Raw genomic sequence first — 144,179 nt, forward strand, 5'->3', positions numbered from 1 at the left:
ATTTTCTAAATGGGTACGGTTTCAGAAATCAGAAACACAAATGGTCTTAGGAGTCCTAGATTCTCTTAAGGTTAATGTGCAGATTTAGTTGGCAGTGTTGACATCCATGTCAAGCAGGCTAGAATACAAGGACTAGTACTGTTGAGGCTGTAGAAGGCTCTGATCAGACCCCATTTGGAATATTGTGAGCAGTTTTGCGCCCTGTATCTAAGGAAGGAAATGCTGGCCTTAGAGAAGATCCAGAGGTCATAAGACTGATCCCTGGAATAAAGGACATATCTTTTGAGGAGCAGTTGAGGACTCTGGGTCTGTACTCGATGAAGTTTAGAAGGATGAGGAAAGATCTTATTGAAACTTACAGGATACTGAGAGGCCTAGATAGAGTGAACTTGGAGAGGTTATTTCCACTAGTAGGAGAAACTAGAACCAGAGTGCAATGCCTCAGACTGAAGGAACGATCCTTTAAAACAGAGATGAGGAGGAATTTCTTCAGCCAGAGAGTGATGAATCTGTGGAACTCAATTACCGCAGAAGGCTGTGGAGGCCAAGTCACTGAGTGTCTTTAAGACAGAGATAGATAGCTTCTTGATTAATAAGGGGATTAGGGGTTATGAGGAGATGGCAGGAGAATGAGGATGAGAAGGGGGAAATCAGCCATGATTGAATGGTGGAGCAGGTTCGATGGGATGAATGACCCAATTCTGCTCCTATGTCTTACGGAAGCACTGGAGGAGGCAGAGGAAGGCCATCAGGCTGTGGCGAGGGCTGGAAGGGGGTGAAGAGCTCAGGACGTTCTGATGGTCATAATGACCAAGATGAGGTTGATCATTAGAGCCCCATCATGGGTATGGCCCTTGCTGACTGTTTGTCTGGCTTCGCTCACTCAAACCAGATATGGCCCATGTCGCGAGAGATGAGCGGTTGCCCCTCATCACAACAATGCAAGAGGGTGATGGTGACTTGCAGTGAGGACAGAGCATTCCTCCTGAAAGTTCTACTGTGAATGTTTGACTCCTGTTTGGCTGAAGGCAGCTCCCTGAACTCCCAAGGACCAGGGTGATTTCAGGGCGATGTTGTGCATACAGATTCATTTCTCCTGATACTGGCTCCTCCATAGTTAGGGGTGTCCCTGAGGATCAGTGTCACCGCTGCCAGAGGCACAGTTTGACTAGGGTCCAGGCACTGGGATCAATGTGATGAGATCAAAGTTTCCCAATGACTGGGTTGATTGATGGGCTTGACAATTGTGGCGGGGGGGGGGCTCTGCACTATTTGGAGGACACTGCAAATGCTTATGTGCTGGGTCAGTGTGAGGGAATGTCAACCAATGAGCTGTCTGCATTGCAGAAAGGTGATGGAGGAGGCTCTGTGTGAGTACCAATGTTAAATGGACGCAATTGTCTCAGCAGTGCTTTATGGAAAGATCTAACGAGAGCAGGGAGGCACAAATAGAGTGCAAAAGGTGAGGTTCAATACATTAAACAAATGTGGTTTAATTCTCACATAAGTGCTTGTCATTTACAATTGCCTAACAACACCCATGCTCACTCTGTGCAACTATACTTTCTTCATCTTTCTAAACCTACTGCTATGTATTGGCATCTGCCCAGAATCCACAGCGGAGGTGTAGGCAACCTGCTATGTACTGTTGTCTGTGCTAAACTTGGCGAGCGTCCTCTGGAGGGCCGGGACCTGGGGGGCCCTGGCAATCTTACAGGGTGTTGTAGTCTGGTAATGCCAGCCTGCTTGGTGTGGAGGGCTGGAGCTGGAATGGTCACAGAAAGAGGGAAGTCAGTGACTGGGCACTGCCAGAGTCTCCTGGGTAGAAAACCCCAAGGAATGAACCAGCTTCCCTTCCTCCCTATGGGTGCCTGAGGGCCCCTGACTTCCTCTATGGGTCAAAGGGATAGCTGGAGTGATGTCCAGGAACCCCTGTCCTCTGCAGGGCAGAGGTCCTGCACGAAGGCCGATGGACGCCACCCTCACAGGGTTGACCTGGCCGTCTCGGAGTGTCAGCATGACCTCCTCAGACAGAAGGTATTGGGACTTTCCCCAGCCTGCCTTGCAATCTGAGTAGTGATATGGACACCCCTCCCTGATGTCCCCTACCCTGCCTTTGGAGTTCCAGCAACTGCTAGGTGGCCCAGTCCAGAGGCACATCATCAACTGGAGGTCAACAGTTTGCTGGCCTCCAGCAGTTCTCTGAGTGCCGGATCCCTGGGACATCCTTACCTCTGCCTGCAGTGGATCACAAAGAGTGAGGTGCTCCCAGCTTGTGACCCCGAAGCCTCTCTACTACTAAGTCCCATTCAGGCGTGTGACTGCACTGATGGACGGTGCGGGTGAAAGCTGTGATATCTCTTCCATGTGCACAGCCGAGAAGTCCTCAGAGCTGCTCTCTTTAGCCTTACTTCAGAGAGCTCTGACTGCTCCTCTGCTGTGTCTGCAAGAGGAGGAGATGACATTAGTGTATGGAAGGGGCATAAGGATGCAAGAAATAGAATTCGGGTTAATTTGGCAAATGGGTGACGGCGTTGTTGGTCCTTGCTGGATTTTTCTTTGCACCCACTTTGCCCTTGGTGCAGGAGTGGGTCCTCTTCCTTCCTGGCCAGTAGGAGAGCTTTCTCCTCGAACTGAGAGACGATTTTAAACTCGGCACTATTCCACCCCTCAGTGCTCTCTCTCTCTCTCCCCGGGCTATCGTGAGCCAACCTGTCCTGCAGGAGATCAGAGGTGGATACTGTAACCAGGCCGTGAGCTAGTTCAGATGGTAAGGATGCATGGCCGGTGTGGCTGGTGGGTGGGAGCAGTGATGTGATGAGGAGAGGAGTTGCATGGGAGATGAGGAAGTGAGTGGTGTTGGCCCTTGAGGTGGCAGAGCTCCCAGTGGACGGGAGATGGGTGTGTGTGTGTGAGTGGGCGAGCAGAGAATGCTGAGAAGAATGGCTTATCCTGGCTGAGTGGAGAAGGTAATTTAATTTCTTGCTGCAGTGAGCTGCCGCTTACCAGCGCTGCTACCGCCTCCCGTGTAGGGTTGGAGGGTGTACCCCCCCACCTGAGAGTGAAAGATGTGAAGCCTCTCCTCCACTGTGTACAGGATTCTGGTCAGGGCTTCCTCTGTAAATCTTGATATGGCCATTCTAGCAGCCATCTTCCACTTTGGACTTGGAATCAGTACTGCAGAGTACTGGGGAGGAGTTTGATTGTCGCTCCCTGGTAACTGAAGCATTCGGCTACCATCAATGTAGGAAGATCCCATTCTGTCCACCATGGAGGCGGTTGAAACATGAGGAAATTTATTTTCTCTGTGGCTATAAATATGCTGGGATAATTCTCCAAAACCATCGGCAGACAACTCTCCAGTTTTCCCGCCCGAGCGGATGTTTTACCAAAAAAATTAGAAAATTCCACCCAGTGTTTCCAAGGCGCTTCTCAGAAAGCTATGGATGCAAGGCAAGATACGCCCAGAGGAACTGCATTCCATCCTCCTATCCCACTGCCCCCAAGCCCTTATCATGCTCAACTTAAATCTTTTAAACTGTCGTGACCGGCACTTTGTGTGTAACTAACACAGATCATGTTAATGTACAGAGGAGCTAGTTGCAATGCTACATATTCCATTGTAGGAATTCTCTCATCCCACTTGGAGAGATCCAGGGCGGGATTCTTCAATAATGGGGCTATTTCCCAACACCAGTGTGAAAACTGGTGCCAACCACTGCGGCGTCAATGGCCCCCAAAAGTGAGAAATTCGCACCTTTCTAGAGGGCGAGGTTGATGCCGGAGTGCTTGGTGCCGGTTTTACCGGCGCCGAAGGGCCAGCTCGAGTTCTCGCACGCGCGGAAAGGCCGGCGTATTTCCGCGCATGAGCAGAGCGGCCGGCGTATTTTCGCTCATGCGCGGGGGTTCCCTTCTTCGCACCGGCCCCTGGGCAATATGGCAGAGCCCTACAGGGGGCCGGCGTGCAGAAAAGGAGTCCCCCACGGAACCAGCCCACCCGCCGATCGGTAGGTCCCGATCACGGGCCAAGCCACCGTGGCCCCCCCCCCTTGCCGGGGTTGGATCCCCCCCTCCCCCAGGACGGCCCCCGCACACTTCCCTGCTAGGTCCCGCCGTGGGTGAGGTGAGTAATTCACACCCACAGGACTGGGCAAAATTTGTCGGCCACTCGGCCCATCAGGGCCCGGCGTGGGATCGGAGAAACCCGGCCCCAAAGTTCGACTGGCAATGGAGTGCAAGGTCAGGAAGTGGGGTGGGGTGATGGCCTGACAAAGACAAGGGGGGGCGGGTGGGGCAGTGTGAAAGGAGGGCTATTCAAGCAGGGGTCAGGGGTGAGGGCAAGGTCTCACAATAGCAGATAGAGGGGCAAGGAGGTGGGTGAAGAAGACGGACAATGGAAGTCAGAGAGAAGACTGAGGGGAGGGAAGCTAGACACCAACGTGGCTGCAGAAAACTCTCTCAAACAAGGGCATCAAAGGGATACCACATTGTTTACTGGAAGGGGATATACAAAGACTCCAAATATTGTAGGTGGAGGTCCAAATGGGACACAGAGGTGCCTTGCAGGTAATGGGTTCGGAGCGCATGTTTGAATCAAGGAATGGACTTCTTCTTGAGGCTGCTAGCCTTTGTCCTCTGGATTTCTGACATCCTGCGTGGTCTGGTGAAGACGTGCTGGAGAGAGTGGATGTGTGTGCTGGACTGGGGTTTATTTAGGTGGCAGGACCTTCAAGCCCGTCAACTGAATTAGCTGCTGGCCTGCCAGGAGATTCTGAGTGGTACTTGCTTGTGCATAATTAATGAGGTTCCAAGCGCAGAATCTGGCGGGGATTCCACCTTTCTGCTCAGCGGGAAATCTTCCGGTGCGAATCTGATTGCGATCGTCCCGTATTTTGTCATTTCTGGACGGCAGGGAGTGTGGTGATGTGCATCAATGTAAATGCATGTAGGCTAGATAGACACTAGAGGGAGCACCAAAGACATCACACACACACATTCAACCAATAGATCAGTTAGATAGGACATGTCCAATGGACATTCACGATACACACAGAGGTGACACCACCACAGGGGGGCATTACACCAACCCATATATAAAGGACACCACACACATGATCTGCCTCTTTCCAGTGGAGACAGTCAGTGAGTAGAGACACAGGGTTGATTCAATATTACACCCACCACGTGGATTGCAGCAACTGGTTAGTCAGTCTGGGTAGCTATAATAGGATTAGCAGTAGTGTCGAACCCGAGTAATAGAAGTGTAAATAGTTTAATAAATGTGTTGAAGTTATCTCCATGTCTGAACCTTCCTTTGTCAAGTGCACCACAAGGAAGCCGCTTATGTTACACCTACATTCAACCAATAGATCAGTTAGATAGGACATGTCCAATGGACATTCACGATACACACAGAGGTGACACCACCACAGGGGGGCATTACACCAACCCATATCTAAAGGACACCACACACATGATCTGCCTCTTTCCAGTGGAGACAGTCAGTGAGTACAGACACAGGGTTGATTCAATATTACACCCACCACGTGGATTGCAGCAACTGGTTAGTCAGTCTGGGTAGCTATAATAGGATTGGGCAGCACGGTAGCATAGTGGGCAGCACGGTAGCATAGCGGTTAGCGCAATTGCTTCACAGCTCCAGGGTCCCAGGTTCGATTCCCGGCTGGGTCACTGTCTGTGCGGAGTCTGCACGTTCTCCCCGTGTGTGCGTGGGTTTCCTCCGGGTGCTCCGGTTTCCTCCCACAGTCCAAAGATGTGCAGGTTAGGTGGATTGGCCATGTTAAATTGCCCTTAGTGTCCAAAATTGCCCTTAGTGTTGGTTGAGTGGGGTTACTGGTTTACTGGGTTATGGGGATAGGGTGGTGTGGGCTTGGGTAGGGTGCTCTTTCCAAGAGCCGGTGCAGACTCGATGGGCCGAATGGCCTCCTTCTGCACTGTAAATTCTATGAATTACAACATAACAAATCAGGGACGGGGCATGTTTTGCACTGGAATTGAGAGGGGCTGAGCATAACTACGACGGTAGGTTAAGGGCACCCCGATCTCAAAGCTAAGTGACAAGTTCTGCCCCCTCCAGGACATCGTGACCTTCCATAAACAGGGAATACTTAATGTTGGCACTAACCAACACAACCGTCAAGCTAGTTTGTTACTATCTTCAGAATAATGTACACTTCATTTAGAAGGAAAGTAACTTTTCATAAGCATCAGATGTATTTAACATAACATCACCCACTGAGCCAACGGGACACAGAATCAAAGATGCAGACACCGGTGAATGGGTGTCTCTCACACAGGTTAACAAAATGGCACATTTAGTTCTCTGTGGAGCCTGAAAGGAGAAGATTTGGGAAATTTCAGCCGAGAAACTCTGGAAAATACAGAAGTACCACAGACCTCTGGCTGTGCTTGCCCCTTTTTGCAAAAAAGCCTGTCGAGATGTGCATGTACTTAGTCTTTAGACATTTAGAATCGACTGACACTCAGAAGGCAGATTCAGGATGTAAATAATGCATAGGTGGAACCTGGGAGACACCACAAAGAAAGTCGCTTTCACAACAAGAGGACAAAAGTGGTCAGCTTGAAATTTAAAACCATTTGGTACACTTAAGCTCAGCTGGATCTCTTCCCAGACAATGTTATCACCGACATTTGTTGGACTGGTTCATTGGGATCTCTTTCGTAGTTTAGGACCATCTCTATGTGTGCAATTTTCAGCAGTCCAGAATGGTTAAGTTATTATTGTTTCTTCTGTCATATCTGCTGATTCATCAATGGCAGCTATCATTCTGTCCACTCAGAACTAAATAAGGTTAATGCCAGTTGCACATTATCATCAAAAGATAATAATGCTTGAAAATGGAAGATTACTCTTCGTCAAGTAGGATGAAGATCCATTTTGAGATGGGAAATTGAATAATGTTATATTTGTAACATTTATTAAATAGAATTGAATATAGATGACAATCTTAGTAAGAGTTAGAATTAATTCTAAACCGAAGAGATAAAAAGTAAATATTATTGCTGTTTCTGCAGGTATTCACTGACATTTAACATAAGATAGGGCAATCAGATTAAATAAGGTAGACAGGGTTTAGAGAGAGTCTTTATGCTTAAGACATGCTTTAGGACTAAATGGGCACAAGATTATGGGACTGTATTTAGAGTTTAGGTAAAGAGAATTTAGCAATGGCAATAACTAGAGCATTGTAGTCTATGCCTTTGCACTAGGATGATACTAAGACTCACCTATTCTTGGATTTTCTTTATTGATTGAGAATATAAATGAAAGAAGTTATAAATCAAATAATCAATTGTACAAGTGAAATGAAAGTGGAAGCTTTGAAGTCAGTGTTAGGACAAAATGAAAGGTAAACAGAAAAATCATGATGGGATTAGATTCCAGAGTGAGAGGAAATTAGAATACAGTTGAATATTAAGGCTGAGTTATCATATTGGTCTGATGTATCTCGTTCAGTCTAGGTTCGATCAAATATAAATTGAAAAAACGAGGTCAGTTTTACGATTGCCATTCTTATATTAAATCAGCAATGTGTAAATTTCATTCGTGAAACCTCAGTACCCAATTGTTCATCTTCTCAAAGACAGAAATTGGCATTCAGAATATATATATATACTTAAATGTCATCAGGGTATGATAACATTGATATTTCATTATGGAAGAGTAGATAACACATTGAGAGGAATTTAATGTTGGCAATGGGGGTCCCGTTCAACAGCTGAAGAGCCAGTGAGAGTCTTACATTGCCTCACTTTTGGAGGATTCGCCTCATTTTTTCTTTTTCTTTTATAAATTTAGAGTACCCAATTTATCTTTTCCAATTCAGGGGCAATTTAGTGTGGCCAATCTACCTAGCCTGCACATCTTTGAGTTGCGGGGGCGAAACCCACGCAAACAGGGGGAGAATGTGCAAACTCCACACGGACAGTGACCCAGAGCCGGGATCGAACCTGGGACCTCGGCACCGTGAGGCAGCACGGCTAACCCACTGTGCCACTGTGCTGCCTGGATTCGCCTCATTATGTTCCACTTGACTGGGCAGCAGCAGTTCTTCCCCAGGATTAAGGACCCCAGAGTGGAAGTCCTGCCCACCAAGAGCTGCTACCCAATCAGAAGCTGGAAGCTCATTCTTGCTTGATGGCACCAATGAGGACGTGGTAGTTGCTATGGACAATGCCCCCACCCAATTTCCAGAATCGCTAAACGACCCAAGCCACAGATGAGCCATGGCGGGGGTGGAATAGCAGGGTGTGAACACAAAAGAGGGTGATGAGCAACAAGGGCAGGTGGGTAACACTCAGTGTGCACCACCGCCCCACTCTCATTGTCAACTCCCCTTTTAGGCACTAAGTGCCTTTGAACAATTGATTCGCCGGAAGCCTGCAAGCAAGCCCAACAGAAAGTATGGGCTAAATGTGTTGCACACAAATATGGGAGATGACCGAGGTGATCTCCTCTCGTCTGGGAAACATATCCATACACATGTTTCAAAGACCTTTGTCCTAGTGCTCTGTGAAAATTGAAGTTAATTCTGGATACATTTTTAAAATTACCAGAAAGCACAAGGAACATTTTTCTCATCGGGTTTAAGACTCCATTACATTCTACACAATGGTAAAAGAATTTCAATTATTATTAGGTAAATGGTTTGACCTAGGTGCTGGCTTGAAAAAAAGTTAATTGAACACTAAGTAGCACTGATTAGGTAATCTGCCTTGGAGGAATCATAAAGAGTCATGTTCAAGGCATTGCGGGACATTAACATCAAATCAAACTCATGATCTACCTGACAGGAAGGTGAAAACTGGAAAATAAACCATTTTGAGTGATGATTTACGGTCAACACGATGAGCACCAAATAAAATAAAGTACCAATTAATATATGATACGCTCCTACATCACCTACTTCTCTAACTCTCCGCCTATTTCTCTTGTAATAAATTAACAGCACTTAAATTAAAATAGTGAATTGAAATAGTTCTTTTTGATGGCACAATAAAATACAAATTTTCATATTCAGAACCCAAATCACTCCTTGTTTCTTTATATTAGATCAGTAAGGATCGCCAAGTCATTAAGGGGTGACACAATTTAATGACATCTCACATCTTTCACTAACCAGACAGTGAATCACTTTACTTCCTCATCATTTAAAATTTAACTGATTACTATAAAAGAAAACAAATGATTTTTCCATTTTCCATTCTGTAACTTAATGAATTATACTAATATCCTTTACATAATTTGTAATTAAATGCAGCTGGAAGTGTATTACAGTGCATTCGACCATCTATCTTTTGAATTGCAGTTGATTAATCACAAGCTTACATCCTTAAAGGTTGAGGACAGGCGGCCAGCCTGCCAGCCATCAAAATATACTTGCCAAGTATTTGTTGAAATAAATGCGCTAAAGACTAATTTACACGCAACTTTGGAGTTGAAAAGTTGTTTTATGGTAGGGTTTATTTTAACTGGGTTCTCTCATTGAAAACTGTGTTGCAGCGACCTTAAAAGAAGATTGCTGTACTTATCACTCCGAGATGTCAGATGCGGAGATGTGGAAGGGTGGAAGTTGGGGAGATGACAACAGGCATGACCAAAGAGCCATATATGAGGAATATTTTGAAGGTGGAAGTGAGGCAGCAAGGCAAAAGCATTTTAAGAAATGAGTCCCAGAATGAAGACCATACACCACAATCTTGGAATAGAGAAAGTGTAAAGCAGGCCGGCAGGAGGAGATTAGGAGAATGGGCACTCAAATTGGGCTGGAGGACAGTGGCAGCATAGTGGGGCACAATAATAAAGAATTTGCACACAAGAACAGAAGCTTTTGAACTCAATGCACTGGACAATAGGGAAACATTGAAGGTTAGAAAGGACAGAGGTTAGGGGAGGGAATCTGAGGGGAGTATTAGTTGTAGGCATTTTATAGTTAAGGAATCACCTCCTGATTTCCTAAAGCCTGTCCACCTCTATAAGGTATGTCAGGAGTGTGATCTTTACTGGTCTGAATGTGTACAATTCCAAAAACACTCAACAGCATCCAAGGCAGAGCAATCCATTTGATGAGCCCACCTCATCCACTACTTTAAATATTCACCCCCTCCATCTCTTGCTACTTATTCTGTAAATTGCACAATCTTTATTTACATAAGATAAAGAGGTATCAAGTTTATAAGTTTCTGCTGTTGAAACTTTACAGGTCTGGATGATTGACACTTTTATAAGGCTATAGTAAAATAAGTTTATTTTTAGAACGTAGAAAGCTATGAATGAATGACTGTTTTTTAAAGCTTCTGCACAACTGCTATTGTAACAAAAGGGTTCATTTGTTCTGAACAGAGTGTACGTTGGATCAATGGGTAGAGATGTAGGGTATGTGGTGGGTGAAGTGACACAGGTTGGTAAGGGGGCATGGGCAGAACCTTTTGAATTTATCTTCCAAAATATTTCCTCATCCATATTATGGTTCCTGAGAACTCGGAGGGCTAGTGAACTACGACTCCATGAAAAGCTTGACCAACTCTTCAAAATGTGGGGGACTAGGAGATGCACATCCCCGCAATGGAGCCGGTAAGGTCAGGAATGCCCGGTGCAGACTTGCAGCACCCCTGGAAAAATATCTTTAATATTGTTATTATCAGGTGCACTGAAGATGAAATGTGAAAAAAAATGAAAATATGGAATTCTTAATGGTGGTTTACTTCAGTGGAAGCCAAATTATATTAAATCAATATTCTAAGAGACTTTCAATGAAACCGTATACTAACCTTTGCCGTCAGTCATATAGTTTGCGGCAATTAACTCATTGTACCAGCATTATTGATCAGATTATGATTAAAACAATAAAGGAGACTTGGAAAAATTAATATTGCAAGCAGTCCCACACAGTAATTAAGGATTTAAAAAAATCAATAGGTGGCATAAAAATGCAATTCATTCAGTATGATTGATAACAATAATGTCAGAAGTGCAAACTATGACCTAACGGTTTTATTAAACTTTGATCAGCAGTAGGGCTAATGAAGCTCGAGCAATCAACTGCAGATGCTGTTTCAGACAAAGAGAGAAAACCAAGGATATTGACAGGAATTCAGAATTCGTGTTTAAGGATTAACTGATTTACCACTTGTGACAGGTGCATTGTGAAAAAAAATCTATGCTATAGGGGTAATTTTGCAAAGCTTTATTCCTGGCATACAATTTTGCTAAATAGACACATGTGTTGGAAATAGTGCTGTAACACTGGCGGCTCAGCACTGACAGTATAGGGCACCACAAATGTATCTCTAATATCTCCCTTTCAATGCGTTTTAATTACACTAATACACTGAGCTTTTTTTTAATAAAATGGAGCCATGCTTACTATTACAAAAGCAAAACGTTTGAAAACTTAAATCAAATCACCCCTTAACTTTTTTTTAATTTCAAGGAATACAACCCCAGTTTGTATATTCTCTCCTCATAATTTTACCCTTGGAGTTCAGATACCCTTCTGGTAAATCTATACTGCACCCCCTCCAGGGCCAATGTGACACATTGGTACTGCTGCCTCACAGCGCCAGGGATCGGGTTCAATTCCAGCATTGGGTGACTGTATGGAGTTTGTACGTTCTCCCTGTGTCTGCATGAGTTTCCTCTCGGTGTTTCGGTTTTCTCCCACAGTCCAAAGATTAGGTGGATTAACTATGATAAATTGCCCCTTAGTGTCCAAAGCTGGGCAGGTTAGCTGGGGTTATGGTGTTAGGGGCCTAGGCAGGGTACTCATTCAGAGGGCCTCCTTCTGCACTGTCGAGATTCTATGGATCCTTCCTAAGGTGTGGTGCCCAGAACCTCTCACAGCACTTTGTGTTTTCTGGCCAGAGATTGGTATAGCTGAAGTATGACTTCTATTTCCATCCTCTAGACAGAAAAGTCAGCATTAATTTTGCTTTTTTGATTGCTTTCACAACCTATTCATGACATTTTAATTATCTACCCCAAATCTCTTTGAATCTACAGCATTTCTAGCCTTTCACGATTTAGAAAGAACGCTGAGCGGAATTCTCCGTCAAACAACGGCGGAATTTGAAAAAGCGAGTGGGCAGAGAATTGCACCTGAGTCCGGCTCCAGGTGCCCGATGGAATGCCATGTTCCTGTGCCTCGACAGCAGCGTCAATGCATTCTACTCCACACCTACGATAAACACCCTTGGCATATCATTAACGAGCATGACTTGGTATCCTCTTTAGGTCCCTCCACCCCCAGTCCCCCCCTTCAGGACCCTGCCTTCGCTGTCAGTGATTGCTCTCTCTTTGGGAAACACTACAGATTCCGGGGCTTTTCCTCAAAGGGGGTGAAGAATCAGATCTCTGGTAGTCTACCCCCCCCCCCCCTGTCTTGGCCCTCCACACAGTCCCGTTCTCCCTCTCCACCTGCCTGTTTCCCCGGGGGTTATAGCTGGTCGTCCTGCTGGAGGCGATACCCCTGCTGAGCAGGAACTGACACAGCTCATCGCTCATGAATGAGGATCCCCTGTCACTGTGGATATAGGCGGGGAAGCCGAACAGAGCGAAGATAGTGTTTAGGGCTTTGATGACGGTGGCAGACGTCATATCAGGGCATGGGATGGTGAAAGAGAATCTAGAGTACTCATCGACCACACTGAGAAAATACATGTTTTGGTCGGTGGAGGGGAGGAGCCCTTTGAAATTCACGCTGAGGCGTTCAAAGGGGCAGGAGGCCTTCACCAGGCGCGCACGGTCCGGCCGGTAGAAGTGCGGCTTGCACTCCGCACAGACCTGGCAGTCCCTGGTGATTGTCCGTACTTCCTAGACGGAGTAGGGCAGATTGCGAGCCTTGACAAAATGGTACAACCATGTGACTCCCGGGTGACAAAGGCTGTCGTACAGGGCTCGGAGTCGGTCTACTTATGCGCTGGCACATGTACCTCGGGATAGGGCGCCTGGGGGCTTGTTGAGTTTGCCGGGGCGATACAAAATCTTGTAATTATAGGTGGAGAGCTCGATCCTCCACCTCAAGATTTTATCGTTTTTGATCTTGCTCCACTGTGTGTTATTGAACATGAAGGCTACCGACCGTTGGTCAGTGAGGAGGGTGAATCTCCTGCCGGCCAGGTAATGCCTCCAATGCCGCACAGCCTCAACAATAGCTTGCGCCTGTTTTGCGACGGATGAGTGCCGAATTTCTGAGGCATGAAGTGTGCGGGAGGAGAATGCCACGGGTCTGCCTGCCTGATTGAGGGTGGCTGCTCGGGCGACGTTCGATGCGTTGCACTCTACTTGAAAGGGCAGTGTCTTGTCTACTGCGTGCATCCCAGCCTTGGCGATAACGGCTCTGATACGGGCGAAGGCCTGTTGTGCCTCGGCCGCCAGGGAAAAGTGTGTGGACTGTATGAGTGGGCGGGCCTTGTCCGCATAGTTTGGGACCCACTGGGCGTAGTATGAGAAGAACCCCTGGCAGAGTTTGAGGGCCTTGGGGCAGTGGGGAAGGGGGAGCTCCATGAGGGGGTGCATGCGGTCGGGATCAGGCCCCAGAACTCCGTTCTGGACCACATAGCCAAGTATGGCTAAGCGGGTTGTGCTAAACACACACTTCTCCTTGTTGTAGGTGAGGTTGAGGAGAGTGGCGGTGTGGAGAAATTTGGTAAGGTTGGCATCGTGGTCCTGCTGGCCATGGCCGCAGATGTTGACGTTGTCTAGGCACAGGAAGGTGGCCTGCAAACCGTACCGGTCGACCATTCGGTCCATCTCCCTTTGGAAGACGGAGACGGTTAGTGACGCCAAAGGGAACCCTGAGGAAGTGATAGAGATGACCGTCCGCCTCGAAAGCAGTGTATAGACGGTCCGATTTACGAATGGGGAGCTGGTGGTAGGCAGATTTGAGGTCTACCGTTGAGAAGACCTGGTACTGTGCAATCTGATTGACCATATCAGATATATGTGGGAGGGGGTACGCGTCGAACTGCGTGGTCTGGCTGTAGTCCACGACCATTCTGTGTTTCTCCCCAGTTTTAATGACTACCACTTGGGCTCTCCAGGGGCTGTTGCTGGCCTCGATGATACCTTCCCGAAGCAGCCGCTGGTCCTCGGATCTGATGAAGGTCCTGTCCTGGGTGCTGTACTGTCTGCTCCTGGTGGTGACGGGTTTGCAATCCGGGGTTAGATTTGCGAAGAGAGAAGGTGGATCGACCTTTAGGGCCGCGAGGCCGCACACAGTGAGGGGTGGTAGGGGCCCGCCAAATTTGAGGGTTAGGCTCTGGAGATTGCACTGGAAATCCAGGCCTAGTAGTGGAGCAGCGCAGAGGTTAGGGAGGACATAGAGGCGGAAGTCGCTGAATTCTATGCCCTGGACTGTGAGTGTGAGCGTACAGTACCCCCGGATTGCGACGGAATGGGATCCGGAGGCCAGGCAGATTCTTTGCTTGGCGGGGTGTACCGCGAGGGAGCAGCACCTTATCGTATCCGGGTATATGAAGCTTTCGGTGCTCCCGGAGTCCAGCAGGCAAGAGGTCACGTGGCCGTTGATTTTCACACTGGTCGATGCGGTGGCCAGGTTGTGCGGATGAGACTGGTCGATCGTCACTGAGGCGAGCCGTGGTCGGGCGTCGCTGGCGTCGGATGATAAGGAGCCTGGGGGGCCCAGGCCCTGGAATGCTGTCGGTGTCCATGCCCCGTAGGGGAGACAAGATGGCGGCGCCTGAAGATCCTGCCGGGGACAAAATGGCGGCGCCCATGGGCTGCACGTTGCGGGAATTGAACAAGATGGCCTCGCATGTGGACTGAAGGGGGAAGATGGCGGCGCCCACTGGCCGCGCGTAGCCCCGGGAGGTGAAGATGGCGGCGCCCACTGGCCGCGCGTGTGTGGTCCGGTGAGGTGGAGATAGCGGCGCCCACTGGCCGCGCGTGGTCTGGGGAGGTGGAGATGGCAGCGCCCATTGTGTGTAGACTAGGGGGGGTGGGGGCGATAGTGGCGACTGCGGGGGCCTGGCACACCGCGGCGATGTGCCCCTTTTTGCTGCAAGCCTTGCAAAGGGCCGCACGGGCCGGGCAGCGTTGGTGAGGGTGTTTCTGCTGGCCGCAGACGTAACATCGGGGACCCCCGGGGTGCGTGGGCTGGCGCGTGGCCAGACGTACTGGCTGGGTAAGGCTCCCGCTGGGGCGGCCGTCTGTGGGGTCCACGATGCGTAGGAGGGGTGGGCCGCGCGGCTGCGGTGGGGTAGTCCTGAATGTTGCGCGACGCGACCGTCATAGAGAGCGCTAGCTTCTTTGTCTCAGCTAGATCGAGCGTGGCCCCTTCTAACAGTCTTTGGCGTATGAGGTCCAACCCAATCCCTGTAACGAACACGTCCCGCGTAAGGAGGTTCAAAAGTTCAGTGGCCGTAACGACCTGACAGTCACAGTCCCGGACGAGTGGGATTAGGGCCCGCCAGAAGTCTTCTATGGACTCACCAGAGAGTTTAGAGAGAGTGGCGAGTACATGCCTGGCGAAGAGCGTGTTCGTCTTCTTTGCGTAGTTTTCTTTGAGAAGCGCCATGGCGTCGGCGTAGTTCAGGGCGTCCTGGATCAGCGGAAACATGTTGGAGCTCAACCTTGATTACAGGATCTGTATCTTCTGAGCCTCCGGGACAGGGGTGGTCGCTGAGTTGATGTACACCTCGAAGCAAGCTAGCCAGTGATTAAAGTCCTTTTTGGCGTCGCTTGATTGCGGATCCAGCTGCAGGCAATCTGGCTTGATACGGAGATCCATCGTTTAGAAAATCTTAGAGCAATAAATTGATGCATAAAGTAGATACAACTGAGGCTTTATTGCTCTAAGATGTGTGGCCTCCCACAGCAGCTGGCGAAATGGCTGCTGAATGGAGGACACGCATATTTCTACTCCGCCTATTGGGCGGAGCCAGCAAGCAGGGACTACCGGCGAACCTGTAGTACAGGTCCGACCTTACATCACCTAATACAGGTGCAACAGTGGTTTACCACAATGTAGAAAACTGAACTTCAGCTATCAGAACATTTTAGCCATCATCATGAATTCTCTGGCAAGATAACAAAGAAACTCATCCTTGGAAAACAGAACAGCATTTGAGAGATAATCCTTCAGAAAATCAATGATGTGCCTGCATAAGAAATATAGAATCATAATGAAGAGATGATGCGATGTATGCAGTTATACCAAAACCAAGGTGTTCTGCATACTGATGGAGCATTGACAGGCTGCAGTGGAACTTATCACCTAGGAAGAATTGAGTCAACGATTGGAGCTGTTTGCAGACCTTTTAGCAGACAGCGATATCAGGGGATATCCAGTTTATCAGCACAATAAGCCTTCCACTGGAATACTTCCATCTCTCAAATAACAAACCACAGGATGTAATTCAATGACCATGATTCAGCCATGTAAATCAGGAGCTGCAGAATATATTGAATATAAAGAAGCATTGTTGTTGGTTCTCTTCCTGCACTGAGTGGTGCACAAGGCAAACTTTCATCTGTTCCCATAGCTAGTTTTTAACTAGAGCAAGTTGCCAGACTGTCACCAGAGACTTAAAGTCTGAGGGTCACCACTCCACATGAAGCATGGCTGACCAGGGGCATCTCCCATTCTTACAACCTGCCATGTTGGAAGGATTTTGACGTTAGGTCCTCAACCTGTTTGGCCACATTAAGAACACACCTTCCTTGGTCACCAAGTCCTAGATTGGAACTCAAACTCAGAAACTTCTGGCACAGAGGCAGGGGCACTACCCACTGCACCACAAGACCTCCTCTCGACAAGAGTTAGTACAACTATATTTACCAAGGCAAACAGGGCAAGGTTGGGGTAGCTCCAGGGCGAGGAAACAACACTTCAATGCCACACTCCATGTGGTGATATCATGGTTATGTTGTAATTCACCGACTGACCACTAGGAGTCTCATAAGTTTCTTAGTGAAAGTTAAGTCAGATGACCTCAGACTGACTAGGGAGCTGGGAGAGAGAGTGTGGTTTGTGCATGTTCGTATTGTTATTCATTTGTTGTTTTGTATATATTTGACCCACAGTTAATATTAATAAATCATTTATAACTTTAGCTACGAGTGTTCTTGTAATATAAATCAGGCCATCCGGCAAGAACATTACACTCCACTATCAATGTACAATTAAGTATTAAACAGTCATGTTTGAAGTAGAAGGCGATTACAATTCCAAAATACCCATCAAGCCATTAAAAAAAATCTGGCACAATATTTGTCCAAACGGGGAGCTTGTTTCTCAACATATCATTAAATATAAGTGGAATGTCTTTAAAAGATTAATGCTAAACATGAATAATAAGAATTCTGGCTTCTTAATAATTCCTCATTTTAATTGCTCCACCATTGACAGTGTGCCAGGACCTGAAGCTCCCTCTCCAAATCTCTCCACCTCCCTCTCCTTATTGAATATATTCTTTAAAACCGTTTTTTTGGCCGAGTTTTTGGCATCGAGCTAATGTCTCCATTGGTGCCAAATCTAGTTTTATAATGTTCCCATGAAACACCTCAGGATGTTTTACTCTCTGAAAGGTGCCATATAAATTCAAGTTGTGTTGCTGTTGTTGTGAAGTCAACAAGCTCCGCTCGAATAAATATGGATTAATCCTAAATGGATTAACACATATATTAGGAGTGAAATAAAGAGAACATGGTTGATCCTTACTCTTGAGAAAGGGGGAGGATCATTGTGATGACTGCAAAAAAATGCAGAAACACAAACTAAAACTTGGAAAACAGTACAGTCACTGAGGCTATCAGCAAAACATCATGTACAACAAAGGGATACTCAGGGAACAGGCAAAACTAAAGATACAAATAGGGGAAAAAGTGAGGATTCTCAAAAAGAGCACAAACTCAAAATTATTACTTCTTCCCTGAATTCACAAGAGAAGACATGAGCAACTTGCATTTATAATAATACAATTAATGTCATAAAATGTCTCAAGGCACTTCACAGGAGCATTTTCAGACAACATTTGACACAAATGATGCAAGGAAATATTAGGACAGGTGAACAAATAGTTGGTCAAAGAGCTAGGGTCTCAGGACTAAAAAATTTAAAACCTGCCTTAAAAGAGAGAGGGAGGAAGAGAGGCAAAGAGATTTAGGAAGGAAATTTCAGACAAAGATGTCCCAGTAAAATCAATGACTTTACTATAAATCAGGTGAAAGTCTGAGACAGCTCAAATAAACTCAAAACAATAAACTCCCTCCTCGGGTTAATTGTGCTTATTCCCGAATATTACAAGAGTCAAGGAAAGAAACTTGTGGGGTATCGACATACATTATAAGGGAGGGACAGACAATGAAGTGAAAGCAGTAGATTACAACTTGGATAATGTAATGCCCTGTGGTAAACCACTGTATTGTATTGTATTGTTACATGCCTGGGCTTGTCCCTGCTGGCTCCGCCTGTGGCTCCTCCCCTCGGGCTCATGTATATAGGTGGCTGGTCTCCGCTCTGATCCAGTTCGGGATCAGAGGCCAGGAGGCTTTCTGTTTAGTGTATTAAAGCCGCAGTTACGTTCACCACTCGTCGTGTGTTCATTGATGGCATATCATGCCCCTAACAAAGTGTGACAAATCAGAGCCAGGCAGCTAGGCACCCAAGATTTTTAGTTTGGATAAGGGCGCAAGTCATTTTTTCTGCCGCAGGAATTCTTGAAAGGGGCAAACTTATGGCAGAGAAGTCATCCAGTATAATTTCCAATCAGTTTCACAGAACACTGAGAAGGCCACATGCAAATGACGGATGATGTAGCCATCCTAAGGAGTAGGACACATCTTAGGACACCATCAATGAAGGGGGCAGTACTTGGGTAGAGGAACATTGATCACAAAGGTAGATTGTCGAGGTTTTTGGCCATGTCTTAGGACAGATTACAAAAAGTGTTTTCACTCATGAGACCTCCCCTACATTCCGCATTATCCTCGGAACACATTCCATTTAATTAAAAAAAATACTGAGCCATGACCTGGGGGCTGCACAATGGGCTTCCTGATGAGAATTTCGCTTTACCTGATTAATCTGTTGGAGGAATAAAAAAGGAACTGAATAAAAAAGAAGCTGCAAGGAGTGCCAGATTAATGAGACAGTAGCAGCGTCGGCCCAGATCCATCAAGTCAGAAGTATAGAGTCAGGAACACTCTCCAAAATATGTCTCAGGAATGGTGTCTGATGATGCTGCACTTCAGACATAAAGCTTTGGAGAAGCTCTTTTCACTAGCCAGACCTATAATCAAAGTCTACAGCATGTACAACCCGTACTGTGGTACAGTTAATGACTGCAGCTCTCAAATTCTATGCCATTCCACAGGGAACATTTCACATGATCAACCAATTTAGTGTGCTCATCTGTGCAAGTCCTAAATGTTGTCTTTCCCAGGGCAGCTCATACAGAATTTAATGGCGTTTCTGCAAAAAGGAGTGAGGGGGCCAACCTTTGTTTTTAACCGAATTGTCGGCCCCAGGTTGTTGGGCAATGATTGCACCTATGTAGTATTATTTGCCTCAAATGCAACCCCTATATTATATGAACCATAAACGCTTCCAATTCCTAAATATACAGTTCATCTGCAGTAAAAATGATAACTTATTGATTGAATGTAAGTTGAATAAAAACATGCCGAGAATAATCATGATTTATTTTATACTCAAACAAAGGCAATTGTTCATTTTGAAACAAAGGCAGTCTCAACATAACACATTGTTCATGACACCTCATTGTAAGACCACCAGTGGTACAGACGAATGCCAGATTTAAGGAAAAGTGAAACAACTGGCATTTATGTAGCACCTGTCATAACCCTAGGAAGTCCTAAAGCCCTTTATAACCAATGAAGTGCACATGAAGCCCAGAATAAAACCTAAGTGAATCACTGAACCATTCAAAGGAAGACCTACGTAGTGCCTTACAAGGTGTGCCCTGCATTTATTATGAATTATGGTGCTTTGTTATGTGCTTCACAACTTTGCTTTGAGAATAGGACTGGTGATAGCTGCTCTAGAGTTTACCACTCCTGATGTGGATCTCGCTCATGGTGAACAGGAAGAGTGAGCTGTGAAACATGTAAGTGCAGGCTGAATTATCCTGCAGCCATGGGACCCCTGACATTGGGACCATATGTCGGTCCTGAGCCCTCACATGGCCTTAGGATTTCTACTGGAGCAACCTTACATGAAACGAGCTCCTGGCTCCTAATTATCCGGCTCCATATTTGCTGTCCACTTAAAGACATGGACAGACCAGGAGAGTAGGAGGTCCAATAGGAAATCCTGTAGCAATGCTGCTAGAGAAGAGGGAGACTGGGGCACCTCTGACCTCGCAAATAAAGATTTTTCAGCCACTCCTATATCTGTGCTGAGCAATGTGGCCACCTGATGTTGCTAATTAAATCAGCTACCCGACCCGCCATTGTGAGGCACAGTGTTGACAGGATGCCAGTTTCCGACAAAGCGGGAGGGTCATGCAATGCTAGAAAGGTGCAACACGAGGGAAAAATGCCCTTTCAGAGGGCTGTTAATTGGTATCATGGCCTGCCTATGTTGGTGAGGTGAGCTGCCAAATCCTATGGCAGCGAAGCCCTGGGAAAATAGCTAAAAGGTCAGTGTCGCAGAGCAATCCTAGTTGGGTTTCCCATTACTCTCCCACCCGCTACCTCTAAATCTATTTCTGTGAGACTGAGAAAATTCATGTCCTTGGAAATATTAAAATCCAATGCAAGCTTTATTCATGTCTGGCTTGAAAATAACAAAGCAGCAATGTTACATAGCGGTAAGCAAATTGTCTTGCCCCTTTCATTATGAAGCAACCTTATCCAGAACAGGTTACAGCAATGCCAATCTATTGTGGCATGTGCTGTGCTGGTAGAGTCCTTCCCAAGGAGATCTCCTTCTCGGTGGAAAGTTACTTCTTTTATATCTTTTCTTATTTATCTTTCCTTATTTCTATTCGAATGGGCGTGACAGTTGCATTTCTCACCATTCTATCCCATACACTTCCAACACTCTTTGATTCAGAACAACTGGCAAATTAGATGTTTCTTATCCTGCAAATTATCTTTCGACCGTTCTTCTTTTCTGAACACTGCACATGTTTTCTTATGAGGTTGGTCAGCTGTCCATCACTATAAATTTGGCAGTTCTGAAGCCTCTTCTGGAACATTGCACCTCTTTTGACATCAGTATCTCTACTCCTAGATCATTTGCAAATTTATGTTCTTACAATTAGTGTCCCGTATGTACCAAGACAATAACCAGGCTTCCTTGACTTCTGCTTTTCTCTTGGGTGAAAAAGCTACTTGGCCCAAATGTTTATCTTTTACACAAAATCTTAATAGCTGCTCTTATTCCAGTGAGCTTACATACAGAAGTTACACTACTATGTTAACAAATAAAACTTGGGAATTAGCATTGCTCTAGTCTCACATATAAGGTAGATTCTTGTGCCAATGTCAGGTATCTCGGCTCAACAACTAGTAAGATCCCTGCTTTTTATTTTAACGGGAAGGCCCACTGGTAGTATGTGCCAATCAGGCAGTTGACAAGTGTCACAATGATGGATCAAAACCACAAATTACATATGGACACATTGAACTTTTAAATAAACATGGTATTAAAATTGGACATTACAAGCTAAGTATGGCTGACATTGTACATTAAGTGACTGTCTGAATTTCTCCCATGTGAATTAGAGTAAGACCTGAGGGGAAATGGAATGTCAACCCTTTTTTAGACAGGAAAATATCAAAGAAAGAAGCAACTGAGTGGAACCTCATGTGGAGATAATAGAAGTTGATCATCGTTATCGCAGGAGTCGCTTCCTGCAAGGTATATCTCAGAGCTGTTGTGGGAACCCCCCCATTCCAGAAATACGCAGGAGACTGGGATAAAAATCCAGCTGAAAATCACAGAAAGAAGAAAAGGCAGCAGAGTCTCTCCTACTTTGGCAGGTAAAATAAAAGTCTCTCTCTTTCAGATTGAATCCAATTTTAGGAAACATCAAAAAAGACTTTCCTGAGTCTGTATTGCTGAAGTACAGTAAATGTCCACTTTTGATGCCAATGCTTTGCTAGGAGAATTGGAAGAGATTACTTTTGGGGATTTAAAGGTTTGTCCCTCGAAGAGTTAAAAGATGTATCTTGGCAATTGGATGTAGAGATCCCGTTGAATGAGATGAAATGTATAATGTTACACCGTGTGGCCCAAAATTACTTCATGAACACAAGGCAACTAAAAGAAACAGAATTGCCAAGAACACAGTTACAACTCTAAGAATTGGAAAGGGAAGACGTTGAGAAAGAGAGACATGAGGAAAGGGAAAGAGGGGAAGATTATCATAGGAAAGAAAAGGAAGCTTTCCAAAGAGAACAGAAAGAGAGACAAGAAAGAGTTCAGGAATGGGAAGAAACTTCCAAAGAAAAGGCGTGAACTGGGAAGGGAGATTAAAGCACCCAAGGCATCCCATAAAACAATACTCGCAAGCAGTCCGGAAAAAAGCTCAAATCAGAAAATGCTGAAAGAGCTGGAGAAAGCCAGCAGATATTTGTAGAAATGCAGGGAACCTGGGAACGGTTCAGATGTCTTGAAGGGGGCAGCAGAGCCTGTAAAGGTTGGAGTAGCGAGTGGGCTACTTTCAAAGAGGGAGACACACACAAAGTCTGCAGTAAGGCAGAAAGCTGGAGAGTGTTCAAGGGCTCCAGAGAAGGCAATAGAACCAGTGAGGGTTGGTGCAAAGAATATAAAAAGGTGAAGTTACTGAGGGTCCAGTCAAGGCTAATATAATTCTGAAACAAGCGGACACTGCGAGAATTGCCACACTCAGCTGCAGAGTTATTAAAAACTAAATGTGCCAAAGACGAGCCAGCAGTAAGAGAAGAGGTCCACGAGGGGCTTGTAAACAGGAGGGTAGGCTAATAATCTGTTTGGTAGACAATTTAATGCAAAATTTAAATGGGGGAAAGGCTAGTCAGTAAGCCAAGAAGCAGATCATGAATGAGATGCTTTGCTAAGTTGAAGAGCCACAAGGGACTACAGCAGGAACCGAGCGGCCACTTGGAAGTGGCAATGTTCTAGGAGATTTGGAACAGGTTAAGGAAATGCAAATACCCAGGACATCAGAGAGCGCTAGTGTGCTGGTGTTCTGCTTGATCAATGGCTTCATGATAAGTGTGGAACAGAAAAATTCCGAAATAGGCCAGGGAAGAGTGAACGTGATGCCCCACTTAACTAAAGGGCCACAGGGCACAGCACCCAAAGTTATCCCAGCCTCTCTAAGTGAAGGTATCCCCAAAGATATTAGACAGAACAGGATCACAGGAAGGGGACACACATTAGGCAGAACACTGTAAAATGGAGCCTGCACCCCTGTTGGATGAGCAGGAGGTCTGACTGTCGCAAACCTTCCTTTGACCTTTAGAGGAGGGATGCCATGAAAGTCACTGAACAGATACGCCATCGGGGAAGAAACTACCTTGCCCTGATTTGAATCAAAAGGAGCTTACACCTCCGTTGGGTGAGCAGGAGGCCTGACTACGCAAACAACCGTTTGGAATTTGAAGGCAGACACCAAGAGATTCCAAACTGCCCCCTGAGCCACTGAGAAAAATGCTGCACCTCCACTAGAGGGCAGTGGTCTTCCAGGCGGCATGGAACATGTTAGGAGTGCACGCCCACTCACGGCCAGGAAGCTGATGATGAATTTCACTGACCACTGTGGAGCAGAAAAGTTCCCAGATTGGCCCTAAAAGTGTGAGGGTGATCCCTCATCCAGTTGATCAGCCTCCTGGAGGTAAAGCAAAGGCTGAACTTCCACATGAGGGCAGGAGTGTCGCTGAGCGTATGAGACCGGATGGTTCGAGGAAGGCCTCCCACTTTCAAAAAAAAACAAGGAGCAAGAGAGGAGCATCAATCTGAAAGTAGGCACCGTATGTAGAAATCACGGGGACAATAGCAGGGCACCCCATGCAGTGGTAAGTCCTGGTAACCAAACAAGCTTTAGACCTTTAACAGAACCTTGCTGATGAAAAACTCACTGAAAACACTGTCCTGGAACCGGAATCCCTACAGAAGGAGGTTAGAACAGAAGCCACAACAGTCCCAGCAACTAGACCTGTAGAAATGCCTGGGTTTGAACCAGCACTTCATGGCTTATAGAGGTAGGCAGAGTCCGGCCTGACCAGAACGTCTCAGCCCAGCAGCTAAACAAATGTGCATAGCATCAACCTTTCTGAAAGACAGCAGAAGGTTAAAGTCAGGGAGAAACAGACTGCTCCAGAGCAGCTTCGCCATTGTTAGCAACCTGGAGACTATCAGCCAGGCAAAACACTCAAACCCCTTTGATCATTCTTAGTGCAGTGACACAGCAAGGGACTCAAGGATACCGACCGGAAATTATGATAAGACAAAGAAACTTGAGGCCTGGACATAAAGCTGATCTGTAAATCTGTAAGAAACACGCTTGAAAAGAAAACAATGCAAGCAAGATACCCCAGGGCCCGAAATTAGTCTCGGGTCATCTGGGTATTGAATGGAATGGAGAATGGAGGAGGATGTGTGTTTATTGTTCTATTTTTATCCCTTTTGTAAAGAAATGAGAGTGAATCTCATTTAATTCCTGAGAAGATGGGAAGTGTCAAATGCCATCCGCAGGTCTTGCCCTGCAACCAAGACCTTGTGGTCAGAAGTCCCTCTGTTGCAGAGCTGCCAGTGCCAATTGGAGACTGGCAGCACCACTGGAGAAGCAGCGACTGCTATAGGAATGACAAATACCCAAGGCTCAGAACTCAGGCCACGGGTCACTGATGATGCCAAGAGGGGTGTCACGCAGTGGGGATCACGGGGAAGGGATCCGGCAGCAAGTGTCTGGGCTGGTTCTCAGTGGGCTCCCCCTTCCTCATGCCAGGCCCCTCTATCAGGCACTGTGTATATTTGAAAGATGGACCCCTCTGGGAGCTGACAAGCAAACACACCAGGGTTTTCTTATTGTGAACGCCGCACAGTGAGCTCCCCACTTGCCAGCCATTCGCTTAATATCAGCAGGGACGGGTTGAGATCCTGAAAATGGCCCTCACCCAACCACTACCAAACTGCTATGGGGGAGGGCACAGGATCATACCTATAATTTCTAATGAACCTGCATTAATTTAGCGACAGGATCCCTGCTGATTCTGCTGTTACCCTAGAGAATCAGACATGTTGAGTTCTCTTCATTTTATCTAACTTTATTTCCCAACAGAACAGTGACAACAGCTGTGAAACAAATTCATTTGGGAAACACTCACAGATGAATCTAGCAACATTATTCACAAGATTCAGCCCAAAGATCCATCTACTCTCATCAACCTCTTTATGATCTGTGGAAAATCCTCTCTCTTCATAGGCAACTGTGTTATCCTAATCTTGAGGCTCTCATCAGCATGCTAACTGTTCCCATCTTCATGAAAAGCCACCAAACAGTCCTTACATTGAATATTCCACAGATTTATCACAACTAAAACATGTCATTATAAAACCATGCTTTATGGTGGAAATGATTTTATATGCTGAGTGGAGGGCTGTAACCACTAGATTAATTGAAAGAAAAACTGAACAACAGCATTTTGATTAATTCAAACAGCAGCTCCTAAGATGGTCAAGCATTTATATTGTTATCTGCCACAAATTATAAAGACATCAGGAAGGAGCTGGGCTGTCTGTTAGAAACCTATGAGAGACAGTCAACTTCGATGAGTGTAAATGCCTCATCTCCTGAACAAGTCACCAAACATCCAGACATAATGGGCGCGATCTAACAAAAAGAAAAGAGTCCCTTTCGGTGCGGGACACCGCTATCGAAAGGCACTCATTTCTTCGAGCCTCAACAGGGAACTCCCTGTCAACATCACAATCACATTTCCTGCATTCAGGAGCATTCAGGATCCACCACTTTTAATTGGCGTCCGATCCCCAGACCACCCCCTTCATTGCCGCAACTCACTTTTTGGAGGGTCCTCGAGCGCCCACCCCCACCTCATAAGGACAGGGCACCCCTGGGCCCGATCTCTGGCTTGATCAATATGTCACCTTGGCACTGTTGGCCTGGCACCCTGGCCCTGACACTGACAGCCTGGCAGTGCCATCTGGGCACCCTTGCAGTGCTAGACTGGCACTGCCAGCGTGCCCAGGTTGCACTGCCAGAGCACCAGGATGGCATGAGCTGTGCCAGAGTATCACCCTGTCCAGAGGCCAACCATCTGGGGGCCTCCGATCACTTGGGAGACCCCCCTCCACCCAGAGGCTATTCTGCCTCATCCTCGTTTGTGGGGACCAGTGCTAAATGGTGCCCAACTGTGGTCTCCTCAGTGAGGTCGGTAGATCCAGCATAGATATAGTTAAGTGCGCTGTCATTGTGGGCTGGATCCAGATTGTGACATCTTGCGAGGTCTTCTTAGACCTCATGGGACATAACGAATATCGGTAATCCCGGAAGAGACTTCTCACAGGACTGGGACAGGACGTGTCCGGTAAATCACTCCCATTCTGTCTATTCAGCTGGCTGTGGACAAAGTTATTTGATTCAATCACTTTGGTCAATGAACCTTGGCCGAGAAGCGAACTCCACTGGATATAATCTCATCATTTGCAAACAATGAACTTGGTATCAGCTTGCTGTGACCATGTCTGGGTAACCGACCAGTTTTGGGAAAGGAGGACATGTGATTAGTAAGCTGACCCTTTTTGTACTTTGAGAAACTGTTTCCAGGGACAGCTAGAGAGAGACCAGAAAGATCACAAGTTGTCTTGATCTCTCTCATTCTCTCTCTCGTTCTCTCCATCTGCAGGCTTGGTTTTTGACCAGCTGCAGGTAATGTCTTAAATGTCAACCGGGCAGCTGCTGACCTCAGAAGAAAAGACAGAAATTGTACATCGCCATCTTTAAATCATCTCAACGCAGTATCCAAAAGACCATCAAGCCCAATCTGAAACCATTCAAGTTATCAATCTACAGGATTCATATACAATTGACTTTTTGGACGCAACTATTAATTTACCCCCCCAATTTGTAACTTACTTTTGTGTGTGTGTGTGAAAGAGAGTTGGCGCATTTTTATTTTATTTAGATTGGATGTTCAGTATAATAAATGCTATTTTCTTACCTTTAAAACTTACAAGAAAACCTGTCTGTGTGCCTTTTACAGTCACAGTGCTCACACAGTTAAACACCCACTGAATTGGCAAGCAAATTGTTTAAAAACGATACGGAGAGGTGAAGGAGAAGGGAGACAGATTTATCTTCTCTGACTCTAACATCATGGTTCTGTCACCATGCACACCACTTGCAAGATTTTCCCTGGGCGTGATTCTCCAACCTCGTTACGCTCTCGCTCAAACAAAAGGAGGCTGTAGGAGGCCACACACTCAGTGCAATAGAGCCTCGATTACATCCTACTCTTGTCTTTGTGTTATTGATCGTGCATCACCTCGCACAGACAGCCGGAGCCGGATCCCCTGGTGACGTTGCGAGTGGGTGTCCGGGGTACAGGCCCGTTTCCCCTGGGGTTGTAGCTGATCATCCTGCTCAAGGCAATGCCCCTGTTGAGCAGGTACTGGCACAGCTCATCGCTCATGAATGATGATCCCCGGTCACTGTGGACGTAGGCGGGGAAGCCGAACAGAGCGAAGGTGGTGTTGAGGGCTTTGGTGACGGTGGCAGACATCATGCTGGGCATGGAATGGCAAAGGGGAATCGGGAATATTCATCGACCACACTGAGAAAGTACGTGTTGCGGTCGTTGGAAGGGAGGGGCCCTTTGAAGTCCACGCTGAGGCGTTCAGAGGGGCTGGAGGCCTTCACCAGGTGCACACGGTCTGGCCGGTAGAAGTGCGGTTTACACTCTGCGCAGACCTGGCAGTCTCTGGTGATCGCCCTGACTTCCTCGATGGAGTAGGGCAGGTTGCGGGCCTTGATGAAATGGTAAAAACATGTGACCCCTGGGTGACAGAGGTTGTCGTGCAGGGTCCAGAGTTGGTCCACTTGTGTGCTGGCACATGTACCTCGGGATAGGGCATCGGGGGGCTCGTTGATCTTACCGGGGCGATACAAAATCTCGTAATTGTAGGAGGAGAGCTCGTCCTCCACCTCAAGATTTTATCGTTTTTGATCTTGCCCCGCTGTGTGTTGTTAAACATGAAGGCAACCGACCGTTGGTCAGTGAGGAGAGTGAATCTCCTTCCGGCCAGGTAATGCCTCCAATGCCGCACAGCTTCAACGATGGCTTGGGCCTCTTTTTCGACGGAGGAGTGCCGAATTTCAGGGGCATGGAGGGTGCGGGAAAAGAATGCCAATGGCCTGCCTGCCTGGTTGAGGCTGGCGGCCAGAGCGACGTCTGATGCATCGCTCTCGACTTGGAAGGGGAGCGTCTCGTCGACCGCGTGCATCGCGGCATTGGCGATGTCGGCCTTGATACAGTTAAAGGCCTGGTGAGCCTCTGCCGTCAGAGAAAAAACAGTGGATTGAATGAATGGGCGGGCCTTGTCCGCATAGTTTGGGACCCACTGGGCGTAATACGAAAAGAACCCTAGGCAACGTTTGAGGGCCTTGGGGCAGTGGGGGAGGGGGAGTTCCATGAGGAGGCGCATGCGATCGGGGTCGGGCCCCAGAACTCCGTTCCGGACCACATAGCCGAGGATGGCTAAGCGGTTCGTGCTGAACACGCACTTCTCCTTGTTATACGTGAGATTGAGGAGAGTGGCGGTGTGGAGAAATTTGGCAAGGTTGGCGTCATGGTCCTGCTGGTCGTGACCGCAGATGGTGACGTTATCCAGGTATGGGAAAGTGGCCCGCAGCCCGTACCGGTCAACTATTCGGTCCATCTCCCATTGGAAGACCGAGACCCCGTTGGTGACGCCGAAGGGAACCCTAAGGAAGTGGTAAAGGCGGCCGTCTGCCTCGAACGCAGTGTATGGGCGGTCCAACTTGCGGATGGGGAGCTGATGGTCGGCAGATTTCAGGTCTACTGTCGAGAAGACCCGGTACTGTGCAATCTGATTGACCATATCAGATATGTGTGGGAGGGGGTACGCGTCGAGCTGCGTGTACCTATTGATGGTCTGGCTGTAGTCAACGACCATCCTGTTTTTCACCCCGGTTTTGACCACTACCACTTGGACTTTCCAGGGGCTGTTGCTGGCCTTGATGATCCCTTCCCGAAGCAGCCGCTGGACTTCGGACCTGATGAAGGTCCTGTCCTGGGCGCTGTACCGTCTGCTCCTGGTGGCGACAGGTTTGCAATCCGGGGTTAGGTTTGCAAAAAGGGAAGGTGGGCCGCACACTGTAAGGGGTGGTAGGGGCCCGCTGAATTTCAGGGTTAGGCTCTGGAGGTTGCACTGGAAGTCCAGGCTGCGTAGCAGGGCAGCGCAGAGGTTGGGGAGGACGTAGAGGCAGAAGCCGCTGAACTTCACGCCCTGGACAGTGAGAGTGGCGATTCAGTACCCACGGATCGCCACGGAGTGGGACCCGGAGGCCAGGGAGATTCTCTGGTTAGCGGGGTGTACCACAAGGGAGCAGCACCTTACCGTATCAGGCTGAATGAAGCTCTCAGTGCTCCCGGAGTCCAGCAGGCAGGAGATCTCGTGCCCGTTGACCTTCACTTTGGTTGAAGCAGTTGCGAGGTTGTGTGGTCGAGTCTGGTCAATCGTGACCGAGGCAAGATGCGGCTGGTTGGCGTTTGCAGGCAATGAGCAGCCAGATGAGGTGCCTGATGGGCATGGGTCCTGAGTCGGGTAAGGTGACGGCGCCCACGGGCCGCACGTGTTGTGGGGGGAGCAAGATGGCGGCGCCCGTTGGTCCTGGGAGGAACAAGATGGCGGCGTCCACGGGCCGCACATGTTGCGAGTCGGGCAAGGTGACGACGTCCACTGGCCGCACGTGGTCCTAGGATGGGAAGATGGCGGCTCCCACTGGCTGCACGTGGGGGGTGCCGGGACAATAGCGGCGATTGAGCGGGCCTGGCACACTGCAGAGAAATGTCCCTTCGTGCCACAGGTCTCGCAGAGGGCTCTCCGCGCCGGGCAGCGCTGTCGGGGGTGTTTTGACTACCCACAGAAGTAGCATTTGGGTCCCCCGGGGTATGTTGGCTGCCGCGCGGCACAGGCGTGGGATTGGCTGAGGGTGGTCGCTGATGGGGTCCACAATGGACGGCCGTCTGCGGAGTCCATGATGCACAGGGGGCGTGGGCCACACGGTCGGGTGCATAGGCCTGGATGTTACGTGATGCGGCCGTAAGTGACAGCGCTAGTTTTTTGGTCGCCGCGAGGTCAAGCGTGGCCCCCTCTAAGAGCTGGCGGATGTAGTCAGACCCTATGCCCGTAACAAATGCGTCTCTTATGAGCAAATTCGAGTGTTCCGTGGCTGAAACGGTCTGACAGTCACAGTCTCTAACTAGGGGGAGCAGGGAGCGCCAGAAATCTTCCACCGACTCACCGGGAAGTTGACACCGCGTAGAGAGGAGGTAGAGTGTGTTAGTCCGCTGAGCGTATTTTTCCTTCAGTAGCGCCATGGCCTCTGTGTAGGTCGGCACGTCCTGGACAAGTGGAAAGACGTTGGAGCTCAGCCGTGTGTAAAGGATCTGGAGCTTCTGTGCTTCTGGAATTTCGTCTGGCGCAGACCCGATGTACGCTTCAAAACAGGCTAGCCAATGTTCAAAGTCCTTTTTGGCGTTGTCTGCTTGCGGATGCAGCTGCAGAGATCCGGCTTGATGCGGAGATCCAGCTTCTGAAAACCTCAGTGTAATAAATTGATGCATGATCAATTACACAAAGATCAGAGTAGGATGTAATCGAGGCTTTATTGCACTGAGATGTGTGGCCTCCTACAGCAGCTGACAAAATGGCTGCTGTACTGGGAGCAGGCATATTTATACTCCGCCTACTGGGTGGAACCAGCAGGCAGGGATCTACCCCCGTACCTGTAGTTACCTGTAGCTTACCGTAAAGCACCTATATCAACATCCTATATATACAGTATATACATCAGTGGTGACTACCACACGTGGGCAGGGCATTCTCGGTTGAGGGGGGAACTCATTGGGGGATTGGAGGGTCCCGGGGTTGGATCCAACGATGTTTGTCAGTCTAACACTCTCTCCCAATGCCTTACAGATACCGAACGCTACGGCAGGGACTTTGGACTCAGAAGTTTCACGAGTGGTGCTGCTGATAGCCCGGGCGGCCAGGTGGTGGAGGCGGCTGTAGTGTTCTGTGGTTCCCCTGTTCATGAAGACATGCACATAACATGTATGTGGCTTCCACAACCTCATACAACAGCTTGACGATGAGCTGGAGGTTGGTGATGGGCAACATGTGGCCACCGAGGAGAAGGAGGACAGGGATGATGAGATGGTGCTGGACCATCAGGGACTTGAGGACGAGGCCAGGGCGGAACTAACAGGTGGCAGCGGCACTCACGCAGGGTCCGGGAAGCCTGGAGGACCAGGGATGCCCTCATGCTCGCCCGATTCACTTAGGACGTGGCCTGATCCGTCACCCCCCCCACTCCCATTTCCCACCCTCCCACGGTATCTGTCACATCACTCCAGGGTGCTAGGACTCTGCCAGCGCAGTCAGTGGGTCACTGTCAAGGGCAGGGAGGTGATGATAGCCGGTAGAGAGCTGAGGGCCAGTGCTCCTCAATCTATGACATAGTCTGACTTCTGCCTGTCTGCTGAGTGCCCGTTCACAATCATCACCTGCACGCTGTGTGTCCGGGGACAGGGAGAGGTGCCTGGAGAGATAGGCCAAGGGTTCGGAGGTTGGCCTGCATTGCGGAAGGAAGTGACAGGGGGGCCATACTGGTTGTGTTCAATGGTTGTTATTGTGTTTCACAATTCCCCACTCTCCCGATAGTGCCGACCCTCCCCCACATTCTCATCCTCCCTACCCCACCTCCTGCCAATCCCCCACCCCGTTCCCCCTCCCCCGGTGCCCTCAGTGACTCTCAACATGCTTTGCCTTCCTAGCTCTACCGCGACCGTCACCACTTCATGGGACGGGTCCGGTGCCCTCTCCTCCTCCTCAGTGTCCATATGGCCTTTGGGTTCACTTTGGGGTGGAATGGCACTTTGTTTGAGTCCCGGCTGACCCTGTATCATCGAGCTCTACCAGCTTTGGCGGTCCCCCATGGTCCGCCCTATCGTGTCGATGCCGTTGGTCATGCTCCTCAGTGACTGAGACAGGCTCCGCAGCACCTCAGCCATTCCCGTCTGAGAGCAGGACATGTCCCGCAAAACCTCATCAAGGTCAGCCTAGTAATGGGTGACATCCCCCAGTGAATTTGACATTCTGTTGAGACCCTCAGACATGGCCTTCACCGACAGCCCAACGTCTTGGACACCTCCACCACTGGTGCGGGCGTTGTGCACCAGGCTCTCCACTGCGGTCGCCACCCTAGCAGTCTTGGTCTCAGTGCCACACATTGCCGGCAACATTTCCTGCGCCCGTAGCCTCTGGGATTCCTCCAAATGGCTATGGACCTGCTGGAGTGTCACTAACACCTCCCTCTGAATGTCATGGCCGCACCCTACATCTTCATTAGCTCTGGGATGACCTCTTCCACAGGCTGAGCATCAGGCTGAGGCCCAGCTGGGTACTGGGATCCAACAGACCTCTGATGCTGTCTCACCTGGGGATTCTTACCTCCACCTAATGTCATCATCACCAGTGTGGTGCTCACCAGATTGTGCCCCAGAAGCTTGGCCACTAACATTTCCCACCGAGGTGTGTGTATCTGGGCTGGTGGAGGGTGGGGATGACAGTTGTGACGCGACTATTATATGTCTTCCTCAGAGCTCTCCTCTGCGGTGTTCTCATTTGATTGATTGATATTTATTGTCACATGTACCGAAGTGCAGTGAAAAGTATTTTCCTGCAGCCAAGGGAACGCACACAGTACGTACATAGTAGACAAAAGAATAATCGACAGAGTACATTGACAAATGGTACATCAACAAATAGTGATTGGTTACAGTGCGGAACAAGGGCTAAAAAAGAGCAGCATAGGACGTCGTGAATAGTGTTCTGACAGGGAACAGATCAGTCCGAGGGGGAGTCGTTGAGGAGTCTAGTAGCTGTGGGGAAGAAGCTGTTCCTATGTCTGGATGTGTGGGTCTTCAGACTTCTGTACCTTCTGCCTGATGGAAGACACCAGATAGAAGAAGGCAATGCCTGGGTGTGAGGGGTCTCTGACAAGGCTGTCTGCCTTCCTGAGGCAGCGGGAGATGTATACAGAATCAATGGGAGGATGGCAAGCTTGTGTGATGCGTTGGGCTGAGTTCATTATACTCTGTAGTTTCTTGTGATCTTGGGCCGAGCAGTTGCCATACCAAGCTGTGATGCAGCCGGATAGGATGCTCTCTATCGCACATCTGTAGAAGTTTGTGAGAGTCGATGCAGACATGCCAAATTTCTTTAGCTTCCGTAGGAAGTAGAGACTTGCTGGGTTTTCTTGACTGTTGCATCAATGTGAGTGGACCAGGACAGTCTGTTAGTGATGGTGACCCCCATCGACCATCTCCACTTCGGAGCCATTGGTGTAGAGGGGGGGTTGGGGGAGGGGGGTGGGGGGAGGTTGAGGGGGGGGGGCGTCATGCTACGCTTCCTGAAGTCAAGGATCAGTTCCTTGGTCTTTCCAACATTTAGAGAGAGGTTGTTTTCGGTACACCATGCAAACTAGTGATTTATCTCCCTCCTGTAGTCTGATTCATCGTTGTTTGAGATACGACCCACCACAGTCGTATCATCTGCAAACTTATAGATTGAGTTGGAGTTGAATCTTGCCCCACAGTCATGTGTGTATAGCGAGTACAGTAGAGGACTGAGCACACATCCTTGCGTGGCCCTGGTGTTGAGGGCTATTGTGGAGGAGGTGCTGTTCCCTATCCTGACAGATTGCGGTCTGTTGGTGAGGAAATCAAGGATCCAGCCGCACAGGGTGGGGTCAACTCCAAGGTTGCAAAGTTTGGGAATTAACCTTCTCGGGATATTAGTGTTGAAGGCGGAGCTCTAGTCTATGAACAGCTGTCTGATGTAGGTGTCCTTGTTTTCGAGGATGTTCAAGTGTTGCTTGTCGGGCCAGAGAGATAGCATCCGCTGTGAATGGGAGGCTAGAGACTGGTCCACTCGGGATGGGCCGGCTCCATCTGCTGGAGGACGTGTGGAATAATGGACATGTGGTCAGTGGGAGGGATGGGTCAGTCAGTAAGGCTATAACAACTCACGTTTGACAGGTCCTTTGGCCTGGGTCCAGTGGTTCCTCACCTCTTCGGCGTCCACCAGCCTCCGCATTGGTGACCATTCTGGCCGTGGCAACTCCAGTCACCTCCAGGTCACGCTCCTTGAAGTTGGTGAGGATTCTTATGTCAGCACTCCACCGCCAGTCTGGGCGCTCTCCTGGCGATTGTGGGAGTGCTTTTACTGAGGAGACACAGAGGTGGTATCGTTAGCCATACGCGTGGTTCACAGTGGTGGTAGTTGTGGTGGGAGGGAGATGGTAGTGACGGAAGGGTTGGGAGTTGCACGGAGAATTGGAGGGTGGATGCTTGCGTGGGAGCGGAATGGTCTTGGGTCAGCGGGGTGCGTGGGTGTTGGTATCTACTCACTCGTGCTGCCTGTTTTCCTGCACTGGAGGACAGTCCTCCTGGCCACACTCCCGGCGCTCACAGATGCCACCACCTCGTCCCAGGCAGCACTCGCTGCCCTATGGCTGACTCTCTGGGACCCTCGGGGGAAAAGGACATCCCTCCTGGCCTACACTGCGTCAAGGAGCCTACCCAGATCTACATCCACGAATCTTGGGGTCGGCCTCCTGGGCGCCATTGTTGCGAGCTGGCTGGGGTTGGCAGAGCAAGCGCTGCTTAAGTGCTGCTCGACCTTGTTAGTGGGGGGCTGGTGAGCGCGATACTGGCGAATCTGCTGGCGTGCCTTAATTTGAGGCGAGAAGTTCGAGGGGCCTCATTAAGTGGACCAATTAACATTGAATAGCGTTGCCGACCTCACTGGGCCAAACGCCGGGAACTCGCAGCAGTTCCCACACGCTACCACACGTAGAAATCTTTCTGGAAAATCGTGCCCCCTTTCTTTTTGCAACATTCTCTTAAGTAAATACATTTAAAGGGAAGCTAGATAATTATGTAAGAGAGAAAGGAATAAAGGATCTGCTGACAGGGTAGGGTGAGACGGAAGTTGGGTGCTCACATGGAGCATAAACTCTAGTATAGATCTGTTGGGTTGAATGACCTGTTTCACTCCTGTATATGCGACGTAATGCTATGTGAATATGAGGAAAGGGATAGGCAGCGAATAGACTGCGAAATATGTTACGTGTTCTCACAAATCAGTCAAGGTATACAGATTTGCGCAGCTCCCTTACCAAATGCCTGGCCACAGCAGAAGGCAATTATTGTCACTTCTTTCTGTTCGTGTGGAGCTAAATGCTGGATGCTGGCACATCCTCCTGCAGAGTGCTTGGCATTCCCTGTCATCGTGTTGTTTTCTCCTGCAGGAGGTGTGCATGAAGTCAATTGGGTGCTGCAGTCTCCAGATCCTGCATAATCAGTCAGGATTTGTGGAATCGATGGCAATAATGATGAGTGTCAGAGAGCAAGCAGCTAGCTTATGAGACGAGTATGCTAGCATGCATTTCCAGATACATTTCATATGAGTACCTCCAATTGACTTTGCTTCTGGGAAAAGGACCATGTGATACCCTTCATGTGGAGTTAAGTACTCGATATTGGCAAATCTTCCTCCAGCATATTTGGCATTAAAAAAATGACTTTGATTTACTGAAGAATTCCAAGTCATGGCAGCTCAAAACATTTTCTTCCCTGAGGGCTTGTTTTAAGATTGAATGCGAAACACGCAGCAAAGATGATTTTACATCAACTTTAAATAGGTTTTGTATCGCTATGATTATAGAAAAACCTGAACGGAGAATACTTAGCTATAGACGGAGCAATGCTGAAGATTCTTTACAATGGCCAGTACCTTTTCAGGTCAGCTTTGGGAGCTGGTGGATGGTGGGGGTGGGGAGGTAATTTTGTAATTTGCATGTCGGTTTGGCTCTCCGACGCATTCACCCCCACCCCCCCCTGCAATTCTGCTGGGAACCAGTAACCCTCGTCACGGGAAGGGAGCAGCCAATTAGGTTAACCAAGGCATCACAGAGGGGACATTTCATGGGCATGTTCCTGACATAGATACCACCAAGGAATCAGCCCAGCAGCTGACAGGAGGCAGCCTCATCAGTACGGGGCAGCCATCAATGCCTCCTCTCAATCCCCTATTATGAGACTGCTGACATGAAAACCTATAGCCATAAACGCAAATAATCCTGCGGAATGGGTACCCCCCCCCCCACTTGAAACCGCTGACCCTGACAAGCTGTTGTTATTTTTGATTTTGAAATTTTTAGCAACCTTCAGACCCCAACCACTATTTTGAAGTGCCTTGTGATACCTACCTACCTCAGCGACATTCACTCCCTCCCCCTGGACAGCTGTCCAGTGCTGTGGGTCATCTAATTGGATCTTAATGCATGGGAATCCTCAGGGAATTTTGATTGATGGCGAACACAGAGGCAGCCTTTTAATTAGCAAGCTCTGAGTCTTACGGACACCTGGTCATATCCCAACAGTGACTAAGATACTGGACCAGAACCCTCAACTTCTTTTTTATTTTTAAGACTGCGAAAAGATCAATTCACCCAGGAGTTGATTGCATGAGAAAGAGTGCTTGGTTATTTTTACGAACAAAACTTTATGAAAACAAAGGAAAAACAATATTTAGACTTTTAACTTTGAACCTAACAGGACCAGTTTACATGTATCCTTTAACTCTAACAGATGATTTCCCATTAAACAGCTCATAAAATGAACATACAGCACTCCACTCCACTTTTGCAGGCAGGCAAAAATTATACTTGCATTTACAGAACGTATTCCTGTAGTTAGTGGAGCTCCTTCAGACCCCTTCCGAAAGCCTATCTCGGTGGCAGCTTTTCATGACCTGTCCCGGTGGCTTTCCAAATCCTTCTGCACAACCCCCCCCCCCACACCTGTTTGAATAAGTTTCTTTTTCTCTGAGCTCCACCCAGCCGCTCAAACAGTGGTTATGTCCTGGAGTGTCCAGATTTGAACTCATCATTAATGTCTGGGCTTTTTATTGTCCACTCCCGTTTACTCAGAAGAACAGGGCTGTGCTAAGAATTGCAATTAACCTCCAAAAGAGGCCATCAGTCTCTGTATGGGCTAATGGCTGGACAGGTTAGAGTGTCCCAGAGGACAATGGATTTGGAGCGAATCATCTCGGCTGAACAGGGGTATCCTGTTTATTCCCATTTAACTCTGAATGGGACAACATAACTCAGGCCAGGTGTGGGCATAAAGCTCTGACTCAGTGCTAGCAGTTTTGCCCTCAGTTTGTTAACCCTTTAATTGCCGACTATATCTTCGATCTAATTCCCTAACATATCTCTAGCATAACACCGAGAAGCTATCACTCAATGGTGCGCCTTGGACCTGTGTGGCCAGTACCTGGAATTTGTCGCAACGCTTGAAATGTTTGAAAGGCCATAAGATTCTGCCTGACGTGTTGTCGTTGCCCTATTCTTCAGTTGAAAATGTTCTTTGTTGAGATCACTAAACTTCTTCTGACACTGCAAGGGGTTTCTGGAGGGGTAATGAAGGTCTCATCCGCAGATTCAGCCACTTCATGACCATCTGATGGCTTTATGCCTAATATTCCAACAATGGTTTTAATTTGGAACATAAGAACTAGGAGCAGGAGTCGGCCATCTGGCCCCTCGAGCCTGCTCCACCATTCAATGAGATCATGGCTGATCTTTTGTGGACTCAGCGCCACTTTCCGGCCCGAACACCATAACCCTGAATACCTTTATTCTTCAAAAAACTATCTATCTTTATCTTAAAAACATTTAATGAAGGAAAAAACATTTAATGAAGGAAAAACAGCAGCACATTTTACATCAGTCTCCCAAAGGTTAGAAGCTAACTTTATTTTTCGGTCCTTTAACCCCGACAATTTGTCCTACTTCCACTGAGCCCTTTAAATCAGGAAGCTGCGTCCTTGCTTCATGATGAATTCCATGGTTCCCTGCAGCATATCTGCCCTCTACTGACACTTGTTCCCGGCTTTTGTGTTGCAGTATTATTTAAAATGAGCTAACCCAGGAAGCGTGAGCTTTCCTCTGATTACAGTGAACAGGTCTCCTGCTCCACAGCACTTACTGGATTAATGGGCCCCGGAGCAATTTTCAGGCCATTCTTATTAGCCAATGTAAATTTTTGATATTCTTTCCTGATGTCATTTTCTATTTTAAGTATCAAGACCAAGCATTTTAAAAACAGTAAACAAATAGAAGCAAATTCCTGCAGGACAATATTTCTGATTTATTGATCCTCTCTCCCCCAAAAGGGATAGTTTCCATTTTCACAAAGCTGGTACAGTCTCATTGTGAAACACATTTCACAAAATTTGGCACCATGTTCTGCTTGATTTTCCAACCTTTTAATTTCAATGGGCAAAAAATAATGTGCAGTCCATGCCTAATGTTCTGCCATGCATTGCTGAAAAGCAACATCCTTTGCCAGCAGCGTGAATTCAGAAAATTATCTCTTCATTTTCACCCTTTTTCATCCAGGGAAACTTAAAAGCAAGGAGATAAAACAAAAAAAAGACAGATCTCAAAACATGCTCAGTAAAGGGAACAGAAGGATGTGAATAAGCAATGGATTATTTTTTCATTTATTCTTTCAAGATAAGTGGGCATCACTGACCCAGCCAACATTTATTGCCCTTCCTGATCTCGCATTTTGAGAATGGAATCCTTCGAGACCCTGAAAACATACGTTAGATTTATTTTTGAACATTTTATTAGCTGGCAATCAGTGGTGGATTATAGAATCGTAGAATTTACAGTGCAGAAGGAGGCCATTCGGCCCATTGGGTCGGCACCGGCCCTTGGAAAGAGCACCCTACTCAAGACCATGCCTCCACCCTATGCCCATAACCCAAGAACCCCACCTAATCTTTTGGACACTGAGGGCAATTTAGCATTGCCAATCCTCCTACCCTGCACACCTTTGGACTGTGGGAAGAAACCGGAGCACCCGGAGGAATCCCATGCAGACACAGTGAGAAAGTGCAAACTCCACACAGTCACCCGAGGCAGGAATTGAACCCAGGTCACTGGAGTGCTAACCACTGTGCCACCACGCCGCCCGCATAGCCCGCACAGTGACTTACTTGCGCTTGAATTCCAAAGAGCCTGTCTTGCCCGATTTTCCTGACTCAACCGGGTGAGGCTGAAGAAGTAAAGCAGCTTCAGCAGCAAAGTGCAAAAGGAACGGAGCGAAGGAGGGCACACCACCTTTTTACAGCATTAGCTGCCATAAAGCAATTAGGTTCAAGGTCCCATTGCAAGGGAGAAGGTAACTTTTTAAGATAAGTGAATGGGATGTGGGGTAGGGCATGGACATCGGCAAGGGGATCAAGTCATGTGAGTTTGGGTCAGAACATGAGGGTAATGGTGTGAAGAGTCGGGTCGGGCGTTTCAAGACATAATAATAATAAAATAATAATAATCTTTATTAGTGTCAAAAGTAGGCTTACATTAACATTGTAATGAAGTTACTGTGAAAATCCCCTACATTACAGCGCCTGTTCGGGTACACAGAGGGAGAATTCAGAATGTCCAATTCACCTAACAAGTACGTCTTTCGGAACTTGTGGGAAGAAACCGGAGCACCTGGAGGAAACCCACGGAGACACGGGGAGAACGTGCAGACTCCGCACAGACAGTGACCCAAGCCGGGAATCGAATCCAGGTCCCTGGCGCTGTGAAGCAACAGTGCTAACTACTGTGCAATTGTGCCATCCATTGGGGCGAGGGGGGGTCGCTCAAGACCTGGAGGTGTTGGGTCGGACATGGGCGGGTCAGGTCGTATGTCACGGTGTGGGGTTGGTGGGAGGTCAGGACATGGTGGGGTTGGACATTGAAGGGGGTCGGGTGTGGGGGTTGGGACATGGGGGGCCCGGTTTGGACATTGCAGGTGTTAGGACCAGACTTTAAGGGTGTGGGGGGGGTGAGTTGTGTCAGTCATGGGGGAACTGAGCGGGGGGTTTGGGGGTTTAGGTCAGACACGGGGGGAGTCAGGCGGACATTGTATGGGGTTGAGTAGAAAGGCTGGCCTTCGGGTCAGGGAGGGTGTGTTCTGGGGTGTTCTGTTCGGGGGTTGGCGGGGGTGGTAGTAGTTAGGGTCGAGGGTGTGAGTGGTGAATCCAGTATTTGTGGTGGGGTGGGAAATACTGTGTGGGGTGGGGTGCTTCGTTGGGGAGGTGTGGGGGGTTCCCTCGAGGGTCGGGATGTGTGGGTGTGTCCAGTGCAGGGCTCCACCTGGGTGTTTAAAACCGTTACTCTGAAGTTAAAGTGCTTTCCTTCCTTCTAACTCTTTCCGAATAACCGTGAGGGTAAAACTGGAAAAATCATCCAAAATTAGTGATTTAAATTGTTTTGTCGGATGGTTGCCTGCTCAGCACAATTGTCCACGGAGGTTAGCCCTTGTGGACAATTGCCAGGTAAACCCTTACATGGGAACTTCTAAGGAGTGATTCTCCAGTGCACCATTGGGTTCTCCCCATATACGACACTGGGGAGCCAGAAAAATATGGCCTGTTGCCTTTGATGTTTCTATTACTTTTAAAAATTTGAATTCTCTTGACTCCCTAACGTAGTTCCATAATCTACAAAGCAGAAGTCAGGAATGTGATAGAATACTTTCCACTTGCCTGGATGTGTGCAACTCCCAATGCCATTCAAGGAGCTCAATACCATCCAGGACAAGGCAGCCTGCTTGATTGGCACCCCGTCCACACCTTAAACATTTATTTATTCCACTCCACCACCAGTAGCAGCAGTGTGTACTATCGACACGATGGACTGCAGCAACTCATCCATCAATAGCACTTTGCAATCTCACGATCTCTACTTCTTGTAAGGACAAAGGCAGCAGATGCATGGGAATGCCACCCTCTCTTTCAAGTTGCACACCACCCTGATTTGGAAGTATAACGCTGTTGCTTCACTGTCGCTAGATCAAAATCCTGGAACTCCCACTGTAATAGCACAGTGGATGTGCCTACACCTCGTGACTGCAGTGATTCAAGACTGCAGTGACTGCAGCCCACCACCACCTTATCAAGGGCAATTACTGTAACTGGAAGGTAAAAGTAGAAATGGATGAAAATTGTCAAAGATAACAAGAAGAGTTAATCCCTCCATTGAGCTCCTAGGATCACTAAACAAACAGTTTTGATGTGTTTTCATCTCATTTGTACGGATATTTTTGTTTAAGCAACAAACACTGATGGCATCATTCTCTATAATGTCTTGCGAGGATGATTAAGTTTAACTTTGTGAGGAAGTTGAATTAACTCACAGCTGATGCTTAAATACCTGAGGTTAATGATTAAGGTTGATCTAGCCCCCAATTGTGACATTAGTGTTAAATATTTAAATAACATTGATAAACATGATTTTTTTTGTTCCTGTGTAGGTTTTAAAATGGGTTTTGGTCAGAGGAGTCATTGTTTAAAGATTAATTAAAAAGTTAATTAAAAGGATTAAAAGTCACAGGATGTAAGCGGAACAACATCATTGCAAATTGGAAGGAAGTTAATAAAGGGTGTAGAAGTAAAATGGGAAGAAATTGCAGGTATTACAAATGTAACATATTTAAAGATACGTTTCCTACATTTAAAACTTCAATTAATTTTAACAATGAATCATATATCATTCCGAGAATGGAATATGCTATAAAGATAAAATTGAATTAATTAGATGTAGGTAATGGGTTGTTTAAGCTTTTTTCACTTTATAAATATTATCAATTCATGTTTATTGACAATAAAAGATGAACTTACTTTGATATAACGCGAATGGAAGAGATGCATAAACAAAATACCTCAGATGCTGGAAATCTGAAATAAAAATTCTAGCAACTCTAAAGCAGGTCAGAAGTCATCAGGTCACATCTGGTGAAAGTCATTGGACGGAATTTCCCATTCTGGAGACTGAGTACAGTGGATAGCGGAAAGGTCAGCATGATTTCCACTGGGAAGCAGGTCAGATTAAACCATGCGATTTTCTGTTTTGCATTATGCATCATTGAATCTCGCAGTGGAGCTGGCAGGGAATTGTCCATTCTGCTGTTACCTCATGTGATCGAAGGTCCAGGCGTCATATTCAAACGGCACCAGTACGGACATCCACTCACTGCAGTCCAAGTGTGTTTTTTTGTTCTACTTCTACAGGGTGCCCTGTAATAATTCCAAGTGAACTCAGGCGAGAAGGAAGAAGGTTTATTCCACATCAAAAATGTTGTGATATTCAGATATCAATGTACATGATCAATGTATGTAAGTATAGCACAGTCATTTCAACACTAGATGGCTCACAGTCAGGTACTATAAGAACTGGATTCCTGCCTTTTCTAAGTCAGAAGATGATGATGGTGCAGATGATTCAGAACAGTGAACAAGCAAGACATAGAATAGCTAGAGTGAAAGAAGTTAGAACTAGTTTGTTATAATAGTGTATAGTTATATAGTTATCTGTATTCTACTTTATTTCTTTATTGTTAGTTTAGTATTGAGTAAAAGGACTCACAGTTTATTAATTTATTACTCATTAAATAGTTAATCTTTCATCAAGAAGACTATTGGTCATTTTATCATCCTGGTAGATTCAAGAGTAATATATATATATTAGATAAGCCGCAGCCACGGTGTACAGAGCAAGCATTTCAGCTCGGGTCTATCAGGAACTGGTTCAGCTAGCTAGTTCCCATTGGGTGAGCCACTGCCCGCTCAATGCAGGAACTGGTACTCCATGAAGCCCAAAGGGAGATCAATCCGTGATCTCTCGTGGTCTTTGTGAGGGCTATAACATGCCCAAAAGAATCAAATCCTCAGCTCAGTGGTTCAACAAAGCCTCCCTGGGGATTGTCCCCTCGATTGTCCAAGAAAGATGGGAGATCCTCTTCCCTTCAGATGGGAACAGGGCTTCCTACCACCTGACCACGCCAGCCTGGGAGCAGGTTGACAGGGAGGCCAGTGACCATGGCCAACAATAAATGAATTTTAGGCAGTGCAGGAAAGAAATGAATGATCTGATGCATTGTGCCAGGGGAAGTGAAACTTCTTCTCAATCAAATCTCACTCTCTCAGAAGGGCGCCAGGCACTCTAAGGGTTAGAGTCCACAGTGATGTTGCACGCTACCAGCAGATGGGTCATCAGGACTGAATGCCTGCCAGTCACACAGGTTTTCGCACAAACGGCATCCTTATCCCTCTGACAACAGAAGGGAGAGAACTAAGACCAGAGGGGGGTCCCCAGAGTTGAGGACACTTTCCTCAACAAAGAGAAGACAGAAGATCTCACTGGAGGTGGTGCAGATCATTCCTGCACTGAAAGTGAGATGGGACCTCCCCAACTAACCATTGCCGGTCCATCCAGTATATATTGCCATGTTTGGAGAATGACTGCGAGTGACCTAGAGTGCAGGAACCTGCCTATTCATCTCTAATTATCTCTTCTCCATATTCCAGCCACAGGCAAGAAAAGACAGAAGAAGAGCTCCAGCAAGCACCTCTGCCCCAGCCCCCAGACCACCTTAGATAAGAATGCCAAAGAAACATTAGATGAAGACCCATCAGTGTGTTCACTTGCAACCTCCACCAGCACAAGTAGACACAACTTCTTGAGCTAAAGTTCTAGAGTAGTCTCGTGTTCACAATCTGCTGATCACCACAGAGACGCAGGTCCACAGCTGGCAGAGGCAGTGACTCTTGGAGAAAAGCTGGAGACCAGCCTCTTGCTGATTCCAAGTCTGATGATGAGCCTTTGAAATCGACCCTGAGAGAAATGTTGGAGACGCAGGGATAGAGAAGGGATCATGAGGCAAAATGTTCCAGGCCATCACCAGATTGAAACGGAGGATTCCATTCCCATTCTGTCTGTTATCGTGGCTCCGGCATGTGAGTGCATTGAAGTCTCCATTGGGAGGGTGGTGGCTGCCTTGGAGACGTAGCTCTAGCAGCTTCTGCTGGATTTGCATTCAGATCTGTGTACCATCACTCTCGCCATGGATGTCTTCCAGCTGTGGCTAATCCAGAGGCGGATAAGGCACCTCTACCATCCTCCAGTACACCATCTTCTTGAGGAGCCAGGGAGGGGCTGTCCAGAGAGGAAGAGCGCCAGCCAGATGCCCAGTGGCACCCACACAGGACTCCCCAAAGGTGTACTGCCACTCCAAATCCCCATTGCCTGTGACTCCATCAACTCTAGCAGGTCAGCCGAGGGAGGTGCACTTATCCTAGAGCAGGAGGCTTTTAGCAACCCAGAGCAATCAAGCCTTGGGCCACCAGAGGATGTCCACCAAAGTCATCTCAGCAACAGAACCAAGCAATCATCTGGCTGGCTTCACCTCTTCTGCACCTTGACATGGCGGTAGGCTCAGAAAATGTAAGAATGGTGTATGGTTATTCATTGACTATCTATAATCTGCACTATTGTAAATCTAGTTCACATTTATCCCTCTTCAAGACTCAGGTATTGAATGGCCAATGTCTCGCATCCATTCATTGGTCCAAAATGTACCATCAATCTTTCCAATTATTTCCCATCTAGATCCTCAGTTCCATTGACCTTCGCTCAGCCTGATCACAGTGAACCACCTTTATTTTCACATCTGTGACTTTGACAAAGGTGCTGGGCGCGATTCAACCACTGTGTTGCATCTGGCGTGGAACCGGGCCAATTGTGAGTCACCCAACGCACTCCACCCGGCGCGATCTTGGTCATGCTGTTCCTGGGCATGATCCAGATCTGCATATTTAAATGAGCCATTCGTCTAATTTAAACACCCGGATGCCGCTTTCACCCGGCACCCGGGAGTCAATGGCCACGCCTGCGAGACCTGGGCAGGGCGCTGTTTAACACTGGTTTCTACAAACGTACATTAGGTGTGATGGCACCTCAGGCTGTCTTTCAGGCCAATTGGGGACCCCTAGTGATTCAGGGACAGGGCAGGGTAGTACCATGGCACTCCCCCTAGAACATGGGCACCTTGACATTGCCAACTTGGAACCCTGGAGGCGACAGCAGGGCCCGAGCAGTGCTTTATGGAAGCCTCCTGTAAATCTTCTATGCAAATTGATATGGAAGTTATTGTTGAGCTTCATGTGTGTTGTTGGAGCTGCATTCATCCAGGCATGTGGAGATTATTCCATTACACTCCTTACCTGTGCCTTGTAGATGGTGGACAAGCTTTAGGGGGTCAGGAGGTGAGTTACATGCCGTAGGATTCCTCGCCTTTGACCTACTTGGGTAGCCACAGTATTAATATGGCTAGTCCAGGTCAATTTCCAATCAATGGTAACCCACAGGATGTTGATTGTGGGGGATTCAGTGATGGTAATGCCATTGAATGTCAAGGGGCGATGGTCAGGTTGTCTCTTGTAGGAGATGGTCAATGCCTGGCATTTATGTGGTGCGAATGTAACTTGCCACTTGTAAGCCCAAGCTTGGATATTGTCAGGTCTTGTTGCATTTGGACATGGACTGCTTCATTATCTGAGGAGTGGCAAATGGTGCTGAACTTAGTGCAGTTATCCGCAAACATCGCCACTTCTGACCTTATGATGGAAGTGAGTTCAGTGATGAAGCTGAAGATGGTTGGGCCTAGGACACTCCCCTGAGGAACTCCGGGTGGAATTCTCTCCCCCCACCCACGCCGGGTGGGAGAATCGCCCGGGCGCCGTGCGAGTCCCCCCGTGCCGCCCTGATGTGATTCTCCCACCCCCCCTAAAACCGGCGCGGCGCGAATCATGGCTGGCCGCTGTGAGAATCGCCGCTTGCCGTTGGTAATCGGCGAGCGGCAATTATCCAGCCAGGATGGGCTGAGCGGCCTGCCCAACACGACAGGTTCCCGCCCGCGCCATCCACACCTGGTCGCTGCCGGCGGGAATAGCGCGGGAACGCTGGGAGGGCAGCCTCTGGGGGGCGAGGGGGGTTCCTGCACCGGGGGGGGGGGGCTCAAAAGCGGTCTGGCCTGCGATCGGTGCCCACCGATCGGCGGACCGGCCTCTTTGAAGGAGGACCTCCTTTCCTCCGCTGCCCCGCAAGATCCATCCGATATCTTCTTGTGGGGCGGCCGCGGGGAGGACGGCAACCGCGCATGTGCGGGTGACGTCATTTACGCGGCGCCGGTCGCGTCATTTACACGGTGCCGTTTTTACGCGGCGCCAAGGCCCGGCGCGCGTAAATGACGCGGCGCCGCTCCTAGCCCCCCGGGGGCGGGAGAATAGGGTGCTGGGAACGGTCTCCGACGCCATAGTGAAACACTCCGGTTTATACTCCGGCGTCGGCACTTAGTCTCCCGATGGGAGAATTGAGCCCTCCAGATATGGGGCGGGATTCTCCGACCCCCCGCCGGGTCGGAGAATCGCCGGGGGCTGGCGTGAATCCCGCCCCTGCCGGTTGGCGAATTCTCCGGCACCGGATATTCAGCGGGGGTGGGAATCGCGCCGCGCCGGTTGGCGGGCCCCCCCGGCGATTCTCCGGCCCGTGATGGGCCGAAGTCCCGCTGCTGGAATGCCTGTCCCGCCGGCGAGAATCAAACCACCTCTCTTCCCGGCGGGACAAGGCGGCGCAGGCGGGCTCCGGGGTCCTGGGGGGGGGCCCGAGGTGATCTGGCCCCGGGGGGTGCCCCCAGGGTGGCCTGGCCCGCGATCGGGGCCCACCGATCCGCGGGCAGGCCTGTGCCGTGGGAGAACTCTTTTCCTTCCGCCTTCACCATGGTCTCCACTATGGCGGAGGCAGAAGAGACCCCCTCCACTGCGCATGCGTGGGGATGCCGTGAGCGGCCACTGGCGCTCTCGCGCATGCGCCGCACGGCAAAGTCATTTCCGCGCCAGCTGGCGGGGCACCAAAGGCCTTTCCCGCCAGCTGGCGGGGCGGAAATCTGTCCGGCGCGGGCCTAGCCCCTCAAGGTGAGGGCTCGGCCCCTCAAGATGCGGAGAATTCCGCACCTTTGGGGCAGCGCGATGCCGGACTGATTCGCGCCATTTCTGGCGCCGGTCAGCGGACATCGTGCCGATTACAGAGAATTTCGCCCCTGATGTCCAAAGGTATATTGGGTCTCAGGAGCACGTTAAGGCCTCTGCATTATTCAACCATGAGAGCTGGTGATTGGAGAGATGGTGCTGTTTGGATGTTGCTCCCTCTTGAGGTGATCAAGTGTTTGCCCCACATTGCTAAGCAGCTGGCATACTGGGATGAGCGCATGCATGTGTACAATGACACTTCAGCCATTTCAAAGTTGCCATGTCCTCTTGTAGGTTGAAAGGATTGCACCGTGTATGTTGCTTGAGGAGGTGCACTAATGGAGGGATAATCACATTCCGCAGCAGCCATGTGATCCCTAGGTCACTGAATTTCCAAGGATGACCCCATCTTTAGAGGTGAAGGTGACTCATGCTGCTTCTGTGATCATTGTGAGATTGGTGACCTTTTGTGACATGTTGATGTTGACAATGGAGGTTTTCTTGTGACCCCTATGTCAATGCCTGGTGAGAATCATGAACACTTGTCCTCTCCTTATTCAACTGAAAACTAGTGGCAATGAGGTTGTCACAGGCATGCCTGCTGTGTGCTGTGTCATGCCCGTGCAATGACAACCTCACGTCTGAATCCTCAGCCTCTTCAGATTCATCCCCTTCCAAGTCCTCCCCACCCAGAATATGTCAAACTCCTCCAAATCGCCCTCTGGCAGCATTAGGTTGTGCACGGTTCAGAAAAAACAATGATGCCAGACGATTTTTAGGGTGAGCATTGTAGAGCCCCACCTGATTGGTCAAAACAGCAGAAACGCATCTTGAAGAGGGCAATAGTTTTCTCTATTGCCATGAGGCTCTGATTCTTTAATTTTTAAAATATGACCTTTCAACTTTCAAATGACTGGAAATTTTGCAATTTGAAACAAGACAGGATTAACTATTTAACGATGCAAGCCCGACTTCCAAGATGAAGGTTGATAAAGCAAACAAGACACCCTCGGGGAGTGTGAAGAGATTAATATTTCCTATAATTAGGAGACCTGTCAGAACTTGCCACTGTCTAAGGAAGGGACATTAAAATGCAAAGTGCTGGATATTGAAATAATGGCTCCCATAGACACACCCTCCCAATTGTCCTTGGAAATAGACAATGGGTGAAATATAACAGGCCAGGCAGCAGCCATGACAGAGAATGCAGAAATTCTTCATTAGAAGAGACAGGCCCATCTGTACATCAACTTTGACTAAGACCAGGTGAGCCAGGACCTTTGCAAATAGCACCTTCATCACCTCCCTTGTGCATTTATGTGCGGCTGACTGGGAGATACCGCACAGGCCACCCTCAAATGAGCCACTAGCGCCAGGTCCATGGGCTTTGCCCACATAGCTGGCCTTACCTAGGTGAAGGATATCATTGACTGTACCCACGTGGCTCTGCATTCCCATGACGGTATGTGGTGCTGTTTATGCGCCACAAGGGATTCTATTGCTCAATGTTCAGATCGCTTGTGACCATGCCATACGGAATATGCAGGTGTGTTCCCATTTCCCATGGAGCATTCATAACAGCTACATCCTGGGATGCTCACAGATCCCAGCTGTATTCAAGTGAGAGCAAGCAGCTGGAGAGGTGGTTCCTCGGGGACAAAGGGTACCTACTCAGGAGGTGGCTGATGATGCCAGTGCAAAGGCCCTAAGCTCCCGCTAAGATTTAAAGAGATTTAAAAGTGTACCATAATTGTGATAAGCATTTAGTATACCAGAGGGGAGCCTGTCAGCATCACTGTGAAAAAGATTGAGAATAGTTTTGGTGCAATGATACACCCTGATTGACAATTGTTTTTGACGTGGATCTGTGGTGGAGCCATTATACAGTACTGTTATTTGTACACTGTCATGTAGGAGATAGATAATGTTTATCCATACCACTGTAACACCTTCCACATTTTAACCACTCTCTCAGTAAAGATTCTCCTGAATTCTGAGTGTGTGTGCTGATCGAGCAGGCAATAGGCCAGCTCAAGATTCTACTCTGATGCCTAGAGTGGTCGGGGGAATACTTCAGTACAACCCCCAGAGGTGGACAGACTGTCACATGTTTTCAGCCACTGGCATCCTCATGACGAGAGAATGCTGGCAGACATGAGGGGCGGGATTGTCCGACCCCCCGCCGGGTCGGAGAATCGCCGGGGGACGGCGTGAATCCCGCCCCTGCCGGCTGCCGAATTCTCCGGCGACGGGAATTTGGTGGGGGCGGGAATCGCGCCACGCCAGTCGGCGGCCGCTAGCAGCGGCCCCCCCGGCGATTCTCCGGCCCGCGATGGGCCGAGTGGCCGCCCGTATTTTGCCGGTCCCGCCAGCGTCAATTAGAGTAGGTCCTTACCGGCGGGACATGGCGGCGGGGGCAGCTTCCGGGTCCTCGGGGGGCGCAGGGGGATCTGACCCCAGGGGGTGCCCCCACGGTGGCCTGGCCCGGGATCAGGGCCCACCGACCGGCGGGCGGGCTTGTGCCGTGGGGGCACTCTATTGTTCCGCGTCGGCCGCTGTGGTCCTCTGTGATGGCCGACGCGGAGATGAACCCCCCCTGCGCATATGCTGGGATGACGCCAGCACATACTGGCACTCCCGCGCATGCGCCAACTGGCGCCGGCCGGCGGAGGGCCTTTGGCGCCATTTGGCGATGCGCCAAGCCCCTTCGCCGCCGGCCGGCGCGGCGCAAACCACTCCGGGGCCGGCCTAACCCCTGAAGGTGCGGAGGATTCCGCATCTTTGGGGTAGCCTGACGCCGGAGTGGTTCACGCCACTCCTCGGCACCGGGACCCCCTGCCCCGCCGGGTAGGGGACAATCCCGCCCGAGAGGTCTGAGCATGGGAGGCCTGGGATTGTGGCATTACTGCATCATCAGTGTGGGAGGTGGGGGAGACATAGCGCTGTCATTCTCTCATTGCACAGGGAGGGGACTCTGTGTAGGGGTTTGTGGAGCATAACGACATGACATGAGGTAATGGAGGCATTTTATGGGTGAACAAACTGAATTTTAATACAAGCTAGCTTTTACAATGGTGACTTTTTCTACTAGTGCCTAGATTCACACATGCCCACCACGTGCCTTTTTTTTCTAGTCATTCTCACCATCCTGCTACATCTATGTGTATCCCCAGGATCCACAGCTGAGTTTGAATTCCATGCCCTGTTGCCTGAAATGTTTTTGACAGGCATCTCCAGGTGGGCCGTGATCTTGAGGGTAAAAGCCTGCTTTTAATTGTTGCAGTGCTGCCCTCCTCAGTGTACGGGGCTGGAGCTATGTCCCTCACAGGGAGGGAGTTGTCATTCTGACCCTGGCACTTGTGAATTCCCATTATTGCCTGCACCATGGATTTGAAGCCTTGCACCATGGAGCTCATGCCCTTAGCCATGTAGGCCATGACCTGAACCATGGAGCGGATATCACCCACCAAGGTCTCCATTGTGGACACCACCCTCACTGTGTTGGCTTTGTTGTGTTAGAGTGATGGCACAATCTCCTCAGCCAGAAGGCGATGGGACTTCTCCAATCAACCTTGCATTCAACAAGGAATGCTGTAATTCCTTCCTGATGCTTGTGACTCTATCTTTGTAGCCCCAGCAGCGCTGGGATGACCATAGCCAGGGGCACATCATCGACCGGGACTCAACAGAGTCCTGGGCTCTGACATTCCTTTGAGTGGCAGATTCCTGGGATGTTCCTGCCTCTTCCAGTTGTGGATCTTCAGCTATGAGGTACTCACCAATGAGTGACCCAGAAGCCTGCCTCCTACTTATTCCTACTGCTGGTGGAGGGTGTGGATGATAGCTGCAACACCTCTTCAATTCTGATCTCTGAGATGCTTCCCTTGGAGCTGCTTGGGTCTATGATGTCCAGGGTTCAGGAGAATAGTCCAGGTTGGTCTGCTGATTGACCTGCAATGGAAGGGAGGTGGCATTATTGCAGGACTGGGAACAACGATAGAATTCCTTTTCACATCAGGCTGCACTATGGCTGGATGTGTTGAGGATTCTCACTTGTGTTTTTCGCTCCCATCTTGCCCTTTGCGCAGCTGCGGTCCTGCTCCTTGTTGGCCAGGCTCTAGGGCTCATTTCTCGAATTTGGGTGAGGGTCTTGAGCTCTGGCTTCACCCCGGCTGTCTGTGTCACGTCAATTGGGCTTGAATATGTTCTGTAATGAGACAGACAGGAGAGTGTGGGCGGGGGCCATGTCAAGTCAGACGGTAATGTAGTCTAGCATGCTTTGGGTGTGAGTGACAGCTAGGATGTGAGGAGCAGAGGAGCTGCGGGAGGTATAATGGGGCAGGAGAGGCATCAGTATGACAAGCTGGATGAGAGTAAGGTCACCATGGATGTGTGAATGATGTGTTAGGGGGTGCTATGGAACAAATGAGAAGGCAGACATACCCTGGCTGCATGAGAAGGTCATTCATCTTCTTACGAGACGATAGCCCTGTCCTCTTGTGCAGTGAGATGGCGCTCACAATCGGGGCCGCAGCCTCCTAGGCGGGAATGGTGACTTTGCTGGCAGAGCGTCTGCCCGATCAAGGGTAGAGGGTCTCACGCCTCTGTTGAACCCCATTCAGCTGCTTGCTGAGAGCGCCCTCTGTGAAGCATGTTGCAGTCTTCCTAGCAGTCATCGCCCCGATTGGACTTGGAACAAGAGCTAAGGAGGTGTTTAAATAGGGCGCCTCATTGATTGCTGAGATTAAGTTGTAGCGGAGTGGCCAAATCAGAGGCAGACCACTGCAGGCGCAGTGTGAAACTCCTGGAAAAAAATGAGGCTGAATAAACAGCGGCTTTTCCTGACGATGGTGTGGGTGGGATTCTCTCCGGTTTTCTCACTAAGACTGACACTGAAAAAATATGAGAAAATTCCACCCAATGTCTGCTGACCTCCAAGTCCTGGATAAGCATTGCCACGTGCCCGCTACTTATGTAAAACCGTGAAAGTGAATATTCCAGTTAGCCACTGGCAGGGCTCTTAATTTGCAGGGGCAACTGAATTCGAGCGAGTTGGTCTTTTGATGAAAATTCATGAGATGCCGATGAATTCCAATGTGGTTCCTGAAACTTGAGCGGGAAATTCAACTTACATTTAACCCCATCCCTCATCAAAGTCGGGAGAAAAAAATTCCAAACTAATTTCCCGCTGGTGGGAAACTGACTTTTTCCTTCACGCTTAATTTAGTGCCTCCGGTAGCTATGATTACCACTCCTGACAGGAGCAGAAAATTCGACCCATTGATGTGATACTTGAATTTAATTCCTTTTACTATAGAGGCTGCCTGATTAACCTGCGTATTTGCCAGCGTTTTCCATTTTCATTTTGTAAAATAAATGCAAATTTTTAATGCAGAAATTATGAATTATTTGAAAGATCAGTTCATGTCAAATTGGTATGTAGCAATTTAAAATTGAATATTTATTGATTTTATGACAGTAAAATGAACTGTAAGCATCACAAAATTAAAAGTCATAGTAATGAATTATAATATAAGAGTACAAATAAGAAATTGCACCAAATTAACTAAATGGCAAATTAGCTTTGGAAAATTAATAAGAAACAATCTTAAATAAGTTAAATGGTTTCACCTAATATGTGTGTTGGATGAATAGCAATTGGATACTCACTATTCAATACAGCAAGTTGCAAACTTAATTAATTTGTGTGATATATTATAATTATTTTCAGAAGTGGAGTGTTAATGATCATATTCCACAGGGAATAGATTTTTAATTTATGTAATAAGACTGATATATTGCTATTGCATAATAATGAATATCTTTAAGTGATCAGTTATAATGTTAATGAACTAATATATTTGTTATTAATTAGTGACAAAGAATTCTGATAACTATCATCAAAATTAATAATAACAAACACAGAATAATTGATAGTTAACTGTGAACCAGATACACCTATATGAGACAATTTTTGGAAAGTTGGCATCGTTTAACAAACACAAGAGTTAAATAGCTCGAATAAATGAAAGGAAGTTAACCAGAAATTCTTAAGTTTTACTCCAGAAAGAAGCTCATTGAATTGGGCAGGTTGAAGGGGAAGAAAATGGTTAAACGTCCTGACAAGTCTGGTGTACCAGACCTGCTGAAGACAGGCAACTGAACTTTTGTAGGGTCACTGAGTGCGATTAATGCCTTCACAATTGATACACTCCTGGGAGTTGCCTTTTACAATCTAAATGTCCATCTTCCTGCCATAACAACAATGCTGCAGTCCTTTGAATTCAGCATAGGTACAGCAGTTGTGATGGGCAATGTGAAAATATGACTGCACGCTGTGTTGGACCAGTATTTATTTGTTTTTCTACATTTGTTAAATCTCTCCTACTCAAGTCATCAATTTGTATTTAAACAAATTATGTATTAATGAGGAAGTCAGCGATTCTATGATGCAGTTGTGCTTTACATATTTACAAAACGTATGTGTTGCCATTGAACTTCAGGACCACAGTTTTTTCCAGAAATTGCACTATGTGGAGAAAGCACTGAATTTTGCAATTTATGTATTCAGGTTACATGTCCAAGTAAATAAGTTGGGGCACTGGAGAAGAACTCGAAAAATATTTCGCTCTCTAGGGTAGACACCGCAGTTTCACTTTAAACACTTAAAATTATTTATATGGTCAGAAATTAGAAGTTGTATTTTGGAACAGGGATGCATCGGTAATAATAAAAGAGTGTCTTTTTTAAAGGAATTCAAGTTACGGACCTGCATAATGCAGTTATTTCTCAAATTGCTCGGATATTTGGTGACGTCAATCCTGCTGTGTCTAATTTAGTGCGTGTAATTCCACGCCTGTGCAGTACTGGCGTAAATGCAAAAATTTCACATGCGCTGATCTTTATGGGTGTGTCGAGTCTGCCCCCTTACTCACTTCCTATGCTTTATTTCCTCTGTTAACCCTGTCCATTTTGATTTAGCTGAAGATGATGAGAGTTCTTGTTATCTGTACTTAACAAAGCCAATTAAGATTGATCTGGATCGCTACTTGAATTTACAAATGCTAGTAATGATTAAAAAAGGGATGACGATAATTAAATGTTGTGCCACTTTAAATCTATGCTTGTTACTATCTTATGTCTGAATCAGTGCCAGTCAGTTTTTTCATTATTCTGTCCACTGGTACATTTAATTTAATTACCCTAAACAATACTCCATCTCCTTCTCTGCAGGAAAATACTTCTATGACTCCAGAAATACCTCTGCAGGTAAGGGTAATTCTGGACTCCTTTTCATCTTCAGCCTAACTCTTTCACCCACCCCAATTGACCTGTAATAATGAGCAAGTTGAATTTATCGATTTCTTTTTTCTTCAAAATTGAGTCTGCCTGCCTGGCTGCCTTAGATTCCAAAAGAAACGTTACAGAATTCCTACCTCAGCCTTGACCCCAATCGTACAATATTGTGTGACTTGTGTACCATCTCTCCTTCCTTCCTCATGAAATTCATCTCCATGGAATCTACCACCTGCTCCTCAACCTGCTCTTGACTCAATTCTTGACCCCTACAATCCATCCATTGATCATTCCTATCACTAAACACACCATTTCCAAAGGCATTGGTCTCCCATCAAATTGGTTGCTCTCCGTTTTAAACAGGGGGGGTCAATAGTTAAAATGGAGCAGGTGGCCAACCCACACCTTTCCTGCTCTTACCTGACCATTTTCAATTTGATAAAAATGACATTGAGCGAAAGAAGGAAATGTAAAAATAGTTGGCCAGGAGCTTACTCCAAGATGTGTGTTGAAAGGTGGTTCTTAAAGAGCAGAGGGAGATAGAGGGAGAGAAAAAAGTTTAGGAGAAGAATCCCGCAGCATGGGTCCGAGGCAGTTGCAGGCACAACCACCACTGTGGAGCAAAGAGATTGTCGAGCTGACGGAAGCTATTGAGACAGGGGAACCTGTGATCATGAAGGGTTTTAAATACAAGGCGAGAATTTTAAATTGAAGCTATTTCAGCACCTGGACGCAATGTAGATCATGGTAGATCAATGCAAACATGGGAGATGGGCGTGGGGGAGGACATGGACAACAATGTGGATGAGCTGATAGGATTCGGAGGAAAGGATTCTAGTGAAATGAAGGATGAGAGATTGGACATGAACTTGGACAGAAATCGAAAACTGTGTATTCTTGAATGGTATAATGAAAGGAACGTTTGGAGCTGATTTTAATTTTTGGCAATGGCGATTTTGAATCAGCCACCTAACATTAACCATTTCACACTATCCACAAAAGTTAAAATCTCTCCCATCGAGTTTTCACTGACGTTAATGTTTGCAGTCCTGCAGCATGGTAGCACAGTGGTTAGCACTGTGACTTCACAGCTCCAGGGTCCCAGGTTCGATTCCAGGCTGCATTGTCTGTGCGGAGTCTGCACGTTCTCCCCGTGACTGCGTGGGTTTCCTCTGCTTTCCTCCCACAAGTCCCAAAAGACGTGCTGTTAGGAAATTTGAACATTTTGAATTCTCCCTCCGTGCACCCAAACATGGGGTGGGATGTGGTGACGAGGGGCTTTTCACAGTAACTTCATTGCAATGTAAGCCTACTTGTAACAATAAAATATTATTGTTATATTATATTTGCACAAATAACCTGAGCACAAACAAGCAATTGTAAGAGTCATTAATAAAATCAATACAAAATTGAGGAGAAACCTCTCCATCCAAAAAGAGTGGTCAGAAAGTGAAATTTGCTATCACAAGTTGAGGAAAATTAATTGATGCTTTTAAAGGAAAGTTCAATAAGTGCATGAGGGTGAAAGGATTAGAAGTGCAGGTTAATAGATTAGATGAAGAGGGTTAGAGGGGGGCTCATATGGAGCATAAACACTGTCAAATCCAGTTGGGCTGATTGGCCTGTTTCTGGCTTGATGTAATCCAATGTAAGTTCTGGAAACACTCAAGGATTCAGTCAGTATTTGCTTCAGGACCATCTCTCAAAACATTAAGCGTAGCCTTAATATTAACCTGACTGTTCTCTCAGCAAATGCCACTTTAGTTTAATACCTCATCTGAAGATGGCAGCATCAATAATTCAACACTTCGTCAACACTTCACCACTAGATTTGTACTCCAGTCTTGGGAGTGTATTTGAACCATGACCTTCTGACTCTGAAGCAAGAGTGTACCAATTCAGCTGAACTACAACCCACGTTTTAACCAATAGAGCTCCTGTCCCATGCTGAAGATCAATTTTTAAAATAGCTATCATAAACAAAGGCAAATATAAGTCTAGGTTATGATCAATGTCTGAAGAAATGTTTCATTCTGACTTGGCTTGTAATATGGAAAAAGCATTGGTGCAAATGTTGCTGGACCAGAACCTCTGGCAACATGTGCCATGTATGTACTTTATTCCATCACCTTCCAGCTCTAATTATTATGGGTCACAAATTTCTGGAAGTGCGAAAGGATGCACTGGGACACCTGAAACTTTGATATGTTGATGTACCGTCAATTACCACGAGACGGGAACGGTGAAACAATCGAGGCTTTATTGCACAAGATGTTGTGCCTCCTGCAGCTGGAACCAGAATGGAAGCAGCGCAGGAGAGCAGAAACTTTAATACGCCGCCTGCTGGGAGAGCCAACAGCCAACAGGTAGGGATTTACCGTAGTACTTGAAGTACATGGGCAATGCCGTAATACATGTAATATAGCACTAGTGGTGTTTACCACATTCACCCCCTATTTAAAAAGAGTCCGGCGGGGGTGACGAAAACATTACAGATGAAGTCTGTTGGGGGCTTTTACCCTCCGCTTCGATCGCCTCAGTCCTGGTGGTGATGTGGGCGCCGATATGGTCACCTGCGACTCTGGGAGCGTGTTGTCCTCGTCTTCGTCACCCCTGAACCAGTGGGAGGACGGATCCTGCTGGGGTGGGGGCTGCGGTGAGGTTCGCTGGAGGGAGGGTGGGTGGCGCAGGGGTGAATGAGGCAACGGGGAGGGGGGGGGGGGAGCGGTGTCAGGCCGGGTGTCGTGGATGGGGACCCAGCGGGTGCCAGGTCCCTGAGGGAGATTGTTATGTTATTCTCTAATTCTGAATAAGAACTGTAGACTTACAGTTAACATAAACACCTTATTCAAAGGGTTTGTTCTGCTTCCAGAGCTCAACTAGATGTAAAACAGTCAAGAGGTATCACCAGTGAAACTAAGGTAAACTGCCTATGCTGAGCTATCCCTGTGTGCTGCTGCTCACTAGCTTTGTGCTTCTAAAAGAGGCGGATCCTGCCTTGGGCTCGACCCTTTATACCCGTCTCTGATGCTCCCTCTACTGATGCTGTGGCTGTCACATCTGTGCTGCAGTCCCTGGTGTATGTGTAGATGTATGTACAGATGTACAGATCACTACATCCCCCCCCTTTTGACTTGATATGTTTTCTAGACTGGCCTCAAGAAAACTGTACAGAACAAGTGGTGAGAATAAGCAAAGCTGCACACTGCGAAAATGATAAAGTAATACAGAAACAATTAACAGTGTTATGAGTGCATCGTGAGAAATGTTCATATTTGTCTTGTGCGTGTGTTGAAGTGTTGTTACAAATCTAGCCGGTCGGGTACCTTACGGCTTCTGCTGGAGCGTCTTAACGGTGGTGGTGGGGATGACGGTTTGATGTCCTCAAGAGTACTGTCTGGCGTTAAGTGGCGAGGAACAACCTGTGGACCAATGGACTTGGTCAAATCCAGTGTCGGAAACACCGGCTTTGTAGGCCAAAGCATTAACAGATCCCGACGGTTGCGGCGAAAGAGCACTCCTACCGACGACTTGACAATGTAGGACCGCGGTGCCTCCTGCCTGATCACCGTGGCTGGCTCAGACCATCCGCATTCTGGGTCCCAGATCCTGACGATGTCGCCCATGTTCAGTGGCTTGAGTGGGATCACATGTCGATCGTCGTATTGTTTTTGTTTGGACCATAGTACCCGCATTTTGTCGAGTACCAGAGCGTTATCGGGGTCTCGGAATTGAATCGCCGGGAGGGTTGTCCGGATGTCCCTGCCGAAAAGCATCTGCGCTGGCGACAGTCCTGAGCTCAGTGGGGTTGCTCGGTAGGACAACAGCGCAAGGTTGATGTCCGAGCGTGAATCTGTTGCCTTGCTAATAAGTTGTTGAACAATGTGGACACCCTTTTCCACTTTCTCATTTGACTGTGGGTAGCACAGACTGGATGTTACATGCCGAAAGCTGTAGCGGTCTGAGAACTCTTTCCATTCCCAGCTCGCGAAGCAGGGACCATTATCTGACATCACCACACGCAGGATTCCATGTCGCGCCAATATCTCCTGGCACGCCTTGATGACAGATGAAGACTGATGTGTTGGGTACTCTGGATCTGTGGAGACTGCGTTTACCTTAGCAGTAACAGAGACAGGCTACCAACAATTGTAATAGTACAACTCTATTTTATTTAACTAAGAGCTGTTAAACATACTTGCACTGTGGGTCGCGCTATGTTAGATTGACTGAAGACCTATGCCTAACCTGACCAGCCTATACTGCTAGCACATGGTGGATGTTTGTGCTACTGACTGCGGGCTCAGTCTGTCTCAGAGGCTGCATCCCAAATGAGCGGGAAAACTAGTGCCCTCTGTCTTTATAGTGACTGTGCCCTAACTGGTGATTGGCTGCTGTGTTGTGTGTGTTGATTGGTCTTGCAGTGTGTCAGTCAGTGTGTGTCTCTGCACCATCATATACTGATGTGTATATTATGACATCCCCCCTTTTCTAAAGAAAATATGTGTTTGTGGCAATAAATAATGTAGTATGTGAATGTTCCTAACTATGTGTGGCACATGCGAGCATATTTACAGCACTATGTACAGAAACTCTAAGATATTTACATTGGAAGGTGTCTAGTGCATATGGACAGTATGTAACACAAAATATAACTGGAACAACAGTATGTACAAACCAGTGAGTTAATCAAACAGGGTAACAAAACAATCAGTTCATGAGTTCAAAGAGTCCATGAATTCAGGCTGTTCATAAATTCAGTCTCTGAGGTGGGTGACAAATTCTGGTTGACCGCCTCAAGGGTGGGTCAGGGGCCGCCTGTTCTGGAATGGGCGGGACTGTGTCAGACGCAGAGGATGGCAGAGCGAAAGGGAGATCTGCAAAGTCCGTGACGGGTTCGTTGTGACGGCAAGGCAGGACATGATGATCTGGTGGCGAGCGAGGAAGGAGTCGTAGTGCCCGCCTACTTCGGCGAAGAAGAGAGCCGGCTTGTAGATGAACCAAAAATGACCTGGGGGCCACTTGTCGGAGCACCACAGCGGTAGCGGACCAACCACCATTGGGAAAGTTGGACACAGACCTCGTCATCAGGAGCCAGAGCGGGGAGATCCGTGGCGCGGGCGTCGTACGCCGATTTGTGTTGGACCCGAGACAACTGCATTCGACGAAGGACCGGAAGGTTGTCCAAGTTCGGGACATGAATGGCCGACACCGTCGTCTGCAGCGTGCGATTCATCAACAATTGAGCCGGCGACAGGCCGGTGGACAATGGAACTGATCTGTAAGCAAGCATGGTGAGGTAAAAATCGGATCCTGCATCGGCTGCCTTGCACAGGAGTCGTTTGACAATGTGCACCCCCTTTTCAGCTTTGCCATTGGATTGGGGGTAATGGGGACTGGACGTGACATGTGTGAAGTTGTATCATTTGGCAAAATTGGACCACTCCTGACTGGCAAAACATGTGCCATTGTCGGACATGACCATGAGCGGGATGCCATGGCGAGCGAAGGTTTCCTTGCATGCATGGATGACCGCAGTTGAGATGAGGTCGTGTAGCCTAACTACCTCCAGGTAGTTTGAGAAATAGTCCACTATGAGGACGTAGTCCCGGCCAAGTGCATGGAACAGGTCAATGCCCACTTTGGTCCAGGGGGACGTGACCAACTCATAGGGTTGCAAGGTCTCCCTTGGCTGAGCAGGCTGGAAACGCTGGCATGTTGGGCGGTTAAGAACAGCGTTGGCAATGGCCTTATTGATTCCAGGACAGTACACTGCCTCACGGGCCCGTCGGCGGCATTTCTCCACTCCCAGGTGGCCCTCATCGAGCTGCTCAAGGACGAGGTTCCGCATGCTGTGCGGAATGACGATCCTGTCCAGCTTTAGTCGAATTCCATCTACCACCGTCAGGTCATCTTTAATGTTATAGTATTGAGGACATTGGCCCTTGAGCCACCCATCTGTCAGATGGCGCATGACACGTTGGAGCAGGGGATCGTTGGCCGTCTCACGACGAATCTGGATGAGTCGTTCATCCGTGACGGGCAGATTGGATGTGGCGAATGCCACCTGAGCATCAATTTGGCACATGAAGCCCGCTGGGTCGCAGGGTGTGGTGACTGATCGGGAGAGTGCATCGGCGACGATGAGCTCCTTACCCGGGGTGTAGACAAGCTCGAAGTCGTACCGCTTGAGTTTAAGGAGAATGCGCTGCAGGCGTGGCGTCATGTCGTTAAGGTCTTTTTGAATGATATTGACCAGTGGCCTGTGGTCTGTCTCGACTGTGAACTTTGGGAGTCCATAGACATAGTCATGGAATTTGACGACTCTGGTAAGAAGGCCCAGGCACTCTTTTTCAATTTGCGCAGAGCACTGTTGGTGGGCGTCATTGCACGCGATGTGTATGCGACAGGAGCCCATGAGGAGGCGTCATCACGTTGAAGGAGCACTGCGCCAGTGCCGGACTGACTGGTATCCGTGGAGATCTTTGTTTCTTTGGCCGGATCGAAAAATTTGCCGCGAGCCATCTCACAGGTGAGTTCTTCGCGCTTTAGAATGGGATAGTGTTCTCTCATAATATTGCGGTTGATGTCCTTGGGATCAATACATATGCGTAATTCGCTGGATGTTTTTTTTCATGCACACCATAGAACTGACCCAGTCAGTCGGTTCTGTAACTTTCGAAATTACGCCCTGGTCCTGGAGGTCCTGCAGCTGCTGCTTGAGGCGGTCCTTGAGGGGTGCTGGTACCCTGCGAGGTGCGTGCACCACAGGCGTGGCATTTGGTTTTAACAAGATTTTATAAGTATATGCGAGTGTGCCCATGCCGTCGAATACACCGTGGTATCGGGTGATGATGGCATTCAGCTGTGCCCGAAGGTCAGCGTCCTGAGATGCGGAAGCGTCAGCGGGTGACAGGGAGTGAACCCTTTGGACAAGGTTTAGAAGTTTGCACGCCTGAGCACCAAGCAGGGAGGCTTTAGTGGATCCCACTATTTTGAATGGCAGGTTAGCCTTTAATGACCGGTGCAACACTTCAAGCTGGCAAGAGCCACTGACAGCAATGGCATTACCATTATAGTCCAGAAGCTGGCAGGCGGATGGCAGGATGGTAGGCTTGACATGGAGGCTTTCGAGGTCAGACCGCGCAATGAGGTTGGCTGAAGCGCCGGTGTGAAGGCGGAATCGGATGCGGGATCGGTTGACTCTGAGGGTGGCACACCACTCGTCGTCCGGATCAATGCTGAATATTGGGAGAGACTTGTCTTTTGTCTTCTGGAGCATCTTGTGTTTGGTGATGATGCCCACCCAAAATGGTGCTTTAGGGTCCTCGGTATCAAGGTCCAGAATCAAGTCGGAGTCGAAATTGGTGACCGGTGGCTGGATAGTTCGGACATCCCTGTGTGGCTGGTTGGAGCGACGAGAGGTAGTCGGTTCAGCAGACCTGCATAGGGCTGCGTAGTGGCCAAGCTTGCCACATTGGAATCAGCGTCGGGATTTTGCAGGACATTGCCGCTTTAAGTGGGCGGAGCCACAGTTGCCGCACATCGTGACGTCAGAACGTTCGGTACGCCACCGCGCATGTGCGGTGCAGTCGTACATAGTGCGCGCCTGCGCAGTGCGGTCTTTGGCCTTGCCGTCCCCTCGGTCAGTGCGAACATGCGCGGGAGCCTGCGAAAAGCACGCGAATTGGCCGCCCTCATCCAGGCTTAGGCCCTGGAGTTATTTAATGGCTTGCACCCACTCTGCCTTGTGGGGACCTTGCCGTGCCATTTCAGCCGCTTGAATGTGCGAGTATCGGTTAGTGGCGTGTTCATGCAGAACGCAGGTCTCGATGGCTATCGCAAGGGTGAGCTGTTTAACCTTGAGGAGCTGCTGGCGTAGGGGGTCCGATTGCACACTGAAAACAATCTGGTCACGGATCATCGAGTCGGAGATGGAGCCGTAATTGCAGGAATGCATGAGGATGCAAAGGTGGGTGAGGAAAGATTGAAAAGGTTCATCCTTACCCTGCAGACGCTGTTGAAAGACATAGAGCTCAAAACTTTCATTTACCTCGATGTCACAGTGACTGTCGAATTTGAGCAGGACTGTCTTCACCTTCAGCGAAAGTGAGAGAGTTGAAGATATGGATGGCATGGTCCCTGGCCGTGGAATGGAAGAGAGCAATCTTCCTGGCACCTGAAGCAGCTTCCAGGTCTGTAGCTTCGAGGTATAGCTGGAATCGTTGTTTAAAGATTTCCCAGTTCGCACCGAGGTTGTCGGTGATGCGGAGCGGCGGGGGAGGGCGGACGCTGTCCATACTACCAGATGGCTGATTGCTGGTCGAAGGCAGGTCACTTGAAGGCAGGTCTATTAAACTCTAACATCACATACTGGTACCATGATGTGTTGGGTACTCTGGATCTGTGGAGACTGTGTTTACCTTAGCAGTAACATAGACAGGCTACCAACACTTGTAATAGTACACCTCTATTTTATTTAACTAAGAGCTGTTAAACATACTTACACTGTGGGTCGACACTATGTTAGATTGACTGAAGACCTATGCCTAACCTGACCAGCCTATACTGCTAGCACATGGTGGATGTTTGTGCTACTGACTGCAGGCTCTGTCTGTCTCAGAAGCTGCATCCCGAATGAGCGGGAATACTAGTGCTCTCTGTCTTTATAGTGACCGTGCCCTAACTGGTGATTGGCTGCTGTATTGTGTGTGTTGATTGGTCTTGCAGTGTGTCATCAGTGTGTGTCTCTGCACCATCATATACTGATGTGTATATTATGACAAAGACGTGAGATCATGGAGTTTCAGTACCTCCGGATAGTTTGAGTAATAGTCCATGATCAAGATGTAATCACGCCCTGTGGCATGAAATAGGTCAATGCCCACTTTTGTCCACGGTGCCATTGTGAGTTTGTGTTGCTGCAGTGGTTTTTTACACTGTGCGGGTTGATGTCTTTGACAGGTGTCACATGTCATGACCATGTCCGTTATGTCTTGATTCATGCCGGGCCAGTACACAGCCTGTCGTGCTTACCTTTTGAATTTCTCAATTCCTAGGTGGCCTTCATGAATCTTACGTAGCATCTCGGCGCGGAGTGTGGCCGGAATCACAATCTGGGCATTGCGTAGCAGCAGGCCGTCAACTTCAATCAGTTCTGACTTGACATTCTGAAATTGTGGACATTGTCCCCTCGTCCAACCGTGCTGGAGTAGGTGCTGCACCCTCCGTAAGGTTGCTCCTTTCTGCGTCTCCTGTCGGATTAGGCAAAGCTTCTCATCCGAAGCAGGCAAATTCTCCATGAATAACTGTGTTTGGGCCTCGATTTCTCTGATAGGGGCTGATGGTGCGTTGTCAGTGCCAATTGATCGGGACAATGCATCGGCAATGGCAAGGTCTCTTCCCGGAGTGTACACTTGGGTGAAATCAAACCTTCGCAGCTTCATCATGATGCGCAGCAGACGAGGTGTCATGTCATTTAGGTATCATGTATATGATATGGACCAACGGTCTGTGGTCGGTTTCCACTATGAACGTGGGCAGGCCGTACACATAGTCCTGGAACTTCAGAATCCCAGTGAGGAGTCCGAGACATTCTTTTTCGATTTGTGCATATCTGCACTCAGTTGCGGTCATGGCCCTGGACGCGTATGTCACCGGGACCCAGTCAGACTGGTCAGTCTGTTGGAGGAGAACGGCACCAATCCCGTCCTGGCTGGCGTCAGTGGAGATCTTGGTGGGTCTGGTTGCGTCAAAGAAAGAAAGCTTTGACGAGGTGCCCTCATCAGTTGCTGTTTGAGATCCACCCATTCATTTTGGTGACGTTGTGCCCACTAAAACGCAGTGGGTCTTTCGTAGGAGATTGCGTAAAGCTGCCGTCCGTGCGGACAGGTCTGGGATGAACCAGCCGAGGAAGTTGACGAAGCCCAGAAATCGTAGCACTGCCTTCTTGTCGTGTGGCGTCTTCATGGTCCCGATTGCAGTGATTTTCGCCTCATCAGGGCTGACACCCTGAAATTGTATGGTGTCACCCAAAAAGGTTACAGACTCCTTCACAAATGTGCATTTTGCCTGGTTCAGTTTCAAACCGTATTTATGAATCCTCTGAAACACCTTCTTCAGACGACAGAGGTGTTCTTCTTCAGTGGTGGACCACACGATGATGTCATCCACATCGACTCCGACACCCTCGATGCCCTCGATCATTTGCTCCATTATCCTGTGGAAGATCTCTGACGCAGAGATAATGCCAAAGGGCATGCGATCGAAGCAGAAATGTCCAAATGGCGTGTTGAACGTACACAGTAATCTGCTCGAGTCATCGAGCTGTATCTGCCAAAACCCCTGTGAGGCGCGGGTTTGGTGAAGATACGAGCATTCGCCATCTCAGATGTGATCTCTTCACGCTTGGGGATGGGGTACTGTTCCCGGCAAATGTTCTGAGGTCCTGCGGGTCTATGCATACGCGAAGATCTCCAGGAGGTTTCTTAACACAGACATTGGAGCTAACCCAGTCAGTCGGCTGTGTGACTCATGATATTATGCCTTGTGACTGCAGTCTGTTGAGTTCCGCTTTCAACTTCTCCCGCAGTGGAGTTGGAACCCTCCTGGGCGGCTGAATGACAGGTTTGGCATCTGTCTTTAGCATGATTTTGTACTGGCAGGGGAGGGTGCCCAGGCCTTTAAATACATCGAGGTATTCTTGTAGCGTGCTGTGGATTTTAGCTTCCAGGCTAGATGGACCCTGGGTGTGCATGTAAATGCGTTGCACCAGCCGCAGGTCTTTGCAGGCCTGAGCGCCTAACAGTGATTATTGATTGTTGTCTACAATCTCGAATCGAAGCTGCTTGCGTATTGTCTTGTTGTCCACCCGGAGATGGCACGATCCCTTTGAGGCGATCTGATTGCCGTTGTAGTCCTTCAGCCGACATGCAGCGGGTATTATTTCATGGTCTCCTGGAATCGAATGGAGATCCTTGCTAGTGAGGAGATTAGCTGAGGCCCTAGTGTCAAGCTTGAAGACTAATGCAAAGTCATTGACTTGCACAGTCGCAGTCCACTCACTGCTGGAATCAATGCTGTTGACCGGGTGAGGCGTGGCGATTGTTGCGTCATGTTCCTCAATTGTCTCGATCGTGTCCACGACAAACGGGTTGTCGCAAACGAGGTTGTCCTCATCCGAGGAATACTCATCATTGGTTTTTTTGTGCTCCGTTGAGTCTATGCTTTTTACGTTGAAGTTCATGTGTTTCTGTCTTGTTGTCTTCATTTGCAGGGCAGCTCTGCACTGTGAGGCAAAGTGGTTGTATTTGCCACACTTTAAACATTGTTTTCCAGAAGCTGGACATTGCCCTTTTAAGTGGGCGTGTCCGCAGCGGGGACACGTCATGACGCTGTCCCTCCACGTTCGTGCATGCGCAGTAGGCCTTTCTTCCGTGTCAAATCTTCGGGAGAACTGCGCATGCGTGTGGCCTGCATCTAGGTTCGCGCGCGCGGGATTGCCGCTAGAGGAGTGCCTTCTGGACGCCTGGGCCACCATTTTAACAGGTTCGACCTCGTGGTGAAGGCCTTGGTCCCGGTGAGTAAACTCCTCATATTCTTCTTTACTTTTTTCATAAGTAGAGCATCTTTGCATGGCTGTTTCTAGGGTTAGGTCTTTTCGTTTTAATAAGGATTTTCTAAGTCCCTCATCAGATATACCATTGACTATCTGGTCTCTGATGAGGGAGTCACGGAAGGTTTTCAAAGTTGCAGGATTGAGCTAGTAATTTTAAATCAGTTACAAACCTGCTGAAAGATTCTCCCGGTTTTTGTAAATGGCTGGTGAACTTGAATCTTTCAAATATCTCATTGACTTCAGTCTTCAGACTTCCGAATGGTGCGAGTACTTCCTTGGTCGAATGTCTGGTTTAAGTTCTCTTCTCTTGCTGGTGTCTAGCTGGCTTGCTGAAACCACTCCTGGTACTATATGTTATTCTCTAATTCAGAATAACGACTGTTCCAGAGCTCAACTAGATGTAAAACAGTCAAGAGGAATTACCAGTGAAACTAAGGTAAACTGCCTATGCTAAGCTATCCCTGTGTGCTGCTGCTCACTAGCTCTGTGCTTCTAAAAGAGACGGATCCTGCCTTGGGCATGAACCTTTATCCCCGTCTCTGATGCTCCCTTTAGTGATGCTGTGGCTGTCACATCTGTGCTGCAGTCCCTGGTGTATGTGCAGATGTATGTACAGATGTACAGATCACTACAACTGTGTCCTGGTGCCCGTTGGGGCATGCCACGTAGGCGTACTGTGGGTTTGCATGGAGGAGGTGGACTTTCTCGACCAAGGGATCCGATTTATGGCTCCTCACATGCTTCCGGAGGAGGATGGGTCCGGGAGCTGTCAGCCATGTTGGGAGCGAGACCCCGGAGGTGGACTTCATGGGGAAGGCAAACACACGTTCGTGAGGGGTTTCATTAGTGGCGGTGCAGAGGAGCGACCGGATGGAGTGGAGCGTGTCGGGGAGGACCTCCTGCCAGCGGGAGACCGGGAGATTTCTCGACCGAAGGGCCGGCAGGACGGCCTTCCAGACCATCCCGTTCTCCCTCTCGTTTCCCCGGGGTTTGTAGCTGGTCGTCCTGCTCAATGCGATGCCCTTGCTGAGCAGGAACTGAAGCAGCTCATCACTCATGAAGGAGGATCCTCGATCACTGTGGATGTAGGTGGGGAAACCGAACAGAGTGAAGATGCTGTGCAGGGCTTTAATGACCGTGGCAGTAGTCATGTCGGGGCATGGGATGGCGTAGGGGAACTGGGAGTACTCGTCAATTATGTTGAGGAAGTACACGTTGCGGTCGGTGGAGGGGAGGGGCTTTTGAAGTCCATGCTGAGGCGCTCAAAGGGGCGGGAGGCCTTCACCAGGTGCGCTCCATCTGGCCGGCAGAAGTGCGGCTTGCACTCTGCGCAGACTTGGCAGTCCCTGGTCACGGTCCTGAACTCCTCAATGGAGTAGGGCAGGTTGCGGGCCTTGACAAAATGGAAGAACCGGGTGACCCCCGGGTGGCAGAGGTCATAGTGGAGAGCCCGGAGTCGGTCCAGTTGTGCGTTGGCACATGTATTGCGAGATAGGGCATCAGGGGGCTCATTGAGCTTCCCCGGGCGATACAAGATCTTAGAGTTATAGGTGGAGAGCTCGTTCCTCCACCTCAAGATCTTGTCATTTTTGATCTTGCCTCGCTGCGTATTGTTAAACATGAAGGCAACCGACTGTTGGTCAGTGAGGAGAGTGAATCTCCAGCCGGCCAGGTAATGCCTCCAGTGTCGCACAGCTTCCACAATGGCTTGGGCCTCCTTTTCGACAGAGGAGTGCCGAATTTCAGAGGTATGGAGGGTGCGGGAAAAGAAAGCCACGGGTCTGCCCGCCTGGTTGAGGGTGGCGGCCAGAGCTACGTCTGATGCATCACTGTCCACCTGAAAGGTGAGGGACTCGTCGACCGCGTGCATCGTGGCCTTGGTGATGTCCGCCTTGATGTGGTTGAAGGCCTGGCGGGCCTCAGCCATCGGGGAAAAACTGTGGACTTGATGAGTGGGCGGGTCTTGTCTGCATAATTAGGGACCCACTGGGCGTAATATGAGAAAAACCCCAGGCATCGTTTCAGGGCCTGGAGGCAGTGGGGGAGAGGGAGTTCCAGGAGGGGGCGCATGCGGTCAGGGTCGGGCCCTAGGACTCCATTTTCAACTACGTAGCCAAGGATGGTGAAGCGGTTTGTGCGGAGCACGCACTTCTCCTTATTGTAGGTGAGGTTAAGGAGTTTGGCGGTATGGAGGAATCTTTGCAGGTTTGCGTCGTGGTCCTGCTGATCGTGGCCGCAGATGGTGACATTATCTAGGTACGGGAAGGTGGCCCGCAGACCGTACTGGTCAACCATTCGGTCCATCTCTCACTGGTAGACCGAGACCCCATTGGTGATGCCGAAGGGAACTCTGAGGAAATGATAGAGGCGGCCATCTGCTTCGAACGCAGTGTATTGGCGGTCCTCCAGGCGGATTGGGAGCTGGTGGTAGGCGGACTTCAAGTCTACTGTGGAGAAGATACTGCGCAATCTGATTGACCATGTCAGATATGCGTGGGAGGGGGTAGGCCTCAAGCGGTTGATGGTCTGACTGTAATCAATGACCATCCTGTGCTTCTCCCCAGTCTTCACTACCACCACGTGAGCTCTCCAGGGGCTGTTGTTGGCCTCAATGATCCCCTCCCGCAGAAGCTGTTGGACCTCCGACTTGATAAAGGTCCTGTCCTGCGCACTGTACCATCTGCTCCTAGTGGCGACAGGCTTGTAGTCTGGGGTGAGGTTTGCAAACAGTGCAGGTAGATCGACCTTAAGGGTCGTGAGGCCGCAGAGGGTGAGGGGGGCAGGGGACTTCCAAATTTCAAAGTAAGGCTTTGGAGATGGCATTGGAAGTCAAGGCCTAGTAACAGGGCAGCGCAGAGGTGCGGGAGGATGTAGAGCCTGAAGTTGCTGAACTCTACGCCCTGAACGATGAGGGTCGCGACACAGTACCCCTCGGATTTCAACGGGATGGCATCCGGAGGCCAGGGAGATTTTCTGGCTGATGGGGAGTACCGGGAGGGAGCAGCACCTTACCGTAGCAGGGTGGATGAAACTCTCTGTGCCCCCGGAGTCAAAGAGGCAGGCCGTCTCGTGCCCATTGATCTTCACCGCTGTCGTAGCAGTTGCGAGGTTGCGGGGCTGAGACTGATCCAGGGTGATGAAGGCAAGCTGCGGAAGATGGTGGGAGGTCCCGGGCATCAGTAGGAAGCGAACGGCCAGAAGAGCAGGGGCCCTGAGTCGCGGTCCAAAATGATGCCCACGGGGCGCACATGGTGGTTGGAATCAAAGATGGCGGCGCCCACGGGCCGCACGTGGCTTGCGGTGGAGAAGATGGCGGCGCCCCTGGATCCAACATGGGGGGTGTAGAAATGCCAGGCCTGGAAACAGAAGCAAAGTGTTCCTTCTTCCCACACCCGTTGCAGGTCGCGCTCCACGCCGGGCAGCGCTGCCTGGGGTGTTTGCTCTGTCCACAAAAATAACACTTGGGCCCCCCGGAGTTGGCTGGCTGCCGCGCGGCGCAGGCTTGCGGTGAGCTGGAGTCGGCAGCTGGTGGGGCCCACGATGCCCACGGGGTGCCGCGCGGTTGGGGGTGTAGGCCTCCAGATTATGGGAGGCCACTTCTAGTGAATTAGCAAACTGCCTAGTCTCCGCAAGATCGAGCGTACCCCCTCCAATAGTCACTGGCGGACGTATGTAGACTTCATGCCTGTGACATAAGTGTCTCTGATTAACAGTTCGGTGTGTTGGACTGCCGAAACTGCCTGGCAGTCACAGTTCCTACCGAGAATCTGTAGAGCCTGCAAGAAATCGTCCAGAGTCTCCTCCGGGAGTTGCCGTCTCGTGGCCAGGAGGTGCCTGGCGTACACTTGATTCACCGGTTTAACGTAATGTCCCTTTAGGAGCGTCATCACTTCTGAGTAGGTGGGCGCATCCCGGATGAGGGGAAAATTTTCAGGGCTCACCCATGAGTCGAGGACTTGGAGCTTCTGTGAGTCCGGGAGTTCTTCAGTGGCTGCTCTGAGGTAACCTTTGAAGCAGGCTAGCGAGCGGTTGGCTGCGTGAGGGCTCAGCTGCAGGCGACCAGGTTTGATTAGGAAGTCCATCTTTAAAATCTTGTGCAATAAATTGATGTACCATCAATTACCATGAGACGAGAATGGTGAAACAATCGAGGCTTTATTGCACAAGATGTTGTGCCTCTTGCAGCTGGAACCAGAATGGAAGCAGTGCAGGAGAGCACACACTTTTATATGCTGCCTGCTGGGAGGAGCAAGCAGGCAGGGATTTACCGTAGTACTTGTAATACACGGGCAGTGCCGTGATACATGTAATATATCACTAGTGGTGTTTACCACATATGTTCGTTGAAAAGAAATAAAGAAAGGGAAAGAAAGATTGGATTAAGAGTGTGATGTAGGATGGAATCTTCCCTTCCCGCCAGCAATGCGAATTCTGGTGGTTAGGGCACATAATTTGGTGTGCAGGAAAAGTCTGGCCGAGCCAATGAAGCCAAAATCGCTTGAACAAAATTTTAAAATTATCTATATCTGATGCTTGCTCATCAAAAGGTCAACTCGCTGGAATTATGTTGTCCCTCCAAATTACATATATCTCAGTAGATAATTGGAGCAGTCTGTTTTGCATCTGTAAAAACGTAGCCTGCCCCTGGTGAGCTTCACTTCCTCCTCGACTCGGATGTCAGTAATGCTGTTCTTACCTTCCTCTCACACCGTTACTGAGTTATATCAGGGGCTGGATTCTTCGATTTTGCGGCTATGTCTGGAAAAGCGTCTGGTCTTACGACCAAAATGTTGTGCAGCCCTGCACCAATGCTCCGTCCGGTGGGGGGGCTAGCAGCTTCACCACGTAAAGCCCCCGGCGTTGCAACAGAAAGGCCAGGTCCGTGGCCGCGCTTGCACACAACGGCGGCCTATGACGGCCAGCCGCGGCGGACCCGGCCTGCCAGATAGTGCCCCCCTATAAACCCCGTCACCGTCCCCGGACAAGCCCCCACCAGTCCCCCCAGCCCTAGCCCAAGCGCCCCCTGCCAGCAGAGCGGCTCCCCCCCTCGACTGTGGCGGCGCTGGACACAGTCCGCAGCCACCACGCCAGGTTCCCGAAAGTTGAGAGAACACGTGTCCCACACCGTCGGGGAGTCGGCCTATTGGGGCGGAGCATCGGAGGAGGGCCTCAGGTGGCGTCCTGAGGCCGTTCCAACAGCGTGCGGCGTACTCCTCAGGTATACTGTTTTTGAGGGGGCGGAGCATCTGAAAAACAGCACCGCCCCCGATTTCAGCGTAAAAACGGATTCTCCAGCCGATCGCGATTTTACCTTCGGCAATCGGAGAATTCAGTCCCAGATGTCTGTGTCACAAGCTCAGCCAAGGCTGGGATCGGGAGGCATTGGTCCAAATTGTCCTGGACCAGACGGGTAATGGGTGCCATGAATTTGATTCATTGCACCACACAGCTGGAGGGAGCAGGAGATTCCACCCTTTATCTCTCTTTTAATCGAATATTTCTTTCACTTTTTTATTTCTTGCTCTGTATTTAATTTCAATCTATTTCCCTGTTTCCACCTCTATTGTTCACTCTGTTTCTTTCTCTATTTTAAAATTTCATTTGTTCCAAAGGTTGGCTGTTGGTTTCCTCATTTATCAAAGGTGCAGATGTCCAATTGCCCCCTTTATGACTTGGTACTTCCAGCAATTGGTGATACACAATAATTGGGAGGTTTGAGCACGGTCCTGAGGCTGAGAGCACACAGTCGGGAGCATATTTAAGAGGTTGCACTGGGGCTGTCTGGGTCATATTAGAGGACTCAGCATTGCACACATGTCTTAGTCCCAATACTGGGTGGTGAAAGTCCTCTCGAGACAATGATGGTCGTGCACAGATGGTGTGTAGGGCATGGTCAATCAATGAAGGCATTTGGTCCCGAGGATTACAGTTATCATTTTGGGAAACAGATGGAACAGGAACATGTCGTGGAGGCATCTGAGTTCCGTAGGTAGGCAGCTGAAAATTCATGATAGGCTATTTGATGGTCTCAAGGGAGTAGTCTCCAAAGGTAGGGGTGCATGTGGCCTCGAGAAGGGGAGAGGACAGATGGATAAGGGGCATAGGGAAGTCAACATTCAAGAGGTCAGCAGGAACACCCAAATGGGCAACGATGGGGCTAAGGGTAACAGGGAGAAGGATGGTGAGTTACAAGAGGGATGGCAATTGTGAGGTGGTGACTATGGAGGAGGATGGGAGGAAAATGGAGGGTGATAGGGGATGGTTGGAAGCTGGTCTCACCCACAAATCTAATGAACCCCATGTTTGCCTTCGGTGATCAATGATGCGGTTAGAATAACAAGCTTGAGGGCTGCACGGCGGTGCAGTGGTTAGCCAAGGTCCCAGGTTTGATCCTGGCTCTGGGTCACTGTCCGTGTGGAGTTTGCACATTCTCCCCGTGTTTGCGTGGGTTTAGCCCACACAACACAAAGATGTGCAGGGTAGATGGATTGAACACGTTAAATTGCCCCTTAATTGGAAAAAATGAATTGGGTACTCTAAATTTAAAAAAATAGAATAACAAGCTTGAAAAAAATGATATAGGTGGGGTGTCAAGGTATGTGGGAGAGATTCAGCATAACTATTTTGAGCCAATTGAAGGGTCACCTTATTAATTTCCTGTTCAAGCTGTGGAAAATAGGGCTCAACTGAGTGCTGGATTCTAGGGTCTAATGGACAATTAATGAGTTTTGCTCCTTTACTAATGGTGGGCATTCAGATGAGAACCCTTTAAGTTTAGGTGCTGCAGTGAAGTTCGTCTTATTGACTATCTAATTCCCTCAGAGGCATGTGAAAGTGAAGGAGGATCAAACAATCAAGGTCCCCGGCTGACGGACAGAAGCTAAATTGTCACTACAAACCTCAATATTCCCATTTTACTGGACATGCCTGACAAGGTACCATGCTTACAGTCATGACTTAAGTACAAGGCTTGGGGGCAGCACAGTGGCACAGTTGTTAGCACTGCTGCCTCACGGCACTGATGTCCCAGGTTCGATCCAGTCTCTGGGTCGCTGTCCGTGTGGAGTTTGCACATTCTCCCCGTGTTTGCATGGGTTTCGCCCCCACAACCCAAAAATGTGCAGGGTAGGTGGTTTGGCCACGCTAAATTGCCCCTTAATTGGAAAAAATGAATTGGGTACTCAAAATTTTTTTTTTTTAAAGTACAAGGCTTGGGTATCGATAATTAATGCCGAGGTTACTGGAAGCAAACTGCCAAAATCCTGAATGAGGATTATAGTGCATGAGGATTATATAACCCTCACCAAGATTCTTGTTCTGAGGAGGGCATGTCTAGCCCAAGGGTAGACCAAGGTCTTGAGACTGAATTCCTGGCTTGGAAACGGAGGGAGATGATTCAAGGGGAATTAGCAATCATGTCCCAATTCTATTCATTCGCAGATACAAGGAGGAGTGGAGAATGCAAACTTGCACGTGGTGCTTCCTCGTTGAGTGCTGTGATTAGAATCAGGAGAAGAAGGGCCCACTGCCAATTGACACAGCTCTGGGAAGACTGAGGAACAAGAGGCAGCAGGGCGCCAGGAAGCTCTGGATGCTCCAGAGGAAGGGCAGAATCCCCATAGATATGTGGCGCAACCAAGAGTTTATAGAAGACGTAGCTGATACATGAAGATATACGAAAAACAGTGCTGTAGGCACCTTTGTTTGTCTAGCGATGTGACAGCACACATATCCCACTCTCTCCATGAGGGACCCATGCCACAAGGACTTGGAGGTCATCCCATGCCAATTGCCAAGAAGGTGACCACCACACGGAACTCTTTTGCCAACTGATCTTTCCAGGGCTTCACTAGGGACCTTTGAGGAATCTTACAATCTGTGACATACAAATGCGTCAGGGAGGTGACTGGTGCCCCTTTCAATAAAGCTCACCATTAAGTCCAGTTCTGCATGAAGTAAGTCAGACTGCCAGAGCTATTGGGTTTGCTGCAGATTGCAGGTTTGCTGTGAGTCTAGGGTGCCATTGACTGCACATGTGCAGCCTTCAGTACTCCCTGGCAGCAGCCTGTGAGATTTATACACAGGAAAGGTTTTCACTCTCTGAACCTAGCTCATTTGTGATCACAGAAAGCGGGTAATGCATGTGTGCACAAGGTACCCAGGAGGCTCTCACAATCTTGACTTATTTGCAGATGCCAGAGATCTTTGAAGGGACTCAGCATAGAGCATGCGCTCCTCAGGAACAAAGCATAACGCAGAAGAACTAGCTAATGATGCCTGTTCATCATCCGCATGGTTCAGCTGAGGAGAGATGCAATTCAACACATTCAAAGATCAGAAAAAGAGCAAACGATGTCCTGCACACCATGGCTCTGGTCATAGGTGCATTCCAGCAGCGGTTACGTGAGAAGGGGACAGGGTGCCTCGACTTCCCTCCAGGTGCCACTCTCAATGGGTCAGGGTGGGATCATCAGGAACCAAAATGGAGGGGGATTACCAGCTTGGCATCCTGGGGCTCCATTCAGGACACGCCAAGCATTCCCTGACACTCTAACTTCCCTCTGCCTGCGACCCCAGCAATTCAAACAGGTCAGACTTTTCCCCAGAGAAGGGTACCCTTAACAGGTCAAGGCCTTGTGCCATCAGAGGATGCCTGCCAAAGACATCTGAGAAAACAGGCCATAGCGGCACGATGGCACAGTGGTTATCACTGCTGCCTCACAGCTCCAAGGTCCCGGGTTCAATTCCAGCCTCGGGTGATTGTCTGTGTGGAGTTTGCACTTTCTCGCCATGTCTGCATGGGTTTTCTCCGGGTGCTCCGGCTTCCTCCCACAGTCCAAAGATGTGCGGGTTAGGTGGATTAGCCGTGCTATATTGTCCCTTAGTGTCAACAATGTTAGGTGGGGTTACTGGGTTACGGGGATATGGTGAGGTGTGGATTTAAGTAGGGTGCTCTTTCCAAGTGCCGGTGCAGACTCAATGGGTCAAATGACCTCCTTCTGCACTGTAGAAATGCTATGATTTGGACTGGGCAGCTGGGATTCCACAGACGGTGTCATCATTATTGTTTGTTGTACCCTGCACCACCTTGCGCTGCAAAGGGGAGATGTGTTGACTGAGGTGTGGTGTTCTGTGTGGCTTATTTAGGATGGTTGGTGTAGTGTTTCACAAAGACCACAGTATAGCTTTTACTTAAACAAAGCTATGATTTTATTTACACTACTAAACTGGGTTTCGACACTTAGTCCTTTAGAATACAGAATTGATCAACAACATCTAACTACACTCATCTACTGCTAATCTCACTACTGGTATAAACTATAATCCAACCTTCTCACACTAACTGCTCTTATGACCTTCACTACTATCTCCTGCATACACTCCTCCCCTAAGGTCTAGTGGCACAACATCGTGGGCCAAAGGGCCTGTATTGTGCTGTTCTGTTCTATGTTCTATGTTCTATCACTGCCTGATATAGTTGTATCTGCAGCTCCCTGTAGTGGCTACTCATGACACTACATTAACCCTTGTAATGCTGATAGTTATGATAATACCACATGAGGAAGACTTTGAGTAGTCATTGACAACATATTCCCATTATAACCCTGCTGAGGACTCAGCGGATTTGCAAATGGATCACTTTGAGAGCATGACTGTCCTTCTTGTGGTCTGGGTCACAAAGGTCCTTCTATATACCCAAAGTCAATTAGTGCACTGTCATGCAATGATTTCCAGATCAAGTTGTGTGTGGCGTCTTTACACATGGAGCACAGAAAGCACAACTAAGCAGCTGTCGGGGTCCAATGTAATATTGTAATATTGATGTAGGTAATTAGATGGCTTCATCAAGATGAACACATCCTTCCGACATCACACACTCGGACCCGTCTTACAGACACTTTTGAATTTCCTGATTTTTCCTTGCTTCACTTGTTTAGTGCCATGCATGGAGAGATTGAGAACTTAGCATGGAATGAAATGCAGCCTTAAGCATGGAGATGGCATGGAAGCCATGAACTCACTCTCATAAAGTAAATGCCATTGCAAATTACACACTAGACAAATGAATACAATGTTAGTCGTAACTACTATTTGTGCCTTGCACAAATAACAGACATCAGCAGCAGGATGATCACTAACCATGAACACTTTCCCAGAGCCTGAAGCAGGCCCTTCTGAGATTTATGGTTGGCGGTGTAGTGGTCAGCCATCAGTGACTTAGAGGAAGCGCATTTCCTGACATGTGGAAGAAAGGCTACTCATCTGGTGAGATTGTGTGAGAATTTATGCATCTGAAGATCCAAATGGAAATTCATTGGGGGAGGGGGGGCTCCATTTTGGACCCTCAAATGACCACACAACAATGAATCAAACTAAATGTAAATGACACATGACACATGGAGAAGCATTAATGTAACATATATTTACAGAAGTGCAAAGTCAAAACAATTAGTGAACATCCCTGCCACCAAAATGCATTCAAAATGTCTTAATTTTTCTCACCTTACTGCTAGGTCTAGGTGTAGCCCTAACAGCGCAAGGTGAAGGCAGACTGTTGCCTGCTATGGCCTGTTTTCTCAGATGTCTTTGGCAAGTCTCCTCTGGTGGCACGTGTCCTTGACCTGTTAAGGTATCCTTCTCTGGGCGAGGTGCGCCCCCTTCAGCCTGAACCCTTGGTGGATGCCCCACCAGGTGCCAAGCTGGTGCTCCTTCTCCATTTTGGTTCCTGATGACCCCTCCCTGACCCGTTGTGACCCTGGAGGGTGTTTGAGGCACCCTGTCCCCTTCTCACGTAGCCACTGCTGGAATCCACCTATGGCTAGAGCCATGGTGTGCAGGTCCAAGCGCAAAACAGGCAAAAATCAATGGACCTGATCTCAAAGGTTTTCACCACCCTTCCAGAAGAACCTTAAATGCACTTGCATGCCAGAGCCATGACTTCAGAGAGAATATGAATGGACTCCTCCATCTTGTGGTCCAGTCTGGTGATGGCCTTTGCCAATTCTGTCTGCTGTACCCCTGCCTGTCTCTGCATCTCCAACATGTCTCCTCTGGCCAATTTCAGACCATTTGCTTCACTTAGGTGCCATCATTTTCCTCGTCACCTGGCCTGGAGTAAGTGAATGTCTGTTGGGTGCCAGGACTTTTGAACCCATGAGGTAATGATGAGCCAGGCGACTTCCTTCCCACTCTTCCACGATATTCACCAAGTTCCTTACTGATGCATAACTAATGAGATGAAAAGTGGAAGATTGTGCATTTCCAGCTCTCCCGTCACCCAGCAGTAATCATATCAGCGAATAACTTCCTCTGCACCCAGTGACTTAAGTCGCTGGTGCGCCACACGTGACAACCCAAAAGTGCAGCCGTACAGGCATGCATACAGGAAGCACGTGGTGTTTAAACTCCCGGACGTTTTTATTTTGACACTTGAAGTCCTGAACTGCGCTGGAGCAGCTGAATGAAAAATCCAGCCACAGCGCGAATGTGGGCCACTTACCCCTATTTTCGAAGAGTTTTTACACCCTTTTATTTACACTGAAAGCTTTCGGTTGAGCTTAGGCAGGAGACATCAAGAGACATTTTTTTGTTCGGTTGATGTTTTACATTATTCATTGCATTTATAAATATGTTTAAAATGCAAATAAAATGAAAGGGACAAAATTTAAACTTTAGTTTGTCATAAGGCTGAAAATTCAATTAATAGGGTACCTTACTGTATAAAGTGAGTTTGAAGTCACAGAAGGTGAAAGAATGATTTTTTTTGTCGCAAGGACGTTGATTCCATTAAAGGAACTCGAATGCGGCGATCACTTGCTAACAGATATGATTCCCCACCTAAGATACTCCGTATTACTGGTCACTGGTTCTGTGGGTCCTTGCGTGGTTGATGAGCCCAATCCTAGAGCCACACCTTCAATCACTCACGTGGCAGGAGTTTCCAAAAGGTGGGATCGGTCCTTGAATGCTAAGTCACGAGTATTCCTTTCTCAGGCTCCTTCTCCATGTCTCCTCTTGCCGTGGGTGTTCTTCAAGAATTGTGACCCTCCAATCAAGAGGTTTCTCCAAGTTGATCTCTTCTGAGCAAAGGTCTCCTTGGCATTGATGTATATGTTCCATTTATTGAGCTCTTTGAAGAGCTTCTTTTGTGATCCTCGGGATCCTTCCTTGAGGTGGGTGAAGAAGATTTGACTCTGACATCCTCAGCATATGGGCGGCCCAGCGGTGTTGGCTTCAGATGATCATGGTCTCGATACTGGTGCTATTGACTCCTTCAAGGACACTAATGTCAGCATGCCTCCCAGCTGATTCAGAGCTAAAGTACATTTGGATTTTGCAATGTATTTTAAGCTGAGTCGTTTATTTGTCTCCTTGATGTAATTTTCATCGTTAGAAGCCTCAGTGATTACTTCAAATGCTTTAACTAAGTTTAATGCCTCAATTGATTTACATAAGCTAATGTGAATATCTGTCTGTCAGGTATTGCAGCAAATCAATCACCCACCCCAAAGAGTGTACTGCTAAAGGACATCCCAAAATTATATCAGAGGAGATTGTGCCAATACACTGCACTTCAGCAGTTGCTGCTTTCAGACATTGAGCTTGTCAATGAACACTTGAATTGTCAAAACTCTTCCCTTCCTCCCTCTTCCTTTCCTTTCAACTTCCCCCCTCCTTCCCCTCTTCCTTCTGTCCACTACCCCCTCTTTCCCCACTCCCCTTCCCCTCTTTTCACTCCCTCCCCTTCCCCCTCTTCCCTCCCTCCCCTTTACAAATAGATGGAACTGTTGTTTAAGTGAGAAAATATATTTTATTGCAAGAAATTTGTAAAAATTGAGGTTGTTTTATGTCATTGCTCAACTGATAAAGTTAAATGTTAAGTTAAATGTTAACTGGTTTCAAAGCTTTGTATTTATAAAATTACTTTTGTTAATAAATGTTTTAAACTTTACAATCTTCTACAAATGTCTCACTGAAACATCAGAACATAACATTTAATTATGAGATGACTATAAATGAACAAGATAATTGAAGTAAACAAGGCAGAAGAAACATATTTAACACGGTGGCACACTGGTTAGCACTGTTGCCTTACAACACCAGGGACCAGTGTTCAATTCGGATCTTGGGTGACTGTGAGTGGTGTCTGTACATTCTCCCTGTGTAGGCATGGGTTTCTTAGAACCATGGAATAGAACCATAGAATTCCTACCGTGCAGAAGGAGGACAACCGGCCATCATGTCTGCACCAACCCTCTGAAAGAGTATATTACCACGGTCTACTCCCCCGCCCTGTCACCGGATCCTAACCTGTACATCCCTGGCACAAAGCCAATCCACCTATCCTGCACATCTTTGGACGGTGGGAGTAAACCAAAGGCTGGTTTAGCAAACTGGGCTAAATCGCTGGCTTTTAAAGCAGACCAAGGCAGGCCAGCAGCACGGTTCGATTCCCATACCAGCCTCCCGAACAGGTGCCGGAATGTGGCGACTAGGGGCTTTTCACAGTAACTTCATTGAAGCCTACTCGTGACAATAAGCGATTTTCATTTCACCCGGAGGAATCCTACGCAGACACGGGGAGAATGTATAAACTCCCCACAGACAGTCACCCAAAGCCTGAATTGAACCCGGTTGCATCATAAAGGGGTGGGGCTGCACTCCTCCTGTGCTGCGCTGGAGCCTGCTCAGGCTGTCGCGCTGAAGGCCCGAGGTTTCATTTAGACGAGGAAGATCTGTCGCAATATTGGAGCACAGGTAATTGCATATTTTTCGCTTTTAAAATCGTCAGCCTCTGGCTTCCTGCCACCTGCCGGAGGGAACGGGCCATCAACATTTACGCTGCCACCAGGCTTAATCCCCAGAATGGGAAATACTGCTCAAAGAGACAGACATGGAAAAGAAGAAATATCTGAAAAACGGCTGAAAATAATTGACTATCTGCAAGAATGAGATTATAGTTTCAACTGTTTTCTTTCTAGGTGTCCAGGTTGAGTAGCACGTCAAGAGCATGAATTACACCGTTAATCGTTCCCCATGCATGAAACAGTAGCCCTAATGTTATATGGTAAACTTAATTTATACTTGTGGCACAAATGTAGCAATTTCTTGAAAAGGGGATGTTGTCGGTGAGATCTCACTTTGCAAGTCTAACGAGAGAGCAGTCAGCAATTGGTGATAATTTGCAACTCAGTACATTCCGGTGTCTCTCGTGCAACATAAATTTCTATTTTTATGCACCAAAAATGATTTTTCCGTGCACATGCTGTAATTTTCCCAGCAAGATCTGGCCCAGACTTTATTCTTTCTGGCTCAATTTGTATTTCATAACAATGAAGCTTATCTTCTTCTTCAGGCCTCTGCCCGAAGGCAAGTCTGACTCACAGCGGCACAATCTCCATCTTGGCTAGAGGGAAAAGAGACAGACCCTGGATGCACCCCAGCCACATCAAGGATCGAATCCCAGGCTGTTGGCACCAATCTGATCCACGGCGGCCATCCAACCACCTCCTCTTGTACTCCACGTTTCTGAATGCTGCTTATACATTGGGTTATTAACGTTTTAATTACAAAACATTACAGCGATCACTCAAAAAAATAAACACATTTCAACAAAATTTTATCTTTCACAAACAACAAAAGCTGCAACGTTTTGATGGAGTTTTTGTCCCTGTAGGCACTGTGCTTCTTTGTGGAATGCATATATTTAATAGCCTTCATCTGACCATAACACATTTTTTTAAATTAAAAAAGAACTAAATATTAAACTACCCTGAGATCCAGCATCCAGATTATGCCAAAGGTACACTGGTGTTATTGGCATTATACTCATACATATCAGAGTAAAATATAATTGCCTTTGTCAATATTCAAGACTGACTACCCATATTTCTAATGGTAGACATAACCTTTTCTTTCTTAATTTCACACTGACACAAGCTAAATTTATTACAATTGTCAGTATGGAATATGTGTGTGCTGAGCGAAAGGTGAAGAAACATTCGGACGGTAAAATAAGGAATTAAAAAGACCGTTCAACATCTCGATGAAATTGGTTGATAACTATTTTCAATTAAATTTAATGGAAATGCAAATTGTGTGGAGTGTGAAACAGGCTGTCAATTCATTATCACCCATTTTCAACCACGCCAGACCAGTTTTACCCCTTCATGTCTTATGGTTGGTTTACAGGTACATTTAAAACACCATTAACCAACATTAAAAGCTGGTGTCCTGATATTGCTGCTTTCAGGCATTGTGACATTGCTGACATTTCAAAACATGTTTGACCCAAACTGCGCCAGTTTATACAGATGACCATGAAGACTAATCTTAATTCCAGGGGACTGGGACCGGAAGGCAGCAAACTCTCCTGACTTCAGGAGCCGGAGACTCAGGCAATTTTAAGTCCTGGGCACAGCATGTGCCAAACATGCCCAAAAGCAACAACTTGTCAGCAGGTGGGAATCGAGTGTTAGGCAGTTAGATGCTGCTGCTATGAGGAACCGATTTGAGAACTCACGTAAATCAAGTATCCAATTAATTTTGTTTCCAATTAAGGGTCAATTTAGCATGGCCAACCCACCTACCCTGCACATTTTTTTGGGTTGTGGGGGCAAAGCCCATGCAGACACGAGGAGAATGTGCAAACTCCACACGGACAGTGACCCAGAGCCGGGATCAAACCTGGGATCTCGGCGCCATGAGGCAGCAGTGCTACCCACTGCGCCACCCTCTGCTGTCTCTTAATTGCTCAGCTTGTGTAGGGTTGGGGAGTGGGAAGGAATCATTGGCAGGGAGACCTAGACCTTCCTTGTGGAGCCTTGAGGATCGTTCCTGCTCTTCCTGACACCACGTGGCAAATTATTTAAATGTTTTTTAAAGATGTATTAGAACATAGGACATACAGTGCAGAAGGAGGCCATTCGGCCCATCGAGTCTGCACCAACCCCCTTAAGCCCTCACTTCCACTCTATCCCTGTAACCCAATAACCCCTGGTAACCTTTCTGGCCACTAAGGGCAATTTATCATGGCCAATCCACCTAACCTGCACATCTTTGGACTGTGGGAGGAAACCATAGCACCCGGAGGAAACCCACGCAGACAAGGGAAGAAAATGCAGACTACGCACAGGCAGTGACCCAGCGGGGAATCAAACCTGGGATCCTGGTGCTTTGAAGCCATAATGCTATCCACTTGTGCTACCATGCTGCCCAGTAGGTGGGGCCAGGCACTATCTCTTTCTCTCGGTGCATGTGACAAATACCAGAACTGTAGCTCTGTTGAGGGCATTGATTGAAATAGCAATTGGATCCCAATTTCAGCTAAAGCTGATCTGCATATCTCATGAAGCCTTCTTGGTTGCCAGAAGACCAGGCCAATTTAAAAGGGATCTGGATGGAGTCGGTACATTAGGATTATGTGTAGAATATATGGAGATTATATTTCGCTTAGAATAAGGTAGAAGATTCAAATAATGCTCCTGGTATTTCGCCGAGAAATAAGTGGAATAAGTATTTTGATGTCTGACAATTGCCCAGATTCTGAGACCATTGGAATATCGAGTCTTTCTTGATTGTTTCTCTGAGGTGTGAGGTTTGTGCTGCGAGATTAGGAATACATTTTCCAACAAAATTAATCATTCCGAACATCCTAAGTATACCTTTTTTGTCATTGGGATATGGCATATTCTAGATTGCCTTCATTTTTTCTTGATCAGGTTGTATTCCTTTTGCATTCTCCCTGTGCGTGCATGGGCTTCCACTGGGTGCTCCAGTTTCCTCCCACAATTCCCGGAAAGAGGAGCTGTTTGGTAATTTGGACATTCTGAATTCTCCCGAACAGGCATCAGAATGTGGCGACTAGGGGATTGTCACAGTAACTTTCATTGCAGTGTTAATGTAGGCCACTTGTGAAAATAGAGATTATTATTATTTCCTAAGAATGTGATATTGTTAACACCAAATAGACATTTGGTTTTGTTCAACTTTGAGCCATTCTTTTTAATGCTCAGCACTTTGAGAAACCTTTTGTCATCTTCTTCTCATGTTGATCCCCAGACGATTATGTCTTCACCATATACTCTGACCCCTAAAATTCCTTCAATGATGTGTTCCATTGCCCAATGGAAAATCTGTGATGCAGAAATTATACCAAATGGCATCCGTAAGAAACAATGTCGCCCGATTGGAGTGTTGAAAGTATACAGCTTTGTGCTTTTTTTGTCTAACTTGAGCTGCCAGAAACCTTGTGAAGAGTTTAGCTTACTAAAACATGTTTCTCCTGACATCTCACATGTTATTTCTTCCCTCTTCGGTATCAGATCATGTTCTCTTTTAATGTTGAGGTTCAGATTTGTGGGGGTCCATACAAATTCTTAGGTCGTTATTTCCCTTCTTAACACAGACCATAGAGTTTACCCAATCTGTAGGTTCTTCTATGCATCTGATTATGCCTAAAGTCATCATCCTTTCTAGCTCATCCTTCAATCTGTCTTTCAATGGAGCTGGTACACGTCTTGGTGCGTGTACTAGTTGCGTATTCTCATTTGACTGGATACAATACGTGAAGGGTAAAATGCCAAAGCATTGAAATATCTCAGGAAATCCCTTCAGTATGGAATCTACTGATGCATTTTGTCTGGTTGCAGCACAGTCTGCACCGTAAACTCGTTTAACCATCTCAAGTGCTTCACACACTTCCATTCCTAGTAGAGATTCACGTTCTGCCTCTATAATAGAAAATGTTGCTGTGTGAACTTTGTTTACAGTTTATACTCGAGTGCGTCACTGCACTAATGGTATGAGCTGTCTCTTCTATCTTCGCGCCAAAATGTTTGAGATTCAAAGTGCTAATCTGCTGACAAATTTTAAAAGCATCATCAAGCTGAAGCTAATTTTCGGTTAACAGGTTCTCACATACCTTGTTGTTACAAATCCCGAACGCGATCTGATCGCAACTCATCGACGACTGTAGGGTAGCAAAATTGCACGACTGCGCCTTCAACTGCAAATCGGTCAGAAAACTATCAAACGATTCGCCTGCCTTCTGGGTATGCATGCAAAATGTCTCAAATGTCTCATTTTTTTTGAGTGCAATGCTGATCGAATTGCTTTACAACTTCCTCGAAGTTCTTGCTGTTGAAAATGAACATATTAAAATTTTCTGTCGCTTGTGGACCTGCTACAGTGAGTAGCAACGCTATGCGCCTCTCATCAGGCTGTGCCTGCAGATCAAGGGCTGCAACATAGAGTGCAAATTGCTGTTTGAATACATAGCAATTCTCATCTACATTACCAGTGACTTGAAGTTGGTGTGGTGCCTTCAGATCTTCCATCCTGGACTTTGAAAGCTTGCAGTGGCATAGACAGAGTGGATAATCAGAGGCTTTTCCCCAGGGTAGAGGGGTCAATTACTAGGGGGCATAGGATTAAGGTGCGAGGGGCAAGATTTGGAGGAGATGTACAAGGCAGGTTTTTTTATACAGAGGGTAGTGGATGCCTGGAACTCGCTGCCGGAGGTGGTGGTGGAAGCAGGGACGATAGTGACATTTAAGGGGCATCTTGACAAATACATGAATAGGATGGGAATAGAGGGAGACGGACCCAGGAAGTGTAGAAGATTTTAGTTTAGACGGGCAGCAAGGTCGGCACAGGCTTGGAGGGCCGAAGGGCCTGTTCCTGTGCTGTACTTTTCTTTGTTCTTTGTTCTTTGTTCTTTGCATTGAGTACTAGTTGCCAGTAATTCACGAGGTTGGGAGAAGGATTTTTTTCTTTTTTACCTTCTTCTTCTTCTTCGGAGTTATCTGTAGTTGTTCAGATCTTCAAAGAATCTTGTTTTCTTAGTAGATCTTCGGTGCTGGTACCATGTTACATTCTGGTGCTTGGCTGTTAGGAATGATGCACAGTAGTTGAACATCTAGTTCTTGACGAGTGAAAGTATTTTATTAAAAATTAAATGTGTGGTAAAGATAACTATAAGAAATATATTACAAATTACTAATACTGATAAATTATCCTGTAGCTACTGCAAGTATGACTATCCACTAACACGACTATCTCCCAATTCCTCAAGGTACAGAGTCACGTGGTAGATTAACACTGCCACCTGCTGGTCGGATGTCATTCACATCATTATACACATGATTGTTTATGCATATCATCACAAACTGAGCTGTGTCCATGACTGTCTGTAGTTTCTTACGGTCTAGGACCGAGAAGTTGCCGTCACAGACTGTGATGCAGCCAGATAGGGTGCTTTCTGTAGTGCATTTGTAAAAATTGGTAAGGGTCAATGTGGACATGCCTACGTTTCTTAGTTTCCTGAGGAAGTATAGGTGCTGTTGTGTTTTCTTGACTGTAGCGTTGACATGGGTGATAGAGTGTTGGTGATGTGCCCATCTAGGAGTTTGAAGCTGTCAACCATCTCTACCTCTGCACCATTGCTGCAGACATGGTATGTATGCTACTTCACTTCCTGAAGTCAAAGACCAGCTTCCTAGTTTTGCTAAAGTTGAGGGAGGGATTGTTGTCGTTACACCACACCACTAAGTTCTCCACCTCCCACCTGTACTTTGACTCATCGTTGTTCGAGATCCGACCCACTATGGTCGTGTCATCATCAAATTAGTAGATGGATTGGAGCCAAATTCTGCCACACAGTCGTGTGTGGCTAGTGAGTATAGTAGGAGGCTAAATACACAGCCTTGCAGGGCCCCGATATTGAGACATGAAGTGCTGTCTCACCTGAAAAGGGTGTTAAGCCCTTGGATGGTGAGCAGGGAGGAGTTAAAGGGGTAGGGGGTCACACCATCTGCAATTGCAAGGGAAGGTACTGTGGGATGGGGGTGTGGAGTGGGGATGTTGGAGGATTGGACCAGGGTGTCATGGAGGATGCAGAGTTGATGGGGGAGTGCGGGGAAGATATGTTTCTTGATGGCATCATGCAAAACAAAGAACAAAGAACAAAGAAAAGTACAGCACAGGAACAGGCCCTTCGGCCCTCCAAGCCCGTGCCGACCATGCTGCCCGACTAAACTACAATCTTCTACACTTCCTGGGTCCGTATCCCTCTATTCCCATCCTATTCATGTATTTGTCAAGATGCCCTTTAAATGTCACTATCGTCCCTGCTTCCACCACCTCCTCCGGCAGCAAGTTCCAGGCACCCACTACCCTCTGTGTAAAAAACTTGCCACGTACATCTACTCTAAACCTTGCCCCTCGCACCTATGCCCCCTAGTAATTGACCCCTCTACCCTGAGGAAAAGCCTCTGACTATCCACTCTGTCTATGCCCCTCATAATTTTGTAGACCTCTATCAGGTCGCCCCTCAACCTCCGTCGTTCCAGTGAGAACCAACCGAGTTTATTCAACCGCTCCTCATAGCTAATGCCCTCCATACCAGGTAACATTCTGGTAAATCTCTTCTGCACCCTCTCTAAAGCCTCCACATCCTTCTGGTAGTGTGGCGACTAGAATTGAACTCCAAGTGTGACCCAACTAAGGTTCTATAAAGCTGCAACATGACTTGCCAATTCTTATACTCAATGCCCCGGCCAATGAAGGCAAGCATGCCGAATGCCTTCTTGACTACCTTATCCACCTGTGTTGCCCCTTTCAGTGACCTGTGAACCTGTATACCTAGATCTCTCTGACTTTCAATACTCTTGAGGGTTCTATCATTCACTGTATATTCCCTATCTGCATTAGACCTTCCAAAATGCATTACTTCACATTTGTCCGGATTAAACTCCATCTGCCATCTCTCCGCCCAAGTCTCCAAACCATCTAAATCCTGCTGTATCCTCTGACAGTCCTCATCGCTATCCGCAATTCCATCAACCTTTGTGTCGTCTGCAAACTTACTAAACAGACCAGTAACAAATCATTTATATGTACTACAAACAGCAAAGGTCCCAGCATTGATCGCTGCGGAACACCACTAGTCACAGCCCTCCAATTAGAAAAGCGTCCTTCCATTGCTACTCTCTGCCTTCTATAACCTAGCCAGTTCTGTATCCACCTTGCCAGCTCACCCCTGATCCCATGTGACTTCACCTTTTGTACTAGTCTACCATGAGGGACCTTGTCAAAGGCGTTACTGAAGTCCATTTAGACAACATCCACTGCCCTACCTGCATCAATCATCTTTGTGACCTTTTCGAAAAACTCCATCAAGTTAGTGAGACACGACCTCCCCTTCACAAAACCATGCTGCCTCTCACTAATACGTCCATTTGCTTCCAAATGGGAGTAGATCCTGTCTCGAAGAATTCTCTCCAGTAATTTCCCTACCACTGACGTAAGACGCACCGGCCTGTAGTTCCCTGGATTATCCTTGCTACCCTTCTTAAACAAAGGAACAACATTGGCTATTCTCCAGTCCTCCGGGACATCACCTGAAGACAGTGAGGATCCAAAGATTTCTGTCAAGGCCTCAGCAATTTCCCCTCTAGCCTCCTTCAGTACTCTGGGGTAGATCCCATCAGGCCCTGGGGACTTATCCACCTTAATATTTTTCAAGACGCCCAACACCTCGTCTTTTTGGATCGCAATGTGACCCAGGCTATCTACACACCCTTCTCCAGACTCAACATCCACCAATTCCTTCTCTTTGGTGAATACTGATGCAAAGTATTAATTTAGTACCTCGCCCATTTCCTCTGGCTCCACACATAGATTCCCTTGCCTATCCTTCAGTGAGCCAACCCTTTCCCTGGCTAACCTCTTGCTTTTTATGTACGTGTAAAAAGCCTTGAGATTTTCCTTAACCCTATTTGCCAATGACTTTTCATGACCCCTTCGAGCCCTCCTGACTCCTTGCTTAAGTTACTTCCTACTTTCCTTATATTCCACACAGGCTTCATCTGTTCCCAGCCTTTTAGCCCTGACAAATGCCTCCTTTTTCTTTTTGACGAGGCCTACAATATCACTCGTTATCCAAGGTTCCCGAAAATTGCCGTATTTATCCTTCTTCCTCACAGGAACATGCCAGTCCTGAATTCCTTTCAACTGACACTTGAAAGCCTCCCACATGTCAGATGTTGATTTACCCTCAAACACCCGCCCCTAATCTAGGTTCTTCAGTTCCCGCCTAATATTGTTATAATCAGCCTTCCCCCAATTTAGCACATTCACCCTAGGACCACTCTTATCCTTGTCCACCAGCACTTTAAAACTTACTGAATTGTGGTCACTGTTCCCGAAATGCTCCCCTACTGAAACTTCTACCACCTGGCCGGGCTCATTCCCCAATACCAGGTCCAGTACAGCCCCTTCCCTAGTTGGACTGTCTACATATTGTTTTAAGAAGCCCTCCTGGATGCTCCTTACAAACTCTGCCCCATCTAAGCCCCTGGCACTAAGTGAATCCCAGTCAATATTGGGGAAGTTGAAGTCTCCCATCACAACAACCCTGTTGTATTTACTCTTTTCCAAAATCTGTCTGCCTACCTGCTCCTCTATCTCCCGGTGGCTGTTGGGAGGCCTGTAGTAAACCCCCAACATTGTGACTGCACCCTTCTTATTCCTGATCTCTACCCATATAGCCTCACTGCCCTCTGAGGTGTTTTCCCGTAGTACAGCTGTGATATTCTCCCTAACCAGTAGCGCAACTCCGCCAACCCTTTTACATGCCCCTCTATCCCGCCTGAAACATCTAAATCCTGGAACGTTTAGCTGCCAATACTGCCCTTCCCTCAACCAGGTCTCTGTAATGGCAACAACATCATAGTTCCAAGTACTAATCCAAGCTCGAAGTTCATCTGCCTTACCCGTAATACTTCTTGCATTAAAACATATGCACTTCAGGCCACCAGACCCGCTGTGTTCAGCAACTTCTCCCTGTCTGCTCTGCCTCAGAGCCACACAGACCGTATTCCCTAGTTCTCCCTCAATGCTTTCCCTTTCTGACCTATTGCTCCCGTGCCCATTCCCCTGCCATACTAGTTTAAATCCTCCCGTGTGACACTCGCAAACCTCGCGGCCAGGATATTTATGCCTCTCCAGTTTAGATGCTACCCGTCCTTCTTATACAGGTCACACCTGCCCCGGAAGAGCTCCCAGTGGTCCAGATAACAGAAACCCTCCCCCTACACCAGCTGTTTAGCCACGTGTTTAGCTGCTCTATCTTCCTATTTATAGCCTCACTGGCACGTGGCACAGGGAGTAATCCTGAGATTACAACCCTAGAGGTCCTGTCTTTAAACTTTCTGCCTAGCTCCCTGAACTCCTGCTGCAGGACCTCATGCCCCTTCCTGCCTATGTCGTTAGTACCAATAGGTACAATGACCTCTGCCTGTTTGCCCTCCCCCTTCAGAATGCCCACTACCCGTTCGGAGACATCCTGGACCCTGGCACCAGGGAGGCAACATACCATCCTGGAGTCTCTTTCACGTCCACAGAAGCACCTATCTGTGCCCCTGACTATAGAGTCCCCTATGACTATTGCTCTTCTGCGCTTTTACCCTCCCTTCTTTAAAAAAAAATTTTTTTTTTAAGAGTACCCAATTCATTTTTTCCAATTAAAGGGCAATTTAGCGTGGCCAATCCACCTAACCTGCACATCTTTGGGTTGCGGGGGCAAAACCCACGCAAACACGGGGAAAATGTGCAAACTCCACACGGACAGTGACCCAGAGCCGGGATTGAACCTGCGACCTCGGCGCCGTGAGGCAACAGGGCTAACCCACTGTGCCACCGTGCTGCCCTTGACACTCCCTTCTGAACATCAGAGACAGCCGTGGTGCCAATGCTCTGGCTGCTGCTGTTTTCCCCTGATAGGCTATCCCCCCCGACAGTATCCAAAGGGGTATACCTGTTCGAGAGGGGGACAACCTCAGGGGATTCCTGCACTGACTGCCTGCCCTTTCTGGCGGTCACCCATTTCTCTGCCTGCAGCTTGGGTGTGACCACATTTATATAACTGCTATCTATGACGCTTTCCGCCACCTGCTTGCTCCTCAGTGCATCCAACTGCTGCTCCAACCGAACCATGCGGTCTGTGAGGAGCTCCAGTTGGGTGCACTTTCTGCAGATGAAGCCATCCGGGACGCTGGAAGCCTCCCGGACCTGCCACATCTCACAGTCAGAGCACTGCACCCCTCTAATTGACATTACGTCAATTAATTAGTAAATTAAATTTAAAAGTTAAAACAAAAAGTTACTGTTAACTATATGTTTCCTGGCACTAGATTTCTACTATAAATATGAAAGCTAAATACAGTACTCTCCAATCTCTGGCTTAGATACCACTCTAAATTATAATTAAGTAATTATGTTTAATTAGTTTAACAATGCTTAAGTTTTTTTTAATTCAGTGTAGATTCCCAACCAGCCAATCAGGTCACAGCTTTTCTGTGATGTCACTTCAGGTCCCCCCCCCCCCCACACACAATTTAAAAAGGTAATAAAAGTAAAAATGAATAAAAATCACTTACTTACCTTCCGAGGGTCTCAAATGCTCCTTGGTTCTCTCGCTGCAGATTAAATGTTACAGGCCAGAAGAAAGAGAGATAACAAAACAGGAGGGAAAAAGCACCTTCTCCCACTCTGCACCGAATTACCTCATTGCACCAAATTAACACGTTCTTAATTCCCACTCTGGATATGTCTCACTCCGGCTGTGTCTCCTTCACTTGCGCAAAAGTTGATGGAAATGGCAGGGGATATTCCTTTGAATACTGAGGCCAGTGGGGTAGAAGTGAGGACAAGGGGGACCCCATTGGGGAGAAAGTGAGGACAAGGGGGACCCGGTTGTGGTTTGGGGAAGGAGGGGAAAGGATGAGGGCACAGGTGTGGGAAATGGGTTGAACCTGGTTGAGTGCCCTGTTAACCACGGGGTTAGAGTGGGGGGGGGGGGGCACGGAGGGGGGTCCTTAGTTTAGGAAAAAGGAAGACATGTCAAAAGCACCATTTTCAAATACAGCATCATCAGAATAGCTACGACGAAGACGGAGAAACTGGGTAAATGGGTTGGAGTCCTTACGGGAGGTGGGGTGTGTGGAGCAAAAATCGAGGTAGCTTTGGGAGTGAATGAGCTTGTCACAAATTTCAATGATCAGTCTGTCACCGGATATAGAGACAGATTATTCAAGGCAGGGAATGGAAGCGTTGGAGATGGACCACGTGAAGGTGAAGCAGGTAAAAATTGAAAGCAAAATAGATACTTTGGGCGGGATTCTCCGCCGACATGATTCTCCGTTTTGCCGGCGCCCTGGGGTTTCCCGACGGCGTGGGGCTGCCCCACAATGGAAACCCCATTGACCGGCCGGTGTAACGGAGAATCCCGCCAGCGGGTCGGGGCAAAAATGTGGCGCGGCGGGGCAGAGAATCCCGACCATTGTTCTTTGTTCTCTCAATTAGCCAAAGTTACAGCCTTCTGGACTTATGATTGAGTTCAACAACTTCAGACTGTGAACTCGCTCCTCCACCTTCACCCCATTTTTATTTCTCTCAATTTATTTCCATTTCTTCCATCAATCTGTTTTTCTCTCATCATTGTCCTCCCAACCTCACCCCACTTGGGCCATCTGTTCCCTGTTCCTAGTTGCCCTTTAACACACTGATTATCTTTGTTCTGCCATTAACACATTCTAATCTCTTAATGTGCCACTTTCAGCACATTTCTTAGCCTTAATCACATTCCCTTTGTCTTTGTGTCCACGACATCTTTATCAACCGCCACCAACCAGTGGCTCTCTATCCAACCCCACGGCTCCACGCCTCCCCTCCACTTCCACCCCGCACCCCACAACAGTATAAATTTGACCCTATTTTCAGTTCTCTTCAGCTTTGATGATGCGTCATCTAGACTCCCTTCTCTCTCCACAGATGTTGTCAGGCCTGCTGCAATTGTCCAGTATTTTCTGTTTTCGTTTCAGAATCCAGAATCCGTAGTAATTTGATTTATCCAGAAGCAATTGCTCTATTCGAAACTCAGTTCTGCAGGAACAGAGCAGAATCACTTTATCAATGTCCTCAATGCATCCATGAAGAGGTCAAATATCCCCATGACTCACGGCAGTCCCTGGTTTGAGACAGACCAAAAAAGGATGGCACTGAACACATCAAAAGACTTTCTCATGAATATGCAGAGGATTTTCCAGCCACGTCAAGAACCCGTTGGACCAAGCATGTCATCCTCAATCCTGCGAGGCTGTCTATAAGAAGTTAAATAGCAAAGAGAGGGGTTGCTGCCATTTTTGTCACCCCACCAATTGCAGTCCTTCTGAGGTGCTCACCATGACTGATGACTTTTTATTCCAAGTCTTCCCCCATTGGTTCTCTTGAAAAATGGCAATACCAACGCCGAAGCAATGGCAGCTGCAAGATTCACAGATTGCCTCAGAGTCTGATGAGAACTCTCCATGCACCCTCCTCTAGGCTGTGAGGAGGGGGAGGGGGTCGTGAGGGTGGCAGAACATGAGTTGGATGTGAAGAGGCCAGAGCTAGTGCAGGGTGATGATTCACCCAGGGACCCTCTCTCAGCATAGGAATGACGAATGAGTGTGGCTGAGCCGATAGAAGGGATGGGTAACTACTTGGCAAAGGCTGGCTAAACATCACTCTGTGGCATGCATGACTTGTTGAAATTCTGTGCCTGAGATGCAATTCATCTGCAGCTTTTATCGGTACTGATTTTTGTGCTTTCTCCAACAAGTCAGTCATGGGCTCCAGGGACTACCATCCCAAAGACAGACATTGCTCCCTGAGAAAGAGCAGGGAACTTCAAGGGTGCACTATCCGCACCTTCCATCAGCTTAGATATTCACACTTTGGTGGGAGATGCTGGATGTCCAGTGGGAGGTGCATAAAAATCTGGCCGAGATTCCAGAGAGTATATGGGCCCTGGTAAAGACTGCAGAGGAGTCCATTCAGACCCTGAGCAATACAAAAACTCCCTCTCAGTTGGCCTTATCCATTGAGAAATTGGTGATTCTCATGGAGAAACAGAATCAGCAGAACATTCAGGCGATGCGGGGTATAAGTGAAGACCTGCAAGCCATTGCGTTGTCAGCAAGCTCACGCAGGCAGTTCCAATGTAAGAGGGAGGTGGAGCACCAGGTCATAATCTCTCTCAGATGGGTGACAAGGTACAAGTAGACTTTACAACAGTGGATAAGCAACAGTTGTCAACATCTGGGGGTTGCATTCAGGGTGCTTCTGTAGTGACTGTCTCCACCATCCCTCTGCCAGAAGTGCTCTGTTGACAGACGCGACTCCAGTCACTGTACAGGAGTCAGTTATACCACTGGGGACTTCATGACATCAGGTGACCAGAGGACAAATGCCAAAGTCATCCAGCCCAAAAGTGCATCACGGTTAACACCTGCTGCAGTGAACAGGTCGATGAATTTTAAAAATCACAAAAGACACACAAGTCATCACATGCTCATTTAATTAGTTGTTCTGAGGGAAGAATCCTCAATTTCCCCAACCCCAATAGGTTTCCCATTGAAGTTCCCCTCACAAAAACAACCCTGTTCATGCTCGAAGGGCATGATAAGGGTGGGCATTTGTCTATGGTTTGAACAAAGAACTCAATTTATTATTGGACACCTTGTGCAAGATTTTCCATTCCCTCCCCCACTACGCGTAATTTGCGGCAGCAGAGGTGGTCCACTATTGACCAGTGGCTGGGTCATCCAGTCCTGCTGTCAGTCAATGGGGTTTCCCATTGTTTGCACGCTCCACTACTGTGGAACCCACAGCGAGAGGTCACCATCGGCAAGTCTAGACGATCCTACCAGAAGGAATAGCTGGAGAACCCTGGGCGGGATTCTGTGATCCTGAGGCTAAGTGTTGATGCCGTCGGAAACGGCGTCGTGTTTCTCGACAGCGTCAACACGGCCTCAGGATCAGCAATTCTCGCCCCTATAGGGGGCCAGCATGGCACTGGAGCGGTTCACGCCGCTCCAGCTCTGGATCCCGGCACGAACTGAGCGCTGCAGGATCCGTGCATGTGCAGTGGCACTGGCACCAACAAGCGCATGCGCAGTGGATCCCTTCAACTCGCCGGCCCCGACGCAACATGGCGCAGGGCTCCAGGGGCTGGCGCGGAGGAAAGGAGGCCCCCAGCCAGAGAAGCCGGCCCGCCGATCGGTGGGCCCCGATTGTGGGCCAGGGCACATCGGGGACACCCCCCCAGGGTCGGACCCCCCTCCCCCCCCCCACAGGCCGCCCCTGACCCTTCCACGCCAAGGTCTGAGAGCAGGTGTGAACGGCGCCGGTGGGACTCAGCTTTTTTATAACGGCCGCTCGGACCATCCCGGGCCAAGAATCGGCGGGGGGCGCCGCGTAGAGCGTCCCCCGACTGGCGCCGCGCCAACCACGCCGGCGCCAAGATTCTCCGCTCTGCGGTGAAACGCGTGCCGGCGTTGGGGCGGCGTGGCACGACTCACGCTGGTCGCGGGGACTCTCCGGCCCGGCCCTGGGCTGAGAGATTCCCGTCCCCTGTCCCTGGTTTTAATGGGGAATTTATAGGATAATAAGGATATAGGGTGAGTTTTGAGTGAGTTAAAATCTCACACATAATATTTACAGAAGTTTCAAAAATCATTTGCTACCGTTCTTATATAATTTGGGGCACAATTTAGTGAAATTCCTGGAAAATGCTGAAGGCCCACTAACCCACTTGCCCATTTGCTTGATATATGCCAAATTCTGTGCTCGCAGACTAAATTTGCAAATGTTACCCTCACATCTGCCTTTTAACATTCCCCTCGACATCCATGCTCAACATTCCTCTCTGGAACAGCACTTCCAGAACAAAATCGAAAAACAGTCATTCATTTCAATTTTACAGGAAATGGAATGAATGATAATGACAGACATGTGAGAAGAGGGTAAAAACTGAAATATCACAAATAAACCTTTAAAATGTATTTTGCAATGTTTTGGAGCTTTTTGTGGCGATTTGCCATTCTGCAGATATAAAATTATTTTTTCAGGGCCCGAAAGGTTGCTCTGCAGTGATTATGAATTTAGCAGACTTTAAAAACCCAGGAACATCTCATTCAACATGGTGTAACTTTTACAAGGGCACTTGTGGTGGGAGTAATTGTGTATTCAGTTCAGTGGCCGCCTGGAATACTTCAAACGTTTATGCCCCCACCCGCCCCACCAGCACCTCAGGTTGAATGCAGGCAGGGTGACCGTATAAATAGCTGGTACGGCAGCAGTGCCTCCTCGTTCCAGGTGCTCTTTTACCACGTATGGGAACATGTCAGGCACCCAGTAACCCATGGGCTAACTGAGTTCTTAAGTGGGAAATTAATAGACATTTAAGGGCCTCCTCCTGTTGCCACTGGATTTCACCTGTGGCTGGCAAGGCAGCACTAGGTGTCCAACTGACCAGGTGAAACTTGTCAGGCCAGTTGCCAGGCAAGGGGTCATCCTTTTCAGGACCCCCGTGACAATCAGAGGGCCATTCCAAGGTATACCCCCTCTACATTTCACCCCCTGCTCTCTCCAAATCAGCCCCCATCCCTACTGCCAGGGCCTCCCAGGCAAGACCCCAGGCTTATCTCACAGTCTGGGCTTTGCACAACCCAGTTTACTTGAGGACTCCGTGCAGTACCCGCTGTGTCTACCGCTCCTGGGGCATTGCTGGGACCAAAGCTCTGCCGGTCATTTGATTGACCAGCAGCTCCGAGGAAGATTTTCCTCTCTGATGAGGGAAGAAGGCCCACTTTCAGCCAATGAAAAGCCTAACAACAACGGTGGCCGTGGCACAGTGGTTAGCACTGGGACTATGGCGCTGAGGACCCGGGTTCGAATCCCGGCCCTGGGTCACTGTCCGTGTGGACTTTGCACATTCTCCCTGAGTCTACGTGGGTTTCACCCCCACAACCCAAAGATGTGCAGGTTAAAGGGATCAGCCACGCCAAATTGCCCCTCAATTGGAAAAAAAAAAAATTGGGTACTCTAAATTTATTTTTTAAAAGCCTAACAACTGTTAAGTAGCTCCAGAACAAGCCGGCAAAGCGAGAGTCGGCTGGACCGTGACTTTTATGCTGGATTTAAGCCCCAAAGCTTTCTGCCATTTTCATAAGAATGATGACAGTGAATGCTGACAGTTTGCCATCATTAATAATTCAAACTCAGACCAACAGGATAAAAAGGATTTAGAATCAATTCCATGTTTTAAATCTTCTAGATTGTTCTATGCTTTCTTTAAAAAGAACCGCACATTAATGTGTACATGCAGCACGAGCTTGTGCAAGATCTTAATTTAATTTTCTCTTTCCTTGCTCCTATTTGCTGCCTATTTGATTTGTAACATGTCTGCAATTTTTCAATTTGAAAAGTTTACCTTCTGCTACACTACTATAAATGATATCACATCTTTGCAGAACCTCTTCAGGGTATTATGATCAATTATGGCTAATATTCTTTCCTCTCTGAAATATTGCCTGAAACTTCACGTGGTCCAGATAATTGCTTTAGACTTTTAGACGCGATTGTTTGTCTTCGTCTTACAATATTCTATCAGCCTTTCAGTGCATGCGTGCCCTCAAGTCCACCTCTCTGCTGTTTGGTAATATAACAATATATTTTGCCTGGATAAAAGGGTGAATGCCATTCATTACTTTCAGCGGCCACTTGAAACAGAGAAAGTGGGATTTCACATTACTTCGCTGAGTCGCATGTCCCCACATCTTATAATACTTTGCCTTCTTCACTATAGAGCATACAAGTGACAACCCAAAAATGGCTGTAAGTCAGGAAGTGGAAGGGAGGGAAGGACTCAAGAAAATTATAATCACCAGGAAAGTGGTATCATAGAATCACAGAATTGTTACGACGCAGGAGACCATTTGGCCCATCGTGTCAGCACCGTCTCTCCAAATGAGCATCATGGCTTTGTGCCAGTCTCCAGCCTGTCCCTCGTACTCCTGCACATTGCTTCCATTCAAGCCATCACCTGATTCCCTCTTGAATGCCTCGATTGAAGCTGCCTCCACCACACTTCCGGGCCATGCATTCCAGACACGAACCACTCCTTGTATGAAAAAAGTATTTTCTCACATCACGTTTGCTTCTTTTGCAAATCACTTTAAATCTGTGCCCTCTCGTTCTTGATCCTTTTATGAGCTGTTACAGTTTCTCCCTATCTACTCTGTCCAGTCCCCTCATGATTTTGAACATCTCTATCAAATCTGCTCTCAGCCTTCTTTTCTCCAATGAGAATAGTCTCAACCTCGCCAATCTATCCTCATAACTGAAGTTTCTCATCCCTGGAACCATTCTTATGATGCTGCGGGTAGACAAGTCCCTGGATCCTGATGGATTTCATCCGAAGGTCTTAAAAGAAGTGGCCAGTGAGATCGTTGATGTGTTGATTTTAATTTTCCAAAATTCACTCGATTCGGGGGCGAGGTTCCATTAGATTGGAAAGCAGGAAAGTATAGGTTAACTAGCTTAACATCTGTTGTTTGGGAAAATGCTGGAAGCTACTATTAAAGACTATAATAGGGCACTGCAGGGGTGCCAGGGTGACACTGCCAGGATTTCAGGAGCAGTGCCCAGGTTCTAGGTGGCGGGGTGGAAGGTTGGCCTGCCAAGGGGCAGAGCCTGAAAGGTGCCATGCCATGAATGGAGGGTTATAGAGGGTGGTGGGAGGGGCGGGCAGGGGGGGGGGGGGGGGGGTGAAGAAGAAACCTGAAAGGGGGGGCTGCAAGGGGATGGGCCCTAAATGTGGGGGGGCCCTCCTCGGCCGGATAGCAAGTTATGCTCACTTGAGGGGGGGTGGGGTGATGTCAGGCCGATTCACGCTCACGCTCATGCCTGGGTGATGTGGGCGGCTTGTCACATGGGTGTTTAGTGATTGTGGGTGAGGTTGCCCCTCCAGGGTTGAGGGTGATACCATGGCTGTGGGTGGGTGGGGGGCTCACCCACCCCATGGGTGTGGGGAACTCTCAACCTCACTTTGAGATCTTGGCATCCTTTATAAATGCCATCCCGATCTCTGAGGAGCTGGTCTTGCTGGCGACTTTAGTTCCTCACTGCAGAAAAAAATGTGGGATTTTCCAAAGCTCCAAAGAATGACTCAGCGTGGGTGAACACCGGCCTGGATTGCGCCCAAATTCCCGGCGGGAATCACCTTGCCAAACCTGCCCAAAATGAGTAATTAGTGCCCATCAACTATTTGTTGTTATAGATAGCCATTCAAAGTGGTTGAGGGGTTTCCAAAGAATTGAAGAACTGGCAAAACTGTACATAGTTTGTTTACTGCATTTGGGTTCCCAGAGGAAATTGTGTCTGACAATGGACCTTAGTTTTATTCAGAAGAGTTTGTAAGATTCCTGAGAATGAATGGGACAAAACACACCAGAGTTCAAAAGTATTATCCTGCTTCAAATGGAGCAGCAGAGCGCACAGTGCAAATTGTTGTCTGTGCTCTTGTGAAGCTAATGCTAGAAACAAACAGGAAGAAATGTTAGTTGTCATTGAATCACAAATTTGCGAATCTTTTTGTTTAATTACTGTAACGCACCTCACACTACAACCAGCAGAACATCAGCTGAACTGTTTCTTAGAAGACAACCAATGGCAAGGGTTTCATTGCTGAGGCCACATTTAACCCAGTCAGCTTAATAGAAACAATCCAGATAGAAAGAGTGAGAGAAAGCCAGGAGATCAGTGGAAACAGCCAAAGGTTGGTGGTTCCTTGCTCCAAGTCTGTGAAGTAGTGTTGTTCTGTTTGCATGGCTGACAATCTAGAAAGAGAGTGTGGGAGGCGATCCAGGGGAGACAATCATTTGAAGGGGAGGTTAAAATGATGGAACTGGATCCTTGTTGAAGATGCCCACGTGAAAATGTAGTTTGAAAGGAAATTGCATGGAAAGTTCTTCGAGAATAGAAATTGGGAACCCAAGTTAAAAGACAGAGCTTCAATGAGACCATAAATATAAAAGCAAATTACTGCGGATGCTGGAATCTAAAAGAAAAACAGAAAACACTGGACAATCCCGGCAGGTCTGACAGCATTTGTGGAGAGAGAAGCGAGCTAATGTTTCAAGTCTGGATGATTCTTTGTCAAGGCTGGAGATAACTGGAAACAGGGTCAGATGTACTGTTGTGGGGGTGGGGTTGGGGGGGGGGGAGGGTCTGGAGCAGTGGGGGTTGAATAGAGGACCAGCGATAGGAAGCATGAGCTGTGGTCATTGTGGTTCTGCAAGTAGAGCAAGCGGTGGCAGTCAGCGATAGACCTGGACATGTCGATAAGTCCAGAATCTCACTGGAGTTAGGTTGACAAACCCAAGGGAGGGGGAAGGGGAGCAGGAAGTGGGGTGTGGGGGATGGTGAAGGGGGTGTGGAGGCAAAACTATGGAAAGGGGGTGAATGTGTGGAGGCAAAACTATGGAAAGGGGCTTTGATTGACACGGGGGCCAGAAAGGTGACACCCCCGACCCCCGACTTGTACTGACCAGCAGCCCACAGAGGTAAACCACCCAACGTCTCCCCCACCGCCCATAAAATCAAGGCCGGGCAGGATGGGTGGACTGGCATCATGTACTCCACTAATGACACGGTGGTCTAATCTACAGGTCCATTGTAGATTAATGTCCGTGGTCGGCCTGCAATATTGCTGACCTTCAAAACCATCGTGCTCACTTTGCCTGCTTGTTTCTGGCAAGAAGGAATGAAATTCATTTATCTCTGTTGAATTTATGTTTGTGCCTATTATGCAACTGTGGACTGCAAATTGCAAGATGTTGCAAATGTCTTGAGTACTGGTCACACGCATAAAAATGTACAGCCACAGTCACCTTTATAGCCATTGACAATGCAGTCCTTGCCCTGCTCTCAGGTTGGAGCTTTGGATGCAGCAGGCCATTGCTTAGGCCAGTTATGACTTTAAAGCAAAGAATAGAGATCACCAGTGAAGGAATGTGGGAAGGTTTTGTAGCTGCCTGTAGGTTCTCTGCGAACACTATCTGAGATTCTGTCCAAGAACATAATGCCATTCCACAGAACGTAAGAGTTCTGACAGCTCACAGATTAACATTTAATTATTAACTTGAAGAGTTTTTATCCTAACATCACTCACAACAGCAAGTTTTCTGATGCCATGCCACCAGCTATACTTAAAGGGTGTATGGATTAAAGATGCACAGCATTTTATCATCCAGGGGTACAACACTGCAGCACTGATTCTCCGATCTGTCTTCCCTGTGGCTGCGCTTTGCTGAATTTGCCCGTCTATTTTAATACTGTGTGATATTGTTTTTGATTTTTGTCGGGCAGACATTGCCTAATGAAGCCCACATGATCAGAGCTGAGATCCAAATCAATATACTCTTGGAAAATTGTAATGAACTAACAAATCTTCCTGTACATCACTCCTGCTCTAGCTCACTATTCACTTCATGGGCAGAATTCTCTGGTTCTGGCTGCACGGGAATCATGGCGGACGGGAACTCAAAATTGAGCGTGAGACCAAAGGTCAGATTCCCTCGTGATCTTCATGGTGGTCGAATGGCGGGTCGACTTCTCCGCTGATCCATGTCAGGGACCTTATTTGCATGAACTACCATGCATGAATACTGATTAAAACTACAATGTGCTGTTATGTCGCTCCGCTGCTGTGTCACATTGTGGAGTACACGCAGATCACCACAAAGCAGGAGACCCTCTGGTGGGTGTACTGCAGGGCGCCGCTAGAGCGGTCAAGGCATTGAAACCACATTTTAAGCAGCCTGATGCACCACTCAATGACAGCATAGGGGCAATGTGGCCCTTATTGTATTTGTCTCCATCTTGGTCTCAGGCCTCCTCACTGGCATCATCAGCCATGCCCTCAGTTAGTATCCCTTGACCACCCCCCCCCCCCCCCCCTCCCGAGCTAACCGGCCATCCTGGGGTGGTTCTCAAAGACACCGGGGGTCTCCGGATGCCCCAGAATGTAGTTGTTATGCATGCTCCCAGGGCAGTGGGCACACATATGCATGATTCTGAGGTGAACATTCAGGGAATGGAATCCCTTCCTGTTAATATAGAGCACTCACTGATACAGCGTTGCTTGCAGTACCATCGATCGGCCCCTGGACCTTGAGCATCCCCGTGATGGCACCAAATCCTGCAGTCTGGGCATCTTGGTGGGCCTGGTCCAGTGAGAATTAACGATTGTAATATGCCACACAGATCCCACCTGATTCCTGGAATGACCTGTGGCATAAACATTTAGGGCTGCCGTTACCTACACAGCCACCGGGACTGGGTGTCTGCGAGGACGTAGCACAGGTGCTGTACTGTCTCAATCTTGAGATGGAGTCTTCTGCGGCATATGCTGTCTACCAGCTCAGAGAAGGACCAATGACGCCTGTTCACCTCGGGCTCTGGCTGGCCCCCTCTTGTGGCTCCCTCCTCAGCCTGATCGGTGGCTAGGTATTCAGGGTGTGCGGTGGCCCCTAGGGTGCCACCTCCAGCCTCTGTTTGCGTTACTGCCTTCCATGGCCTCTGTCCACTTCAGCTGCAACAGACACAGCAAGAGCAGCCTCCGCTGAATCCATACCAGCAAACATTGTTTGTTCTGGAAGGAATTGGTGAAGGAGAGAGACCGACAAACAGTTAGGGCTTCCATTCCGGAAACCTCAAATCCACCAGTCCTCCCCCACCCTCACCATGACTGTCTTGCCCTCTCTCAGAGTGGCCTCTAGTGAGCCAGCTGTTCGGACAAACCTTGCTCTGCACACTCACTCCTGGCAACATCGGGAGCCACGAGACCCCAGAACTCTGCTGGGAACATTAGAGAGGTCGTATTCAGCTGCCCTCCGCCCATCCACACACTTTAACCAGGAGAATATCCTCAGTGGTGAAGCCCTGTTCCTTTGTATTGGATTGTTGGCAGCTGCCTCTATGGTGTAGACACACCTAGAGTACAGGCAAACTGTTCAGGCATCAATGATTGTTGGACATACATTGAATTAATCACCCTCTGAGACACGGCACCTGTGCCTTCAAGGAGGCACGTGAGAGTTGAGGAGCATGTAGTGCCCTCACAACTAACAAGGTCCTTATCCCAAGGGCGACCCACTGACTTGAAATGTTCCAGAAACCCAAACAAGCCCCCTGAAGGGCGCCCACCGAATGCAATGTGCAATGCGGAATCCTGAATGTGACAGTAGGAGAACAAGTGACTTTACAATGCAGTTTGGGCTTACTCCAACTCAGATAGGGGGCTGGATTCTCCGACCCCCGACGCCAAAATTACATTCGGCAACGGGGCGGAGAATCCCCGATGATGACAAAATCAGGGGGCGGCGCTGCTTTTACAATGCTCTGCCCCTGAAAGCAGTGTACTCGGAGTACACTGCAAGCAGTAGCCACGGCCGCTGGCCATTGCCTGAGGCTTGCCCCGCCACTCTCCGTCCCCGACCGGCCGAGTTCCCGATGGCGTGGGACTCTCATGGTCTCACCCGTCGGGAACTCAGCATGGCGGCTGTGAACTCAGTCCCGCGCCGCCACAGTCTGGGGAGGGCCAATCCGCGGGCAGGGGTATTATTCGGGGCTGGGGGCACTGTGGGGGAGGGGGGGGCAGTCCAGGGTGTGCGATAGCCGGCCGATGAGGGGACTATTTTGCGGGCAGTGTCTGCGGGCTGCATACGCCATGAAGCACGTGCCGCTGCAGGCCGCCGCCGTGCGCATGTGCGGCCATGGACCCGGCAATGCTCCAGGCCGTATCGGCAGCTAGAGCTGGGAGCTTTACGCTGCCTGGCTGTTAGCCCTCCCCGCCGGAGCAGGGAATCGGACGCTGTTTTGCGCCAGTTTTCCTGGGGCCTGCGATCAGTTGACGGGACTTTTATCGGACTAGTGGCTCATTTGTCCAATTCCGTAAGGTGACCATGGTGTGTTTTGGACATAAAGACAACTTGTTTAATGTAAAAGCCTGACCCAGAAAATGTTCAAATGTAAATAACCTTGTCTACGTGATTGTGATGAACGGTTACTGTTACACTGTACTCTTGTCATCATGTAAGGTGATGTCCCCTTTAAGACCGGGCTTGGAACCCTGGGAAACTCCGCCTCTGGCTCCACCCATCTGTGAGCCGTATATAAGGGGCCGCCTTCATAGATTTCATAGATTTTACAGTGCAGAAGGAGGCCTAGCCCCATAACCCAGTAACCCCACCCAACACCAAGGGCAATTTTGGACACTAAGGGCAATTTATCATGGCCAATCCACCTAACCTGCACATCTTTGGACTGTGGGAGGAAACCGGAGCACCCGGAGGAAACCCACGCACACACGGGGAGGATGTGCAGACTCCGCACAGACAGTGACCCAAGCCGGAATCGAACCTGGGACCCTGGAGCTGTGAAGCAATTATGCTATCCACAATGCTACCATACTGCCTTGTGGGCAGTGCAGCAATTAGCACACGCCTCGGCTCTCGCCTAGTTCTTAGATTATTAAAGCCTTCTTTACTGTTCACACTCTTTCTGCACTGTAAATTCTATGATAATCAAAGCGTCGTTATTGAGAGTACCACAATGTAATAAACTAAACTACATCAGGATGGACGCAGGCCTAAAACCAGAGAAGCTCAACCTGGAAGCACGGACATCGGAGGCAAAGGAAATTTTTTAATACTGGCTCCGATGCTTCGAGGCCTACCTGGACTCCTCAGAGACTCCCATCCTGGGGCCACGCAAGCTGCGCCTACTCCACGCCCGGGTGAGTCACAGAATCTCCGCCACGCTCGAAAAGGCGACGACTTATGAAAAGCCGGTCGAGCTACTCCGCAAGCGGTTCGTCAAACACATCAACGAGGTGCACGCCAGGCATCTGCTCTCTATCTGCCGGCAGCGCTTGGGGCAATCGCTAGACGAATTCGTCGAGAAACTCACCGCACTTGCCAGGCACTGTGACCACCAGGATGTGACAGGGGAAGTCCATATGAACCTGCACATCAGAAACGCTTTCGTGTCCGGCATACGCTCAACCTACATCTGGCAGCGGCTGCTCGAAAACGGGGCAAAAGATCTCGAGGACACGCTAACGCTCGCCTCCTCGCTGGAGGTGGCCCGACATAACTTGGGTACGTACCTGCGGACCCTGCGAGCCCCCCCCCCGGACTTCCTCAGACTCAGCCATGTTACAGGTATGCGCCACGTGGCGACCCGCTCATCATGGGGGCACACCATGCTACTTCTGCGGGCAGGGCCAGCACCCACGCCCACACTGCCCAGCCCGCTCCGCGATCTGCAGCCACTGCGGAAAGAAGGGGCATTTTGCGAGGGTCTGCTTGGCCAGACCCAGGGGCCAGAAGAACAACGAACAGCCGGCCCGAACATCAGGCTCTCAGGCCCGCAGGCCTCGCAATGCGGCTGCGCACTGACCCGACATGCCCCCTTCTGACGCGTCATCAGCCTCGTGCGAATCATGGGAGCGGCCATCTGGTCGGCGGCCATCTTCTCGACCCGACACGCGCAGCCGGCGGCAGCAGTAAATTTACGAGTCCGACTCGGCAGAAGACTCCGACTACCCGCGGGTGGGAGCAATTATCCTCGACCAAACTCGGCCAAAACACCTGCAGAACTCCATGATGCAGGTCCAGGTCAACAGGCGCGACACTGCATGCCTCTTCGACTCCGGGAGCACGGAGAGCTTTATCCATCCTGAAACGGTGAGGTGCTGCTCCCTGCGCACCCATCCCGCAACCCAAACCATAGCCCTCACATCTGGGTCCCACTCGGTACAAATCAAGGGGTACTGTATCGCGGATCTCTCGACCCAGGGCGCCAAGTACACCCGTTTCAAATTTTATATCCTTCCCCATCTCTGAGCCCCCCTGCTGCTCGGACTGGATTTCCAGTGCAGCCAACGAAGCCTGACACTGAAGTTCGGCGGACCCTTGCCCCCCCTCACAGTATGCTGCCTTGCGACACTGAACCTCACTCCCGACTGTAAGCCAGATGCCACCAGGAGCGGCGCTAAGGTGCCCAAGATATGACTTTTATCAAGTCAGAGGTCCAGCGTTTACTGGGAGAGGGGGCCATCGAGGCTAGCAACAGCCCTTGGAGAGTGCAAGTGGTGGGAGTCCGGTCCGGGGATAAGAAACGGATGGTCGTGGATTATAGCCAGACCATAAACCGATTCATGCAGCTTGATGCATCCTCACATCGCGGAAATGGTAAATCTGATCGCCCAATAACGAGTATTTTCCACGATCGATCTCAAATCCGCCTACCACCAGCTCCCCATCCGACCAAAAGACCGCCCCTATACTGCCTTCGAAGCAGCCAGCCGGCTCTTTCACTTCCTCAGGGTCCCCTTCGGTATCACAAATGGGGGGGCGAGATTCTCCACTCCCGCGCCGGTTGGGAGAATTGCCTGGGTCGCCAAGATTTCCCGGGACACCGGTCCGACGCCCTCCCGCGATTCTCCCAAGCGGCGGGAACGGCCCCGTCGAGTTCCGCGGGCGGCAGGCCGGAGAAATCCAAAATGGCGATTCTCCGGCACCCCCGCTATTCTCAGGGAACAGCGTGGGAATGCTGGGGGAGGCGGCCTGCGAGGGGGGGAGGGGGGATCCTGCACCGGGGGGTACCTCAAATGTGGCATGGCCCGCGATCGGTGCCCACCGATTGTCAGGCCGTCCTCTCTGAAGGAGGACCTCCTTCCTTCCGCTGCCCCGCAAGATCCATCCGCCATCTTCTTGCGGGGCAGACTCAGAGAGGACGGCAACCACGCATGCGTGGGTTGCGCCTGTTATGCGGCGCCGGCCGCGTCATCTATGCGGCGCCACCTTTACGCGGTGACAAGGTCTGGCGCGTGTAGATGACGCGGCCCCAATCCTAGCTCATTGTCGGGGCCTGAATCGGTCGGAATCGGGGTCGTTTCGCACCGTCGTGAACCTCGACGGCATTCACGACAGCGTGGACACTTCAGCGTAGGAGTGGAGAATCCCGCCCAAAGTCTCCGTCTTTCAAAGGGTGATGGATCAAATGGTGGACCAGTACGGTCTGCGGGCTACATACCCATACTTGGACAATGTCACCATTTGCGGCCATGACCAGCAGGACCATGACGCTAACCTCAAAGTTCCTCCAGACCGCCCGAGCCCTTAACCTGACCTATAATGAGGAAAAATGCGTTTCCCACACAACCCGGCTAGCCATCCTCGGCTATGTCATGGAAGACGGGGTCCTAGGTCCCGACCCTGACTGCATGCGCCCCCTTAAGGAACTCCCCCTCCCCCGCAGCCTCAAGGCCCTCAAACGGTGCTTGGGGCTCTTCTCCTACTATGCCCAGTGGGTCCCCAAGTATGCGGACAAAGCCCGCCCACTCATAAAGACCATCACTTTTCCCCTCTCGGCTGAGGCTCAATTGGCCTTCAACTGCAGCAAGGCCGATATCGTCAAGGCCGCGCTGCGTGCAGTGAATGAAATTATCCCTTTCCAGGTAGAGAGCGATGCATCAGACATCGCCCTGGCTGCTACCATCAATCAGGCAGGCAGACCAGTAGCGTTCTTCTCCCGGACCCTCACCGCCTCCGAGGTTCGACACTATGCAGTCGAAAAGGAGGCACAAGCCATTGTGGAGGCTGTGCGGCGCTGGAGATACTATCTAGCCGGTAGGAGGTTCACCCTCGTCATCGCCCAACAGTCGGTCGACTATATGTTCGATAACACGCAACGAGGCAAAATAGAAAATGATAAAATTTTGAGGCGGCGGATCGAACTCTCTCCACCTACACGTACGATATCAAGTATCGTCCAGGGGAGCTCAATGAGCCCCCAGATGCCCTGTCCCGCGGCACATGCGCCAACGCACAGGAGGACCCCCTGCAAGCCATTCACAATGACCTCTGCCACCCGGGGGTTACCCGGCTCGTCCATTTTATCAAGTCCCGCAACCTACCTCACTCAACCAAGGAGGTCAAGGCCATGGTCATGGCCTGCCAAGTCTGTGCGGAGTGCAAACCGCACTTTTACCGGCCAGACAACGTTCAGCTCGTGAAGGCCTCAGGCCCCTTTGAGTGACTGAGCGTGGACTTCAAGGGGCCCCTCCCATCTACCAATCATTGTGCCTATTTCCTCACCGTTATCGATGAGTTCTCCCATTTCCCATTTGCCATTCCCTGCCCCGACATGACCTCAGCCACCGTGATTAAGGCACTGCACAGCATCTTCAATCTGTTCGGTTTCCCCGCTTATATCCACAGCGACCAGGGTACATCGTTCATGAGCGATGAACTGCATCAGTATCTGCTCAGCAAAGGTATCGCCTCGAGCAGAATGGCCAGTTATAACCCGCGGGGAAACGGGCAAGTGGAGAGGGAGAACGCGACAGTGTGGAAGGCTGTCCTTCTGGCCCTACGGTCGAGAAGTCTCCCAACTACCCGCTGGCAGGAGGTCCTACCCGATGCCCTACACTCCATTAGGTCGCTCCTCTGCACGGCCACGAATGAGACTCCTCACAACCGATTGTTTGTCTTCCCCAGGAAGTCTACCTCCGGGGTCTTGCTTCCACCTTGGCTGATGGCTCCGGGACCTGTTCTTCTCCAGAGGCACACAAAGAGCCATAAAACGGACCCCCTGGTTTAAACGGTCCGACTGCTCCACGCCAACCCCAGTTACGCCTACATTGAGTACCCCGACGGCAGGCAAGATACAGTTTCCCTCCGGGATCTGGCACCCGCTGGATTCCCCACTACAGACGCCCCTTCCCGCGCCGCTCCCCTGCAGGACCTGGCGCCCCCTTAAACACACCCCATCTGTGAGCCGTATATAAGGGGCTGCCTTGTGGGCAGTCCAGCAATTAGCACACATCTCGGCTCTCGCCTAGTTCTTAGTTTATTAAAGCCTTCTTTACTGTTCACACTCTAAGCGTCGTTATTGAGGGTACCACAGTGATCTACAATGACTACTTGATTTCACAACCGGGCAGGATCAGCTCCAGAGATCTTTCTCTGAGGTTGTGCTATCCCAACGTGTTGACTAATACATTGTTGTTCTGTACCTGGGTCTCCTGAGATTATTTTGTATAATAATCTGCTCTACAACACAACCAGCAATTACTTCTGCAATTACTTCTCCATTTTCCCCCAATCCACATCCCGGTGCATCCGGCTGCCCCTTCTTGTTTTTTTCCTAATCTTTATTTACACAAAGGCTCTTGGAAACATTGGTCTCAATATGCACTGGAGGTGGAGAGAGAGTACCGAAACATGTTGGTAGGGAGGGAGCGACCTGAAATCCCAGGTACGGGGTGCCTGCATAGGTTAACAGCAGGACATCATTATCGTTTTGTTGGAACTGTTTTCCACCCAGCAGCTAGTCAGATTGACAGGTTGATCGGCTACTGGAAGGGAATAGACAGTGGTAGAGGCTGCAGTTAGGGGTAGTCCTTGGTAACCGAGAAAGATTAGGGGTCGTGCGGAGATTTACCTGGCAATCAAGCGGCAGGCCCTGGGATAAATCATAGGGCTGGGGGCCAGGGAATGACATCAGCAATCGAAGGATAGTGGGTACAGACTTCAGGTATTTGTGTGGAGGTGGGCATCAATCGGGGATGAAGGTTAGCTTGAGAGGATGGGAGAGTCCTCCTGGCCCCATAAAAAAGCATTTGGCTGCATTATTCTGCTGATCCCACTTCCAATTCGCTGGTGCACTTTACCAGCCTTACAAAAGTGGCCAGACAGCAATAAATTTAAATGCTGTTCTTAAACGCACTGTGGAAGGTGGTTTTAAATGTATAATTCTCGAAAGAGGATCATAGACACTTCATGCAACCCATAAAAATTGTGGCAGGAGTGTGACCCTTTCCTACCCATTATGGTAGGAATCAAAACTAGTCACCTACACAATACATTCTGACACACCAACTTGTAAAGAAGTAAATGGGAAGGTATCTTACAGAGGTCCATAGGCAGTAAGTGGAACTGAATTAATTTATCCAGATAATTACTTCCACTTAATTCTTGGACAAGAGGACAATCCAGTAAAAAGCAATTTCCAAACACATGTCAGGAAGCATTTAAAAAATGACTAATATTTAAATGGCTCTCCTGACAGGATAATGGAAGCAAAATGTCTGCCACCACCCTTGACAAAATGACTATTGCTGTGCTGTCTAATTTAACCAACATCAAATCATTGATGTGAAAGATTTTTTCAACCTACCATTACTAAGATTAAAACCATCCTATGTGGCTCACCATCCCCAGTAACTGCTAATTCATTCATCATCATTCCCAACTGTTTATTCTGACTGAACGTTATAGTACCTGTATCCTGAGCTTCAAACCTCACACCTCATTTAATATAAAGAGTGCAGGGCGGCACGGTGGCGCAGTGATTAGCACTGCTGCCTCGCGGCGCCGAGGATCCGGGTTCAATCCCTGCCCCCAGTCACTGTCCGTGTGGAATTTGCACATTCTCCCCGTGTCTGCGGGGGACTCAACCCCACAACAAAGATGTGCAGGGTAAGTGGATTGGCCACACTATATTGCCCCTTAATTAACAAAAATATTAATGTAAAGAGTACTTTATTTCTACCTTTCTAATATTATTCATATTTGTCCTCCCTTCATCTCAAAGCCATACTTTCACAATTCAGTCTTAGCATCACTAAAGTTCTCACACAAACTCAAGGAGATCTGGAAATTTGCACTTCCATCATATGTTACAAAGAGGGTCCACTAGGCTCATCCTTCTCTAGAAGCCCATCGTCCCCCATTACAAAATATAACTGTTCTTGAATGACGATCTTTTCATCTACCCTGCCGGGCAGAACATTTTACCCTTTGCTTTGTTGCTCAAGCCAGTCTTGAATTTATTTTTAATTTTAACCCATTATGGATTAACTCTGAATAACGCTTCGACTTAATTTCAATTTAATGCCACAGGTTCCCCTTGCATTGTCCTTCATTCAAGATTGAAGGCTCCAGGTTTTTTCAACCTTTCTTGTCTCTCAAACTTATGATCACAAAGAGGATCCCAGGCCCAGTGGTACCAGTCACACCCCGTTCACGTAAGTTTAAAAAAAAATAAACTTAGAGTATCCAATTCATTTTTTCCAATTAAGGGGCAATTTTGGGTGGCCAATCCACCCTATCTTTGCACATCTTTTGGGTTGTGGGGGTGAAACCCACGCAAACACGGGGAGAATGTGAAAACTCCACACGGACAGTGACCCAGAGCCGCGATCGAACCTGGGACCTTGGCGCCGTGAGGCAACCGTGCTAACCACTTGTGCCACCGTGCTGCCCATAACCCGTTCACGTAAGTTGGCTCTCACTACAGTGCCTGTATCAGTGCATAAATTTTCCCTTGTGACTGAATGGTCAGAGCTGAATGACCAGCAGGATGCTGACACCCAGTGTTTCCCACTCCCAGCCTCCCCACCCACAGTGTATGGTTTGCCCATAAGTCCCTATTGGACGAACCACCCTATCAGCTGGTACAAAGGCAGTTATGACCCTGGAAAGAGCACTCACATCACAGCCCATCAGGCTACTAATCTGCCTGTGAATCCTTTCACTATCCTCCAAAGGAAAAGGTTGTGAAGATATAAAAATATCCCTGTGTCCCTGACGTCCAGGGTTGCCATGGTATTGGTGAGAACTGCCTTAGTTTGTTGCGGGACACTGATTTAATAAGATGGTATTTAAAAAATGTAATAAAACAGAAAATGTTGGCAAAACTCAGCAGGTCTGCCAGCATCTGTATGAGCCAGAAACAGAATTAACGTTTCAAGTCCATATGACTCTTCCTCAGAGTAAAAAGTGTAAATTATTTGAGGCCAACTTTGGAGACCGTCACTCATGCCACTCTGGACAGGCATCCAAAGTCCAAAACAGCACCGCTCCCGAATAAACCCAGCAGAAATGGACATTTCAGTAACACTATTTCTTGGTAACTGTTGAGTGCACATAAGCTATGATATAAATTCTAAAGCTTATATAACATTGTAAAAATACCACAAAGTACAAATTTTATTCCATTTTAGGCGGTTGCACCTGCCTCTTGTCTCGATGTTATGAATTTGGATTTGTTGCAGCTTTGTTTCAGCTACACAGGCTCAGTGGTACCAGCCACTCTCTGTTCACGCAAGTTAACTCTTACTGCAGTATCTGTATCTAGACAACAACGTCTCTGACCCATCATTCAAAGCCGGAGCTCCAGTCTTCACTTCTTGGAACTGTCTGAACTCTACACCTTCTTATTCATGTGCCGGAATGCAACAATTGAGTCAAAGGCTCAATCCTATACATAGTGCTGAGTGTTGTAATGGCACAAGTGAAGGGAAACGTGTGCAAACAATTTGAATACATCTGCAAATGTTCAGGCAGATGTTTCCTGCATTCTTGGTTGTTTCCAGCAAATATCTGGGAAATGGGGAGCTACTCCCAATCCAAATTCTTGCCCTTATCCGGTGGAGATATCCTGGGTAATCCAACGTTGCACAAATGAAAGGAATGAAGGGTACCGGTCCATATTTCAGAACAATTAATGGTATTTCAAATTGGGAATGAATAGCACTTTAACTGCTAGAAGCTATTATACTATTTCATTTTAAGGCAAGATCTGAAAAATTAAATAAGGAAAGAAAAGCATACAGTGCCTTTTATAACCACAGAAAGTCCCAATGCAAAACGTTTTGAAGTGTAGTTGCTGACCTAATGTAGGAAGGAGGGAATGGGTTCTCGCCTTTCCTTAATATGAATTGGCCGCAACCATTAGAACATAAACGAATATTATTGTAGTTCAAAACTCTGATGACACCAGCTAGTCAATGGCACAATGATTTATACAAGACATTGGAGCCGAATTAGGCCACTTGGCCCATCGAGTCTGCTCCGCCATTCAATCATGGCTGATATTTTCTCATCCCCATTCTCCTGCCTTCTCCCCATAACCCCTGATCCCCTTATTGAACACAAACCTATCTATCTCTGTCTTAAAGACACTCAGTGAATTGGCCTCCACAGCCTTCTGCAGCAAAGAGTTCCACAGATTCACCACCCTCTGGCTAAAGAAATTCCTCCTCATCTCTGTTTTAAAGGATCGTCCCTTTAATCTGAGATGATGTCCTCTGGTTCTAGTTTTTCCTACAAGTGGAAACATCCTCTCCACGTCCACTCTATCCAGGCCTCGCAGTATCTTGTAAGTTTCAATAAGATCCCCTCTCATCCTTCTAAACTCCAACGAGTATAGACCCAGAGTCCTCAAATGTTCCTCATACGACAAGTTCTTCATTCCAGCGATCATTCTTGTGAACCTCCTTTAGACCCTTTCCAAGGCCAGCACATCCTTCCTTAGATACAGGGCCCAAAACTGCTCACAATACTCTAAATAGGGTCTGACCAGAGCCTTATACAGCCTCAGAAGTACATCCCTGCTCTTGTATTCTAGCCCTCTCGACATGAATGCCAACATTGCATTTGCCTTCTTAACTGCCGACTGAACCTGCACGTTAACCTTAAGAGAATTGTGAACAAGGACTCCCAAGTCACTTTGTGCTTCTGCTTTCCAAAGCATTTCCCCATTTAGAAAATAGTCTAGGCCTCAATTCCTCCTTCCAAAGTGCATAACCTCCTACTTTTCCACATTGTATTTCATTTGTCACTTCATTGCCCACTCTCCTAGCTTGTCCAAGTCCTTCTGCAGCCCCCTTGCTTCCTCAATACTTCCTGTCCCTCTACAGGGGTGGGATTCTCCGACCCCCCGCCGGGTCGGAGAATTGCCGGGGGCTGGCGTGAATCCCACCCCCGCCGGTTGCCGAATTCTCCGGCACCGGGTATTCGGCGGGGGTGGGAATCGCGCTGCGCCGGTCGGCAGGAATCCCCCGGCGATTCTCCGGCCCGCGATGGGCCGAAGTCCCACTGCCGTCAACCACGCCAGCCGGCGTGGATTGAACCACCTTTGGGACGGTGGGACAAGGCGGCGCGGGCAGGCTCCGGGGTCCTGGGGGGAGGCGCGGGACGATCTGGCCCCGGGGGGTGCCCCCACGGTGGCCTGGCCCGCGATTGGGGCCCACCGATCCGCGTGCGGGCCTGTGCCGTGGGGGCACTCTTTTCCTTCCGCCTCCGCCATAGACCCTCTCCACTGCGCATGCGCGGGGATGCCGTGAGCGGCCACTGACGTTCCCGCGCATGCGCCGCCCGGCAAAGTCATTTCCGCGCCAGCTGGCAGGGCACCAAAGGCCTTTCCCGCCAGCTGGCAGGGCGGAAATCAGTCCGGCGTGGGCCTAGCCCCTCAAGGTGAGGGCTCGGCCCCTCAAGATGCGGAGACTTCCGCACCTTTGGGGCGGCACGATGCCGGACTGATTCGCGCCGTCTTTGGCGCCGGTCGGCGGACATCACGCCGAATCAGAGAATCCCGCCCCAGATCTTTGTATTATCTGCAAACTTAGCAACAGCGCCTTCAGTACCTTCTTCCAGATCATTAATGTATATTGTAAAAAGATGTGGTCCCAACACAGACCCCTAAGGCACAGAACTAGTCACCGGCTGCCATCTTGAAAAAGACCCCTTTATCCCCACTCTCTGCCTTCTGCCAGTCAGGCAATCCTCTATCCATGCAGGATCTTACCCTGAACACCATGAGCTCTTAACTTATTTAACAGTCTCCTATGCGGTACCTTGTCAAAGGCCTTCTGGAAATCTAAATAAATCACGTCCACTGGTTCTCTTTTGTCTAACTTCCTTGTTACCTCCTCAAAGAACTCTAACAGATTTGTCAGACACAATCTTCCTTTGACAAAGCCGTACTGACTCAGTCCTATTTTACTATGCACTTCCAAGTGCTTTGCGATCTCATCTTTAATAACAGACTCTAAAATCTTACCAATGACCAAAGTCAGGCTAACTGGCCTATAATTTCCTGTCTTCTGCCTCCCACCCTTCTTAAACAGTAGTGTTACATTAGCCACCTTCCAGTCCTCTCGGACCCTTCCTGCCTCCAGTGATTCCTGAAAGATCATCACTAATGCCTCCACAATTTCCTCAGCTATCTCTTTTAGGACCCTGGGGTGTAGTCCATCTGGTCCAGGTGACTTATCCATCTTCAGATCTTTCAGTTTCCCCAGAACCTTCTCCTTAATAATGGTCACTGCATTCACCTCTGCCCCCTGGTTCTCCTGGAGCTCTGGCATCCCACTGGCGTCTTCCACCGTGAAGACTGATGCAAAGTAACTATTCAGTTCCTCTGCCATTTCTTTGTTTCCTATTATTACTTCTCCAGCCACATTTTCTAGTGGTCGAATGTCTATTTTTGCCTCTCTCTTACCTTTTATATATTGAAAAAATCTCTTCCTATCTTCCTTTATATTACTATATGACGCATGTTTGCCTTTAGTAAAAATCCTAAACTACAAAGCTGAGGATTTTTGCAATTAAACAAATTCATCCTAGCTCAGGATCTTGAAGGGAGGGGAATGCTGGTCACAAAGCAAGCTCTTTCCCACTGAGCAACTATTTTAAGATCTCTTCCTGTCATGCTTTTTTTTCTGTAGATTGGGAATATGCCAGTCAGATTCTTGCCAATTTCAGCTGTACCCAGATAAACCCAGGTCCCTTGCTGACTCCTTGGCCAATGGGCAGAGTAAGGTGCACATGTGAAATCTGTCAAATTATTTTCAATAAACTGAAGAATCTTAAGATCGGAATATACTTATGTAGAGTAAAGATATTTAGCACATCAAACTGAGTACTGGTATGTGGCTGCCAAAGTCTCTATTCAGGCAGTAATTTGATTGTTTCTTTAAGTTAAAAATAATCTTTTACTCCAACTTTGAATTCTATATTACCCTTTAAATTCTCTACATTTATTTGCTTCACTTTATCTCTAGCTCAGCTGCTGGTGAAATAAATCCTTGTGTATGATCTTCCGTCTCTGTCCTCTGATGTGAGTACTAATGATGCCACATTCTCCTTGCTTTTATCCTTGTCACATCCATTTCAATATCAATGTCCTCCTCCCCTTCAAAAGGAAGAACAAAGGCATTTCTGGAGGGAAATTCGTGACTTCCTAAAAGTTGACTTGAATCTTTGTAAACGTTAGTGCTCAGTATATCAACAGAATCAGATAGCGCATTTAAGTCTTTCAAGACCCAAAGGTTTTAAGCATTACTCTAGCAATGGCTCCTACACTGCTTTCTATCTCTGGAGACCAGACTGATTCTCACTGTCCATGCTTTGGTAGTCTTGAGACGGGATTCTCCGGTTCCCCAGTCACGTGTTTCTCGGCGGTGGTGGGGTTTTATACTCCCATCGCCCACGCCTCCGGGAAACTCACTTGCAAGGGTACGCTGCTGGCGAGAAAAGAGAATTCCAATGGCCGGAAAACTCCAGCCTTGGTGTTTCCTGGGTCTGATGCATTCTGATGGAAAATTATCAACCTAAAACATTTCTGTCTCTACAGATGCTCCCTGATCTGTTGAGTATTTTGAGCCTTTTAAGTTTGCAGTTTAGATTTCCAACAGCTCCAGTGTTTTGCTTGCAAATATACTTTATTTTCTCCTGCAGAGAAACTGGTGGAGCAAGCAGATGACTTTGCAAGGATTGCAGGCTTCTCCAAGGTGCAGGGTGCCATTGATTGCACGTGTGTAGCTTTGCAGGCATCCTGTGTCAAGGCTGAGAATTGTTCCAACTGAAAGGGATTCCACTCCCTCAAAGTTCAGCTGGTGTGTGACCATATGCAGCATGTCATGTTGCTCAATGCCCTATAACCTGACAGCAGTCATGCTGCTTTCATTCTGGGGTAGTCTGTCACGCCACCTATATTTCAGCCACAATGACTAAGTAGAGAGTGGCTACTGGGCGGCTATATGACAACGTAACTCAATATTCCAGTGTGCAACCTATGCACATATACACAGTGCGTATTGAATGAAAGATATACAGCCACATGAAAGGTAATTGAGTAGTCCATTGGAGTACTAACACAATGCATAAGCTGCCAGAGCCATAGAACCATAGAATTCCTACAGTGTAGAAGAAGACCATTCGGCCTATTGAGTCTGTACCAACCCTCTGAAAAAGCACCTTACCCAGTCTCACTCCCCCATCCTATCCCCGTAACCCCACCTAACTTACGGGTCAATTTTATCATGCAGAGGGGACAGGTTGTGGTATCAGGTAGGGGACAATGCTGATTTGATATCTAACCTGCCATTTTGGACCTCACAACTCTTGTAAAATTCCTTCCTTATAAATGCATAGTTGGTCATGTCTTTAACTCTATGACAGAGCCCGCCCCCCACTAACCAGTACTATATAAAGACATTAAAATCAAAATAGTAGATGAGGTGCTTTTTACTAGCTACTTGATGTTGCAGAGTTAGTGGAAAGATTGTGTAATTGGGGGAGCTGTGAGAAGTTGTTCAAGTCAGAAGGGAGTGGTGCTGGACATTTGGAAGGAGCTGTGTGATTCTGAAAGGCACCAGAGTACACCACTTGCTGCAGTTCACCCTTGGCTGCAGAAATTCAGGGAAATTAAGCAGATTCAGCAGGGAAGCATATTTACATAGGGAGCAGGAGGTCTCTCACTTAGGGTCTTCAGGGAATACTTCTCCAACCTCCACCTCAACCAGGAACGGTGTGTTCAGCAACTGTACTTCATCAAGTAGGTGATCACAGAACTATGTCTTCGCCTCTAGCCAGGTCTACAGCCACAGAGCAAGGCAAGGATAGCAATGCCAAAGGCTATCAAGGTGACCGCAGCCCTGGATTATGACAACAGTGGGTCCTTCCAGGTCAGAACAGGTAGAATTGTCAACATACCTCAATGTTCTATGATTAGGTCTTTCCCCTTTGAGATACATAAAATCCAAAGAATCCCAGCAGTGCAGAAGGAGGCCATTTGGCCCATCGAGTCTGCACCAATCATCTGTAAGAGCAACTTACTTAGGCCCGCTCCCCTGCCCTATTGCCGTAACAGTGATAAAGTAGAAACACTATCACACTTACTGCCACCATCTCAGATGCTGATACCAATTTCTCTAGAAGGTGGCCTAAATGAGAGACCTACATGTGGTTAGACATTGGAAACAAGCGGCTTTCAGTCGTGGTAGGGAAAAAGAGTAACAAAAGTACTAGATTCCACATAGGTTCAGCTGTAGAGGACCCAGATAAGGATTCAGTTGGAGTGGCACATAGAAGAAGATAAATGCACATCCCCAATGCATTGACAGTCCTGCAAGGACGTCTGCAGTTAATGTCATGGAGGAGCAGAACCTTCTGCAGAACCTGGAGCTTATCCTTTCCAGTGTGGACATGGTGGCCAACACCCTTGTTGACCCAACCATGATGCAACATCTGATGGCCAATATCTCAGCTTCCATTGAAGTACCAGCAGAAGCTGTTCAATGTCTTAGCTGCAGTGGAAGCTAAAGGTGCTCAGCTTACTGACACACAAGCTCAGATTGCTGTTATCTGAGCTGCATATAGAACTGTTCAAAGAGGCTTGCAGGGTCTCACGGCACAATCTTCCCTCCAACATATCACAAGCATTTTTCAGATGAAGCTCCAGGGAAGTGGCAGTGGTTCCATGGAGCTCAAACCTGCTGTCCTCTCTCAGCATGACTATGTTAATTGTCCCACCAATGCCAATCTACCAATGCTTGAGCTGTTGGCCTGTCAGCTAGCCCAATCAGCTGCCACACTGGCCCCATGCCAAGATGGTGCAGTCTGAAGCCAGAGCTGAATAAGATGGTCCTGCCCCTCTAGTGAAATTCAGCAGCCTTCCATGAGCATGAGAATAATGAGCATAAGCAGAGGCCTGGGAGACCGGCACCAAAGGAATACACAAGGGTCATTAGTTGATCTTTGTATGCAATGTGTTCATGCTTTCATTTATAAATTTTATGCGGAATGTTTATTTTGTGCTGACTTTCACTTTAGCTTTGTAATCAATCAAGCATTTTGAAGGTAGTAAGTTAAGCTGGGATGGAAGTTAAGCTGTGAGAGTGTTGCTGAATATAGAATTGCTGGTGCATTTACGGGTATCATAGTCAAATGAGTCGATCACAGATATTGTTTCCTCCCTTCATCTTCCACCTCCTCCTCCTCTTACTATTCAATTGACCACTGGAAAGCTGGTGAAAAGGGTTGTTTCCACATGATGACAAGTTTATGTCGGATGTAGTTGACTGCTATGAATTTTGACATCTTGTTCTGCAGAGTATTGCTGATATCCTTCAGAGTGGTGGCACGGTGGCACACGGGCAGCACAGTGGCACAGGGGTTAGCACTGGTGCCTCACAGTGCCAGGGACCCAGGTTCAATTGCAGCCTTGGGTCACTGTCTGTGTAGAGTTTGGGCTTTTTCCCCGTGTCTGCGTGGGTTTCTTCCGGTTGCTCCGGTTTCCTCCCACAGTCAAAACATGTGTAGGTTAGGTGAATCAGCCATGCTAATATTGTCCAAAGGCTAGGTGGGGTTACAGGGATAGGGGCGGGGGATTGGGCTTAGGGAGGGTGCTCTACCGGAGCAAGGGCCGCTGCAAACTTGATGGGCTGAATGACCTCCTCCTGCACTGTAGGAATTCTATGATTCTAATATTCTAGAATCCATAGAATCCCTACAGTGCAGAAGGAGGCCATTCAGCCCATCAAGTTACACCGGTCCTCCGAAAGAGCATCCTACCTGGGCCTACTGCCGCCCATAGTCAAGTAGGAAACAATGGCCTTTAGAATAATGACTTCAGTATAAAGCAAAGGTCTATTTAGCAGACCTTAAATTACATCCTGCAGCTGAGGTATTGCCTTCATTTAATTGTTGAAGATCGTGATGGCACGATGGCGCAGTGGTTAGCACTGATGCCTTACAGCACCGAGGTCTCGGGTTCAATCCCGGCCCCAGGTCACTGTCCGTGTGGAGTTTGCACATTCTCCCCGTGTCTGCGTGAGTCTCACCCCCACAACCCAAAGATGTACAGGGTAGGTGGATTGGCCACGCTAAATTGTCCCTTAATTGGAAAAATTAAAAAAGAAACTTATTCAAGATAAACTCTTTATGAATGTTCATAGCTATTGTCATTTACAAAATATATATATTCTTTCTTGGGGTGTGAGCATCACTGGCTAGGCCAGCATTCATTGCCCATTCCTGGTTGCCCTCAAGATGTTGGTGGTGAGCTACTTGCTTGAGCCACAGTTGTACAGTCTTGACCAGGCATGAACACAGAAACTGAATACGATCAACATAATTAAAGGTCCTGTAACTGGTATGTATATATTAAAGCATATGGCAAACTTCAAGAACTTAATACATGCGTGTGTTTCTAATGGACATGCTTTACACAATCTCAATCCTTATGCTATACTCTCTAAAAACCATATACATCCTCCAGCCATGTTCCCACGACCACCCATGAGAAAAGCCAACTAACATTTGTTGTATTGTCTCTTTTTTCCTCCAGGCAAATATTCCAAACGTAGTAATACAAGCTCTGAATCTTGTGAGAATCAGATCACCTGGGCCAGAGCTTGCAAGATAATTCACTGTCATGCTGGAAAGGCTAACTTGGCACATCGGAGTGCGACAAGATGCCAATAAAATCAAAAATTAACTTTGCTTCATCCCTCAGGCAAGAATTTCTTCTCAACCGCTTCAGTGGTACAAACAATGTTAAAGATTAGACAGTGAGAAAGATCTGCATGTGTGCATCCATGCGTCACAAATCTTAATGATGCAACCTACTGTGACCTGGTAAGCGCTTGACAGTAAAATGAAACATTCCCCAAACAAATTATTTCCCTCTGTCCATCAGCAATAATGTATCAAAGCAGGCATGCTGTTTAAAACAAAGAATTAGAGAAAGAAATCTCAGCATTTTTCAAGCCAAAAAAATAATTTATTTGTGGTTAGTCCTTCCGGGTAAACTGAAACAGGTTCCTTGCAGATCTTGAGAAAACAATTTGTGAAGCACATAATGAAAGAGAAGGTTAATTAATGTGCCTAAGTCAAGAGGGACAAAAAGTAGATTCCCATTTTGGAAAGCTAATCTGAAAAATTGAGAGAACTCAGTTATTAATTATCGGTTATCAGACGATTTATCCTGTTCTTGTGTGTCGATACAATGTGAGAAGATTTTTGATGCCACACTCAGTACAGCGCCAGGGTCCCAGGTTCGATTCCCGGCATCGGTCCCTGTCTGTGCGAATCTGCACGTTCTCTCCATGTCTGCGTGGGTTTCCTCCGGGTGCTCCAGCTTACTCCCACAAGTCCCGAAAGACGTGCTGTTAGGTAATTTGGACATTCTGAATTCTCCCTCCGTGTACCCGAACAGGCGCCGGAACGTGACGACTAGGGGATTTTCACAGTAACATCATTGCGGTGTTAATGTAAGCCTACTTGTGACAATAAAGATTATTATTATTACAATCTGCGTGCTTTTGGCACATGTAATATGTACCTTCTCAGTCAGGATGTGCTTTGGGGAACACACTGGTAGCTTCTGGATGTGTTTACGCATTTTGGGGGTATGGGTCTTCTGTAGCATCAACACTAATGGCAAAATGGAACCCAATTGCATGACTTGAATGTTTATTTCTCCCATTTTTAAATTCAGTTCTCCATTGTATCATAATTCCACATGGCGACTCGTGCCTGTAGCTTACCTTTTACCATGTTATGAGCAATTAAGCACAGAGAGCTGGATTCTCTGGTCTCCTGGCCTCATGTTTCTCGATTGAGGCGGCGTTCTCTGGTGGCGGGATTCTCTATTCCCACCAATTTTTAATGGAATTTCCCTTGAAGCCACTCCACGCCGCCGGGAAATCCACGGACAGGAATGTGCTGCCGGCGGGAACAGAGGGTTGGATTCTCCGAAAATGAGGCGAAGTGTTGACGCCATCATGAACACCGTGGAGTTTCCCGACGGCGTCATCGGGCCCCGAGATGGAGCTATTCAACGGCCCACAAGGGGCTAGCATGGGCGGAACATGTAGCGCCCGAGGGAGCGGTCGCCGATTCGCCGGGGACTTCATTGACCCGACGCAGCGGCTACGCTTAACCATTCTCTCCCCCACACACAGCATCACAGGCAAGATGGCCGCCAGAAGAGCAGCTCCGTGATTTAGGGACGGCAAGTTGGAGACCCGCCTGAATGCCGTGGAGGGGAGGAGGCTAATACTGTACCCTGGGCCGGGTCGGAGATCGGAGGCGTCATTGTTCAGCGTGCCTCGGCGGAGGTGGCGGACGCTGTCAGCGCCGTCGGGGCGGTGGCTTGGACTGCAGAGCAGTGCCGAAAGAAGCTGCACGGCTTCCTCAGTGCAGCCAGGGTGAGTACCCAGTACTTTGGCCCTGGCACCAACCACCCTACCTTCCACACACATGTGACCACCCCCCCTCCCCACCCAGGGGGGCGGTCCCATCCTGACCCACATGGCTACATCCACCTTTGCCAGCCGCAATGGCCGTGTGCCCTGTGTACCAATGCCATCAGAGACCCAACCCCCTGAGCTGCATGTGTCGGACCGACTAACACTGTTGCTGTTTGTGTTTGCCCCGTCCCCCCAGGGAAAGTCCGCACATAACCGCCGGGAGCGGGAGAAGACGGGAGGGGGACCAGCAGACCTGCGTCCCCTCACTGTGACAGAGCAGAAGGCACTGGACATTGTTGGCAGGCCGAGGAGGGGGAGGTCGCCGACGCGGAGGTCGGAGGCACGTCACCAAGTGAGACCACCTGCTGATTGCGGGTCCCCACGACACATGTGTGCCCACCCCTCACCCCCACCCCCATCACCCCACACCGCTCACCCACACCCTCGCACCCCACACCGCCATCCCCCTCACCACCTCCCGTCTCACCCCCATCCGGCTGTCTAACCATACATGCTGGCCTCTGTCTTACAGGACCAGTCGGTGATAGTCCCGGACAGTCGGGGGCCCCCGCTCCCAGCCAGTGCCAGGACTGGTGCCTGCCAGGAACCCAAGCACCGACGGGGAGAGCAGCCGGAACACCAGCCCTATGCCCGAGATGAGCCAGGGGACAGACACGCAGGACACCACGACCCAGGGGACAAACACGCAGGACACCACGACTCAGGTGCCGGCAGGTGACAGACACACAGTACACCACGACCCAGGAGACCCTAAACCTCAGGTGCGATGAGGACATTTACTTTCTGGCACTGCTGTCTCCTACACCCTCCACAATCTCAGAGACTATCGCCTCCGTTGGGCAATTTAGTGAGTAGGCTTCTGGGACACTCTCTGGTGAGCACCACACAGCCGTTCCGGTACAGCAGGTGAAGGTAGGAGCAGCCGAGTGGCCGGGCGTTGGAGGGCAGCCCGGCCCCAGCAACCAGCTGCCGCCCCCAAGGGCTCGTGGAATTTCCATTACCACCTGTAGTTCTGGTGCAGTCAGAGACCCAGGGACGAGAGGAGGGGATGACAGCCGGCTTCCAGCACCTGCAGACACTGGTCCAACCACTTGCAGGAGCAGGGGGTGGTGCCCGTCACGCGTGCCACCCAGGCTGAAACCACACGGGTAGCATCCGCGGTTGAGGCAATGGGGACGATGGTGTCGGACATGGGTCAGAGTTTGTAAGGCCTGGTGCTTTCTGTGCAGGCGGAGGCCATGGCCCAGGACAGGGCTGCCCTCTCACAGGCAACTAAGTGCCAGAGTCAGCTGCAGATTGCAGCGGCGCTCATCAGCGTGGCCCGGTCACAGCAGGTCATGGCTGTGAGCTTCGGCGCCATTGCCCAGGTGCTGGCCGGCGTCGCACATACCCAGAGAGAGATGGCCTAGTCCCAGAGGGAGGGGGTGCAGTCCCAGGGGGAGGTGGCGCAGTCCCAGAGGAGGTGGCACAGTCCCAGACAGGGATAGCCCACTCCCTGTGCTCCATGGCCGCTAACATACAGACCCTGGTCGATACCAGAGTGGGCATCCAGGACTGGCAGCGGCAGGTGTCGGGCGGGCCTCGGGGTTTAGCTCCGCTCGCATCCCTGTCCCACGGAGAAGCCCGGGGCCATCGGGCACCCCGAGGGAGGAGGAGATGCTGTGGCCCGTGCCGGTGACTCCTGCAGGCGAGGTACCGGAACACTGCAGCACCTCGGACTCCCACCACCCTGCCCCTATTGCATCAGGTGGGCAGCGGGCAGAACGGGTTGGCACCACGCCGCCCGGGACGTCCGAGGAGCAGCTGGGCCCATCCAGACCGGACCGTCCCAAGAGACGTGCGCCAAAGGGGACCCTTGTCGCAGGGCAGGAGGCACAGCCGTCCGCCTCCACTCCTGCTGTACCATCTGGGGAATCACCTAGGTGTAGTGTTAGGGCCCGTAAAGCCAGAAAGGTAGACACCAGTTGAGTTGGCATGGGTGCAGGACACAGTCTAGTTATAGAGGCTAGGGCGCAGACTCTACACATTTGTTTACAATAAACACCTGTTAACACCTATGAAAGCTGCCTCTGTGCACTTTCTGATGGGTATGGGGCGAGGCGGTCAGTGCTGGCCACTGGGATTGGTGGCTGCGGGAGGTTGAGGGGAGTGAGTGCACCGTGTAACTGCCCCCGACAGTCCCCATCACCCTGTCCCCAGCTGTTCGACATGGTCATGTGATGGACTGGCCAGATCGCATTCAGGGATGACCCAGGTGGGAGGTGCTACTGTGCGCATGAGTCAGACATTGTCTAACGATGTGGAGCACGGTGCCCATTGCAGAGCGGGCTGTCATCATCCTCCATCCCATGGACCAGACCTGCTATCACGGCCAACCCAGTGACCCCAGGTTGTGCCGCTGGTATATATAATGGAGGGGAGTGTTCATGCGGGTGGTTCGGTAGTGTGGGATGTGAGGGTGTTCAGTGGTGAAGGGGTGTGGGATTGTGATGTCCATGCTCCTGTTGAGCAACTCCTCCCCCAGTTGGTGAAAGATGTGTTGACTAAAGCATCCCGTGCTCGCTGACCCTGCCGATAGCGTAGTGCAACCTTCCGTGCCTGGCCAGCTTCCATGTCCCTCCCATTGACGCTGCCCCCGCCCCCTCCTCGTCTGATGAAGCATGCCCTTGCTCCTCATCCTCCTCCAGCACATCGCCCCTTTGCAGGGCTATATTGCGGAGGACGCAGCAGACCACAACAATACCGCCGACCCTCCTTGCCTCGTACTGGAGGGCCCCTCCGGAGCAGTCCAGGCACCTAAAGCTCATCTTCAGCATCCCAAAGCACCTCTCCACCACACCCCTGGTCGCACAATAGAACATAACATAAGAACATAAGAACTAGGAGCAGGAGTAGGCCATCTGGCCCCTCGAGCCTGCTCCACCATTCAATGAGATCATGGCTGATCTTTTGTGGACTCAGCTCCACTTTCCGGCCCGAACACCATAACCCTTAATCCCTTTATTCTTCAAAAAACTATCTATCTTTATCTTAAAAACATTTAATGAAGGAGCCTCTACTGCTTCACAATGGGCAACATTGTAGCAGTTCTACGCATCGCTTTGTGGCCTCCGTATAGGCGTCAACAGCCACGACTGCAATGGGTAACCCCTGTCGCCCAGCAACCAGCCGCGCATCCGGGATGGGACTGACCCTCGAACATTCCGGGGACGAATGATTCTGCCAGCATGAACGAGTCATGTACACTGCCCGGGCACCAGGCGCAGATGTGCAGGATCCTCATCTGGTGATCACAGACCACCTGAACGTTCATGGAGGTACCCCTTTTCGTTCGTGAACACCGGCCTGTCATCCGCTAGTGGCCGCAGTGTGACATGAACCCCATCTATCACCCCCTGGTCACAGGGCATCCTGGCGACGGCAGCGAACCCCGCTGCCTGGGCATCCTGGTGGGCAGGGAACTAGATGTCGCGGTTCGCCAGGGCATACTGGGCATCCGTCCCGGCGCGGATGCACCTGTGCGGCGATGCCTGAGAGATGCCGGACAGGAGACTGTGACGACCCCGTGGCACAGAGGTTCAGGGCGACCGTCACCTTGACGGCCACCGGGAGAGATTACCCCCCCACTCCCACGCTGTGCCAGGTCTGCCATCATGTGGCAGATGTGCCCGAAGGTTTCCCGGCTCATCCGCAGTCTCCTCCTGCATGCCCGGTCCGAGAGTTCCTCGAAGGACCTGCGGCGCTAGTACACGCGGGGCCTCAACAGGTGCCTCCTTGGCACCACCACCACCTCCTCCCCCTCCACCTCCTCCTCGTCCCGTTCCTCCTCAGCCCTTCGGCGGGTGGCCCTCCAGCCTGAGCGTCTGCCACATGCCCCTCTGCAGCCCGCTCCTCTGCTGCAGCCTCCGCCTCTTCTCTGAGCCGCCTGCGCAGCCTGTCCTCCCCGCTTCCCCTCCCCTGACAGCCCCCCACGCCCCCCAGCAGAAAACACGGCCGGTGTCCGTTTCGGGAGACGGCAGTCCCCCCACGCCAACTCCTACCCTGTCCCGCAGCTGCCTCAGCCAGCACGCCGGTATTATGAAATTTTATAGGTGGTTAGAACCACGCCTTCGGGAAATCGGCCCATCCAGGCTGCAGAATTGCTGAGGCCCTGGAGAATCGGTTGTCGGGGCACTTGAAGTGATTCTCCGGGCCTCGCGGCGGGCGCCACGATTTTATCGTGTGGGCGGTCCTCGGAAACCAGAATCGTCTCGAAACCGGCGTCAAAGCCGACTTCGGCATAGGAGCCAATTCTCCGGCTGATCACATTTTACGATTTTGGCGCGGTGTCTTGGGGAATCGAGCCCAGAGAATCCCAACAGCCAGAGAATTCCGGCCATGTACCATAAATGCATCGGCCGGGATTCTCCGCCGACGGGATTCTCCAATTCACCGGCTCCCGGGGGTTTCCTGACGGCTTGGGGCTGCCCACAATGGGAAACCCCATTGACCGGTTGGTGTAACAGAGAATCCCGCCGGCGGGTCGAAGCTGAAAAGTGGCGTGGCGGGTGTGGTAGTATGCAGTAGGGGTCATGTGGGACTGTGAAGCCATGATGTCATTGGCTGACAGATCCCGGGTCCTGGTTGGACGTTGACCTCTAGCTCCGCCCTGAAGGCGGAGTATAAGTACCTGGAGTCCTCCCCCGCAGGCAGTCTACTACTGAACTGCGGGGGAAACAGTCACGCTTAATAAAGCCTCATCGACTTCACTCTATTCGTCTCTCGGAGTCTTTGTGCGCTACAATTTATTAAGCGTGACTAAAAAGGACTATGGAGCTCAGGATCATCCCGGAATGCCTGAGGATCAGCCCCCACGCAGTGAACGCGGCAGCAGCTTTCAAGCACTGGCAGACTTGTTTTGAGGCCTACCTCAGAACGGCCACCGGCCGGGTCACAGAAGACCAAAAACTACAGGTCCTGCACTCGAGGTTAAGCACGGAGATTTTCTCTTTCATCGAAGACGCAAAGGATTTCCAGACGGCGTTCGCAGAACTAAAAAGTCTCTATGTCCGCCCAGTAAACCAGATCTACGCTCGCGATCAACTCGCAACGAGACGGCAAAGTCCCGGAGAATCGATAGATGAATTCTACGCCGCGCTACTAATTTTGGGACGAGCCTGCAGCTGCCCGTCGGTGAACGCAAATGAACACACGGACATGTTAATGCGCGATGCTTTTGTGGCAGGTATGAACTCCTCCCAAATCCGCCAAAGACTTCTAGAAAAAGAGTCGCTAGGACTCTCAGAGGCACGGGCCCTAGCAGCCTCCCTAGACGTGGCCGCGCGAAATACCCGCGCCTACGGCCCCGACCGCGCGGCAGCCCATTGGGCTCCGTACATACCCGTCGCGACAAACCCACCCCCCCCCCCCCCGGACACCCCACAGGCTTGCGCGGTCCAATCGCCAAGTCGCACCGGGGGCGCCCGCTGCTATTTCTGCGGCCAGGCGAAACACCCCCGGCAGCGCTGCCCGGCCCGCGCAGCGATCTGCAAGAGCTGCGGGAAAAAGGGCCATTTCGCGGTTGTGTGCCGGTCCCGCGAGGTCGCCGCTGTCCCGGGAGAACAGGAAGCCCTGCACGCCGCTTACGCTCCCCAACCCCCCCTGCGCCCCATGTACGACCCGCAGGCGCAGCCACTTTGGGTCCCGACCACCGCTCTCCCCGGAGAAGAGGGAGTTCTGCGTGGCTCTAACGCCCCCCAAACCCCCCCACCCGCGCCACGTATGACCCGCCGGCGCTACCAATTTGGGTCCCGACCACCGCTGTCCCTAGAGAGGAGGGAGCCCCGCGCGTTCCTAATGCTCCCCAACCCCCCCAGCGCCCCATGTGCGACCCGCAGGCGCAGCCATTTTGGGTCCCGGCCACCACGAGGGGAGGAAGGGCGCCGCCATCTTGGACCACCCCAGACCTGTACGACGCATGGGGGCGGCCATTTGGTCCACCCCCGCCGCAGCCATCTTGTGACCCCCCAGCCATGTGCGATGCATGGGGGCAGCCATTTTGTTCACCCCCGACGCCATCTTGGACGGCAACAACGGACCCCAGTGTCGACGGCTCCACGGGCTTCGAAGAAGACGCTCAACTACTACAACCACGTCTCGCTTCAATAACGCTGGACCAAGCTCGGCCCCGGACACTCCAGACGACGACGACAACGGTGCTGATAAACGGGCACGAGACACCATGCCTAGTCGACTCCGGGAGCACGGAGAGCTTTATCCACCCCGACACGGTAAGACGCTGTTCTTTGACGACCCATCCCAGCGCACAAAAGATTTCCCTAGCTGCAGGATCCCACTCCGTACAGATCAAAGGCTTCTGCATAGTTACCCTAACGGTGCAGGGGAGGGAGTTCAAAAACTACAGGCTCTACGTCCTTCCCCAACTCTGCGCCCCCACATTACTGGGATTAGACTTCCAGTGCAACCTACAGAGCCTTACCTTCAAATTCGGCGGCCCAATACCCCCACTCACTATCTGCGGCCTCGCAACCCTCAAGGTGCAACCCCCGTCCTTGTTTGCAAACCTCACCCCGGATTGCAAACCCGTCGCCACTAGGAGTAGACGGTACAGCGCACAGGACCGGATCTTCATTCGGTCCGAAGTCCAGCGGCTACTAAAGGAAGGCATAATCCAGGCCAGCAATAGTCCCTGGAGAGCACAGGTGGTAGTAGTAAAGACAGGGGAGAAGCAAAGGATGGTCATAGACTATAGCCAGACCATCAACAGGTACACACAACTAGACGCGTACCCTCTCCCCTGCATATCCGACATGGTCAATCGGATTGCCCAATATAAAGTCTTCTCCACCGTGGACCTCAAGTCCGCCTACCATCAGCTCCCCATCCGCCCAAGTGACCGCAAGTACACAGCCTTCGAGGCAGACGGGCGATTATACCATTTCCTAAGGGTCCCATTTGGCGTCACAAACGGGGTCTCGGTCTTCCAACAAGAGATGGACCGAATGGTTGATCAACACGGGTTGCGGGCCACGTTCCCGTATCTCGACAATGTAACCATCTGCGGCCACGATCAGCAGGAGCAGGACCACGACGCCAACCTCCAAAAATTCCTCCAGACCGCTAAAGCCTTGAACCTCACGTACAACGAGGACAAGTGCGTTTTTAGCACCAATCGGCTAGCCATCCTGGGCTACGTAGTGCGCAATGGGATAATAGGCCCCGACCCCGAACGTATGCGCGCCCTCATGGAATTTCCCCTCCCGCACTGCTCAAAAGCCCTAAAACGCTGTCTGAGATTCTTTTCATACTACGCCCAGTGGGTCCCCCAGTACGCAGACAAGGCCCGCCCCCTAATACAGACCACGACCTTCCCTCTGTCGACAGAGGCTTGCCAGGCCTTCAGCCGCATCAAAGCGGATATCGCAAAGGCCACGATGCGCGCCAGCGACGAGTCCCTCCCCTTCTAGGTCGAGAGCGACGCCTCCGACGTAGCTCTAGCGGCCACCCTTAACCAAGCGGGCAGACCCGTGGCCTTTTTCTCCCGAACCCTCCACGCTTCAGAAATCCGCCACTCCTCAGTGGAAAAGGAAGCCCAAGCCATAGTGGAAGCTGTGCGACATTGGAGGCATTACCTGGCCGGCAGGAGATTCACTCTCCTCACGGACCAACGGTCGGTAGCCTTCATGTTCGATAATGCACAGCGGGGCAAAATCAAAAACGACAAGATCTTAAGGTGGAGGATCGAGCTCTCCACCTTCAACTACGAGATCTTGTATCGTCCCGGAAAGCTGAACGAGACGTCCGATGCCCTATCCCGCGGCACATGTGCCAACGCACAAATTAACCGCCTCCAAACCCTCCACGAGGACCTCTGCCACCCGGGGGTCACTCGGTTTTACTACTTTATCAAGTCCCGCAACCTCCCATACTCCTTAGAGGAGGTCCGTACAGTCACAAGGAACTGCCACATCTGCGCAGAGTGCAAACCGCATTTTTTCAGGCCGGATTGTGCGCACCTGATTAAGGCTTCCCGCCCCTTTGAACGCCTTAGTCTGGATTTCAAAGGACCCCTCCCCTCCACCGACCGCAACATATACTTCCTTAATGTGGTGGACGAGTACTCCCGCTTCCCATTCGCCATCCCCTGTTCTGACATGACCGCGGCCACAGTCATTAAAGCCCTGAACACCATATTCACACTGTTCGGTTGCCCCGCATACGTCCACAGCGACAGGGGGTCCTCCTTCATGAGTGACGAGCTGCGCCAGTTCCTGCTCAGCAATGGGATAGCCTCGAGCAGGACGACCAGCTACAACCCCCGGGGGAACGGGCAAGTAGAGAGGAAGAACGACACCAGTTTCACGGTGGCAGGAGGTCCTTCCGGACGCCCTCCACTCCATCCGGTCACTACTGTGTACTAGCACTAACCAAATGCCTCATGAGCGCCTCCTTGTCTTCCCCAGGAAGTCCTCCTCTGGAACCTCGCTGCCGACCTGGCTGGCGGCCCCAGGACCCATCTTGCTCCGAAAGCACGTGCGGGCGCACAAGTCGGACCCGTTGGTCGAAAGGGTTCACCTCCTTCACGCGAACCCGCAGTACGCTTACGTGGAGTACCCCGACGGCCGACAGGACATGGTCTCTCAGCGAGATCTGGCGCCCGCCGGCAACACCCTCCCCCCCCGACACCAATCACCCAACCCCCCCTTTACTGCCCCTGCCGCACCCCGCGACCGCCCCCTTCCCAGGAGGATCGGTCCTCCTCTCAGGCCCGACCAGGAATGAAGCCCAAGCTGAAACCGTAAGGCTCCCGGAGAAGACAACACCGGAACAAGCACCACCACCACCACCGGGGCCGAGGCGATCGACACGGACGACCAGACCGCCCGACCGACTCGTGGCGTCGATCTAACAGTACAATGTGGACTTTTAACGAGAACATTTTGTCTATTCCTGACGATTACTGTAAATAGTTTGAAACAAAAAAACCTTGTACATACTGTTATAACATGTGAAAGCTTTCCTCCCAGGACCAGCCTTGTAAACCCTTACCACCATGCGAAGCATCACCCCGCCGGGTTCATTTTTAACAAGGGGTGAATGTGGTAGTATGCATTAAGGGTCATGTGGGACTGTGAAGCCATGATGTCATTGGCTGACAGATCCCGGGTCCTGGTTGGACGTTGACCTCTAGCTCCGCCCTGAAGGCGGAGTATAAGTACCTGGAGTCTACTACTGAACTGCGGGGGAAACAGTCACGCTTAATAAAGCCTCATCGACTTCACTCTATTCGTCTCTCGGAGTCTTTGTGCGCTACAGCGGGGCGGAGAATTTAGCCCATCTCGTCTGCCTTACATCGCCACCAGCTCTCAAGTATTATCTATACGTGTGACACCAAAGCATTCACAGCAGCTGCATGATTTGGCAACATGACAATATGAGGATACGGCATCAAATACATAAATGGAATCAGCAATCTGTAGCTGAGCTTAACAAAAATGACTTTGTAACACAATATCAGAAAAGCATGAAATTAAATTATGTCCTTGTAAAGACAAAAATCTTGGGATTGGTGATACTGAGATACTTACAAGTTAAAAGGATTTAAGTCGAAAGGACCTCTGAGCTCAGGTTGTATCTATCCCAGGATTTTGACATTTATCAGAAGGAAATCTGTGAGGCACTGGCTGTATTAATAAAATCATCACTGGGTGCTGGGAGTCAGGCCTGAGCCAGGCAGAATAGCAGTTTTGCTATTCAGTTCAATCATGCCTGATCTGTCCCTCAAATCCATTTTTGTGCCTTTGATCAACATCCATTGATTTGCTTGGCTGATAAAAATTATTGATCTCAGTATTGAAAGTTTTAATTGACCCAACATCCTCTACGTTTTGTGTGGGAAATTGTTGCCTGATTTCACTCTTGAATGAAGCATGTTTAATACTCAAAGGTAATGTGGAATTCTCCTCAGAAATGACTCGGACGGAATTCTCCAGCCGTTCACTGGCAACGGGATTCTTTGGCCCCGCCGGCAGTGCGCCCTCATCCGTGGGTTTCCCGGAAGGGTGGGGTGGGGGGGGAGGCTTCAATGGGAAATCCCACTGACAGCAGTGGGAACGGAAAATCCCACACCAGGAAATGGCCTGCTCCTAATGCAGCCAGGAAACATGCAGCTGGAAGGCTGGAGAATCCCGCCTTTAGTGTAATTTTGGACAGGAAAACCAGTGAGAATCCCGCCAGCTGGCTGCTCTGGCACGATTCTCATCGCAATTCTTGTTTATGGAGCCTGGGGGGATTCCCGCTGTGAAAGAGGCGGACAGCACCTAAAGATGCCGACCAGGCTGGCTCCTCAGAGATTGGGCCGTCATTTTTAAAGGGCTCATCACTAGAACCCGAGGCTTCCCCTTCCTCAGTGCCCGTCACTGCTGTGAAGTCACCGAAGGCCCGCCACCTTTAAGGCCCCACCCTCCACACCTACCCTTCGGGCCCCCCTTCATGACCCCGCCCCTCAATGTCCTCCCTTTCATGGCTATGCCCCTATCAGGCCTAGCACATTGGCAAATCTCTGTAAGTGCGAGCCTGGCACCCTGGCAATGCCAGGTTGGCACTTCCAGGATGCCGGGGACAGTGTCAGGGCACTGCCAGTGGACTCCAAGCTCCCGGATGTGTGGTCATCATGTCTAGTCTCCATTGATGGAGTCCTGTCATGATTCCCGCCGGCCTCACGTTGCGCTGGCGGGGTCGGTGAATCCTGGGAGTCACGAGACATCGGCTAAATCGGAAACACGTAGATAAATTAGTTTAAATACTCATTTAAATATGCGAGTCTGGTTCACGGCCAACAAGGGCGTGAACCAGATTGAGTCTGATGTTGCAGGCCAGGAGCATCGCACTGGCGCCCGGTGTGAACCCTGTTTAGGGGTCCTCCCACACTCCAGGAATAGTGGGAGGTGTGCCGGGCACAACCTGGGTGGAGAATCGTCCCCGATACGTTTCATTTTATATCTAATATTCCTGTAACTTTTGATTTAAAGCATTTTTGTGTGCCATTAGAGAATAATGAGCTATGACACCAAGATCTCTTCTTTTCTGCAGGCTTCAGTTCCGTCCCCTGCAAGGTGTCTCATAAGCATGGGTCCTAGCCAAGTGGATAAGTTTACACTTGTCCAAGTTAAATATCATTTGACAAATGTGAGCGTATGTACCATCTGTACCAGTCCGACAAATGTTTGGCTCTGTAAGGCCTGTATTTGTCTGTGTTATCATCACACACTTCTGACACAGACTGCGCTAGATGCCATTTCTTTGAGGACGGTAGTGTGGGCTTCAGCAGCATAAGACAGAAACTTGGACCAAAAGGTTAGAGCCCATGGGATCCAAGGCAGAATTGCAAACAAAATTGACTTGTTAATAGGAGCAAATGGTAATGATGGATGGTTGCTTTTGTGATTAGAAGCCTGAGACCAGCAGTGTAACACAGGAATTGGTGCAAGGACCTTGCTGTTTGTTATATACATTAACAACTTGGATGTGAACATAGAAGGTATAATTAGTAAGTTTGCAGATGACAAGAAAATTGGTAGTGTTGTTGATAGTGTGGAGGATAGTCTTCGGCTACAAACTGATACTGATCAGCTGGTAAATTGTCAGAGCAATAGCAGATGGCATTTAATCCTGGTAAGTTTGAGGTGATGCATAGTAGATCTAATAAGGGTGGGATGTACACAATGAACGGTAGGTCATTAAATCTTTGTGGACAGTCCATGGATCTCTGAAGGTGGCAGCACAGGTGGATAGGTTGGCGAAAAAGGCATTCTGAATGCTTGCCTTCTTTAACCAGGGGAAGAATATAGGAGCAGGGATGCCTTGGTACAACTTTATAAAACATTGGTTAGGCCACAGATGGAATACTGTGTGCAGTTCTGGTCACAACACCATCAGAAGGACTCGATTGCACTGGGGAGGGTGCAGAGGAGATTCACCAGGATGTTGCCTTGGATGGAAAGGTTCAGCTACGAGGAGAGACTGGATTGGCTGGGTTTGTTTTCCCTGGAGTGGAGGAGGCTGAGGGGGATCTGATGTAGATATACAAAATGATGAGAGGCATAGATAGGGTAGATCATAAGAATCTTTTCCTCATGGTAGAGGTTTCTAAGACCAGCGGGCTTAGGTTTAAGGTAAAGAGTAAGTGGTTTCTAGGGGACCTGAGGAAAGATTTTTTCACCCAGAGGGTGGTAGAAATATGGAGCACGCAGCCTAAGAAGCTATGGAGGCATGTACACTCGCAACATTTAAGAAGCATCTGGATGGACAATTAAATTGCCAAGGAAGAGTAGGCTACAGACCAAGTGCTGGTAAATGGGATTGGTATAGATTGATATTTGATGGTCAGCATTGACATGGTGGGCCGAAGGGTCTGTTTCTGTGCTATTTGACTCTATGACTCTATATACAGACCGTAATAACCATTATTGTAATAATGGTCAACAAGTAATGCTTGTTTGATGCGAGCGGTGCCAATTTTGACATTGCTGAACATGAGTACAGCTGCAAGAAAGGCCATCATTAATATGATTTAAAGATATTATTAAGAGCCAGGAAGCCAGCGATAAGGCGAACGAAGATTTTAATCAAGGTCACATTAGATCTGCCCACAGCAGTGAACTATTTATAAAGCACAGTGCCATTGGGACAGCCAACATGCCGGTCCCTGTCTGGGCCTGCCTTAATACTCGATTCTTACACATCCCAGCTGGATGGGCCTCTGCCCACTAATGGGGAAGCTCAAATTCCATGAGTCCCATGGGGAGATCAATCAGTGTATCCCATAGACTTCATGGAGTTACTACACCCTTCCCCACACACAGTTGCCCCTCTGCCGCAAACTGAGGAGGCCTTCTGCGCCGCTTCGCACATGGCGGAGTTTCCGTCAGCGGCAGGTCTGGGTTGGGTGGCATGTACCGGTTGGTAGACTGCCTTTTTCTACATGATCTCCATTGTGGGATTTTGGCCCTTGACACAACATCTTCTGTCTGTGTCTACCTCTGAGCCAGTCGTCTTTGTCGTCATGGTCCACTTGTTGGGCTCCAGTGGGTTGCACACCTTGGCTGCGTATCTCACTTCAGGTCTTCCCTTGGGCCTTGAGCTTGTAAGATACTATCGTGGGAGCCAGCATGCACCATCTCCAAAGTTGCAGACGTAAACAGCGGCCCCCAATTGCAAACTTCGTACAGGCATTCTGTGGTCATGATGCTTCCACTGTATGTTTTGCTTCAGCTCTACGTTGCTGCCCAGGTGTGGGAAAATCAGGCTTAATTGGATTCTGAGGCGCTGGTCCATCAGCATTCCACTGGTGCTAATCCTGTTGTGACATGCGGCATGGTTCTATAGTTAAAAAGGAAACTCACCAGCCACATGTCCAGGGAGCCCGTAGTTTGCTTCTGCATGCCCCTCTTGAATGTTTGGACCACTGGTCCGGCCAAGCCGCTGAATGACGGCTGGCACAGGACGGTTCGGATTTGTCTGATTCCGTTCATACGAGCAAATGTGGAGAACCGTCGCTCGTGAACGGGATCCCGTTTTCAGTGACCAGCACTTCAGGAATCCCATGGGTGATGAACAAACACCTTAATTTCTCGATGGTGGCCTTTGGTGTGGTGGAGGTGTTGCGACCTCAATATGCCTTAACCCATATACGGTGGCCAAATGACTGTAAGTCTACTTGTTGAAATAAAACCGTATTTATTCGCATTCATACAATGTTATAGTTACACAATCACACCGTCAACCTAAGTTACACTACAGAGTATTACAAGTTCATCCGAGATCTTGACGTAACTTCAGAGTGACTAGCAAGTACTAGACAGATATTGCCCGTTATCTGTGTGCTGAATCCTGTAGTCCTCAGTGTCCAGTCCTTGGTCTGGTCTATTCCTGGCTCTTGTCTTCCTTCGGTTGGTAGGGTGGAGTTCTTCCTCGTGTTGACCGGTAAAGGTCACCGTTGTTATGTTGCTGCTGCAAAGAGAGATTTTAAGTTGGTGCAGAACCTTGTAACCTGCTTGGATTGCATGCCCTTTTTAGACTGTCTCTGGGTCATTGCCAATCAATTGATCAGGATTTGTTCACCCTGATCGATCAAGTCCAATCAGGGACTGCCACATCTATTTTGGGGTGGGTACACAGTGGCCATGCCTACAAGCGTTGGGGGCAGGTAGGCCCTTCCAAATAAGGAGTTTAGGTGCCACTGTGCCTGGTAAACAAGTGGGATTTAAAGGATAGTTCTCTTGTTCCTGGGATGGCCTGGCGATGGCCTTTTTCCTGTGTATTGTAGAGTCTGGGCTGCAATTTATTCATCAGTGTTTATTTGAGCTGCAGCTTGCTTGTCCTTAAACTTGGCCAATTCTCCCAGTATCATATGCAGGATGCCATCTTTTGTGGCCGTTTGCCACAGAGGCCATCCTATGTATGTCGAGCCACTTAGATTGGGCATCCGCTAGGATTAGAAACATTGACAGCATGAAAAGCCAGCGAAGTCTGCACGTAGCCTCACCTAGGGATGCCCTGGCCATTCCCAGGAATGAAGAGAGGCCGAAGGTGGGAGCTTCTGGTGCTATTGACATGCTGGGTATCTTCACATTACCCACAATGTTCCCATCAACTCCTGGCCACCAGACATAGCTTTGTATCAGCATCTTCATTATTGCAGCCCTGGGTGACCAGTGACCAGTGTGCAAGTCCTGCAGGATCAATACCTGGCCTGACTGCAGGATGACCACACGTGCTGCCCACGGGTGAATGCCGTCTTTGATGCTCAGTTCCTGCTGCTTCTGGACATAGGGCTGCTGGCGAGTCCCCTGTTATCCACCATGCGGTAACATGTGGTGGAACTTCGCATCTCTCTGCATCCACCTGCATATCTGCACAGCTGTTACCGGCAGAGTGTCCGTAAAGTTTAAAGGCACCATGATTTTGTCTGTCACTGTTGGAGAGACGGTGGGGGGGGGAGTCTATGGGGGATCCCCTTGTCCTCCTTTAAGAGACCAAGCAGTGGCTGGTGGTCGGTGATAATAAAACCTGGCCGCCCCTGGTCATAACAGCGCTCTACATCTGTCAGGCTTCCGGAAGTGAATGTGATGGAACTTTCTGTGCCATCATCCCATCTTTGCGACAGTACGGCTCCGATGCAGTGAGGAGAACCGTCACAAGTAACTCACCAAGGTTCCTTAGGTAACACCTTCCAAACCCACAACCACTGCCATCTAGAAGGACAAAAGTAGCAGAAAGCTGGGAACCCCACCACCTGGAGGTTCCCCTCCAAGTCACTCACCATCCTGTCTTGGAAACATATTGTCATCCCTTCTTTATCGCTGGAACGGGCAAGAAGGCAACACGCTGTAAATTCTATGATTCTCTGAAGGGCAACCAGGGATGGGAAATAAATACTGGCCTATCCAGTGACACTCACATCCCGTGAATGAATTTTTTAAAATGAGGATGAGCGTCCGGGATGGATCATAGTGGGCCAGCAGCTGGAAGGATGACAACCGTTTCACACCTACGAATGTCTCCTGTGGAGCTTCCCAGGCCCATTTCTAGTTCTTCAACAAGATGTGAAAGGGTGCCAACAGGGTGGCCAAGTTTGGAATAAACCTTCCGTAATAATTTACGAGACCCAGAAATGATCACAATTCCGTGGCATTTTGTGGATCCGGGCCCCTTTTAAGGCCTGAACCTTCTGCTCGACAGGGTGCAAGCCATCATTAACTGCCCTATAATCCAGGTATGTCATAGCATTTGCTTGGAAGATTTGTGTGCCTCTCTTCAGGCGATGTCCTCCCTGGGAAAACCATCAGAGAACTTCCTCTAGATTGTCGATGTGCACTTTTCCGGTGGCCCCCATGATGAGTACATCACCTAAATACACCGCCACTTTGGGTAGTCCCAAAGAAGGATGCTTTCGATTACACTTTGAAAAATTGCACTGTCCGATGAGGCCCGGAAGGGGAGGTGAGTGTATTTGACCAGCCGCATGGGTATTTATAGTCGCAGACTTCCACAAAGCGGTTTCCAGTTCTAACTGCAGATATACATGGCTCATGTACAGTTTCATGAACGAGCATCCTCCAGCCAGTTTTCCATACAAATCCTCCATGCGAGGCATAGAGTAACGTTCCAGGCGGGATGCCCTGTTTACAACAATTAGTTTAGAATCCCCACAGAGGCAAAACCACTTGTCTGGCTTCATCACTGGGACAATGGCTGTGGCCCATTCCGCAAATTGGATAAGGTATGATGTCCAAACACTCCCGATGCTGCAGCTCGACATCTACCTTCGTGTGCAAGGCATAAGGAGCAAGTCATGCCCTGAATTACCTGGGCTGAACCTTTGGGTTTGCACTGATGCTTGCCTTAGTCCCTTTTTTGCTCAGGCACTCCTGGAATAACTCTTGATATTTTCCAAGGACTTCATGCAGGTTGCCAGTGCCCATCTGGAAAATCTGCTGCCAACCGAAGCAGAGGACCCGCAGCCAATCACGCCCCAAGCAGGTTAGGTCCCAGCCCTTGCACCACAACAAAAGGTAGCCTGACTGTTGGTTACCTGTGGGTCACCGGGGTCACGATGGTTCCTATAACGCTCAGTGGTTCCCCAGTGTAAGTCACTAATCTGGTCATGGTATCGCACAGTTTGAGTGGCAGGATTCCTTTGCGAAGTTGGCGGAAGGTCTGCTGGAAATGGCAGCCTCTGTCTATCTCCACCACTAGGGAAGGCGGGGGGGTCCATTCACCTGTAGTTTGACCTGATTTGGCACCACTTTCTGGACTGTAATGTAGTTCAGTTGCTTCCTATTGCCCTCCTCAGGTAGGGCCACATGCAAGGCCCTGGCTTGGGGTGACCTCATCGATCGTTTGTCCAGGGCGGCAAGCTCTCTGCCGATTCTGGCGGTCTTGATTACCGCATGTTCTATAGCCACAGCATTGGCAATGTTGCCAGAACGCCCCCTCGTTCTCAGGGGAGATGTCCCACTGGTACGTGGCAGCTCTGGAATATTGAGCCCGGATGCAGCGTTGTACCTTGGTTGTCATTTTGGAGGTGACCTTGCCATTCGGGCACTGCCCTGGGAAGCCACTGGAGTCCGGTATGGAGGTCGAACAACACCATGGACACTTTAGTCAATGGAACCTTGGAGTTTCTGCACTCCTTTCTCTGCATTTTTGCAGGACAGTGCTAACACAATGGCCCTTATTAAATCCAACGTAGGCTCCGTCAACAGCTTCCTCGGTCTGGCCATGTTATTAATTCCGCACACTGGCTGATCCCTCAGCATCTCGGAAAGGAATGGCCCAAACTCACAATGCTCAGCCAGACGTTGAAGTTGGGTCAAGAAATCCTTTATTGATTCCCCCGAAGTTCGAACAGCAATGTTGAATGGCACCGTTGCATGATCACTGACAGTTTCCGCTCATAATGGTTGGACACTAGCGCTACTAATTTATCAAATGATTTTGAATCCGGAGCAGCTGGGTACATGAGGCTTTTTCTAATGCTGAAGGTTGGGGCCCCGCAGGTAGTTAGGTGAAATTCTTATCATAGAATTTACAGTGCAGAAGGAGGCCATTCGGCCCATCGAGTCTGCACCGGCTCTTGGAAAGAGCACCTACCCAAGGTCAACACCTCCACCCTATCCCCATAACCCAGTAATCCCACCCAACACTAAGGGCAATTTTGGACACTAAGGGCAATTTATCATGGCCAATCCACCTAACCTGCACATCTTTGGACTGTGGGAGGAAACCGGAGCACCCGGAGGAAACCCACGCACACATGGGGAGGATGTGCAGACTCCGCACAGACAGTGACTCAAGCCGGAATTGAACCTGGGACCCTGGAGCTGTGAAGCAATTGTGCTGTCCAAAATGCTACCGTGCTGTCCTCTCTCAAAATGCCTTTGGCCTGGAAAAGTACCTCATCCATTTTGCCTAACTGAGCACAATCTTCCAGGCCTGACACAAAGCCCCCCCGTTTCCTAAAAGTGACATTTAAAAAAGTTAATTCCAAGTGCGTTGCTGTACGGCAATCTTTCGGAGTGGCTGGGACATCCAGAATTGGAGCTCAGATTTTTGTTTACCTGATCACCAGCATAAGACCCAGGAAGTCAACGGTGAGGTGAACCAAGATTTTAATCAAGGCCACATTACGTCTGCCCATAGCAGCAAACTATTTACATAGCACAGTCCCGTTGTCAAAGGAATGTCTTCGAAGGTGGCCAGAAAAAGTGGTAACCCTGAGGTGTGGGGACAATTTATAATCCAGCAAAGGAAGACCACAAAACTGATAAAGGAACGGTAAAGAGAATATGGCCAGGATTTGTGACGCCTGGCACGGCAGGTCCCTCTGTGGCAGATACGATGAGCCAGCCGAAAGTTCATTCACTTCAACGAGACTGGAAAATCCTGGCTACGGAGAGGGGCTGAAAATCTCCTCCTATGAATGCAAGCCAGAGAATAACATAAAGGCGGATTGTAAAAGCTTCTTTAGATATTGTTGTATTGGGCTATTTTTTTAGAATCTGGCACAGCGGTTATGTCCTTAATTTCCTGAAATAGATTAAACTGTTGAAGTAAAATTTTCCGATTATACTGGAGATTACCCGAGGTTCTGAGGGGCTCTGGAGCTGGAAGTGAGTCCATCTTACCGTTTTTTTCTTGCCCGAGAGGTCTGACTGCTGCGATGCCTTCCATGGTCGAATATCTATCCGGATGTTTTCTTTTTCTTGTCTGTCGAACCTAACCTAGCTAGTTTCTGTTTTTGTTGTTAAGTCCAACACTCCTCGGTACCATGTTGTGTTACCTGCGTGGTCGATAACATGTGTTACTCAATCCTTGGTTGATGGTGACGTCCTCTGAATCTTGTTGAAGAAGACTCAAACTTGTCCAGTAACAACAAAGATTTATTGAGTAACTATAACTATTAATGCATGAGTTCTTTGCCTGAACATGGAAACTAGGAATTGGTTAACAAGATTTAACAATAATAACTAAACATAACTCCACTAACTATCTATGTGATTCTGATGTTACCCTGTTCACAGTGCACCCACGAGAGAGAGAAAGAGACCCCGTGTGGCTGCTTTTATACCCCTGTTGGTCCAGCCCTCTAGTGATCATGTGGTGCTGCTATTTACCCATTAACCCCTTGTGTGCATGCACCTAGCGATCACTACAGGTATCTGAAAAGGAAAGGTTCAGCAAGGACAAATGTGGTCCCATTACAGATGGAGGCAGGAGACTTTATAAAGGAGAATAGGGAAATGGCAGAAAAAAAAAAGGGATTGCTTTCTGTATTTTTTCATGAAGGAAGATCCAAAAAGACTGCCAGAAATACACGAAAACCCAGTGACTTGTGAAAAAGAGGAACTGAAAGACGTCGGCCCGTAACTTCCTGCGGGAATCCCGACTCTAAGTCACTGCGCCGCACTGGAGCCTGCGCAGACCGGGATGCTGGAGGCCCCAGGCTGCCGAAGAGAAAGGAATGTTGGACGCTTCATCGGAGTGCGGGTAAGTGTGCAGGTTTTGTTTTTAAAGTCAGCGGCCCATGGCTTCCTGCCGCTGGCAGGAAGTTACGAGCCATCGGTATTTGTAAACAGTTAGTACTCAGAAACCTAATTGGAGTAAAGGTTGGTAAATTCCTTGGACCAGAGGAGCAACATCCCAAAATATTGAACGAGGTAAGACAGAGATCATAGAATCCTTACAGTGCAGAAGGAAGCCATTCAGGGATCGAGTCTGCACTGACCCTCTGAAAGAGGGCCGTAATGCAACCCTGTGACAACACTTAACCCGCATATCCCTGGGCACTCAGGGACAATTAAGCGTGGCCAATCCACCTAACCTGCACATCTTTGGACCGTGGGAGGAAACTGGAGCACCTGGAGGAAATCCACGCAGACAAGGGAAGAACGTAAAAACTCCACACAGACAGTGACCCAAGGCCTGAATTAAACTCAGGTCTCTGGCGCTGTGTGGCAGCAGTGCTAACCACTGTGCTACCAATGGATGCATTAGTGGTTATCTTTCAAAATTCTATAGGTTCTGAAAAGGTTCCAGCAGACTGGAAAGTAGCAAATGTAATAATGCCACTGAAGAAGGGAGGGAGAAGGTGGCTCCAGTTGGCACTGCTGGCTCTGCCCCCGCTTGTCCCCACCCCCTCCACCCCTGCACCCTTGGCCCCATCAGTGGCCAGCACCGTGAGGGGCCCCTGGACCAGCCGCCTGTCCCTTATGCCAGGGGTACCATCAACTGGCACTGCCCTGCCCCACGCCTCCGTAGGGGCTACTGTGGGCATTGCCCTGGGTGGGCGGGCAGGTATGGCAGAGTGTTGGGTGCGTGGTTGGGGGAGTGGAGCACCCATACGGCCTGTGTGACTCTGTAGAACTAAGGTCGAAGATGGGTGGTCGGTGGGTGTACAGCATGATGGCTGCCTTGCAGGCCGTCATAATGGCAGCCCGGGACTGAACATCACCCCAGTCCCGTGGGGTGTCATCCCAGCCACGTTGCCTGTTCCCCATCACCCTCCCCTTTTCCTGCCCTGACAGGGATCCCCCATCCCAACCAGCCCGGCCAGTGTCTGGTCCGGCAGCCCACAGTCACTCCTCTCTGTGCCCTACCGCCTCTCTCTCCCTCATCAGCCACGTTACCAGTTTCACCATTTTTAAAAGGAGAAGAGAATTGTGCCGTCGGGAAATCGGCCCATCTGCGGAGGAGGATCACGGAGGCCCTGGAGAGTAGTGGGTCGGGCCCATACTGTTTACTGTACATGTGTTCTGGAACGCATTGACGCCGTGTCGAGGTGACGGAGAATTGCGATTCAGCGTCAAATCGGGCCCACCGTGATTTGCCGTCAGAACCGATTCTCCGTCCAGTTTCATTTCCCGATTCCGCCGTCGGCCAAAGGAGAATCCCACCCATCATGTTTTACTTTAAATTGATTCCAGGACAATTATTGAAACTCAATTTCAAAATGACAAAAGAATCTAACTGGTTATGCATAAAATAGATTACATATCAATAATTTACAATTTTTCAAAGCCATTACAATATGCCCATTCTCCTTGGTGAATGAACATCCTTCATTTTATATATTCCTGTATGTTTGAGTCAGCATTGCTCTTTTAGAGCTCAACACTCCTCTTAACCTCACACAGCTGAGTATGCATTTAGCAGGAGGTAAGACACCCACCAGCACTTTTTAAATGAATCATCAACTGCTTACAGTATTTTGCTTTCGTACTTATATATTGGGTGCTAATTGCATTCTACTGGTTTAAGCTGCAATTGTAGAAGTGTTTGGTAAGCTCCAGAGTTGTTTATGAATAGTGTGACACAGTCAGTAAACTTTGCGCACGTGAAGTAGAGACAGCCTGAGTGAGACAGCCCGAGTGAGGATTGAAATTTGGTAATTTGGAGCAGTGTGGTAATTAAAGAGGTAAGTGGTGAATTTAATTTCTAGTTAGCTGGAGCTTCCCCCACCCTAATTGCTGAGTGGCAGTTATCTGTCAATCACCTGAAGCCTGCTTAGAGGCACAGTTGTAAACTGCATTCTTCTGTTTTAAGCTTAACTGGTGTGAGTCATCACAGTTTAGTGAGAAAGCTCGTGTGAGGATTGAAACGTGGTAATTTGGAGCAGTGTGGTAATTCGGTGCAGAGTGGGAGGAGGTGTGCTTTCTCTTTTGTTCTGTTTTCTTTCTTCTGGCATTTCAGGAGCGGAGATGAGTGGTTGGACCGACGGCACCTTGGGAAGGTAAGCTGGAGTTTAAAAACCTACCTCGGGGACGTGGCTTTCCTTTTCAGGAGCGGAGCGGAGACGAGTGGTTGGACCAATGGCATCTTGGGAAGGTAAGCAGGTAGACGGTGAATATGAGGTTTAGACTGGGGAGAAGCTGAAGAGTGATGTCACAGGAGGGCCATGATTAGATTGGCCAAGCGGGGACCTGCTAAATTTGAATCTATCTGTAAGTAGTGGTTGACTGGTAAGTAGTTTTTCTTTTCTTTTCATTGATCTATTGTTTTTGGCATTGTAGTTGTATAAATTACCCTAAGGTTTAAGACATGGCAGGATATCCCAGACCCATGCCATGCTCCTCTTGTGTGATGTGGGAGTTCAGGGACGTCCACTGTCCCTGGCTCCTTCACGTGCAAGAAGTGTGTCCAACTGCAGCTCCTGTTAGACTGCTTGACGGCTCTGGAGCTGCAGATCAACTTACTTTGGAGCATCCACGATGCTGAGGAAGTCATGGATACCATGTTTAGCGAGTTGGTCACACCGCAGATAAAGAGTACTGAGGGAGATAGGGATGGGTGACCAACAAGCAGGCAGAGGAAGAGTTGGAAGGCAGCGCAGGGATCCCCTGTGGTCATCTCCCTTCAAAATAGGTATACTGTTTTGGATACTGTTGGGGGAAATGGCTCACCAGGGAAGGCAGCAGTAGCCAGGTTCATGGCACTGAGGCTGGCTCTGCTGCGCAGGAGTGCAGGAAAAAGATTGGTAGAGCATTGATTGGGGATTCAATGGTAAGGGGAGCAAACAGGCGTTTGTACGGATGCAAACGAGGGAGTCTCGTTATGTTGCCTCCCAGGTGCAAGGATCCTGGATGTCTCAGAGATGCTGTAGGACATTCTAAAGGAGGAGGGTGAACAGCCAGCTGTTGTGGTGCATCTTGGAAAAAAACAATATAGGTTAAAAAATGGGATGAGG

This window comes from Scyliorhinus torazame, chromosome 14 (assembly GCF_047496885.1).
Source record: "Scyliorhinus torazame isolate Kashiwa2021f chromosome 14, sScyTor2.1, whole genome shotgun sequence".
NCBI lineage: Eukaryota > Metazoa > Chordata > Chondrichthyes > Carcharhiniformes > Scyliorhinidae > Scyliorhinus > Scyliorhinus torazame.